The sequence below is a fragment of the Lepisma saccharinum genome, chromosome 21 (assembly GCF_977018435.1).
Source record: "Lepisma saccharinum chromosome 21, izLepSacc3.1, whole genome shotgun sequence".
In the NCBI taxonomy this organism is placed as follows: Eukaryota; Metazoa; Arthropoda; class Insecta; order Zygentoma; family Lepismatidae; genus Lepisma; species Lepisma saccharinum.
In genome coordinates this window covers 41153978-41273234 of record NC_139249.1, presented here as the reverse complement: position 1 = coordinate 41273234, position 119257 = coordinate 41153978, and the positions used below count along the sequence as shown (strand labels likewise).

The 119257-nt window shown below is 37.9% G+C and overlaps 2 protein-coding genes across 2 annotated transcripts; both read right to left on the bottom strand.

Annotated features, from left to right (window-relative positions):
• Positions 1 to 8656: 8656 nt before the first annotated feature.
• On the bottom strand, positions 8657 to 91320 carry LOC146004145 (mast/stem cell growth factor receptor kita-like). Its single transcript, XM_083142809.1, has 20 exons — positions 91129 to 91320; positions 85873 to 85951; positions 64362 to 64489; positions 60278 to 60422; positions 58147 to 58298; positions 54154 to 54301; positions 50922 to 51221; positions 50330 to 50493; positions 44832 to 44964; positions 41349 to 41449; positions 39167 to 39317; positions 37161 to 37385; positions 29521 to 29713; positions 28094 to 28143; positions 19599 to 19741; positions 17363 to 17485; positions 15345 to 15474; positions 13526 to 13607; positions 12808 to 12913; positions 8657 to 9910 (listed from the first exon to the last, which is right to left on the bottom strand). The coding sequence occupies exons 1-20, from the start codon at positions 91318 to 91320 to the stop codon at positions 9503 to 9505; spliced, it is 3153 nt and encodes a 1050-aa protein (XP_082998935.1). The 3' UTR covers positions 8657 to 9502.
• Positions 91321 to 114152: 22832 nt separating this feature from the next.
• LOC146004144 (uncharacterized) lies at positions 114153 to 114767 on the bottom strand. The gene has a single exon (XM_083142808.1). The coding sequence runs from the start codon at positions 114765 to 114767 to the stop codon at positions 114153 to 114155; it is 615 nt and encodes a 204-aa protein (XP_082998934.1).
• Between the last annotated feature and the right edge of the window lie 4490 nt (positions 114768 to 119257).

Here is a 119257-nt window from a genome sequence, read left to right as displayed (position 1 = left end):
CTTGCCACCTCAGGTTGTACCAATAAGTGAAATTTTGAATCCAGGCCCATGGACTAATGCAACGAATTACAGAACTCGGATGCAATCTTAAAATTGGTAACATGTGAAAATTACAATGCAGAAAAAATAAAAACCAATTTCCTGTTCAGAAGCTAATTAAACAATAACTAGGTATGTTTCTCCTATGCCCTCACTCTGGTTACAGGCCTCACTGCCCTTGCACACAAAGCACAAAAGCTTGACGTTTTACCGCTGCGTACGCTTTCGAAACTCACCTAAATTTTCTTATAGCTTTGCCGACACAATCGCAGCAATTACTATTTCTTGATCCTTTTCTTCGGATGGTGTCTGAAGAACTCATTAGATTTGCAAACCACTGCATAATTTAGGTTTTAATTTTACTGCATTTTAACTAGATGTAAAATAAGAAAATGTATATTATGAACACGATTAACTCCTGCAAGAAATTGCTTTGTTCCACGCGTAATTAAAAGATAATTCTTTTTCCTCCACGTCCCGTACGTAGCTTGCTCTGAGCTTTTAATTGCTCGCACTCACCGACAGTTGGAGCCACCGTATCAATGAGCGGAGGACATTGAGGCGTGAGTATTTTATTACCTGCGCAATTCCTCATTCTTCCAAGTGTACTGCGTTAACAAGAGAAGCGTTTAAAGATATTTGTAACTGGAATTGCACGTCGTGAAGCATGGCGAATTTGAAGAAGAAGCTACAACACAATTATCCACGTCGTTTAATGCAATAACTTACACAATGTAGTCCGAGAAATGTACAGTGGAATCCATGAGTATTGCCGTACAAATTGTCCATGACTATTTCTATTAATTTCTCTCTTACATCCTATGTAATTTTAAGCGATGGATTTGTATGTATGCGTATGCAGAAGTTGTCAACAGCTTGTTTTGAATATCCTTTGAATTCTTGAAGCTCTTATTGGGTCAAATAAAGTGCACGAACATGGTGATTGACAATTTGCACGGTAATACTCATGGACCCCACTGTTCGGGAAGAAAGGTGGTGGGTAAAATTGTAACCGAAGGTTATGAAACCGCTTTCAGAAGAGAAGATTTGGACATGAACATATTCAGAATCGCGTAATTCGAGTAGGAGAATTGAAATCCAAAAATATCTCCCTCGTCCATCCAAGAAATGTACAAACGTATGCTCTTTGTTTTAGTGAAAATTTGCTCGAGCCTTTGGGGACAGTTGGGGTGGGGGTGGTATACTCCTATGCTATAATACCCATATGTAGTCTAAATAATGTACTTTTCGTATTCATACGATATCCAAAATACGTACAAAAAAGTCTAAATCAAAGCCATATAATGTCCAGAAAACGTCCCACCTGATATCCAAAACATGTACAAAAGTGATCCGGAAACGTCCAAAATATATCCATTTCTGGATATCCTCTGGATATCACGTATGCGGACAAATGGATATCCAAGGGACAACTAATGGATGTCTTTTGGATATTCCTGGATATCTATTGGATATCCAGAACTCTCGACCTGAATATCCAATAAGATATCCAATGGATGTCTGTTGGACATTTGTGTGCTGTATGGGGCTTTGGGTGAATTCTTCTAGCTAGGAAATAGCGCCCCTCCGTGTTACCTCCCCCTCTACCGCCACTTTGAACACTGATTTCAGCCCTAAATTTACCCAAACGCTTTTGCCAACCTGAGTTTAAATTCTCGAAGAACGCAATGTCATATTGTGGAAGCAAATTGACGTGCTTCTGTAGGATATGGTTAAACCGTAATAAACAAATCTTTTGTCACCTTACGTGTGCAAGCTATATATCTGGATACATTTTGTCAAGCATTGCAAATATATCTGGATATGCTCTTATCTACGACGAGACAATTTACTTCTACACAAGTTCTATGAGAATCTTGACTGGACTTACGTTGTTATACTCAGTCAAAATTATGTTTAAAATGTCTATTACACGATTCTAACATCCAGTTTTGTTAACTTAGAATTTGAATTTTATTTTATGTCCACTTTTATGCACAGAAATGCTAATCGAAACTGACCTAGAGTTTAAAGTGGAATCCGAATCTGAACCACTATGTGCTTCCACCGTGTATCGAATCCCAGACCCCTTGAATACAAGTCGACGAAGTTCGTCTTGTTTGTAAATGTATATAAAAGATTACGTTTATATTAACTTTGTTATTTAATAATCCCTTATCAAATTAACTGTTTGTTCTGTTTTGTTTGTACTAATGTGTACAATATAGCTAATGAGTCATTCCATGCGAAATCAACACAGCCCCCAATCTGACCATCTCCGATTTAAATGAAATTTGGGGAGTTGAAAGTATGCATGAAACTTAGTAACTATGAAAATTTTTAGTTTCGATTGTGTTGTAATTGTTAAATTATTCAAAGTCAAAATTAGCAGAAATTGCCCTTTTTGAGCCCGCTTAGCTATTACTAAATGTGCTGTAACTCCGCCCCTATTTCGCCAAGGAAGCTCAAATAAAGTTTATTGTACAGGGAATTGAACAAGCTTTCCAGTGATATATAACAAGCCTACCTTTGGATAAAAATGTAATTTTGTCACGTGACCTTGACCGTTGATCTTGAATATCTCAAAACATGTCATCACCAAAAATCGCGAAAAAAATATATTTGGTCCCCCATGCCATACTATAAAACATATAAAAAAAATCATTCTGGGACTGCAATGGGATCAGAAGATTCAAAATAATATATGTAACTATGTGACTGATAAAAGCCTCATTCGAACTAGGTAAATGTGAAACGGGGTTAGGTGGGAGAACAGCCACAGGCTGAACCTCGCTCTTTAATAAAGAAAATTTGAATTTGAATTGAATTTGAATGTGTGGACCCCTAACTCCACATCCTCTAATGTGGTGCTATAATGCACAGGGAACTTTACCTTTGCCTTTACGATGTAGAAACTTGACGTAAGGAAAATAATTGACTTATTCGAACCATATATCTTGTAATGAATTTGGGATGCAAGTGAGTAGCCTTTTATGTTTGTCTGAACGTCGGGTCCTTCTGTAAATAATGTCATCTAGGAGGCACAATTGAAGGGATCAAGCAAGAAAAACTGTTTGGACAAAAGGTAGCGTCGGTCAAGATCAAACTTTACACGACACCACAAACGGTAACTCTCGATCGACCCGGTACAAAGCAAGATAATGTGAACGCCTTAGATTTACATTCAGAAATACAAGCGGATATCCCTCATATTCTAGAGGGGCTTTATTTGGAGGAATTCACAACTAGTGAACCTTATACATCAGAAGTTGACAATGCTGCAAGAAACATTGAAACACTGGCAGCATAAAACAGCTACTTCTAACGAAGTCGATCATCATCATCATCCTTCATAGCTCCTCGCCGCGACGAACTGATACTTAAATAACTAGTGTCATCACTGTACCTGATCTGGTCCGTCGGCCTGGTCGCGTCGGCGCCGTGTGGTCCGTTAACGGTGTGTACTTTGGGCACTGCCCAACCTTTGCACGGACACTCCACGAGTCGCACCACTTAGGCTACTAGCTTCCGGCTCTCTCGGCCGCTAACTTCTGACTCTCCCGGCGACCTCTCGTCACCGGGGACTTGGCTGGTGTTTGCTGATTTAGCATTTAATGCCGGATCGTGCCATATGTATAGTCTTGTTGGAAAGGAACATCATTTTCTCCTGTAGCCCCCAACAGTCTACGAATATAGACTCGCGAAATCCACAGCCATTATTCGGGAAACTAAATGCAGAATGAACTCTCTGACTTAATGGCTGATACGCCAAGAACAATGTCATTACTCTTTAGATTTTTAAATTTGCTCGAAGACAATTGAGAAGTAGAGAAAACCTTTTCCGTGGTTTTAGATATAAAGGAGTGCTGGAATCAGGTGTACGGCAACAGTGCGAATATGAAATGTGTGTGTAATGAGGTCAAGCTAGGCATCTCATATATTATATGCAGTTTATACCGGAATCGAATCCGATACTCCTTTGTTAAAGGTGATCGCGTTAAGCACTATTCTATAGGGCGGGCCCGAGTCTTCTATGGCATCTGATTGTTCACTTGGAGGATGATGACGATAAGAAATTTTATGCACACGTCTAATTTCTTAAAATTAATCTTATTTGTGTGTGGAAAACAGAATTATATGATGGCACTGGATAAAACGATGTTCCCACACGCTCAAATGATTACGCTCTCGTCTATGGTTCGACAGGTTTAAGGTTCGATCCCTGGTGGGTAGGCTCGTAGCCAGAATTTTATTTTGAGGGGGCTTATCCCTTATCAGCAGCCGCTATCTAAAGGCGAAAAGGTTGGGGGTGGGGGGTGAGGGGTAAATGCGCTGAACATGAATTTCTCGGTATATAAAACTTGCCATACGAGATGTTTAATTCTGTTAATGAAGTCAATTTAATTATCACTACACACTATTTAAATCAGATATTTGTAGGATTACGGGATAGGGCTGCAGCCCTCCGAGACCCTTCCCTGGCTACGAGCCTGTTGGTGTTAGCTCCAAAATTTCTGTGCTGTCCCAACATCGTGAGGACAATTTGGGGAATACTTGAAAGCAATATGGAAGCAAATTCCGCTCTCGAAACTACAGTAGAGGAGACTCGATGCGATGACCACGCGTCACCGAATGAAAGAACACTTCGCAGGACTTGTCCCTCAATATTAACCCGGTGGAAGCACGTAGTGGTTCGGATCCTACTTTAAACTGTAGATCCAGTCCCGATTAGCCTTACTGTGCATAAAGTGGACTTAAAGCACCAACTCGATAATTGTAAGTTTTTAGAAAACCTAAACATGACTTATTATGCATCGTACAATGTTGCTTCATTTTACCCTACTTTTACAGTTTTTCTTCCTAAGAATTCCACTGATCATAACACGCTACGAAACCAGAGATCCAAGGTTCGGACCTTGGACAGGTATGATAGTATCATGTCTGTCCCATCGCCATTTCTTCCGCTCATCATTCATCCTCATCGTCGCATTTAACCCAAAGGGGTAGAAAAGCGGCGTAAAATAAAAATATATAAATGATTGATTTGGTTTATTTTACTTCGCTTTTCTGACACTTTTTGGCTAATCGTGAAGATGAAGATGACAATGAGTGATGTGAAGTTGATGAGAAGACCATCATAAAGAACACACATGCCCAGTCCGGTATTCGAACCCAGAACCCCTGGCACTGCCAACCAGTGCACCACGGAGGTCTTCCCAAATAAAAACAGAAAATGCTTCATAAGTAATTTGCTTCTCCATAACTCATGATTATATTATATAACTAATATTCGGTGTATAACTTGTGATTAATTATATTTGTATGTCTAATCAACCTTGGCACCTAAGCAGCATCAGCTTCCGCATTTGCAGGTGGAGGCTAAATCAAGAAAACTCACAGAAAGTCATAAAGAAATCCAAATTTTGAAAAATAATACTTCTAGAGCATGTAGACTGATTTAAAAAACACAACCACATACCTAGTTTCCTTCCTTCAATGATACGTGGTTTATTTTTCATTATACACGGGATGAACCAGCCTGGGAGTAGAACCCGGGATATTGTGTGGTAGTCAGACTCCCATTTGGAACGTCAATGTGTTGGACATTTCGTCAATCACTCGAACCTGATCCATTGTTTCCAGAGGAAGACAATCAGGCAGCTTCACGTTCGACATTTCACTCGCGATGTACGAAAACGAGATCACAAACGCTCCGTGATTCTATCTTCTCGCGGTTACAGAAGCTAACTACCGCTCGGACCACAAACCCTACTTCAAACAAGCTGACAAGCATCAATTGTCCACCAAATCAACAGATTAAAGTCAAACGACCGCTTCGCTGGTTCTCCGAATTTTCAAAAAGCGGCCTTTCCCTGCTTTGCAGGTCATCAGCACGAGGGTTGAGTGCATGTGAGAAGAACCGCCATGTCATTCACCCCCGCGCCGGGAAAACGACAAACAATACAGGGTAAGTCAAAATGATGGACCCGATTTCAGACATTTATTCTGTGAAATATAATAAACAAATGTTATTGTGAGACATGTGCTAAGAAAGGTAAACTGTCAAAGTTTTTTTCAAACAAATCACAAGTGTTCTATGTGATCAGCTCGCGTAACACGGCACACATCACGCTGATAGTCTATCTCCTGCCAAACCTTGTGTAGCATTTTGCGGTCAATGTCAGCAATGGCTGCTGTGATGCGGGCACGCAGGTCATCCAATGTTGTTGGAAGTGGTGGTACGTAAACATGATTGTTGACAATACCCCACATGAAGAAATCACATGGGGTAAGTCGGGGGTACGAGGTGGCCAATGAAGGAGAGGTCGATCCTTCGGAGATGCACGGCCTATCCAACGTTGTTCCAATGCCCCATTGAGATGGTCCCGAATGCTGCCATGGTAATGCGCAGGGGCACCATCCAATTGGAGAATGAAATCTGCGCTATCCTCTGCGAGCTGTGGAAGGAGCCATAGTTGCAGAATATCAAGGAAAACAAGTCCTGTCACAGTATGTTCATGGAAGAAAAAGGGCCAATAAATCTTTTCATGGGAAATGGCACAAAAGGCATTCACTTTGGGAGAATTGCGTTCGTGTTCCACAAATTCATGGGGCTTAGCAGTTCCCCAAATCCTTACATTGTGCTATTAATTTTCCCTGAAAGGTGAAAAGTTGCTTCATCACTGTAAATTAACCTCTCAGAGAACCCATCTGTTTCCATTAATTCGAGGAAATCAGCACAGAAGGATGTGTGAAAAGCATAATCAGTGTCTTTTAAGGCTTGAACTACTTTGCAAGTGTTAGGGTTTCATTTGTAAACGTTTCTGCAGAACCAGCCAGACAGTTTTCTGTGGAAGTTGAAGTTCTCTCACTGCCCGGTAGGTGGACTTCTGTGGACTCCACACGAAACATGTGCGCACTCGTTCCACTGTCTCTTCCCCAGTCAACAGACAGCCAGTCAATTTTCGTTTACAGATGCAGCCCGAATGTCTGAAATGTTCATAACACTTACGATTGGCCTTCCCCCATAGGTGGTTCTCTCCGATATTTGGTACGGAAATGCAATTACATACTAATCACAGACTTGTCCACATGATTATCAAGCACACAGAAAGATCTCTGTTCTCCAGTCCACGCCATTTTCCTGCTCGCTGCTGACTCCTAGCGGTAGAAAGTGGAAACACTACATGGAAACTTAACTTTGAAAGTTAATCTTTCGAAGCGCATGTCTCACAATAACATATGTTTATTAGATTTCACAGAATAAATTTCTGTAATCGGGTCCATCATATTGACTTACCCTGTATAATTAGCCCAGGCAAACTAAAGCAATTTTCCCTCAAACCTGGGCAAAATTGCTTCTGAAGGTTTTTAAACCATTTCTAGCTCAGGAATCATTAGTAAATAACATATCCAAAATCAGACAAAATCGGACCACGGGGGAAAAAAAACTAAAATGGATTTAAAAATGGCGGACTGGCTACCGTGAATTTTTTAACATTTTATGTTTATTTGTAAATAATTTTTAATATCTTGTGTATTATTACTTATAATTTGTCTTTCCTTGTTGTGTCAAATTATATTTTGCCTTTTAAGAATGGAAATCTCTGAATTGTGTGCGACTTGTGAGAAAAAATTGGACAAGATGTCTCGCAAAACAACCACCTCACACTGCAGCCCGGGTCCATAACCATGGTTAAGCTTCACGTTTTGTGTGCAATGATGTGTTAGCGGTAAAGTGAATTTATCGCTTGAATGTCAAGCCATGTTAAGGACAGAACAATAGTGTTGCAATATGAAGAAATTAGACACTGGAACAAGAACAATCTCTACATAGGAATGTTTAGCATAGTCTGTGGAAAAGAAGATGCTGTAGCCACTAGCGCCCTCAAATGGCGGGACAGCAACTTTAAGTTACAAGATTATGGAAAACAGATTATATGTATATGGACCGTGGCTCAAGAAATTAATAGTGTGATTTACTAAACTTGGGACCTCTCCAATGGCACAGGAGTAGCGTTGTTGCCTTGTAGTCAAGGGGTTCCAAGTTCGATACCTGGTGAAGGCACACAGTGGTTCGGATCCCACTTTAAACTGAAGGTCCAGTCCCGATTAGCCTTACTGTGCATAAAGTGGACTTGAAACACCAAATCAACAACAACACTACAAAACACAGTGAGAGAGTGAAAAATGAATCAAAACATGTTCTTCAGATTGGCTCTGTCACTTAAGCCTAAGCATTTCCTGGTTGAGGCCTGCACATCATAGGTTCTTCTTGACAGTTGCAATACAATGATTGTCGCAGTCAACTGAATATTAATCCATATAACATAATTATTTTCATTGATTGTGCTATCCTGGTCGCACAGAGCACACCTACACTTAGACATCAATGGAGGGAGATGGTCATGGGTGTCCAATTCATAACCCCATCACCAAAGTTCTGATCCTGAGTTCCAGCCTATGCAAGAGTTACAAATTCCATTGTGTTTGTTTCTTCATCAGTTTCATCACTCATCCTCACTACTGTGATTCACTCAATGAACAAATACAAGAATATGAAGGACATGTATATTTGTTTCAAATTTTTAGCAAGCAAAATTTACTGGAGCTGTTTCTGTATTTGAAAGAGCAGTATAACAATACAGCATATTATAAAATGGACAAAATTGAAAAAATATTTGGCAAAATATAGATTACTGCAGTAATGATGAAAATTATCTTCTTTCTGTGTGTGTATCTCATATTTAATGAAGTCACCATCTGATAATTATTTGATGCAACCAAAATATTGAAAAATAATATTTATGTACAAGAAAGTTATTTGTGCTAATTATAATCACATTAGATCAAGGTGTAACATGCATTACCAACATCAGAAACTTTAATATATAACTCTAATAATTTGTATATGTCAATTTTCAGTCTTCCTTCTACTAGTAAAGTGACACATTAAGACTTAACTACATTAAACAGGTACAGAGCATCTTCAGTTAAATTATAGTGTACAACGTTGTAAGTATTGTGCAGGTATAAGGCTCCTATTACACTGGACCACTGTGTGATACATTTGTAACTCATTTTGCAGTATACATAACTTACACGTCAAAAGGTTAATATGAATACTAGCACCATCAAATGGATGGTTTGATCAGGTCAGTTAAAAATCAGGCTTAGAAAATGAATGTATAATTTTAATTTTAATATTATTTGGCTTTATATAGCACAAGTACTCAGTTTAGTGATGAATTAAGTTTCTATTTATTGTATTACGTCAACCAATGAACATTCACTTTATACTGGCTTGCTCTCCATGAATCTCCTCACATTGGTTGATGGGTCCGCACAATGGACAACTGTGAAGACTTGGATTTGAGTCAATGCTAAAAGGTGCTTTCACAGCTTACTGGCCCCTTGTGAAGGGAACTGAAGCTTAACATATATAGACCGATACTGATGGTTCCTATGTTTGGTTGGTATTTCTATATCCTTCAATACCAAGCAGAGGCTTGAGTTCTGTACTGGAAACCACGCTTAATTGTGGCTTATTAACAGAATCAGATTTTAAGGGTTCAAAGAACTTTGAAGTCACTGCATCATTTTTCCCATCAGCACTTTCCAAGCATGGGCAACTTGAATCTTCAGTTCTCTGCTGTGCTGGAATATTTTCTTCGCTATCAGTTTCTCCAAGGTTACTCATGTGCACATAAACTGAGCATTCCTGAGCGATATCTCCACAGCTTCCTTCAGGAGTTAATCGTCTGGTTGCATTCACGAAGCTGGGATCACGTACCATCTTCACATAGTCTTGGCTGCTTCCAAATTTCAGCCTATTAATTTCTACATATGGGTCGTTCAGCTCGATATAATGCTGCAAATAATATAAAAAAATAGAGATAGAGAGTGTAAATATCATGGAAATTATGCAAAAATAGTTTTCTATTAATTAAACACAACAAATGGGTGATGAAAGTGGATTTGACGATTAAATATGGTATCAAGATAATGTTAATGTGATTCTTGTATTATTTGGCTCTATACCATCAGGAAAAACCATGTATTCTAATATTCTCATTCTCGTATGTGCAAATAAAAACAATCCTGATAGATTTGCATGATATAGTTGCAATATTGCACATACTGGCAGCAAAACCTGTGTTGTAAAGAAAGTCCTGCATTGTAACAATTGCTCCTGTGTGAATTGTTGTAAAAAAAAGCACAAAGAAACTTTTGCTCAGAAAATTTAAGTGCTGTGAATGGTGGAAAGTGAGCAAAAAGCATTTATTTTTCATTGGTTTTTGAGAGCAAGATGAGAGGTTGCGAATAGTGTAGGGCTTCCAGTTGCGGCGATTGGGGGGAGCGAGGGGTGCAGTTGCCCCCTCACTTTTCACCAATTTTGCCCCCCACTATGCTAAATCTTATCTACAAAGGGAAATATACTGTCTTTGCCTCCCCCCCTCAGTTTTGGAACCCAATCGTCGCCACTGAATGTGCAGTTTGTAAAAGTGATTGTGCATTTAAATGACATTCAAGATGGCATATTGAAACAGGTGAAATTAAGAATTTTTCACAGTTCTTGGTGTAGTTTGGAGTACGCCTGTGTAATAAACCTGAGATAAGTGTGGTGGCTTTCAAATTTTGTTTCCACTAAGATGACCTAGGAGTCTGGTGGGATGTCATGGTTAGATCTTGTGGTTCCTGTATTAGAGAGAGAGAGAGAGAGAGGGAGAGACCTGCATATGAATGAAATGCACTCATCTTTTGGCTGGAGAATGGTACCTCACAGTCTCAATATTCATTATTGGAGACATTTCATCCAAAGATGCAAAGCCAGCTGTGTGAGTGGGGAATACACTGATAAAGCTGCTAGGAAAATATGCAGTGAATCTAAGAGTTACTTGCAAAATGTCAACAGTTTGGTCTTAAACCCATTGATAAGGTTGTAGAAAATGGTGTCTGGAAGTTCAACAGAACGTTTATAGTTTAACCCTGTATATTTGTCACAGAAAAGTCAATTCACTTCGTTGTTTGGTGCATTTGGCAGTCTTATGCCACTGATTTGAAATATTTTTTTTGTAAAGTTGCTGGCCAGAACTAATTGCATTTGAATAGGTTTTCGAGGATCCTCATTATAATGACAAAATTGATTAAATGCATTAAAAATTGAAATAATTAAGATGTACACTGGCATGATTATGTGGCATTAAACTTATGTTGTCTCAAATGGTATGTTAATGGAGAAAGATAAATTATTAAAACGTGGAAATTACACAATATGCTGACTATATTATTGCCCCTTACATTGTAGTTTATCTGTACACAGGCATGCAGCCAGGGGGTGGTAGTCTCTGCAGTCTGAAGCCCCACCCCAAATTCCTAAAAATATCTAATTTAAATAGTGTATAGTGGTAATTAATTTTACTTTCTTAGCAGGCCTAAACATCTTGTATAATAAGTTGTAATATTCTGAGAAATTCATCTTCATGATTTCAAACCCCTCCCCCACTTTTCGCCTTTAGATGGCAGCTGCTGACAAGGGATAAGTCCCTCCCCACACCAAAATAAAATTCTGGCTAAGGCCCTGTTTGTGTAGCTAGTGCATGAAGAAAATTGGACTGCATGTGTAGTCTCGTATTATTGAATTTGTTGTGTATATGTGAGTTGGTATTATTAACATGTGATCACCAGTGCTATTTCCATGTTGTAAGTAATTATACAGGGTGAACAGACACTAACGTTTCGTCTGCCTGATGCACAGAATTAAAAACTGTTAAACACACTGAAGGAAAGCTTGTAAAAGGACATTGATGCTTCCCTGTCAGTCCCTCCAATCCAAATGAAGGTGGACAAGATGGTGAGCGGAAGATTTTAGTGAAAGTGGATGAAACAAGAAAAGGCCCCTACATGCATAGTCTGCCAGACGAGACATTAGCTTTCTAGGTTTAAAGGGTTTTTTCTTAAGATCAGTTAGAATGATTAATAGCATCATAGGCATATATTACAGGTATTACTGTCTGTCAAAGTGTAATTGGATTGCAATGTCTCAATTAAGGTCAATGGTACGTCTGGGGTTGATATACACACCCATCATATAACACCAGAAATTCCTAAAAGAAAGATCAAACACATAAATTATGATAAAATATAGAACTTATAAACTAGAAAAGAAGCCTTTACTAATTCTCTAGGCACTCCACTGTGAAAGTAACAATGAGTAGTGATTCATATGTTGTGGTATGAAGGTGTACCAGGAGTCAAAATCTACCGAAGATTTGCATCACAATATGAGGAAAGTATGATGCTACTGCCACACTTGTTCCAATGGCTTGAGAAGCTCAAAAACAATTGGACAGGAGGAATAGAATGTCTATTCACATCCACTACTGACAAGAACGTTGAAAGAGTTTCCATGATTCTGCAAACTGACTAGTGGTCTGCATATCAGTCCTCACATTGTGATGCAAGTCTTAGGTAGGTTTTGGCCCCAGGTACACTTTCAGGCCACAAAAGACAAACCACTAGATGTGGTTCTAAACGATGAGTGGCACGACTGTTACTCTGCAACAACAAGAAAATAAATGACAAAGGTCAAATATGCACTAAAGCAACAAAAAATGCACACTCCATTGACATGCATGCACACAAAAAGCAGTACAACGAACCTATTAAAAGTTACAGCAAAAGTGAAGATTATTATTGATTGGCCTTTGTACACTTTGACCTGAAATATATTTTTAAAAAAAGAAGAGATAATTAGACGTAGCGTACCTGTTTTGTATTTTCATTCAGCATATTTCCTAACCTCTCTGACAATGTCTCGAATGAAGGTCTTTCTACTGGTTCAACATTCCAGCATTCTGTCATAACTTCATACCTGAAAGTAAAGTAACAACTTACTTAAGCATGTGTACAAGGAGAAGCAAGTACATTGCTTTTCATTGCTGCTACAAATGAAAACATCTCTTTGTATGATATTTCTAGACCCCTTATTGAGCTAATAGCTTCGAGTAAGTCTGATAGTAGAGCTAAGGCTAAGTTAGTTTACTAATTCAATCAATTGTTTGTATTGGGTCAGTTAGAGAAAAAGAACAAAGTTTCTTTTTTAGATGCTGATATTTCGTTTTGTTCAAGAGAAAACTGCCTGTCCCATTGCTGAAACCAGATCTATTTTTGTTATTTAGCATCACATTTCTGCTACTTCTAGCTAATCATCATCATGAAGACAAGTGATGATTGGATGAAATTGATGAAGGGATGTTCATCCATGCCCAACTTATTATTAAAAAATGGAAACTTTGATGGCAAGATCAATAGTTAACCAGTCAATGTGCTCGGCTATTGAGCTGGGAAAAGGTGAATCACATTTTATCATATCTATGAGGTATAACTCAAAGTTCTACACATAAATTGCAAATTTTACACAAAACAAGGGGGCTATTATGTTAAGTGCAACTCATTAAGCTCAAACCAAAAGAATTGTACTTACACTTCATGTGTGGCATAAGTAGGTTTATCCATTCTGTAACCACTCAACAATCTTTCATCAAATTTTTCATCTACTACAATCCCTGTTGGAAAAATAAATATTTATGATCAGTGTTCTTTTTTTCTGATTCGGGTACTCTATAAGTTGGTATGTTATTGTTATTGTAAAAGGTGGCGCATATTGTATCTACCAATATGAGTTGGCAACCCTGTCGGAATGCCATGCGCATGTGCAGAAGTTTCCCATGCTTAGGCAGCTGCAAGTCTCACAATTAGTCTGCCATGAAACGTTGGCTGGTTCAGACACGAATTGTGGCAGTAGAGGCGTTCATCTGAACGGCTCCCATTCAGAAGATGCAGGAAACACTGCGACAAAGGCCCAATAAGAGTTGCCATCAACCAGTGCCAGAGCGTCACGACATGATACGATGGGTTACACAATAAAGAGCCAATGGCAGCATGCAGAAACAGACGTCTTCAGGTCGAAGGAGGCAGCTTCTCTGGCACCCTGATGCTTCCCAGTGCATCTCCTGAATGGGACCCATTCGGATGAATGCCTCTACTGCTATGATTCGTGTCTGACCGTCCAACGTTCCATGGCAGACTAATTGTGAGACTTGCAACTGCCTAAGCATGGGAAACTTCTGCGCATGCACACCTGCATTCCGACAGGATTGCCAACTTAAATTGGTAGATACAATATGCTCCACCCTGTAGTACAGATATCCAATCATAGATACCCATGGAAAATCCAATCCTTGATATCAATAGGATATCCAGTATATCTTCACATGTTATCCAAATATTGACATTAATGTATTGATATCCTTGGAAAGAAATATTTGTAGTCATTCAGCTATACATTAGGATTCAAACTCTGTGGTAGAGTCTTAAATACTAACTCACAAAATATCACTGTAATATATAAAAATTTCAGCAAAAACTGCAGGATAAACCAGAATTTGAACCATGGTCTCTTGCATACTGTGCCATTGCTATACAAACTGAGCCACCAAGCCAGCTCAGGTTTCACCTGATTTTTTTTTCTTTCTGTTTTACCTGCATCGATTTGTCTCTTGTGTGCCAAACAGTAATGTAATCACCAGAATGCATCATGAACAGGCCCATTGTCTGATCGAGCAAGTCACACATGAATGAAAGCCCATGTGAAAGTTCCTTTGCTTCGAGTCTTTGTGTATTTATCTCACTTGTCATGCTAGTTTACACTGAGCACATTATAGTGGTTGCACATGGTAGTAAAGAACATAAAGAATAAGCTCAAAATCAGTCATTCTTTCCATGCAGCCTATTTGTGCATAGTGTGAACTTAAGTCAAGAACTCAAAGAACAAAGAACCCTTTTTTTCATGGATAGGAATGTGAAAATAAAACTTTTTTTTTTTTTGCAAATATATGTGTGTGTACGCATGTGTGACAGAAGGGGAGAGATAGGAAAGAGTTAAAGAGCGAGCGAGAGAAAGAGAGAGAGAGAGAGAGAGAGAGAGAGAGAGAGAGAGAGAGAGAACAGTACATGTTGTAATCATATGTGTGTATGTGATGCTAGATGTGATTAAATCTAGTCCAGGAAAGTTTCTGTTATGTGCAAAAAAAATTTCTGGTAATGTCCAAATGATGTGTTATAAATGTTCAGAATATATCCTTTTGTTATTCATAATCAAATAAAAATGTTCAAATCACAGTCAATTCACATGAACTACATAGTACTGATGTTCAAAACGTATCCAGAAATGATCCACAGAATATCCACAAAATATCCATTGGATGGATTTAAAACTTTAAAAATTTGAGCATAATAGTTACCTGGATATGGACTTTGCCCAAGTGAAAACATTTCCCATAACACTATTCCAAAGGACCAAACATCTGACTGGGTGGAAAAGATTCTATCTTGCAGTGATTCAATTGCCATCCATTTAATGGGTAAAGGTCCCTTTATAAAACGAAATATTATTATGAAAATATTAACACACAACCACACAAAATCAAATATAATTGGAATGTCATATGAGTGAAACTATAATTACGCTTGTGTATCAAGGAAAAATATTCACCTCTGAAGGTTCTGGGTTGAGTCTTGGCTTTGACCATGACTTAGTAATTCCACCTAGTCACCATTCATTCTCATTGCAGCAAATTAACCTAAAGATTTACAAAAGCAATGCTAAAATACACAGAAGATACACAAAAACAGACCATAATGATAAATACAGACCAAATGCATGCTAAAACAACTACAATAGTGAAGAAGTAGATACGATATTGAATATTGTAATGCTCATTGAATGTAATGAAGCTAAAACTTCTAAAATATATATTATAAAATTGGGCTGAGCCGATAACGATGCCGAGGTGTCGATATTGGCCGATACCAGTGGAAAGTATTGGCTGGTATCAGTAAATAAATTCCAACCAATATTTTCCAATACCAGTGGTATCAGTAAATAAATTCCAACTGACACCAGCCCATACTTTCCGGCATTATTGTATTCATGGGGTCACTATATTACATTTTCACAGAGTCTAATTATCCTAAAAAATATGTAAAATTCAAACTTTATTTTTATTTTGCACAAGTTGTGCTTGAAAATCGATGTCGGTAGCAGTTCAAAGTGGTATCGGCTTAGCCATAATATAAAGTCAGAGGTGTTACTGCAGGTAACAGCAAAATGTGAAGATTTTAAAAGCTGTTTCAATGAAATAGCAACATTGTTAAATACGTTAACCAATAGCATTGCCATCGAGTAGATATTGCAGAGGACATTTTTTCTGCAGCCGACAGAAGCGAAGAGGAAAGCCAGTTCCGCTACCCTGAAGAGGTAACAAGAAGAAGGGGCGCCAATTCAAGGGAAGAGCGGGGGGGGGGGGATGACTTTGGGACAGTGTGCTATGGGGTTATTCAAATGCCTGTTCAGGGGCCCAGTTATGGATCTCAGACCCGCCAGCACAGGCAAGTGTTGTCACATAGGATTGGCAGAAAAGAGCTAAATCCTGTCTAAAATGGGGATTCTATATTTCCCTGAAGCAACTAGAGCTAGACTGCAAAGCCAAGGCTAGATTGAACTACAACTGAGCCCGGTTAGATAATAGACAACAAGATAGTTCCTTGGTGTGATTCATGATTTGGACAAATCTTGCTCCAAAATACTAAGTTGGCAACAGTAGTACGTACAGCCGGAATTCCCTTCCACAATTTGGCTGTCGCTGGAGGTGCAGAATTCTGTAGACTGCTTACTGCACAAACGTCAAACTCACCCGACAAATGTGTGGATCTTCTTCTTCCCCTATCCACCTCATGTACAAAGAAATAAATGAAGAATTGACAAGGCTCGACCACTATTCATTGGATTTTCTTCGTAACTGTCTCAAGAGTGGCAGTTCTTGCTAGGAGTGTTTGTGACTAAATCACTGAGTGGATTGCAAGAAAAGAACGAAATGAACCAAAAATCTAGATCGAAGGCATGTTTTTTTTTGGGGGGGGGGGGATGGGGTGTAGATGATGTTTGCAGAATGATTGTTGTACTGACGGCCGGTAACACTTTTGAAAAAGTCACGCCACTCCGCTGTATCAAATGGAATCAGGATTTTATGTTCCTGAATTTTACAGTTTTCCACTTTACATATTTTACCATTCTGGTTCAAGCAACAATAAACATCACACAAATTTCTCGGATTATATACTTGCATAAAGTTCATAGCTATGCTTTCAACTTTTATTGAGAAAAATCATGGAAATACCTTTGAAACAGACAACGAAACAACTTGAGGGTTTTTTTTTTTTAAATTTTAAACATAGAGGAAGGAACAATAGGAAAACTCACATTTCCTCTTTTCTTATAGTCATATGTCCTATACATATTTTTGGCTAAACCAAAATCACCGATCTTGACAATATTTCCTTCTGCTAACAAAATATTTCTAGATGCAAGATCACCATGAAGAACCTGAAAAGTAAAAATAATATATATTATTTGAATTAATTAAGTCTCTGATGGATGCAATGTTCACAAATCCTGCTCATCTCCTTAATATAAAAGAAGATAAAAAGTAAAAAAGGTAAAGTGCTCCCATGTGCTAAGCACCATGCCATGAAGGCATATGGGTGGTGTGGGGGTAATGTCCGGTTAAAATATGATTAATATACCCAAGTGAGAAGAAATATTATGAGATAAATAGTTCTCCAGTTCAATATAAAGAACGATCCAATTGTTCACTGTATCTCTGTTAAAAATACATCAGCATTGAAGTTTACACTAACTCCAGCTATATTCTGAACTGGTAACATGCTCATCATATTCATAAACATGACCGTAAGGTGAGTTAATGGGAGGGGGTAATGCTTTTTGCTTCATTGATCATCAGTGCACAAACTTTCACTATATCATGAATAAAATTATTATTATTATTATTATTATTATTATTATTATTATTATTATAGTGACTTATTGTACCGTAACCAAAAACAAAGATGGAAAAGTCAATGATATTAATAATTACAGACCAATAACCATAGTAAATGCTAGTACTAAGTAATATAAGTACTAAGAAAGTTCATTACAGAGTTTCTAACTATTACATTTATCAAAATAAAATCCAAGTGTGCAATAGCCATAAAGACTTAGGAATAGTAATAGACTCCTCTCTCATATTTGATGAGCACATTTCAGAAATTTGCAAAAGAGCAAAGAAGATGCTTGGTTATATATCTTTCTCATGGAAAATTTATCAAAAAGAAAGTACCTTAATATACCTGTATAGAACATTTGTTTGCCCTATTCATGAGTATACTAATGAATTACGGTTTCTGACAGCCAAGAGTTATTACCTTCAGAAAGTTGAATCAGTTCAAAAACCTTTTATCAGGTTACTATTCATGAAGTTTAAAAATAATTACTATGAACAGCTTATTCTGAATGGTTAACATAGTTCAACATGTCTACCTTAGAAGAAGGAAGATAAATGAAAATAATCAATTTTGTACAGAAGATTTTATCTTTCCAAAAAGAATAGTGAATACTTTTTGAATAATACATCAATTAATTCCCCGATATTCCTAGAGGAATATTTCAATTCTAACATCTTTTAAAAAGGCCGAGGTTTAATACTAGGGACGTTCAATATATAAGTTTCCCTGTGCTATAAAATATTGTATAAAGCAATGCCATTAAAAAGAAGCACATGGTTGACAAGCGCCATCCTTCGTCTACAAGGAACAACAATCGATTCATTATCAGACGTGAAGGCGCATGCGCTCAAGGGTGAAAAGTAAATGCTTGTTCGGAAAACGCGGGCTAAAGGCGTTCTGTTTATGGACTTTTTGGAACGAGGAAGAACAATTAATGCTGACCGTTATTGACAAACATTGGATAAACTGAAAAACGCAATTTGACATAAGGGACCAGGTCTCCTGTCAGCTGGTGTCATTCTTCTTGATGATGACGCTCGCCCCCACTCAGCAGTGCAAACACAACACAAAATTGAAGAATTGGGGTGGGAACGGCTGCCCCACTCTCCATATAGCCCCGATTTAGCACTGAGTGATTTCCATCTTTTTCCGGTGTTAAAGTCTGAATAGCAAGGTTACCGTTTCAAAACAGATGAAGAAGTGAAGCGTAATGTGAGAATAGTGCTCAATACCCAGAGCCCTGATTTTCTTACAAAGGGTATGGACAAATTGGTGCAACAGTGGGACAAATGCCTGAATTTCTAAGGGGATTATGTGGAGAAGTGAGGAAGGATCCTCCTACACATGTATGTATAGTTTTCTAATGTATCTTAAAAATATATTTTTTTTACAGCATACGGAAACTTATATATTGAACTTGTGGAAAGCTACAATGAACTTATGATGATGTATAATATTGTAGGATCCATTGTATTATTTTATAATTATGTATTCAATTTTGTAAATTTGTATCACCTATTTTGACATAGTGATCACTTAAAAAAATATTATTATTATCATTATTGTGTAAATCTGAGACAATGGAGAGATGTAGGTAGCTCACCACTGTTCTGAACAATGATCCAGATTATTAGTATTATAAATAAACTCACCTTTCTTGATGCTAGATAGGCCATTCCTCTAGCAATTTGGAACCCCCAGGATAATAGATCCTCTGTACATAATGGCCTTAAGCCAGCAACATGACATGTACCTTTCTTTTCATAACCATTGGTTGAGTTTGCAATTGTGTCATCTATAATAAAGAAAAATGTCACAGAAATAGGATATGCATGAGATATTCAATGTCACAATATTCATATTCATATCGATCTGATTACATTTCAAATGTTGTATAAAACTTTAATTTACTTATCTTTAAAATATTCCTCTATGTCACTGCACACTTTACTCTTGCTTCTTTGCAGTGTTGAGTTGAACTATAAACTTTCAGAATAGGTTAATTCAATAATGCACATGTTACAATTATGTTACATGACTTGCATGGCCGTAGGCAGGAAAAATTTTCGGGGGGGGGGTTCATTTATAATTGTTCCCAGGGTGTCGCCAGAAATTTGAATAATAGAAATAATAATAATAATTGTACAATAATAATTAAAATTTCATTATAATAAAACAATTTTATTCCATAATAATAATACTTATAATAATTATTATTATATTATTGTTACATCATTGAGGGGGCTTACTCAATCCAGCAGATGAGTGAATATCCAGCATACGTTTATTTTTGTTTTTTTTACGTTTCATACAGTGTGTACTGAAATGCACAATTATTTTACTTTGTCATTAAACTTTAGATACCTTCAAGAAAAAACTTTAAAAAGTTAGATGGAAATTTTAGTCATAAAGTTTTTGTTGTTTGACTTTAAAATTATTTTTTTGGAATTTTGAAAAGTGTGGAACCAGTTATTCTCTTTAAAAGATTAGCCTGGTGCATGGATTGTAACCTCAATAGCGAACGTAATGCGCTACGAATCTCGAGGTACTAGGTTTGAACTCCTATCAAGGGGGATTTATTTTCGACTTTATCGGACGGGGAATTTAAAAGCTGGAAAGATAATTTTGGGACAATCATAAGAGAATCTTCAGTGTATATTCCTTGTGACGGGGGAGCAACACTGGAAAGATGACAGCAGAAGTGATAATGGAGGGGTCGCCGGTGGGCTGCAATTCCGAGAATAAATCCTGTTTCACTCAACTTTCAGAATTCCAAATGTATGAAAATTCTAGCTCGATCGTTTCAACATTGTCTCCTTGTATTTTTGTGATGCTTTGAAAAAAAATTGAAAATTTGTTACAGATTTTGGTTTCTGAACATCTATTAATCCAGCATGTCAGAAGTTTCGGGGGGGGGGGTTGAATCCTAGAAACCCCCCCTCTAAATACGGCCATGATGACTTGTGATTAGGGTTTTTCTGAGAGATGCTATCTCCTTAGCTGCCACAAATGGAAAAGTCCTCTCATCCATTTTATACCTCTGTTCACATGGCTCTGTTATCTTTCCATCTCAGGTATCACAATGCAGCTCATTTTTTATTTATACTCCTCAGGTGACTGCATTCAGGTCAATAATACTCCAGCCGGCCCCCGTGGCAGAGTGGTTAGCACATCTTGCTATGATGCAAGGGGTACCGGGTTTGAATCTTGGCCTGGGCATGGATGTTTGTCAATGTCCATTCATCAATTTCACCATATCATCACTCATCCCCATCTTTGTAAATTAGCCAAAAGTGGCACAAAAAGCAAAGTAAAATAAAAAGAAATCAATCAGTAATATTCCAAACTGCTATCTTGATAGAAGTGTCTCCTATAATAGATCATCTTCATCATGTTTTGTAGCCAAGTGCATTAAGTAGTTGACTTTCGATCTCACCTCCAAAGCTCCCAGGTTCGAGTCCTGGCCTGGGCATGGGTGTTTGTTGTGACTGGCTCCATATCAATTTCATCTAATCTTTATTGTTGTGATTAAGTGGCAGAAAAGTGATGTAAGATAATGAAATTCAAATACAAAATGCATTAGAATGCACTAACAAATTAGGGCATTTGTCTTCAATGGCTAGTATTAGGTAAAGTACAGTTTCCCATCTGACTCTAACTGTCTGTGAACAAAGTAAATTTAGGAGACACATGAACTATTTTTAAACCTATTACATTCTTTTTAAAACATAGCATGCTTAGATGTGTACTTTACAAAACTAGGATATGTGAATTATATTTTTATATCCATAAACATAATTTAGAAAGGCAGAACTTTGCACTAAATTACAGGCAATACACCGACATACCTACATTGGCCGATATCAATAGGGTACTGATTAATCTGAACTGAACTATGATATAGCTTGGCCCCTTATTCTTCTATAGAGAAAGCAAATAGGCAAGTTTAGTACATCTGTACATTGTACAGTGGTTCGGATCCCACTGTAAACTGTAGGTCTAGTCCAGATTCCAGATAGCAAGGTAGATGTACCTCAAATTCACATTGAATTTGCAAGTCACATGAACTTGCAGGATATTTTCAGAGCATGTCTGCAAATTTGCAGCAAATTAAAAGCAAAGGTACTAATTACCAACTTTTGAAATTGCAGCAAGTTGTAACTGTAACCTGCAGCTAACTTGCACGACAAGTCTCAAAGCTTACTGGAGAATTAACACAACTGGCAGAAGGACCGCAGCGGCTGGTGGGTCTGAATTAGGTAAAGAGCTAGTAGGAGAAAATGATTTAAAAGAGTTATATAAAGTGGACTTAAAACAACAACTCAAACAAACAAACACATCTGTGTTGAAGTTAGAAAGAACTTTCAATAAAAATGTATGCCTTGAAAATACGAGAATGGGATAAAACAAACAAGGCATTAAAAGTTAGGACAATAAATTCATAAAACTGTGAGTAAAGAGAAAACCTTAGACTGTAGAATTCTGATTTTATTTTCCATTTTCCCCAATTTTGCATTCAAGCTTTGTGGTTTCAATAGAGCTCAATATGATGGATTTTTACATTTTCCCACATTTAAGTTTTTCACCTTGATCCCCTGAAAAATGTAGGATCAAGGTTTCACTGCATTTTGAGTGATGAATGTTTAAGCTTGAGACACACAGCTTTAGTTTGAGCTCGTCTTTTAAGTCCACTTTATGCACACATAGGCTAATCGGGACTGGACCTATGGTATAAAGTGGGATCCTAATCACTATGTGCCTCCACTGAGTACTGATTGCAGGAACCCTTCATCACAAGGTGACGACGTTACCACTGCATCATTGGGGAGGCCCTTCACACATACAATACATTTCCAGGTTGCAAACAGGTTTATCCAGGATTTTCCAGCTGAGGAAATGTAAGTTCAAATATCAAGGAGGGGGGTGTAAGGGTACTTTTTGAGCCAGAATGACCATAAATTAGACCAATGTGAAGATTTTTGGAAGAATATCAAGGAAATTTGGGGGTAGATATTCAAGATTGGAGATCCCTTTGATGTTTGTGCTGTACAGGATATTTAAAGTGACACTAGAAGACTTAAATACTCAAATTAAGGGAGGAGAGAGTATTGTTGTTTGGTTAAATCATTGATGGTGTGAATTAGCCATTGAACTATATATAACTGGAGTGCTCGCTGCAACGCTGATCGGTGACTAAAAGTTAAGCCACATTTTCGATTAGTTCCTCCAGGGAAGTTTTGAAGAAAATGTGGTAATTCCATAAGCTAACGTGTATTTACGTTCCTTTTTGCTTTCGTATAGGGCAAAAAAAAACATAATTTAATCATATTTATGCATTCAGTGCTATAAATGAATATCTTATTAAGTGTTTCTTCACTATTAATAGTTTGCATGTGTTGTTTCGAACAATTTATCCAGTCTTAAATGGGTTGAACATGGTACTATCATGTTTGGCATTTGCATGTACAAATCATGTAGATAATTTCATGGGTGTCTACTTTTTTCGATAAGTATCATCCTCAAAATATGTGTATCTCTACTACGCCTAGATGTATTTATTGAAAGTTGATGACGGTAATTAAATGTTTTAGCAAAAGTTTTCGAATGTGTTTACAGCCATGTGTTTCATACACTGTCACAAGTGATTAAACTTTGTAATAACCAATTGGAATTTTTCTTAACTTATAAACATATGTTAGAACCTAATAACATTACTTTAATCAATGATGGCATTATTATTGCATGCTCTCAAAAATTATAATTCAAATTTATGAAGCAATTTTACATGTGGTAAAAGGAAGAATTAACGTGTCCAAAATATATGCACTTAGAACAAAACCAAAATTTAATCTCACTCAGTACAAAGTAAAATCGAAGTTTCTTTATAGATACATGTACTTTTCAATCTATTCCGTACTTTTTTAATTATTATTTTCTTTTCATGCATTTGCACAGTTCTCGTTAGTTTGATGCTGTCAGCTGGAAGACAGGATGAGCGTACATTTGCATGTAGTGTCGCATTTATAAATAAATTAATATGAATCCGTGCATTAGAACTACATTCCTTTTCTTCCCAATATTTCTTCGATGGTTTGTAACCAATCGTGTTCACAGTGTTGCTCTGATATCAACAATAATATTGTACAAGTTATATCACAATGCGGACAACAGCTGCAGAATTCTCAATATTTATTAACTTTTACCAAGAAGTTCTTAAAAATACATTGATGTGGTTATTTTAATCTTAAATCCCATGGTGTTTGACTATAATGACGTACTCATTGTAATGTTTTCTCATAATTTATGGCATTTATTTCATAATCAGTCGTAAAAATCCATTTACCGCCATAGAAACATCAGTCTGCTCCAGCGTTTCTTCCACACTTCCCTGGCATAACTAAGCGAGAGAATGGCTTCACTTTTGCGATGAAAAGCAGTCCTTCCAGTTATATATAGTTCGATGGAATTAACAGAAGAGATACCAGCAACCGACTTCCCCTCCAATAGACACAAGTATTCTTGGCAGCAGAGGTAAATTACTAGGTAAATGATGAAAATATTTGGTTACAATTATTTTACATAATTATTCTTATATAATAATCCATAGTTTTACCAATCCTAGGACACATGCCATATTATCCCCTTGCTATACTTTACCATTGCCATTATCATGAATTTGTTTGCATTCTCTGATGGAAGCAAGCTGAACTTGGTGAAAAATAAATTCATTAATCAAAGTAAATAACTTCAGTTTCTATGTTGGTGCATAAGTGATGCCTTAAGAAAATAATAAACAGAATACAGACACTGTTGTGAGAGGGAACTATACATTAGAATATAAAAATAGACACAACAAATATATTCAAGATCAATGTCAAATGATTCACAAATAAATATTTCCAACATTCCAGTTAAAGTAGATATCAATAAAATAAACATAGAGTGGACTCTTTTTAATTCGAACTTGTATAATTCAAATTATTCAGTAATTTGAACAGAACTTTATTCTCTTATTAAAAATTCATATGTAATTCAAATTTTTGAACCTTTTATTTGGATAATTTAAAGGCAGCTATCCAGAGACATGCCATAGGATAGAGAGAGTGTCTCTTCACTCCTCAATAATGTGGAATTGCCCACCCCTTTTGTGTACAAGTGTTCGTTCTTGAACCCTCCCCCACTGGGCAATGATTTGCGAAAGTCTTCTTATCTGCCCTCAAGTGCATGTTGTGATGAGTCAGGGTAAATTGTTCACAATGTCGAAGCATGGCACATATGCTAGCTTAACATTAGATCAAAAAGTAGAAGTCTAAGAGAAAAGGAAAGAGGTGTGAGGAAGAAAAGTTGCATCGCTAAAGAATATGGGATACTGCTGAACACATTACCAACCTATATTAAAAATGAAAATACAATTATGGAGAACTGGATTCTACAAGGTGGAGGGAACAGGAAACGTACAAGAGACAGTGAATCTCCAGGCACTGATGAATGTATTTATAAGTAGTTCAAACAATCACATGAGTTTAATAGGTGATGAAAGCGAAAGAGCTTGTACGAACCTTGCCTGAAGTAGGAATGGCCAGATCCGTAATTTTCGGTTCCAAATCTGGATCCGTAATTTTCGGTTCCAAATCTGGATCTGTAATTTTTGGTCTGCATCCATGGATCAGGAATTTTCTGATCTGCGGATCTGGATTTCAGCAGAAAGTCTAAGGAAATGTCTGAGATGTGCCAATGTAGGATTCGTGTCCTGGCAACCAAAGGTTTATGACTTGTCACTCACTAATTGCACCTCGATCAGCCCCCCTAGCAGAGTGGTTAGCACATTGCGCTATGATGCCAGGGGACCCAGGTTCGAATCCTGGCCTGGGCATGGATGTTTGTGAATGTCTATTCATCAATTTTCATCATATCATCACTCATCCCCATCTTCACAAATCAGCCAAAAGTGGCACAAGAAGCGAAGTAAAATAAAGCAAATAATATAAATAATATATAATATAAATTCTCCGTGAAACGGGAACGAGTTCTCGAGGAAGAGCTGTGCCCGCCGAACTAAAACATATGTGCTTGTTACCACGGTGCAGGATAGGCAAATTGGAAAAAGGTGCCTCCATGATATGGACTTTGAAATTTAATTCCAGATTTCACATTTCTATTAAATATGCCAGTGTTACTCGTGAGACGAGATTTTGATCTGTCTCATCCTGGAAAATATTGTTTTCTTGTCTAGTCTCACATGGGCACTGTACGAGACTTTGGCACATCTCCTTGTCTGTCTCACAAACAACACTAATGGTCACGTGTGTTCAGTTTCATCATATCATTACGTACTTACTTACACCACTATGGTCAGGGCTTCCCTTACTGCGTAGTGGTAAGACTGTTGCCTTGTAATCAAGGGATCTCTGGTTCAATACCCGGTGGAGGCACCTAAAGTTTCAGATCCCACTTTAAACTGTAGGCCCAGTCCCGATTAGCCTTCTTTTCATAAAGTGGAATTAAAACAACAAATCAAACAACCAAACAAACGATGCTATTTTCAATGCTGTAGTTTGAGTTTCTTGACATCATTGACATCTAGAATCCTCTTCGAACTTTATTTTACTGTACAAAAATTGCACAAAATTCCTCCTGTAAACAGAGCATTATTCTTCCATTTGGTTCTTAAATGGTTAAATAAAGTTTAAATGCAAAGAGTTTTAACAGTACCAGTTTCAACGAAATCATTTAACTGAAAGAAATAACCATTACACAATTTTTACACGCAATGAAAAATATAGCAACAACGCCATAGTTCTATTCTATTTTGATCTACTTCTGGAAGCTCAAAAATAATACTACTCGAAGTTCCAAGTTCAGTTCAGAATATCCCATCTGAGAATATGTGAATTGTGCATACTTGTACATGCGCCAATATTGTAATTTGTAAGTACTGACAAAACCCGTTTACATGCGTCAAACGTTTAAGCACATTTTATGTTCAAAGGGTTAATCATGGGGGTATTACACGTTAAGGTGGATTCCCAAAAATTGTTCTATGAGACTACCCGGCTTAGAAGCCCATGCACCTTGAAAACAAGGCGACAGCATTGGTAGTACTTTATTGGCTAGACCTGATTTATATACAGCCAACAGCAAAGATAATAGCAGGCAAATGTTTACCTGCTAATATACATATCTCGTATGTATATTATATAACACTGTATATATTATAATGTTTTATTTTAATTTTTAAAAACGTAACTGTAGAACAATTGTATAATTTTTGTATAACATTTCTATCTTGTTAAATGTGTTAAACGTTTCATCCTGGAATGGAATGTCTCACATATATGTGTGTTTCCATTTCCAATACATTCAAATGAATACATATTTGTTTCAATTGCATTTAAAAAATCACCTCTAGCATTTTATGTTAAACAGGTAAGATTATTTTTGTGCACGAGTGTGTTAGCCGATGCGTAGCAAAGTATTTTAGGAACAACACTTGAAAAAAATCTTGTAGAACTACTGAAAAATTTCTTTGTAATCGAAGATCATAATACGTTTTAAGGTGTGGTAATATTGTAATGGGATTGAGATAAGAAACTCTCAGATCCGGATCCGGATCCAGATCCAATCAGATCTGGATCCAGAACCGGAAGTTTCGGATCCAGATCTGAATCCAAATGGATCCGGATTTTTCGGATACGGATCCGTTTGGCCATCCCTAGTTTGAAGCTTTCAAAGTGGTTGAAAATTTAAGAAGATTTATTTTTAATCTCAAGCTAACATTAGTGATGACTTGTTTAACACAATAAATTAAGATTTTCTTAAATGCGTAAAAATAAACAAACAAAAGTCACAGATTTCTTTAAGTTAGAACAAGTAGTTAATGTTACATGTGTATGTGATTTTGTGTGTTACTACAGTCTACTTAAATGTATTTGTCATTTACTGGTAGCATTAACTATTGTCAGAGGAATTGTTTCGTGCTTGCACTATAGAATAAACTCAAACTATGGTAATTGTCCACTGCATGTAGTTTTTGTATTGATTTTCTGTTTTTGTTAATTCAAATGTCGAATAATTAAAATTTTCAGTGTGTTCTTGGACTTTGAATTAAAAAAAGTCCACTGTATATTTCAAACTTGAGCTTATTTACCTGTTAATGGAGTACTGTTCATACTACTGTCCCCTACGCTGTCTAACAATCTAAAAATAGAAAATGTATCAAATGAATTAGTGCACATGATTATTATATAATTTAAACCACCCCTTACACATTGCAACATGTCATGTTGGGATGTGGATAGGACATGGAGGAAACATTCACAATTTTGAAAATTTGTGGAGATGTAATCAGCACAATCATCTCTACCCCTCAGATAACCATTTATTAGAGGCTGGATGACCCCAGAGCTGGTTCATGTAGGGTTATTGCTGAAAAAATTCCCACCGTAAATCACCAACCTCAGCAACTGAACATGGATCTCCTGTTTGTCATTGCTCTCTCAAACTCTGTGTTTGTGTGTGTGAGTGCATGTGCACATGTGCATGCATGGGTGCACACACACACACACCTTAATATTTGTTATGAGTTATTAGGGTTGCCAGATTTCTAAAATAAAAAAATGGGACATACAGATTATATAGGCATGAATATAGTTAATTATTTATATTTTATAACATTTTTAAACATTACAAAATCAATTGTTATTTAAAGCATTGTTAATCCCTAATTTTTAATATTTTGACAAAATATATTAATATTTGAGTGAACTCTTGGCGTCCTTTAAGAGGACATTGTTTTCCAATGCATTACTATAAAATTCAGAACATGAGTTATTCTCATTCACTTATTATTTCTTTAGCTAAATATGGGACAAATGGGCATCCCGAGAACATTTTCCGGGATACTGGGACATTTCTTTAAAAAAGGGGAAATAGTCTTAACATTGTTAATATTCACATTTCACATAAACTACCTTTGAAATTTGATCAAGTGGGAAGAGTGAAGCAGTACATGCTGCTGGGAAGACTGGTAACTGCAGTCCCCCTCCATACAATCCTGTTCCTCTGATGTGTTCATTGGTGGAGCCATCTCACATCACTAGTTGTGCAGAGACTTGTTTTCGTTCGACTGCCCGAGAAATAACTGAGACAGAGTGTAGGTAATTTCAACATACAGTAAAACCTCATTAATCCAGACTAACGGGGCGGGGGGATAAGTTGACCGGTGTAACGAAAGTCCGGATTAACTGAAAGAACAGTAGAAAGTGCATAAAAACTCTGTTCATAGCAACAAAACACGTTTATTATGGTGTATTTAATGGGCATAGGCTTAAATATACTATACAGTAAAGTACAAAGTCTGCGGGAAACAGAATTTCATCAGTGGTTGACTGCCTTTTCTTTGGGAAGTTCTCTTGTTCACTTCTAGCCACATTTAAAACCTTGCATTTTGCTGCCTGTCCGAATTAAGTGAAGTCCGGCTTATCGGGGTCCGGATTAATGAGGTTTTACTGTATTTACAAAAAATAGTGAAAACTGTAATCTATATTTACATTGTTTGTCGTTAGATATTCTTACCTCACTTTTTGCATTGCACTTTCTATATCTTCTGCATGCTTTCTCTCAAAGTCATTTAATTTGTCCTTACCAATGATGGTATCAAATTTTTCTGTTAAGGGATCAACTTGACTCACAAAATCATTTCTATGTCGAAGCAAGTAGTTTTGTAAGTTTCCAAATTTACAATGTTCCAATATCAACAATAATTCTCCTGTAGAAAGAAAAAACAAATGTATAAATGCTCTATCTCTCTCCCCCACCCCTCACACACATATACACAGACAAAAATGCACATCTATATTTTTACAGAAGAGAAGGGGAAAATATAATTATCAAATTATGTGAAGAGTGAGTTGTCTGGCTAATCAACCACCACACACCAGCAGCTCGGGTCCATAACCATGGTTAAGCTTCACGTTTTGTGTGCAATGATTTGTTAGCTGTAAAGAGAATTTATAACTTGAATGTCAAGCCATGTTAAGTACAGAACAATAGTGTTGCAATATGCAGAAATTAAACACCAGAACAGAACAATCTCTACGTAGGAATGTTTACCATAGTCTGTGGAAAAGAAGATGCTGTAGCCACTAGCGCCCTCAAATGGCTGGACAGCAACTTTAAGTTACGAGGTTATGGACCACAGATTAAATGTATATCAACTGTGGCTCAAGAAATTCATAGTGTGATTTACTAAACTTGATCAAATTACATTGTATTATTTATATTGCATTTTGTGTTTACATTGTAACAAATTGAAACAAAATAAAATCTTATTGTTCATTTTAAACACTGGGCAATAGTTTTTATTTCAAGTTATGTATAATAAGTAGCTACCTGTCAATTTATCTGAAGCCAGAAACTATACGTAGGTTTATTGCTTTTATAGGCAACTTACATCAGGAAACACACATGAGTAGGACCCAGGACTTTATGTCATATAAAACTGTAAAATATGCATGTTATTATGTCATAAAAATTGGAAAATATGTCATAAAGATTTAAAAAATATGTCATAAAAATTCAAGTATGTCAGAATTTTTTTTTAAAATATGTCAGAAAAATGCAGAAATATTCCTACTAAAGTAAAAAAAATTCACAGCAGTACTTTCGAATTTCTCATTATACGGGAAGTCAGTATCTTCCAGGGAAGATCGACTAGGGTGAGGACTGAGGTATTCAATGAAGTCACAATCCATTCAACCGAATAATGTAGTGGGAAAATACTGCAAATATTGGGGGGACTCACATTAATTATCCTAAGTTTCTTTTGCTATTATGTCATATTTAAATTTTGTGGAAACTCTGTGGTGGATCTGTCATGCATCACTACCTATGCAGAGACTGGTTTTTGTTTGCCTGCTCGAGAGATAGCTGGGACAGAGTATACACATTGATACGTTCATGGTTCAAATGACAAGTCATCTTGAAACTCCTGTACTCAATTGCCAATAGAGCAAGGACTGTAATGTACTGAATGTTATTTTAATTTTTGACTCATTGTTGAGAGAAGCTAAAAAAAGGGAAAAATAAAAATAATTGAAACATTCTCATGCCCGCACAACAATGATGGAGAACATTTTTCCTCACATGGCTATCAATTGTCGGTGGGATAAGAAAAGAGAGTATTATTGTTTTGTACTAGTTGGTAAGAATAGACGGCATCTGCTTTTAATTTCTTTGTCTACAATTTCTTTACCTGGCCATCGATAATATAAACTATCTGTTGCGCTATAAGTACGAAGAATAAATTATAAAATAAATGATAATTGCAGGACAATTACGAAATTATGGATAAATATTTCATATTACAAAAACAATAAAGAAATATGTTGTAAAAACCTGAAATTGGTAAAATATGTCAAAATATGCCTTACCAAGTTCGGCTATTTCAGCTTGTTTTCATCAGATATGTAAAGATCTCACCCCAGTATTTAATCCGATGCCAAATAAAAAATATGTTATAACATAAGTCCCAGGCCCTACACATGACTGTGCTCTAATTCACATATTCAGTTTCTGACATTGTTCACTATCTGCAAATTGCAACATTTGTGCATATAATTGCATTTCATTTCAATGGTTAATTTCACCTCTTACCGTTGTTTCATCATCAGGAGACAAACAAGGTAAACAAGCTATTGCTCTGCCCCCCTCCCGGCACATGGGTCATTGCATTTTGGAAATATTATCGACTGTTTGTTCAAGGCAGGTACATACAGGTGAATCGTTTGGAGGCAGCAGGTAGATATTGGTTAGGAAGAGAAAAAAAGGCTGCATTGGAGACAAAATATTTCGAAAAATATAACCACAACTACTCACTTGGTAAACACAAAATTCAGTGTAAAGGTGCTCAGACATAAATATGAGCTCATTGTGGCAGTAGTTATTCTCGCCGACTAATTACACTGGTCGACATGGGTTCTGATGTTTGGAAACTAATTGTGGTTTCTGAAACTACATTTGATGCTGATTTCAGAAGTGACCTTGTTTTTGTTGTATCACCCTCAGTTATTTAGAAATCTTCAGTGTTGTATAAATCGTAATTCCTGCCCAGAAATTAGAAGTTAATAATATTCCCGATAGATGGCAGTGCACCTCTTATTACATTATATGATTAACAAAATTGCTGAAGACGCCTAGTAACAATGAATGATTCAATAAATTTGTTTCTAAGTTTTGTTATTCGATACCAACTAATGCAAATAGTACAGTTTTTAATGTATTTACCATGTATAAGGTTACATGATCCGAAAACCTTAGTTAAGTGTATTGTAGATATTATATATGTAAATAGCAGTAGGGAATGCAAAATATTTGATAAAGTTTTCGTCATTGTCGATAGTTCGTGCTGTGTTGTGTTGAGAGACAATGTCGTCGTCGTCCAGGAAGTGTTTGAACTCGCCCCATGTATTCTGTTACATTTGTGGAAGCTATGTAGTGAAGAGGCAAAGACAACGTATCACCACATTTGTGAGGTCTGCTTACCACGAATATTTTGGTGTTAAAGTAGGTGATCAGGACAAAAACTGGGCCCCGCATGAAGTTTGCAAAACATGTGTGGAAGCTTTGCGATTGTGGAAGTGTGGCAAGAGGAAAGCATTGCCATTTGGAATACCAATGGTATGGCGGGAACCAAAAAATCACATTGATGACTGCTATTTCTGTGCTATAGATGTTAGCGGTTTCAGTGCTAAGAACAAGAGCAATGTGAGATATCCCAACAACATACAATCGGCCATTAGGCCCGTGCCTCATGGGCCAGATGTACCTGTACCTGTACCACGTATGAGTAGTGACACTGAAGTTGAACGTGCACACTATGATGACAGTGACGATTTCTGTCCTGGTACAAGTACAGGCACTCTGCAACCTTTCACACAACATGAACTGAATGATCTCGTAAGAGACCTAAATTTACCAAAGGAGAGTGCCCAACTTCTTGGTTCCCGACTGAGTAAGAAAAACCTGTTGTCTCCAGGAACACATTTCTCATGGTACAGGCATCGAGAGACAGAGCTACTCCCATACTTTACTGAAGACGAAAACCTTGTTTATTGTAACAACATAAGGAAAGTCATAGAATTGTATGGTATTTCTTACAATGTACAGGTAATGGACAAAATAATATGAACACCTTGGTTTGCAAAGACCTATATACGCCGTCGTGGAAAAGGAACAACACTCAGCAGAGATTTCAACCATCTAGTGGCGATGAAAGCAAACATATCAGTCTATCAGAAGCTGGTGTGAGAGTTGCATGCGAGCAGTCAGCCATCCGTCAAATGCAGGTATGTCCGACCTTTCAGACTTCAAAAGAGACATGATCATAGGAGCCCGCCTGGCTGGAGCATCTGTGACAAAAACAGCTACACTTGTTGGTGTAGCACAGAGCACAGTGTCAACTGTTCTGACAGCCTACAGACAACATGGAAAGACAATGTCTGCAAAGGAGAATAGTGGGTGAAAAACAGTTATCCAACAGGGATCGACGTGTGTTGAAGCGAATAGTGACTCGAAAGCACAAGACAACACTGTCCCAGATAACCGCAGAGATGAACAATCACCTCCAGGACCCTGTATCAACAAAAACCATTCAAACGGAGCCGCATTCTGTGAACATTCATGGCAGAGTTGCCATCCCCAAACCGTTGGTGACTCCACGTAATGCAGTGACACGAAGAAGGTGGTGCCAAGAGCACAAGAATTGGACACAGCAGCAATGGGAACATGTGATATGGTCAGACGAATCGTCTTTCACATTATTTCAGACCACAGGACGTGTTTACATGTGGAGAACTCCTGCTGAAGCATTTGATATTGACTGCTTAGTGCCTACTGTGAAACATGGTGGGGGGTCTGTGATGGTTTGGGGGGCTATATCTTGGAATGGTGTTGGCCCACTTGTCGTCCTGCGTGGGAGAATCAACGCAGAGAAGTACTGCACCATCCTGGGTGACCACCTCCATCCCATGGTTCAGACTTTGTTTCCCGATGCATGCCCTATCTTCCAAGATGATAACGCCCCTATTCACACTGCTAGGTGCGTTGATGCATGGTTTGATGAGCACAGTGATGAGGTAGAACATCTCATCTGGTGTCCACAGTCCCCCGATCTTAACATCATTGAGCCTTTGTGGGGCATTTTGGAGGCCAAAGTCCGTAATCAGTTTCCACCTCCAATGACACTTTCGGAACTTGAGACTGTTTTGTGCGAGGAGTGGCTACGTATTCCAGTTCACACTGTACAGGACCTTTGTCTATCCCATGTAGGATACAAGCTGTCATTCAGGCAAGGGGGGGACCAACCCCCTACTAATACAAGTTTTCTGCAATTGCATTGGTGTTCATATTATTTTGTCCATTACCTGTAAGTGAATGAAGACTTTTCATTGATGCATCACAGACTAGTCTGAAGGGTGTTCTGTTAAATAACTGTAATGTGTTCCCATCGATTCCAGTTGCATATTCTGTGTCGCTTAAGGAAACTTATGAAACTTTGAGGTTCATGCTACTGAAAGTGAAATATGAAGAACATGGTTTGTCTGTCTGTGGAGATTTCAAAGTGATAGCTTTGTTGTTGGGTCTCCAGGCTGGGAACACAAAATTCACCTGCTTCTTGTGCGAATGGGACAGTCGGGACAGGGAGAATCATTGGAAAGTGAAAACGTGGCCAAGTAGAGAATCTCTCTCTCCAGGGAAGAAGAATGTGACACAACGGCAATTAATTCAGTTGTCTAAAATACTGCTTCCTCTGTTGCATATTAAGTTAGGGATAATGAAACAGTTTGTGAAAGTGTTAGACAAAGACGGCGAATGCTTTAAATACATTGACAGGAAATTTCCATCCGTCACTGAGGGTAAGCTCAAAGAGGGTATTTTTGTTGGCCCTCAGATACGGAAACTGATGTTGGATGCAGATTTTGAAGAAATAATAACTGCTACGAAAAGGGATGCCTGGGTAAGTTTCAAAATGGTGGTTGCCCATTTTCTGGGCAATGAAAAATACGTTAACTATGAACATTTTGTGAAAAATCTGCTAACGAATTTATGTAAACTTGGTTGTAAAATGAGCCTCAAATTGCATTTCCTTAACTCACATCTAGATTTCTTTCCGAGTAATCTCGGACACTTCAGCGAGGAGCATGGGGAAAGATTTCACAAGGACATAGCAGAGATGGAACGTAGATACCAGGGACGATGGAATGTTTCCATGATGGCAGATTTTTGTTGGATGTTAAAAAGAGATGTTCCTACTTCGGGTGTCAGGGAAGGCAGAAAGTCAAAAAGAATGAAGTTTGATCCTGAGTCTCAGTAATTCGAAATGCACTATGTTATATCTCTTTCTAGACATGTGTAAATTAAAATGTACATGAATATAGTATACAGGGTGACTGGTAATTAGATGTATTCCCTGAAAGGGGTTAAAGTAGAGACAATTTGCAATAAATTTGACCATATGATACCCTGTCCGAAAATTAGTAGTTTTCGAGATAATCGAGTTTCAATTGTTTTTTTTTTAAAAATGACAATTTTCCACATAAAAAGATGATTTGAGAAAAAACTGCTCATTGCATGGAACTTATTTCAGCGCTTTCTGATAGCTAACAAATAAGTGGTTCGTTAAAAAAAAAGTTTTTCCCAAATAACAATCACATGCAAGTAACGGGTGGGTCTAAACTTACAAGTGATGATAAAAAAAATGCACTCTTAGTTTACTTGGCAACGTATTAATAACAAAAATGGTATGACACGAAGCGTACAAATTACTTAAATTACTTCCTTGTGACATCTGCTACCCAACAAGGTACAAATATTGCTAACATTCACATTTGTGTACAAGAAATAATACTTCATTCATCTTCATGTGAATGGAATCAATGAACAATACAATTAAAGAACATTACACGTCTTGCTCAAAGTGGGCACCTCCGTTACGAATGCAGGCACGCAGGTTTTTACGGACATTTGGTCTCTTAACTCGTGATGTGATGGTGTCCTTGATGTGTTGACCAGCTGTTAAGATCCTCTCCCTGAGCTCTTCTTGCGAGTTTACCGATGTCTTGTCATGTCACTCAAAATGTAAAAGTCGCAAGGCATCAAATCGGGGGATCGAGCCTGCCAGGGAATCAGACTGCCTCGGCCAATCCATTTCTTTGGGTAATTCTCATCCAGCCACTGTCGCATGCCCAGGCAGAAGTATGGATGGGCGTAATCAACAATCATTTGATCGAGCCATTTTTCCTGCCCCAAATCTTAAATGGCATCACTTATGAACAATTTTTGAGGAACGGGATGGCAATGTTGTTGGAGGATGTGCCTCTAGCTACAAGACGTGACATGATTTATCAGCATGCTGACTGCCCAGCTCGATCCCCCGTTCGATTTGACGCCTTGCGACTTTTACATTTGGAGCCACTTGTTGTATTCAGGTCAGAACCCCCAGTTTTTTATCTCAATAGTACTAAAAATTAAAATAATAAATAAACATATGCAAAAAGTTTAAGGATTCTTGTTGGGAAACCTGATGGTAAGGGCTAAGATGAAGATAGCAAAGGCTAAGATGAAGATGCTATTGGGGCTCAATTGGTTAATCACCAGAATGAGGATGGATGTTGATTAGATACGACTGATGAAGAGATGCTCGAAAATGTATACACATGTCCAAGCTGAGACTGGAATTTGGTAGCAAGATTGTGAAATCACTCAATGTGCTTGGCCACTGAGATGAAAGCTGCAGCAATGAATTAAAGTTGACATTTACCAATTGTCAGTCAGATATGGTTGCCCTAAAAGTGCAAAAAGTGGAAGTACTATAAAACATATATATTAACCTCATTGATCTTGATAATATGTAGTATGGCAGGTGGAGAGCCAGAAGAAATAAGGAAACTGAGAAAAAGGAGATTATGCTAGAAAGTAATGTTTTGCATTTTGCAAAATAGCATAAACAGTAACAATGAATTGTGAATTGCAGTCAGCCCTTGAAGTGGAAATTGTTTAATAGAGTGATTATCCTTTGGTTTAACATAGTGACAATGAGACAGGCAGGGAGATGCTTTGACCGAATCTTCCTAGCTAGGAGGGGAGGGATATCATCCCCTTCCAACTTCAATAACTGATTGTAGTAGCAATTTCAGTTAATTTTTAAATTAACTCACCCCTTCTCAGATTTGTAGTGGAAGCTCCCAGCAAGTTTACAACATTGACATGTCTCCCAAGATAAATCAAGATCTTGAGCTCTGACATGAGGGCCTTCATATGTGAGCGATCGGCATGTGGCTTTATCATCTTCACTGCTACAGTAATCTCAGCTTCCCCTTCAATGATGCCTTCAGCCATGGCTTTCACGACTCTACCAAAAGCTCCACATCCAAGCTGATATCCTGAAATAAATAAACATATCCTGGAAGTTTTGCATGAAATGCATCAATAAATTTGTAGGAGATTGTTACAGTTCACACTATTGCAAGCACATCAGTTGCATCTGGAAATGTAACATGATTGAGCATGATGTATCTGTGGTACTAACATATTCATAATTAATTTTCACTTTTATTATACATATATTTATTCATATTTATTCTTAAATATATTTTTATTTAGCACTGCATGTGATATTCGTTGTCACTTTCCAAACTGTACTCACCATCAAATCCCACTTCAATCTCTTAATCTCTTTCTCTACTCTACATGATCACAGTCACTGACAGTTTCTTCATCACTTACATCATCATCTTCATCACTGCTGAAGTGCATGAAACAAATGAGTTCAGAATATTTTCTGGATACAAGTATATTGTGCTACCATTAACCTGAACGAAATTAGTCGATCTGTATCTCATATATACAGACAGCAAGCTCAGACACAAAGTGGCACCAGGTGGAGACTGTCGGCATCTGTATTCAGACAAAAAGGGAAGAAGCTATTGAGAAGCTTAGAACCACATACCTAATCACTTCCAAGATAATTTTACCCTCATGTATCTCACACTGATGTAGGGTTAGTACCTATTCTGTTATCAGTAGTTGAAAAATTACTTGATTTTAACAATCACCAATGATGCCTGATCATTTTTTCATGCTCTGAATAACATTAAAATTATGCAAAATACAGAATATTAATTAATTGTGATTAAACTGGATGTCTTAATTAAGAGGTATTTTCATACTATGATTATTTCAAGTGAGGAACATTTAAAAAATGTGGGAGCTGAAGGCAAACACCAAAACAGAATACCAGAAGACATGAAATGTATATATAGTATTACAAGGTATAAATAATCTGAACAACTTTAAATTGTTTCAGAATTCAAATATCAGTTTTCATATCAATAGCCATCAGTAACGTTATCAGCTCAGCTGTAGATCACATCTATGGTGCTTCATGATTAGGTTCAAAATCTTCAGTGTGACCAGTTTAATGTAACATGAATTCAAGGAATTTTTTGGGGTATTAAAATGGCATCCAGTCTTATATGCCATTGTCACTTAAATGCTCTTCTGAGATGATACAAACAATTTGAAGAGATTGGGTGAGCACTTCCTTAATTCTGCTCACTGACTCATCGGGTACATGCAGCCATCCATTGCTCTTCCTTTTACAAATAGACCCAGTCTCTTTGATTTTTTTGTACCAATGCAATGGTAGATGTTCTTTAGAGATGGTGAATTACTATTGAAATGTGTGCAGAAATATCTTTGTACCTTTGCAATCGAATCAGTTTTTGCTAACTTCAACATGCAATGCCCCTTCCGATGGGCATTTGCCATTTTGGCACACTAGCGATCCTGGCAGAGCAACATAAGCATGCCAGTGGGAATAAAACTTCCAGAGTTTTTCTTTATATTGATATCTTGTTCAATTTTCTATCATAAATAGTTACATCATAATAAAGTTGTTTCAGTCATTCTGACTTGTCCTGTATTCATGAAACAATTAAGTAAAAAATCATGATATTTCTTTTTTGATTAAGTGATAAAAAATGAATACATTTGATAATAGACAAATTCTATAGAGAATTTGATTGAGAAACAGAAAAATATGAACTTTGATATTAATTAAATAGTTAAACCTAGTCGCTCGCTGTTAATGTATTTGCAAAATTACATCAAATGTGGAATGCTCAGAAAGTACAGCTATCAATCAAAATATCTATCATCTTACCTAAAGTCAGTTTGTCCCTTGGAAATTCATAGCTCTTGTCGTAAGGCAGAAGATCAAGTTGATCATGTAGTACATGGCTTGGGTTAATACTCTCAACAGCACCTTTCTCAAATCTCTCAATCTCATCCAAGGTTAAGAGGTACAGTGGCATCTTTTGTAAAACAAAGCAGTCAAATTACACACACACACACACACGTATATAGCTAGCAAAACGAAATGAAGAAGTGTGCATTTGTAGTGAATTCTTTGTTTGAATAAAATACAGAAGTAGCTAGTTCATAGTGAATGGAATGCTACATTTTCATGCAGATGTAACCTCCAGAGCTTCAAGTGGAAATTCCTATTTGGGAGATGGGGGTTGCTTGGACAAGTTTCTGGATTTGTGAAAGGATACTTGTATGATTCAGGAGAAAATGAAGCACGTGGAGTAATGCTTATGCAAATTATCCTAGCTGGAGGGGATGCTTTATGCAATCATTCACATAAATACCGTACAAGGAATGGTAGCAACCATAAAATACCATCACACAACACTATTTGAGAAAGGACCAAACATCATAGCTATTTGTCCTTTCAGTAACATCTGAGTACAAAATAGAACACTGCAGACAGTTCCTTCACATAAAAAAGTTAGTGAAAAAATATTTACGAGAGCATTCTTAATAAATTTCTGACATACTTCCTAAGATATAGGTAACTCCTGCCAAAATGACATAAGATAAGATAAGATTTATTTCAATCACGAATCACTTATTTGCACATACATATATGATCTCATCCTGACTGTAGGGATTAACTAAACATGTGTGTATATGTTGTGGTGTAAATGTATTCTGTAACTAATATTAGCAAAACTATAGAAAGCATGTAGAATCTCCAATCAGTCATACATTTTTTAATTCCATACATTTTAATGTCACGAATTGTTTTCATACGTACATATTTGTAGAATATTTGGATAGATCTACCAATTGTAATACATTGAACAGATCAACCACTGTATAATGGTCAACAGAATGAAATAAATCAAATCAAATATTATGTGTAGATTTTTCTATTTGTTTCATAACTAGCAAACAAATTAAAAAGAGACCTATATTACAAGAAAATAACCATATTAATAAATGTTATAGTATATTTCACCCAGCAAAAGGTAGGACCAGTGGCGTAGCACAGTGCCCTGGGGCACCCCTGCAACTAAAATATTGGGGGCCCTTAGTAAAAAAAATATCGCGATGGCATCAGAGGGTAATAGATGTAAAACAGTTAGCTACCCCCCTTTGAAGTGTTTAACAATTAAAAGAAAGTTGAACTACCTTGTCACACTAAAGCTAAAAATCGAAAATAATTTGTAACACTTAACAGGTGTGGACTACGTGGGAAATTTGTCTCAGTTCTTATTTGAATATGAAAAGTCTTGGGCCCCCCTTTGAAAATATTTCGAGGGAAGTTACATTTTAAATACCACACATAAAACTAATATTAGTGGTAAAAGTTCATGAATTACCAAGTTTTCTTGCTTGTGTGGCAATAAAGAACAGACTGTCCGAGCAAATGAATTTTCTTACTAGATTCATAATTGCAGACAATTTATACTCTAAAATATTGCGACAAACAGTATATCTATAAAGGTGTGAGATGAGGGACTTTTTCCCCCTATTTTAGGGGATCTACAAGTAAATAAATTAATACGGCATTTCTCTGGCCCCACAGGTTAGGTTGCCAGGGCCCCTTAGATTGAGCCAGTACGTCCCTGCTTATTATAGCAGACATTGTCTTATAATATGTTACTGGGAACCCACTAGACCACCTTCCACATGAAAATAAATAAATAGAAAGAAAGTAGTCGTGTTATTTGTGGTGTCCACTGACTCGTAAATTACAGTAACTCTGTTTATACGTATTCTAAGTTCACTGATCGAAAGTTTCTATTTAGTGAATTTCAAGTTCAAATTTTGTCATTGTTGACCTACATTTTGTCTATTTCGTATTTTTTTAAAAAAATAACCGACACTATGTGTTGAATATCTGAAATTATATAAAATTTCAGGAGTGTAGAGAAAACATTGTGGGGGCCCTACAACTCGCCCCCCTCCTGTATTGTGGGGGTTGCAGGGGCAGCCACTACACCACTGGGTAGGACTTAAAATTCTTAAATTTAAGGATATTGTTTCTTAAATACCTGTGGTCTCATTACGATGAATACACAAGCCAGTAGACAGATAATTATGATAACTGCAACTATGACTGTTGCTATAATTGATGGTTTAATAGTTGTTGGAACTAGGTAAACAAAAAAGAGAGAATGCTCTTATACATTATTTGATATCTCAATATATAAGTATTGAACATGCTGCAAAACAAAATAAAATAGGAAATTCACATAATTAAATACACCAGTACTTCATTCATGCACTTTAAATGTTCAGTGATAAGCACACTCAAGCCTGTACTGAGAATTTTTTTGAAGGGGATTAGACGTGACTACCAATGCTATGGTAGTATTGCAGCGAGACATACAATTATAATGTTACAATATTAGGGGTCCACAGTAACAGAAAAAATTCAACTCACCAATAGACCCCCCACCAACCCGACAATCAGGAACACAGTCGCTTACAGACAAAAGCTGTCACATGGCATACAGCTTTGTGCCCATTGTTTACATTCAATTCACAGAAGTATTCCACAAATTAACAATGTTTTCAAATTTCCTTTAATTTTCTCATACCAGCACTATTGAACAGCTATGATAATTCTATGTATAGAATATCACATATTTATAAATTAAATGGTACATGTTAGCAATGATGAAGAACTGTCCCAACTTGCATAAATGATTATAAAACAAAAATTGCCAAATATTGAAGACTGCAGACTTCTGGGATCGACGTCTCTCCACAAACAACCCATTCATTTATGTAAGAACGAAATCAAAATTTTTGCAAAATCTGAAAAATTGTCAATGTTATTTTTCGTAGGTTTTTATAGGTTCACATTAAAATATTTCTTTGTTCGAGGGAGAAGGGGGCAAAATCTCCCTTGCCTCTCCCCTTAGGTATGGGTCTAAGCACTCCATAACTTGATTTGAAGGGTAACATAACAACAATGTGTTGAATAATAGAAAAAGAGAAGGAATGAAATGTTGAAAACTAGATACTTTGTAACATGACAGATCCCAGAGACTTCATGGAATCAACATAAACAGGAACCATTAAACAGAGAAATGTATTGCTACAATTGCTGTCCTAAATGCCAATGAGATTGATGGGCAGATTTCATTACACTGTCCAACAAAATTGAAGTTTTTGTCTGTTAAAAGAGAAGTTGGGGGTGATTCTAATTGAATTTGATGTGCTGATTTCAAATCTAATTACAGAATTTTTCCATCACCCATGAAATTTGAGTAACAGGGTACATACAAAATATCAGGTACATACAAATCTTATATAGCCTTATAGTGACACGATACAATATTATTTACAATGGCATATCTAGAATGTCTTCGAACTTGATTTTCGGCTGTACTTTGCCTGAGGAACATCTCTTTTTAGTGTCCAGCAATAATCTGCCAACATATTTGGAGTCCATTTTCCCTGGTAGCGCCTTTCCATTTCACCAACTTCCTGGTGGAAACGTTCTCAATGTTCGTCGCTCATTGTCGCAAGGTTTTGAGAGAAGAAATCGAGATGGGAGTCTAAAAAGTGTATCTTCAGAGACATATTACACCCCAGAGCATGATAGTTCTGAATCAAATTACTGAAAAGTTCTCTGTAATTTTCTGACTTGTAGTTTCCGAGGAAATTTATGCAAACATCTTTGAAAGATTGCCAAGCAGCCAATTCCAGCTCATTTAAACTCTTTTCAAAATCATTATCTTTCATTAGTTTCCTAATTTGAGGTCCAACAAATATTCTCTCTTTTAGTTTCGCCTCAGTAATTTTCGGAAACTTCTCTTTGAGGAACTTAAATCCAGTACCCTCACGGTCCATTCCTTTTACGAAATTCTTCATCAGACCAAGCTTTATGTGGAGAGGAGGCAGTAAGATTTTGTCCGAACTTACAAGTGGTGGATGAACAACTTTCTCCTGTCCTGCGATTAGTGACTCTCTCTTCGGCCAGTTCTTTTTAACATAATGATTTTTTTCTATCTCTGCTGTCCCATTTACACAGGAAACAGCAAAATTTGGTGTAACCTAGTTGCAATCCTAAGAGGATAGCAATAATTTTTAAATCTCCACCTATCTGCCAAGAGTATTTACAGTACTGGATATTTGTTAATAACAGTATCATGTTTTCATAACTTTCCTTCATGCCCCTGGAATATGCTACGCGAATGCTTGATATTTATTTCCATTGTGCAAGTTCTTTCAAACTTGTTTTCGAACAGACTAAAAACAAACGCCATTCTTTACTTTTATGGACAACACCTAGGGACTCTAATAGAGCATCGATGTTACAACAGAAAACAAGGTCCTTATCTTCAGCATACATACCTACAAAGTATTTTTGGCGTTGCCCGAAAAAAGTAACTCTAGTGTCACTCTCCAACAAATGCCATCCTTTTAATCGCGATGCAAGCAGTTCTGCTTTACCCTTACTTAACTCTAGATCCCGAACTAAATCGTTAAGTTCCTCTTGAGTTAGTAAGTGAGGTTCAGCTGTTGAAACACTCCCCACAAAATCAGGATCATTATGCAATTCACTACATTTGTTAGGAACACTTTCACTTTCTTCCGTTACACTTACATCATCTGGTGGAGCAGGTATTGGAACTCCAGGTCCATGAGGCTCCGTTAGAGTTGCTGATTCTAGTGATGGATATTTCACTGTATGCCTTGATTTCGAATTTATCCAAGATATATTTGTCAAGCAAAAATAGCAGTCTGTTATATGATCCTCAAAAGCGTTACACAGTTCGCACAACAGATATCAGGGGACCATTTCTTGTTTTCGTCTATCTTATTGTCAAAGTAACACTCATAAGCTCTTCTTACACGAGGAGTAAATGTTCTCCTATTTGCTTTTAAGGTCAACTCACAACAAATGTAACAGAAATTGTTCCTGTCTATGCAACTTCTTGACATGATTCTGTCTTTGCTTCAAAACACTCACTGGAACTAAAGAACACTCAGGAAAAGCTTCTTTCCTGCAGACAACATGATACTGAAATGAGTAGACATAACAGTTGAATCACATCATTGTGTTGAAAAGTTAATTGTTGTCAAATTTTTCAGTTGGATTGTTTAACAAGTTTAATTGTTGTCATTCATGCAGACATCAATGGCCTAAAGTTACTAGTGTATTGTTGTAGCAAAGACATAAAAATATTTTAAATATTGCCTACCAATCAGCTTATTATGGACTGTAAGCTGCAATAATAATGCAAAATTATATTTTTATTGTTACAAAAAATTGATGGGTGATTGACAATTTCTGACTTCATTTTCGGAATCAGCAGGTGGCAAAACATAAAGAACCGTTGAAATTTTACTTTTAACAAAACCATTGTTGGACAGTGTTATTTTATTCTTGCTAAGGAGGTTCAGAAGATGGACAAATAAAGTGCAGTATTATTATGTAAATAATCCAATTTTAACTTTAATAAATACATAATATTTTGCATTACTGAATACAAAAATGCTTTGATAAATTGAATTCTTACCATGTATGGCGACATATGTGTCAGCACATCCTTTCACATTGCATGCTTTGCAAATGATTCTTCCGGCATTGTTGGCTTCCAAAGTAATAGAACATTGCTTCTTGTACATTTCTACATTGATACATCTGGTTAACTGGAAAATAACACATGTTGTAAGCAATGCCAGATTAACAACCTTTGAGGCCCTGAAGCAAGATAAGCAAAAGGGGGCCCCTCTCACCCTTTACTTTGCCTTCCCATTTCTAATCTCAGATTGGTGTGTGTGCACGCAAGTGTAAAAATGGGTATGTGTGATATGTATTTATATTTGTGCGAATGCTTCGGGGCCCTAAAGTGGCAGCTTTCTTTGCTTTATGGTTAATCCGACACTCATTGTAAGTTAATCTATCGGGCCTACTGAGGAAAGGAATAACCTGTACCACATTCACTCAAATAATTCAATTATGAGATAGATTAAAAAAAAAAGTATAATAATATTTAAAGTATTACAATGGGTGACAATAGTTCTTTACATTCGTCACTACAGAATGGGGACTGCAAAATTTATTACCTAACACTAATTTTTAACACGTTCACTGCCGGTGATGCATATATGAATCATGTGGGGTTGCAGCTGTGTGCCTTTGCCACACATATGTGTCATACATATTACCTTCTTTGAATGCTTGTCCATCAGTGGCACTGCACAGCAGACTTTTAATTCTTTCATGGCACATTGGTGAAGGATTGTTTGAAATTAAAATTAGCTTGGTTTCTCATTTGCACATCTCTCTCTTAACATGGTTGCTTCGAATGGCATTATGGCATTATAGTTCCTCTTGTCATGCATCAAGGCTTTGTTTGACAGCTAAGAAATGTTTTCTATTTTTATTCTTGGTAACATAGATAGTCTGAAACATTACAATTTTTTTTCCTGTACCAATAGAGGAAAACACTGCATTATGTTCTTTAGAATGTCCAGGAGAGCCAGAACCTTGCAATGAACATTGTTTTGCTCTTTACCATAAGTGAAGTATATGTATGGGAACTTTCGAAATTTAACATTGCACCTTCACAAGGAAACCTATAAATGTAATATTGTTTTTATAAGTGATTCTGTTATGTCACATCAATACCTAACAAAGTATTGCTGGCCTGCATGGCAGAATGATTACTACAACACCAGCGGCGGCACCAGGACTATTCATCAAGGGGTGCTGAGGGGGTGCGATGCTGAAAATAAGGAAAGACCATGAAACATGCATGCAATGTTTCAAAACTGGGGAGCAAGGTGCTAAAACAGGGGGGAGGGGGGGAAGGACAGTTCACTTTTCCTTAGTAGATAAGGTTTAGCATAGTGCAGGGGCAACTGCACTCCTAATCACTGATTAACAAAAAGTACTGACAAATAAAATTGTATGTGTGAAATATAATAACTTTAGATTGACATTCATTTTCCAGGCAGGCTGTGCTCCCCTTGCCTTCCCCCTGGACTTACATGATGATATGTATTAAGTCTTATACTCCAAGAAAGTGGTCGTACAGTGTAAACATTCAGATACACGTTGCAGTCTTATTGAACTATGTATTGAAATACAAAATGAAAATATTCTTATCTTTAAAAGCACAATATTTTATCTTTTCAATGTAACCAATGGAGGTACCAAATACATAGTACATTGTACATTCCGTCTGCCACTTCAGGACAAAATGCAAAGTGCACAGCAACTTTGTCTTCGTTAAAATCCCTTCTGCCGCACTATCCCCAACAAGGAACTGTAAAATTTATTCGTGAACGTTTACTAGACATGTTACGTGGAACAAATACACAGAACATATAAAGAACTTCATGTTACAACTCGCGTCATGTTAAATAATTTCCCGAGCACGACTTGGCCTATTCCGTGGACTTGGCCAGTGACGTGGTGATACCTTGCAAGAAGCTGACATTTTTGCTCCAGTATGAGGGAGAACAAATAGGCAGAAAATAAACCGTTTATCAACAATGCAAAATAAAAAGAAAGAAAAACATAACTCACATTAATCTGTAAGCAATTATTGAAAACCACTAGAAGAAACAAAGGAAAAAAGAAATTCATAAAAACAATGCTGATGAAAGGCAAGAGAATGGCCACTGATCTTTATAGAGGCTGCCGCCAGTACAGGAAAGTATGTATATCGGCATCTTTTTCAGTGCTTGCCTGATGCATACAATAATAACGGTCTTACTTCAGTACCTAACATTCGACGCTCGATATGACGACATGACATAATATGACACTCTAAGGGTTAGTGTTTTCAGTTGAACGTAGGGGGTGCTGAAGAAAATTAAGGGGTGTGCAAGCACCCCCTGGCACCCCCTGGCGCTGCCCCTGTACAGCACGCTACGCTGCTAGGGGTCCTGTCTTCAAATCCCAACCTGTGGATGGGTGTTTGTGAGCATCCCTTCATTAATCTCATCACATCATCACTCATCTTCATCTTTGTGATTAGCCAAAAGTGGCAGAAAAGCAAAGTAAAATAAACAAAATGAAAATGTAACAAAGTATTAAACCAACTATGCATCAATATAGCCATTAATTTCAATATATCATACTGCATTATTCAATAAATATGTATGTATGCATGCAACACATGTGTACGTGTGTATAATAATAATAATAACAACACTATTACATTGTATTATAATAATTTGTCTTATTAGGAGCAACATGCAAAATAAAGATAAAGAGAATATTGTGAAATTGATTGCTTGCTGTGCAAAAATAAAAGTTATCTATGTCAATATAACATGACACACTTGAGAATAATGCGACACAGAATAACAAAAAATCATATGCCGGTGACACACTTGTGCGTCACTGTAAAATTTACATGAAAATTGCAAATTTACAATGTCATCATCATCATCCTTTGCCGTTTCATGCCTCTGGCTGGGTCGGCATAGAAGTCAAGTCTCTCCATTTTTTCCTGGTCTTCCACCACTCCTCTCTTTCCACGGTGTTCCAATCTTGTCCTCTTCTTTTAACACTCTCCACTATCTGCTCTTTCCACTGACATCTTGGTTTCCCCCTTGGTCTTATTCACACTCCTTGTGCATTGTAAGCTCTTACTGGTAGTCTTTCTCCATCCATCTTCTTCATGTGTCTGAACAATCTCATCTGTGCTTGATCTATCTGAAGCTTCACCACACCCACTGTCACTATCTGAAGCTTCACCACACCCACATCACTTGGCACTTCTCTCTCTTGCCACACTGTTTTCAACACTCTGTATAGCCACTGCACACCAATCACTCCAGCTCCTAGTATCATTTCTACTGGCACTTCATCTACTCCAGTTGCTCTACCTATCATCATTCTCTTCAGTGCTTCCTCCTCTTCTTTCCATGTGAGATTAATTTTTCCTTCACTTCTTCATGTTCATTTCCTTTTTTTATGTTCAGCAATTTCTTGAAATGATTTCTCCACATTCTCCTAATTTCTTCATCTTCTTCTACAATGTTTCCCCTTTCATCCTTTAGCTTACGGCTGTCTCCTCTTTATCTTCTCCTCTCTCTCACTAATCCATACAATACTTTCTTGTTCCCATCTACATCTTCTTCTAGCACTTTGGCCCATTCTTCTATTCATTTTCTTCTTTCCTCCTTTACTACTGTTCTTGCCACTTTCTTCTTTTCCACATACCCTTTTCATGCATTTTGTGATTTACATTTAAACCATTTTCTAAATGTATCATTTTTGTTTTTCACTGCCTCTCTAGTTCTTTCATTCCACCATGGTGTTTCTTTCTTCTTTCTTTTCTTGCTTGTCCTTCCACATACCTTTTCGACTGCCTCTACTAATTCTGTTTTAAATCTCATCCATTCTGTTTCTACTCCTTTGGTTCATCTCTTGGCACTTTTGTTTGCAATATTTCTTGATATTTCTCTTTTATCATCTTATCTTTCAATTTCCACACTCTTATCCTTCTCTCTTGTTCCTCCCTTCTACCTTTAATTTCCATCTCCTCTCATCTCCTACTAGTAGCCTGTTGTCACTGTTTAAGTTCTCACTAGGTATTACCTTAATGTTGTTAATTTTCTTCTTTACTTCCTTTTTAACAATATATAATTTATTACAGACTTTTGTTCATTATTTCAACTGTATCTTGTGATTTCATGGCTGTCATATTTCTTCGTAAACCAGCTATTACCTACTAACAGCCCATTTCTCTTACAAAAGCCCAGTAGCCTCCTTCCCTCATCATTCCTCTGTCCCCCCCCCCCCCATCCATTTGCTCCAAGTATTTCCATATACCCTTTCCTGTCTCTCCCACTTGTGCATTAAAATCACCCATCACAATTTGCCATTCCGTTCCTACATGTTCTTCCAAGTCTTCTTCAAATTCTTCTTTCTCCTCCCTTGTACATCCTGTTTATGGGGCATACATTTGAATTATTTCTATTACTTTCCCACTTCCATTCATTTTTAGTTTTATTATTCTGTCATTTACCCTCTCCACGTATTCCACTTCTGACCACAAATCCAATCCCACTTCTCCTGCCCTCTTAAGTACCTGTCCAGTACAATTTATAGTCTTTCATCAATTTCATTTCTCCTCCTTCTTTCCATTTCATTTTGCTCATTCCAAAGATGTCGATTCCTCTTCTCTCCATTAGATCTACAATTTCTTCATTCTTTCCTGTCAGTGTTCCAATATTCAATGTCCCTATTCGTAGCCAATGTCATCTCCAATTTTCAGCCTGGCTTGCTTCCTTCGTTTCTCGATTTTTTAATGTTTTCTGCTGTCAGCTCATCGGGCCTGTCAAAGCCTACACCTGGGTGGTTGGGCTGCCACCTGTGGGTTCCCAGATACACCCTTGCCACTGGACACCCTCCACACCCTGATAGTCATGCTGCCTCCGTTCGGTACTAATATTTGGGTTTCCCCTTATTCACAGCTTCCCCTCATATCTGAGGGAGGTTTCACTATCCGCCACCTGTGACCCATCCTGTTGCTGAGGCTCGCACCAGACAATGTATTTTATGTAAATCAATCCATTTTATGCTACAAATAAGCAAAATTACATAAGATACTTAATCAGTCCCTGACATGAGTATGCCATTTTTTAGGTGGCAGCGAACGTGTTAAGTGGCAATAGATTAGTAAAAGTATTAGAAATTTCACTTTGAGAACAATTTGTATTAACTGTGATCTACAAAAGTATCACAGAAACAATGATAGTTATGATACATTCTTCACGTCTACGCATATATCAATTACATATCTCATAGTAGATATATATTACAGTCAATAATAGAGTGTGTTAAAACATTTAATGAATTTTGAAAAGTGGCAGAAAAGTGATGCTAAATAATGAAAATAATACAAATACGAATTAATTCCAATTAATATTCCAATTATGATATTATTTCCTTGTTATAGACTTATCTCTATTAAAATATTTTATGGGTGTAATTGTGAAAACTTATATTAGAATGGAAATACTTGTTATCACATATTTTAAAGAATGTTACCTCCAATTGTTCCAGTTTTTGTTTTTCGCAGGCTGCATTTTTACAAGTTTCAAAGTGCCATGTGATATTTGAATCTGGATATCCAACAATATCACATGTAGGTTCATACTGACCTTCATGTTCATACTGATCATTTAGAGGTCTGATTGATACTTGAGGTTTGGCTGAAATTGAATTAAAAAAAGAAAACATATATCTTTGCTGTGTGCAGGATGTTAGTTTAAAATATGAATGCAATATTCCACTACATATGGTGGGGCCATTAAAATAGTCAATAAAGAAGAGAATAATGACTATTTTAAATAGATATGAAGCCACGAATGTGGCCCAGTTGTTATAGCAGTTCACTATGAAGCCAAGAGCTCTAGGTTCGAATTCTGGATAAAGTATGGACTTTTCTTTATGTACGTTCCATCACCTAATTTATAACCATGTTAATCATTTATCCTCATCATTGTGATTAATTTTGTGAGGTAGAAATACTTTAAATAACTGAAAATGTCAATAAAAATGAATGAAAATAAGAATAGTAACATGCATTAATTAATTTATATGAACTAAAAAGTAAAAAATATCAGTAGTGTAAACTTACCTTCCACAAAGAGTGTGAAGTTCCTCACATCACTGCAATATTTATCCTTTACTACAAGGTTATATGTGCCACTGTCATTTAGCTGAACTTTATATATTTCCAATATTGTGATTCTTTCTGTATAAGCTGCCCTATACTTTCCATAGATTGTTTCTATTTGTACTCCTTTAGGGCTAAGCCATTTTATATTTGGAAGTGAATAGGCATCTTCAATGCCTACAACCCATTTAACATTTCCATTAATTCTATTGACAGTTATGTTCAATCCTTCAGTCAACTCTAGATGACATACATGATTCCCTAGAATATATATACACACATGCATGTAATATTAACTTTTTACTGATGTGCTGAGAAAGTAGCAATACAAAATTTACTAATACTAATAACTGATATTCCGCTAATCCAATATAAACATGAAATGGTTCCATTCAACAAGACTGCCCTTGAAAAAGAAATTCCATAATTAGAGATTACATTTACAAAACGAGGGTATACAAATTACAGTATACCATTATATTAATCAAAATAGCAAAAAAATGACAGAAGTGTGCAAGCAGTTGCGCACTACAATAAAGTGTTGATTTTAATTTTTTAGGCATTCCTTTTTGTTTTTCAATTTAGTGGGAAAGTTGTCATTATTGTAAAATGAGCTAGACTGAATTCGCATGTTCTGTGATTTAGTCTAATTCATTTTAATTTTAACGACACTGACACGACTTGAAGTAATATGTCTTTTAATTTTATTGTTAAGCAGTGGCATATCCTCCATGTTACCATGTTTACCACAAGTAAGCTAACATTTCACATATATTTTTAAACATTTAGCATTAATGTATGGAAAATTGCTATTAGCAAACTATTAAAACAAGCCTTTCAACCAGAATTTAAGTAAACTATTTAATGAACTTAAAGACTGGTTTATGTATGCTGTAGTGTTCCAGCCTTTGGAACGTGGGAATCAAACCAAGGGGTGTGCTCATCCCCACTAATGATATAACACTCGATGGTAGAGATGGCCCTAAATGGGCCAGGTACTAATACCTAGTTTAGCAATTAGGTAGTTAATGTATACTCATGTTTAGATTTACACACTTGTGACTGAGCAATGAGAATGGCAGTTAGGGTGAAGAGTAACTTACCCTGCCCGGTTAAAGAATAAGACCAGGTGTTGCTCCTACAGACGATTCCAAAGTAAAAACCCCGCTCTTTTCTGGTTCTCTGAATTTGTTCCATTTTCTTGATCTTCGCTTACCTTGCTACAGGTAAATGTCCTTACCATTTCCTGTGAAAACTCATTATCCCACATATTCTAGGGGCAAGTCCTGACAAGTTTTGTCAGGGTCTTTATTTGTTAACCGCTCAGGAGGATGTTACGATGCCACCAATCTGTTCTCCAACACACCCTGCTCAGTGGTATGCAAGGTATTCAATGGGAACCCACAAAATAGTAAGAAATTATAAAGTATGGAATCTTGTTTGTGTTTTATTTGCAAACCTGCATTTTTGTTACATTTCTATAGTATCTAAATAATCTAGAGCCCAGTGGCATATGCCGGGGTTAAAACCTGGGCTATCTCTTTTTATCATAATGTTCAAATGGGAGGCTCTTTTTCGTTCATTTTCTTGGATTTTAAGGTGATGTGACATTGCGATTAAAATACATCGATTACAATTTACTAATAATTATAAAAATAACACTGTTTCATTAATATAAAAACAATAATGAAAACTTTTCAAATATTTCATAGTTATTTATAAAATATAGAGGTCCATATTGTGAAATATTTATGTAGGCCTACGTGTGAGAATAAAATATACATGTATAATAAACTTCTTGCCTTGAATATTTATTTGGACAGGAATTCCATTCTTCTCTTGGCAACCTCTATGGTAAAATGGTTATTAGCACAGTTCACTAGGATGCCAGGGGACCTGGGTTCAAATCCATTCATAGACATGGGTATTCTTTGTGAATGACCCTTTATGAATTTCATTGTATCGTCACTCATTCTCATTGTCGCGATTAGCTAAAGTGGCAGAAGAGCAACGCAAAATAACAAATCAAATCCATTCTTCTCTTCTTTGTGATGCCAGAGGCCTGCATATCTTCACGATTTGAAGTCTATCCTCATGCAAAAGCAGAGTAAATTGTTTCGGCAATAGTTCGTTAATTATGTAATTCATTTTCGTTCACTACACGACGCAGCACAGATCATTCAAAACATATATACATAATTCACTCACTCAATACACTTAAGAAAATCCACACAGTAAGAAACCTAATTTTCTTAAACTTCCTTCAATGCAATTTCCACTCGCAAAATGCCCTTTTGTCATCTCCGGCCAGTCAGTCTACCCCAGCCAGTCATAAACAAAGCAGCAGAGGGGTTGAAAACATCATAAAGCGTGGTTTGTTTGTTGAAGGTCAGCGGCCTGTGAGTTCTGCATGTGTTCGATGGGACAGTGTTGTTTTGGCCTAGAGGACAAATTCCCTATCACATGCCAGCCACTCTTTTCCCGTTCCTGTAATAGTAGTTTAGTTTCAAAATTTCCCTTACCTGGGAAAAATCCCATGCTGGTTAGGGCATTGGCATCGCTGTAAGGTTTTACAGCCAATGTAAAACGAAGAGTTCCCTGTCCAAAGAAGCCACTACAAATACGTCACCGACCGGCTCCAGGTGCTGGTTAGGGAAGAATTTAACCGCTGAAACCTGGAGGTTGTTTTAAAGGAAAGGAGTCCATCCCCATGTATAGAACGAGCACAAGGAAAACAAACCTTGGACAAAAAATCCCTGTGCAGCCTTTTCTTCCATTCACCTCGGGCCATAAGGAAGCATGGTCCACTCTCCCCCTTATCTCCTTGCGGTAGTAAGGTGCAGTCGCAGTTTTTATACTATCATTTTTTCCCGCAGTCGTTGTTTGAGAGTGAAGCATCAGTCACATTTGATAGTCGATTATTTTCTGTATTTAATCTGGGCTTCGGCAATAGCCTAGGTAGCCTAGAATATATGCGCCTGCTAGAGACACTGGTTTTAAGAATTTAGTGCTCACTGTCAAACAAGAGAGCAATATTGAAGAAATCTAGCAGATAATGTTGTAACATAGGCATTAATTGAAACATAATTTTATGGCTCTTTTTGCAATTACATTAAAAATATCTAACAAATGTTAATTTTTGTAAAAATTTATACCATCTTCATATTGCTTATTTCCTTTATATGATGCATACCGTGAACTAGTACATTTATCTTCATATTTCCTTTTATTGTCCCTAGGTTAGCATTACATGTATACAGTCCTTCATCTTCCTTTGTTACATTCTTTACATGCAACAGTGATGAATTTGGATGTGGATAGGTTATGGTCACTCTATGATTCTGGAAAGAAATAAGAATCATATGAGCAGTTTGGTAGTAAAACGTGATAATCCACAAAAGTATGAAACCGAGAAAAATGCAACTGAAATTTCATCCATTGCATTGTGGCTTATGTAATACTAGGGTGACCATAATATTTTGACCCAAAAATTGGACATCCCAAGGAAGTAAACCTAATTATAAAATTGTTGTTATTATTAATTTAACATATTATTGTTTATCCAAGTATGGATCACATAAATGTTACATCATAAACAATAAACAAAATATGGTCTCCCGTTGTCAAAAGGTATTAATTATTATAATCTCGGTAAGACTTACATAGTGTTTCTCGTCCCTTCTGATCAACCCTTCACGTTAATCCTATGCTGATATTGAGGAATGCCAGAACAGCTTTATTCTTCACCAACAGTTAAAAAAAACTCCCCGAAAAACTTACCCTAAATCTAGTGCTCAAATACAGGAATTTAATTCTTGTTGCAGTTCCATATTGAAACTACATGTACACTTCTCGGCCATGCTTATTCACTGCTTTGCTTTACAAATAATGGAACACACCCAAAACAACACAATCATGGACATGAACTAACTTAAGAGTAAACTGCTATCTGCTCGAATCTTCTCGGCAATAATGGAACATTTTTAATATAATTAAGCCTTGTTTCAATATTAAAAACACTAAAGTTGCTGACCAAGGCAGTTTATTAAGATTTAACAATACTTTACATGTAACATTTCTACCCTCTATCAGGGTCTTCCTCAGACGAAGAACTAAAATAGTTTCTTGGAACATTTTGATTATGAAGTACTTGATACCAGTAGCAGCTTCTGCCTATTCGCACGTGCACACCCAAATAAATCCATAATGCAAAACATTATTATTATACTTATTTATTGAACTCCATCTCCTTTGAAACATCAAGTGTTCCCACGCCGCTTCACCAAGAGATATGGTGGAGAAGCGTGCGATCAGTGCTATCAACTCGCAACGACCTAGCCACGCTTGGGGCTTCAACGCAATGTTAGTTTCGCTCCCTATGACGCTGTTGAAGCAGTCGCATAGTTGGATGCTGATTGGGTCTTTTGGCTTGAGCGCCGTGTGAGGGAAGGTTGCATCATTTACGAAAGCAGTGAACGCAGCGATCGGTGTGCTAGCAAATGTAGTGTTGCAAACCCATTCCATTAGAGATCATGTGACAGAGTCGAGCCAACCCATACATCATTGCAAATTGAGTGATTTTTTTTTTTAGAAAAAGGAAATTTCGATGGTATATTGTCCCTCCGATTGTGTCCCGTGCATGATAGGGGAAGAAAAGGGGGAAGGTGAGGAGGGCAACTGAAAGCGAGATGGGTGTTTTAAACATGCCTGATATTGCCTTTGCTTAGTGCAACTTGGCCAAAATAAACGGTCTCTGTGGCGCAGTAGCCAAATTATCAACCCACGCTGAGGGAGCATACATCAATCAGCCAGCTATTTTGCATTGTGTGTGGCTGTTACTGGGTTGCAAAATTGTTTAGCGCTGTCAAAAGCTCGTACCTGTTTCAGTGCAAACTGTTTGATTTCATGATGAATAGGGAAACTGTACATAGCGAAAGCAGAGACTTAATATTTAACGTTGTTGAATTTTTGGAGGGAAGTTAGCTACAAAGCCTGTAGCAACTGCAGCAATATATAGATATGGCGGAAGGGAAGGAGAAATTCTGAAGTACAAAGCAGGGCAGTGTGTGAACTGAGTGAGTACTGTAATTTTCTTTAAGATTTATTATTCTTGATTTCGCTTGATTTGCTTGGTTCGATCAGTCTGTCATTAGAAATAAACAACAGCTATATAGATTACAGTAGATTTCCTCCATGTGGTAGTTGGATCGGCTTCTTTGGTGTACGCCAATATTATTATTCTCCTTGTTCAATAATATCAGCGGAGCTGAGGAGGAAGTTTTTATGAAATATATTTTGCAAATCGACAATAGTATTGATATTGTAGATCGGTATTTCTATGTATTGAGTGATTTTTTCAGATTATCGAACATCGCTCTTCTCGTGATTGGCTGGATAATTACCGAAATATTTGAAATTTGTAAAAAATCCGTTTTAAAAAAATTGTGAAATATAACTCTACCATAGCCTCATTTTCAGTGAAACTTGATCAAAACTTGGGTTGCCAATATATTAAGCATCAATATGTGCTAAAAAATGGGTGCGAGTATTTGACAGGGGTGTTAGGTATAACACTTCTGGACATGAGACTAAAGTGCACACCCATAGAGCCAGACAACGAGCCGCCACTGCTTGATATGCTGTACATTGACTGATTGATTTGTTTTATTTTAGTTCATTTTTTGTGCCACTTTTGGCTTATTTGCGAAGATGGGTATGAGTGATGATATGATGAATTGATGAATGGACACTCACAAACCTGCATTGCAGGCCGGGATTCAAACCCAGGAGCCTAGCATAGTAGCACGATGTGCTAATCACTCCGCCATGGGTGCCAGCGAAACGCTGTACAATTTTCATCAACATTTTTTTGCATGTCTCGCAAATTTAGACTTGATATTCAAGCTAACTCCCAAATTTATAAAATGGGACAAATAGTGTCATGTAAATAATATCGATGGGATGACCGGGACATTCCTGTGAAATTGGACTGTCCCGGTCAAAATGAAATGTATGGTCACCCTATGTATTACCTAGATGTTCCTGTGTTTTGCCAATTGCCAGCTACTGAATAGACCTACCTTGTTCTATGTATGAGCAACAAGAGACTATGCAGCAACTAGACCTAATGTTATCTCGAATTTTAGAGAAGTGTGGGATATCAAGCTTTACTTCAGAGCCGCTCATATAGTATGCAATAAAATTAATATGAAGTAATTGCATTCATGTCAGTTGCAGCTATGTCTTGTGAGGGAAAGGTCACACCTGGACAAGGTATAATTTTGGAAATAACAATATTCATGTAGGAAGCATTTGTGCATCCCTGAAGGGGCTTTGTATTTGTGGAGATGAAATCTTTGAATGAAGATGTTAAATCAGCCAATACTGCAATAGTTTTTAAGCCATTTTTTTAAAAACAATGAACACATCTATATAAGAACCAGTATATGCTGAAATTGAAATCCTTGTGCCGAAATTACTGTAATTCATTATTTTTTACATAGTTAAATAATCGAACAATGCAAAAAAGAAAACTAGAAACTGATAACATTTACAAGTTGAACATTTCTTCATGTTTACTACATTACAATGTGTCATTTTATTAACTATAAATTAGGGATGGGACAGATTAATTGGTACTCTATTGATATTGCCCGATACAGGCATATTGGTGTATCAGTAAAAATACCAATAATTTTACCGATCTGATATATCTATAAATATCTTATAATTTAGTGCAATATTCTACCATTTTGTTATAATTTTTATGGACACAAACATTCCATGCCCTACTTTTGTTAAAAGTAAATGGCTAAATATGCAGTGTATTTTGCATTGCAGTCCTCTTGTTACTCACATTTATTAAGGGGGTAAATGAAACATTCAGGTTTTCTTAAGAACCACTTGCATATTGGATCAGTAGAATATCGTTTATTGGTATTGGTAAATTTTAAATTGGTACTTTATTGGTATCAGGCAATATTTCATATCAACCCATCCCTACTATAAATATTTACTACTTGAATGTAAAGTTATACATTTATTCGCACTTTAATTTCACATATTTTTAAAACCTACAATGGCAATCCACAAAGGTTAGTATTTACAGATAGCATTTTTTAAAGCCATGATTTAACTATCTCGATCAGCTACTTGGGAAATTCAAATTTTGACAGAAATCTCTTACCAAATTAACTTCAGAATTCGGAAGAATCCATTCAAAGTTCACGATGTCAACATTTAGGTTTCCATTCACACTGCATAAGAGCTTCAAGTTCTTCCCAATATCTAACATCTTTTCCTCTGCATATTCAAGGTGGACTTCAAGTTCAGTACGATCTATGAATAATATAGATTTAGACAAGATAAAACTTATTTTCTATTGAATAATTATTCACTAAACTTGAAGGAAGATGATAACTAAACTATTACAGTAACATGAATTGTTATTCCTGAATTGTGTGCTATTTCACTAAATTTAATCTTGTAGTATTTATCAGTGTCTGAATTAAACTTCTGGAGGAGGGGTGCAATGCATTGCTGGATTCATGAGTAAACAGCAAATTATCATTATTATTATTAACTAGAAGAAAACCTCAAAATATAAATCATACACTGCAGGCTGCTTCTGGATTGTCATTCTTTGTTGTTGCATTTTGCAAGGATTAAAATTACAGTAACTACACTTTCTTGTGCAAGCATTTAATATGAAAAATGATTAAAAGAAAATACTTCTAAAGATAATGGTTATCCCATCGTTCTTAACTTTGTGCATGAAATGAATTAACATATTAATCAACATTATCAAATGTACAATATTTTAACAAGGGTGGATAAACAGTAGTAGGAACACTGCTGCCATGTTACGGTCATATGAGGATTTGTGAATGTGGTAAAGGAATATGAAATTAGAAAGTGCAAAGAGTGGTAATGGTTGTATGTGATTCAGTTGCATTGTGCACTGCCTTGAAGTGATGGAGGATTGTACAAGCACCATAACAACATGTTTATGAAACTGGAAAAATGGTGCTGGATAAGAATTACAGTTCCATGATGTCATGCTGCACAAGACTGTTTTCAATGACTGCATTGCTGTATTGTGTAGTGTCAGGATGGGTCAAACTGTTCCATGAAGGCAGGAGCACTGTTCATGACAGCTTCCATTCAGGATGCTGCCTGTTGGTATTCCTACAATTCAGCTCCTTGCTTCCCTGCTAGAGATGGAATGCTTAATTGATTGATTATCTGCCATTTTTGGCTAATCACTAAGATGTGAATGATTGGTGATAAGATGAAAGTAATGAAGGAATAAATGTAAAAGACATGGAGGTAGACGTATGTCACAAAACATGCCATGTATGCTCCATATACTGCATGACATTCTTGGATATCACAAAATTGGAGCATGTTGGATACCCGACGAAATTACAGAGGTGCAATTTCACAAGACTTCCTGAGCATTTGTTGCCAACGATTACCATCAAGCATCATAACAAGAGGAGTCGTGCTGATTACACTGTGATGGATCTCCTTCGCCACTGTCAATGGGAGGTATTGGAACATCTGCCATACTAACCTGATATGAATCTGTGTGATATCTATGCCATAATGACAGAACCACTTTGAGGATAGCATTACAACACAAAGAAATGTGATTATGCACGCCATAGGGCAGTCACTTTGGGACATCAACAGAGTTGAATGCACTGATGGAGTATGGAAACTTCCACAACCGACCACAAGCATGGCAGAATGTTGTAGACATTGGGGGTGATTACATGGAATGTGTAAGTGGTTTTGCCTCCAGCAATAAAGCCACTTCAGAATTATAGAAGTGTTCCTATTACTTTTTATCCAACTCTTGTAGTATTTCTTCTTAATAAGCTGGATGCATAGTGATAATTTCACATTTGCCATATGTGCTTCCAAGAATTATAGTAATGACATTTGAAAATGCGAAAATAACTATTTACTCTATGAGCAAGTTAGAATTTAAAAGTCTAATGCCAAGATCTGTATTTGAAATGTGACTATTATCTGGCTCTGCTCTTGTAAATTCAGATTTTGACTTTTATTTCTATTCATGCATAAACAAATACATTGGAAAAAGATTGATTGATTGATTGAGTTGGTGTTTTAAGTCCACTTTATGCACAGTAGGGCTAATTGGGACTGGACCTACAGTATAAAGTTGGATCCAAATCACTTTGTGCCTCCACCGGGTATCGAACACGGGACCGCATTAGAAAAAGAACAACCATTATTATACAATTATCATCTAATTACAATTTGAAATAATAATACAAAGTTGCATATACCTGACACAGTCAAAAAATAATCAGCAGTTTCACTTAAATTTCCTAGTCTTGCTATGCAATCGTAATGACCTCCATGTATATGAGCTGCTTTTGGTATTACATAACCAATTTTATTATCTCGTTTAAAGCTTGATATGTTGAAATCCTGAAAAGTTAAAATATACTACATTTTCATATTTGTTTTACAGTAGTAGGGTAACAAGTAAAACAAGGCATAAACAAGTTGAACACACATCAAACAGGGGTGGAGCCAGGATTTCTTTTGGGGGGGGGGGGGGGCCAGCCTTATGTAAAAATAGTGTTGGATTTTTTCAAGGGAGGCAGGGTAGTATTTAAACCCTTGACAGTATTGTTGTATATGGGAGAATGTAAAGTCTGGGAATAAAACATCGGTATTCCACTGTAATATAATCAGGCAGATTAAATTAAAAAAAAAAAACATCATGTGGATAGTTGGAAGAGGTGAGCAATGGTGCAACCACAGGAGGGGGGCATTTCCCACCAACCTTGGACCGAAATGAGTTCTAGGGGGGCAAGGGGGGGCAAACATTGACGGCCAAGTCTACCTGCAGGGGCAATTGTCACCCAGAACCTCAAATACTTTTCGTAAAATTTTCTTGCTCACTTCGCTCGCAATTCCTACCTCTTATCAAGTTCAGAACCATAGCTAGGTAGCAGCAGGAGTCGGCCCTGGGCACCGAATGATCTAAATGAAAATAAGTTGTAAGATTGATTGATTTGTGGTTTTAAGTCCACTTTACGCACAGAAAGTCTAATCGGGACTGGACCTACAGTTGAAATTGGGATCCGAACCACTGTGCCTCCACCGGGTATCGAAACCGTGACCCCTTGATCACATGGCGACAATGTTACCACTACACCATCGAAGAGGCACAAAAGTTGTAAAAGAGAGAATGCATTGGCGTCCCGTGAAATTATTTGCACCCTATTAAATCAATATTGATTTCAGCCTGCAAAAAACATTGTACCAAAAATTTTCTTGTTCGCTTCGCTCACAATTTATCATTGTTCTCTGTGATGCATTTTAAATTACCAGACAGAGAGAAATGAGACTTGTCTTCATTGATTTTGTTTTAAATGCATGAACAATTGTTTCGAGGTAAGGGAGCATGCACATTTGGGACAATTTATGTATTGATTGATTGATTTGCTTTATTATACTTGGCATCTTGTGCCACATTTGGCTAATTTGCGAAGATGGGGATGAGTGATGAAATTGATTAATGGACACTCACACACATCCCTGCTCAGGCCAGTATCCGAACCCGGGACCCCTGGCGTCGTAGCGCGATGTGCTAAACCACTCAGTCACGGGAGCCAGCTGACAATTTATGTAATTTTTTCTGTTGGATGTTGTGAGATGGATGAGTAGGATGTGTAATGTATTTAAATAATATACGTATGTTGTATATAATATGTATTAAAGAAACTTAGAATACGTACACAATTTAGTGTCCACGTCGTTCCATGTTGCATATATGTGAAACATATCATGCATGAAAGTTATACATGTTAATGCAAAAAAGAATTATATTTGGAATGCATTTATCAAGCACTTTCTGTCTTTTGAAAATAGTTTGTGTGCTTGTTTTCCATTATTAATGTGAAATTGAAACGTGTTGAAAAAATAATTCAAATCACTTGTTCAAACACAAATGCTTTAGCATCAACTTCTACCCTTTTTTGCATAATGTACGAGGGTAATAAAGTCTTTGATAATACTACTTCTACTACTACTACTACTACTACTAATAATAATAATAATAATGATGTTAGTCCCGGGTTCGAATCCCAGCTTGGGCATGGATATTTGCGAGTGTTCATTCATCAATTTCACCATATCATCACTCGTCCCTATCTTCGTAAATTAGCCAAAAGTGGCACAAGGGAAGTAAAATAAAGCAAATCAATAATAATAATAATAATAATAATAATAATGTTAGAATAATACTATTATTATTAGCTTTATGATTATTAAAATAATAATTATTATGAGCATTATTATTATTATTATTATTATTATTATTATTATTGGTACATTTATCCTGGTACTTGCCCCCCCCCCCCCCGCCCCAGAGAAAAATTTGTGGTTGCGCCTCTTGAGGTGAGTGCTCACATTGCTCTCCTAGTGGGACTGCACCCAAGGAATTATTTAGAGTGGTTTTGTTGAGACTGGCAGTTATGTTTACATGTATTGCTGATGGATTGTTTTTTCACATTTCTCTTTTTCAGAAGGCGAGAACATCTTAACACATACTAGAACATCATTTACTGTGTAAAACCTATAAAAATATTTGTTAATGAAAATGAAATTGATAACACTGGGGAACAGTGAAATTGCGGCACAGTGTTTGAGAGCTAATTTAGGGCAATTTCATGCTGCTGAATAATGATATAATAATATATTTCCTGAATTGGCTCTAATTTATGAAATAAATGCAACTAAACCAAAATGGCGGAAACATAAGACATACATATAAATGAACTTCCAACAACAATTTAATATTTCTTTTTGTGATTACAATCATTATTATAAAAATAAATTTATATAGGCCTATGATCAAAATAATTAAGAAAATATGTACACAATGAAGTAACAAACTATGTGAAACGTTTTCTATACGATTTCCTGCTGTATTGCTTTTGAGGACAATCCCTCTGTAAGCTCCAACAGTAATCGGCCATCATGTGGCGATCCCACCGTCCCTGGCACCTTTCTTCCATTATCCTTATATCCTGATGGAACCTTTCTCCCTGTTCTTCACTAAAATCACCAAGGTTTTCAGGGAATCTGTCAATGTGGCTGTGTAGAAAATGTATCTTCACACTCATATTAGCTCCCAATTTCTAAAAAAATTTCAACATATTTCCAAATATATCGGAGTACTTTTCTGCTCTGTGATTCCCCAAAAAGTTTTTGACGACGGACACAAAGCTCAGTCAGGCCTCAGATTCGATGTAAGGCATGTAAGTTGTAAAATTGGCATCATATATGAGTACAAATTTGTGGTGGTCCGTCAAAGATTCCTGCCTTCAATTTTTCAATACTTAGTCCTTGAAAAGTGTGGCATATATATTTGAAACAATCACCACTTGTATCTAAGGCCTTGATAAACTGTTTTATCAACCCAAGTTTAATATGCAGTGGCGGAAGGATGATTTTGTCCCTATCTATCAGCGGTTCATGAATGATATTAGCTTTTCCCACTAATATTTTCCCTTGGGGGCCAAACTTTTATCGTCCAATGCTTTTCTCTAGCACGACTATCCCACAAACATAGGAAACAGGGATACTTTGTGTACCCACTTTGCTGTCCTAGTAAAAAAATCACCATCTTGAAATCCACACACACGAGCCACTTATGTTCAGCATATTCAATTATTTTCTAAAACCATTTTTATATTTTGGTATTCTTCCTTAAGGTTTGTTGAGTGTCCGATATATTGCCTAGCGATGCTTCATAAGTTGCCTAGCAACAATTCACAAATAAATAAATAAGTTTATTATGGGAATTTCAGATCATTATTAAATTTTCATATTACCGAGAAAAGCGTAGAGTAATTTTACCTCCTATATTTTCCATGGTGTGTTTATTTTTTAAACTGGAGTCAATTCAACTGAACCAATCATACAATTGGCAATCACAGCTGTTTTGTGTGCTGAAACTGTTATTAAACTTTATGCCGCAAAATAAAATCTTTTTTTTGTTCCCCAGTGTAATTGAAAGTGATGAAATAAAATTGAAATAACAAGTTCATGTTTACTGCCTATTTTAATGACTATTAAAGTGTCTGGTTTCATGATTTTTGCCTATTTGTCTGCCTATTTTAGAGGTTTTAATGCCTATAAATACTCCCCCTAGTCATAACCTCCACTTCTCTCACCACTGGCCTATAAATCCTAAACAAATAAAGAGAAGCACATACGGAAAGTTTAGGATGGCATAATAAAAAACAAAAAGATTACATAGTATACACCATTTTCAGTCATATGAAATTTCTGGTCACACCACTGGCTATGTTTACATGTATTTATATAAAATATATATTTGCATATACTTACCGAACTCTCATGAACCAGTTCGACCTGAATACCTGGAGCTGCAGGCTTACAAGGAATTATTACTTCCTCTCCATTAATTGCTACAAGAAATCCATCACTGTCGCCATCTCTTGCCAGCAACTGAGAACCTGCAAGCAACATGTGAAAGTGACTCTGCATCTTGACATGATGCATACAAATATTGAAAAATAGAAGCTAGACATGACAATGTATAATTATGAACATAAAAATTACATTGATGGAAGTGCATCAATGACTATTTTATAAACTTAGTTATTGAAGTGAAGCATTGTCACATATATCAAGAAATAATGGAAGTTGCTCAAGAAGAGTAAAATTGTAATATGGTAATAATAATAACTATTGATTACTTTTGTATTGTTATTTGTAAATGGGTTACTAATATTATTATTATCATTAAAACAGTTTAGAATTCATCAACAAAATATTTCCTTATGCGTACTCAATTATTATTCAATATTTTTATTTTATGATTAAAATTAAAATTTTAAATATGAAAATTATCTATCAAAATATGCTTGCATGTTCAAATTTGTAGAACTACATGCAGCTATTTTTTGCCAATTACAGTTAATTATTTTTCTACACAACAAATTGTGAAACATGCTGAAGTTATGAAGAAAATTATATTTTTTTATCTGAAGAAGCAACCTCTATGTTTGATATTTTATTTTGATTTGCATTATTTTACTTCGCTTTTTGTGCAACTTTTGGCTAATTTGCGAAGATGGGGATGAGTGATGACATGATGAAATTGATAAATGGACTCACAAATATACATGCCCAGGTCAGGATTCGAACCCGGGGCCCCTGGCATCATAGCACGATTTGCTCCACCACGAGGGCTGGCCCAACCTCTATGTGTGTTGACCACATCACGCATAAATGATTTCTTCAAATTAAGTAATATAGTGAACTGATCAATTGTTGACGAGATTAGAGCGAAATATTTACTAAATTAATTTGAATGGTTTTGACCCAGTGGCATAGCAGCCGTTAAGCAGGGGGGGGGCCTAGGTGTAGGGCCCCTGTTATGTTCTCTCTTCATACACCTGAAATGTTATATCATCCCAGAAATTCAACAGATAATGTCACTTATTTAAATAAATGGATTTACGAATCAGAATCTGTTTCCCAGAAATATATCATATGATGACGTCTGTGATAATAAGCAGTGGTGTATTACCTCAGTCAGAGGGCTCAGGCAACTTGGCATATGGGTCAACTCCAAAGTGCAGAATTAACTTAATTAGCTCACAGATGCAATCAACATGAAAATTCCCTCATCTCATACCTTTATAGCTATGCTGTTTGTCGTAAACATAGTGTGGCTTTATGAAGCCAGTAGAAAGAATCAGTTGCTCAACCAGTTGATGTCTTATTGTTACACAATACCTGAACAAACAAACTTGATAATTCATTACCATTTTTTACTAGTAATATTAGTTTTGCACGTGATATTTAAAATGTAATTTCCCACCAAATATTTTCAAGGGAACCCCATGCCTCAATATGAAATTGAAATAAGATCTGAGATAAATTTCCCACATTGTCCACATCTGTTACATTTTACTTCAAAGGGGGCCAAAAACTCAGGAGGTGGAGCCCAGGGGCAAATAGTCCTTTACCCTTAGGTCCAGTAGCCCCTATTCGGCCATGCAGGGTACAGAGCATATACAATGCTCGAAGTGAAAATTTCTAGCTGCGAATTTCCTTCTTCAAGTTAGGGGATAGAAGGAAGGATCCTTATGTGGATCAACGTGAAAACAAAGCAACAGGTGGAGGAGGATTCTTATGAAAATTATCCTAGCTGGGGGATGTTTCTGGACTTTTTTCTTAGCTGAGGGGACAGCATCCCCTTGCATCCCTTACACTCCCCCCCCCCCCCTTACACACACTCTTCGAGCACTGGTCATCTATTAACAAAATAGTTCTTGTGTCATGAAAAAGTCTTCAACAAATATCAGTGGTCTATCGAAAAGAAATATCGTCATTAAATTATGAATAATAATATTGAGGTCCACTAACACCAAAATTAAACACTGTGCCCATTCTGCAACAACTATTTTTTTTTTGGGGGGGGGAACCAGCCCTTTCAAATCGGCATTTATTATCTATCTCTCAATCTGGAGTCCACTAGAACAGCGTAGCAATTGCAGATTGCAATTAACCTTATGACCTTAGGTCAGCATCGACAATCTAGAGGCCCGGTTCAACCCCGATAACTGAAATTATAAGTTTACTTGAGTATACAAAACTCACTATTAGTATTAGAAGCATAATGTGAGCTACTCTTATGTTGAATCTTGGCCTGGCGCAGCCAGGGGATGACTTTTGGGACTGAAGGTGCATCCACCTCGATGAATGTTAAGACAATATAAGATACGTTGTGACGTTATAAATAACCTCTAAATAAAAAGTGACAAAACATAAAATTGAAGACAATCTGGAATTGCGCGAGTATTTGGCTAAAAGATTTAAAGGCTGGAAATCTGTGAATCGTGGATACTATGAACAACACAAGCGTCAGGACTGACCGATTACACAGGGCCGCATGGGTTCTGTTGTTTTTATAATTTTGGGTGTTTTACATGGATTTGAACTTGCTGATGCTGAAACTGGCATTAGTTTTCTCACATCACGCAAGAATTTTTTACAATTCATGATTTATATATTTGGGTTGTGGTATGCACGTTTCAGTGCAATTGAAGTGATTGTCGCTAGATGTCACTGGTACGTTTCAAAATTATTCAACAAGTAATAAAGACGGACGGATAAGCTTTAAATACAGAGAAGTTTTGTTTTATTTAAATTAATTAATATGTTTTTTGCCTAAATGCTGAAAATAATACTATGTAAAACGTTGATATATCATTTGAAATTAATTTTATATGTAACTGTCAAAAGTCCTAATTTGCTTCCATGATACGTTGTTCAGTGTGGTACATTACTTTGGTGTGGCCATGGCATCTCGTGGTTGTCTGAATAGCCCAGATGTGTTTTGCTACATCTGCGGTGAATTTGTTCCCTGGGTACAGAGACAGGAAATTACAGATTTTGTAAGAAGAGCGTATTACGCATACTTCAATATGTAACTAGGAGATCAAGATAAATCGTGGGCCCCACACAAGGTATGTAGATCATGTGTGGAATCTTTACGAAACTGGAGCACGGGAAAGCGGCCATCTACGCCATTTGCAATACGCATGGTGTGGAGGGAGCCTCAGAATCACAGCAATGATTGTTACTTCTGTTCCTGTGAAATTGTAGGTCGAAATATTAGAAACAAGAAGAGGATAGTGTATCTCAATATTCCCTCTGCAATGAGACCTGTGTTGCACGGTCCAGACTTGCCTGTACCGATACCTCCATCAAGTCTTGAGTGTGTAAGTGATCCTGGTTCACTAAGTGATTCAGTGGAAGGAAGTGAAATGGAAGATGACATTTATGACCCCCCCCCCCCCCTCACGGATCTCGTGACCATATACCCTTCACTCAAAGCGAACTCAATGATTTAGTTAGAGACCTAAATTTATCTAAAGAATCAGCTGAGCTTCTTGGTTCCAGACTTAACGAAAACAACTTACTGGCTTGTGGAAAAACATTTTCCTGGTACAGACACCGAGAAAAAGAGTTTGTGCCTTATTTCTCGAAACAAGATTCTATCGTGTTTTGTTGTGATGTGTCCGGTTTGCTGACTAAGTTAAATTTTCCTTGTCTTTCAACTGATTGGAGGCTATTCATTGACTCGAATAAAACAAGTTTAAAATTTGTTCTGTTACATAATGGAAATAAGTTCCCCTCAGTTCCTATTGCTTATTCTGTGTCACTAAAAGAAACCTACAGCAATATGCAACTTGTTCTTAATAAAATTAAATATGAGGACCATGGTTGGTTGGTGTGTGGTGATCTTAAAGTTTTGAGCATTTTACTTGGACTACAATGTGGATATACGAAAATGCCATGTTACATCTGTGAATGGGATAGTAGGGCACGAAATTACCTGGGAAAGAAAAGAATGGCCAATACGGAAAACGTTGAACCCGGGTTCAAAGAACATCGTACAACAACATTTAGTCAGTCCTGAGAAAGTTGTACTTCCTCCTCTTCATATCAAATTAGGGCTGATTAAACAATTTGTGAAGGCACTTAACAAGGAAGGACAATGTTTCCAGTTCATATGCAACAAATTTCCATCCCTGTCGTACGGCAAAGTGAAAGAAGGTGTTTTTGTTGGACCAGACATTAGGAAATTAATGAATGATAAAGACTTCGGGGAAACAATGACTGTAGCTGAAAGAGATGCTTGGATAGTATTTAAAAGTGTAGTGTTGAACTTCTTGGGGAACCCCAAAAGTCCTGATTACAGAGAAGTTGTTGAGAATATGTTACTTAAATTTCAAGAGCTGGGTTGTAACATGAATGTCAAATTACATTTTTTGCATTCACACCTTGATAACTTTCCACAAAATCTCGGTGAATTAAGTGAGGAACAAGGCGAACGGTTCCATCAGGACATGAGGGATATGGAGAAAAGGTATCAAGGACATTGGAGTGCTAGCATGATGGCTGACTACTGTTGGGCATTGTACAGAGAAACGCCAGAAGAAAATCACAAGAACGTTCTAGAATATAATGAGGATATAAATACGCGGCTTCAATTTCCCCAATTGATCTGTACAACAGAATCGGTTAATGAGATGAGACTTCTGTTCATACAGTCGATTAGTGATCAGTCAGTGTCCATGAGCTACCCTTGACTTTGACTGATTTTTAGTTAAAATAATATAATATCCAAACCTGCATAAAGAACGCATCTTACTTCAGTCTCAAATACGAAATGACAAAACATTCTCGTTTTAAAAAATGTATCCGAAATAAAGAGAGCTGTGCCCAGGATTTTCGAAAGGGAGAGGGGTTACGCATTCTATTTTTGGTGGTCAGTACTCATTTTGCCATCTTTACCTGTCTTTGACGTTCTTTTTTAAGGAATACTGGGTAAAATGGGGTTGGGACCCTACCAACCCTCCTTGGGCACATAACTGGATATAAATGAGTAAGCATGTGATCATATCGGGAGACAAAACATTAGATCTGTTGGGAACGGAAGGGTTTTCACTGTGCATTAGTTTCGCGATCCAGCTGTATTCTAGAAGACTTTCTTTGTTTCGTGCCGATATATGACAAGACTGCGGAAGCTATGACAGACAATTTTGAACACTTGCGAGTGCTTAGGCCTCAATATGAACAATTTGGTGGGTTTCGGCTTTTATAAGAACTGCAAACATGGGAGGACAAGACACATTAGTGGTGTACAGGCTCGAATCAGAGACAAATATTCGAGAACTGTCTGCGTCCAGTTCACAGCCAACAATTTGAATGTCGCGTTGTCGAGTGAATTATCCATCCCGTGCATGTGTAACAGCTACATGAACTTCTGGTATATAGATGTTTTGATGCCTGATGAGAAAAAATTGACACACACACACACCTACTGAGATGGTTCTGACACACAATGTTAGTGCATGGAAACAGATGGGTCAATTGGTTAAAAAAATGCTCCGATTTCACGTCCCGATTAAAATGACAGCCTTAAACAGTGGCGACGATTTAGGGGATAATTGATCCCCATTTTTTTTGCCTCCAAACTATCACTATGGTCTCTTAATGCTAAGCCTTGTCTGCCAAGATAAAGTAAACTTTCCTTGCACCCCCCCCCCCCGTTTTTCAACCCAATTGATGCTACTGCCTTAAACATACAATTGTGAGGTTTTATCTATACCCCTTAAAAAAGATGGAGTTCAGCCCCCCCCCCTCCCCCCCTCGAAAGGAATTCCTGGATACATGCCTGAGATCAGACCACTTTGTATTGCACAGGTAACAGTGGAACCTAAAATAGGTTCTAACAAGGAAAATAGGTTTTTTAGGCATTATAAAACTTCATCAGCCGTTGCGTTTTTTTTTTTTAACGAAACGCTGACATAACTTATTATTTCTTGCATACCTGTGAAGGAAAAATAGGTTAAAAACCTAAAGTCCGAGGTCTACTCATAACTTTGTAGCTACTCAGTTTGTGGTGAGCGTATGCATAAAATGTCTACAGTTATGAATCCAGTACAGAAAGATTCAGTTACTCAACCAGTCGTTGCTTTGTTATTGCACAATATAAAGAATTAAATTTGATAAATCATGAACTTTTATCACTAATTTTAATTTTACGTGTGGTATTTGAATGTAACTTCACATCAAATATTTTCAAGATGGCTCTAAGCCTTTTTATATTCAAATAAGAGCTGAAAAAAATTCTCAAATTGTTTACACCTGTTCCATGTTACTTCAAAGTGGTCCCAAAACTCAGTAGGATGTGGAGTCGAATTATCTCTTTGCCCTAAGGGTTCACAGCGTATGGGTTAAATGTTACTATTATTTGGGGTCATTTTGTGAAGTTCATTTTTCTTCCATATTGATATTCTGTGGACATTTCCTTCTTTCCAGTGTGTTTTTATTTTATGATCTACAGTGCTCGAAGTGGAAACTCCTATAGTTGGTATGCTTGGTCGAGGAGGGTCTTTGTGTAGATCAGCATGGAGACAATGAAGAAGTGGGGCATGCTTATGCAAATTATCCTAGCAGGAGGGGATGGTTAATGGAAATTTACATAACTGGGGGAAAAATACCTCTCTGCAATCCTTCTCCACACCCACAACTCCAGCACTGATGATCTATTAATATAATAAGGTTTTGTTTCATGAAATATATCGAAAAGAAATGCTATTGTTGAAATTATTATTAATAATGTCCACTATTATTAAAATTGAAATCCTTTTTCGGAATTCAGTCTTTCCGATCGACTTTCATTGAGTGACGAATTTTCAGTGAATGAAGTCCCATCACCGCCCTATTACCCATCTTTCAAAGCTGGAGTCCGCCATATTTCCTTCTACTAGATTCCAATTGATCTTGTGATGCTGGGTTAACACTGGAAATCTAGAGGTCCAGTTCAACCCCCAAAACAGAAACGAGCACTTTGTTGAATACATTAGTTACTATTAGTATTAGAAGGCTAATGTGAGGTGATTACTTTATATCATACATTTTAGTCCGATGAGGAGGTCCGGAAATGCAGATACATACCTCAAAAATTTTTAGATCCAATTTGTGCAATTGAAAACAATATTGATTTAATAGTGCGCAATTAATTTCCTGGACGCCATGGCATTCTCTCTTCTACAACTTTATTTAGATCATTCGGCCCCAATGCCTGACTCCCGCCGCCCCTCTGAACTTGATGAAAACAAGAATAGCAGATAATGCGAGTGAAACAAGCAAGATAATTTTACAAAATTTATTTTTATTTGCATAAAATTTAAAATCGAAGGGATTATTGCTCGCAATGATCCCCTGTCCCCCCTGTAGTTGAGTCATTGTATAATGCAGACATATTTAAGCAATATATGTTTACTTTGGATACTTTAGACTCACTGCCATTGTTAGTCAACCTTAATCTGCACAGTTGCTCGACTAACCTTGTGTTAATGTGAATACCACAGACCCTTCCCCCTTCCATCCAAACCGATTCTAAAGGCATAAGAGATAATGTTTTATTTCAACCCTATCGCCGCGATGACCCACAGGTAGGTAGAAAACCTATACATAATAACCAAAACTAAAAATCAATAACAAGTCAATCAAACGATAGTTTAAAGTGGGATCCGAACCACTATGTGCCTCCACCAGGTATCGAACCCGCGACTCCTTGATTACAAGGTGAAAACGTATTCACTGCGCAATCAAGATGCCAATTATAAATATCTGATACATAAAAAAATATCAAATACATTCCCTTATATGTATTTAATACTAATGTATTTTTACATATTTAGTAATTTACTTTTATATTTAATAACATTATAAATATTAATCATATAGGCTCTTTCTTCAGTTGCTTGGTAGAAAATTTGAAAAATTTCATGCACATACATAATATATATGTATAGTTTGTGTATTCTTGTGTAGACCACAATCTTCTTGCCCCCCCCAAAAAACATCAATCTTCAATGATTTCGCGCCCTGGTGGGGTATGTAGCTGCCTGGCAAAGTCCTCATTCCGTAAATTCACGAACTGCATGAAATCAGAAAACGAAATATATTCCCCCCTCGTTTTCAGAAAACCTGTTTCACAACCCACCCCTGTCCTTTCTGTGGTGAAGGAAACTCCAGTGGGACAATGAATCTCCCCCCCTATTTACTGCGAGTAGCAAAAGAAGACTGCCGCGCCATCTATTGGCCACCGACGGAACTGCAATTTCCAAGAGCAGCGAGGTTTAAATGTAGGGTAATCTTCTATACCCTAACTATTCTATGCCTGAACCTCAAGATAGTCTTGGGTGTACAGTCAACGGCAAAGATAGTTGTCAAATTGTCTATCGATATTTTCGTTCTTTTTTTGTACATCCTGTGTTTTCAGTGAAATTATGTTTATGTAAAGCAAATGTCCTCTGCTAATTGATACATTTATTTCAATTCATGATAATCACATTGTGGAAAGCAGACTGAATGATAATGTTAACGTATAATTCGTCATTAATTTTGTCGTTAGGTGTACAGTCCAATAATTGAACACCTATATCCTGAATTACTGGCTTTCTTGCAATGCGCTATATGTATTGGCTAACTCTAAGGCGATGAGTCAACTTCAGTAGCAACTAGGGAGCTATTCTTCCGCCGGATAGTTAGGGAGCACACCTAACGCATTACAGGGAAACCTGTATTTCAGTATGTAAGTGTCACATTTTCATAACCGGTGAGTGTATATGAGTTATTTTGGAGACACGTTTAATTGATTGATTGATTGATTTGTTGTTTTCAGTCCACTTTATGCACAGCAAAGCTAACGGGGACTTGACCTACAGTTTACAGTAGGATCCGAAACACTATGAGCCTCCACCGGTATCGAACCACTGCACCATCGGGGAGGCCAACAAGTTTAATTAAACAACGAACCTATTCTTAACCACTATGTAGCAGAGCTAAACCCTTTTTGATACAAGAAACTTCTATTGCTCTCTCGACGAAAACAGCTCAGTCAAGGTCGAAGCTTCCCCTTACCTCCCCCAGAGCCCTGGCCCTCAGGGTTGCCACACTTCTTCTAAGCTGCTCAGTCGACACCTCGCGCGTTGTACGTACGCGTTCGATTTCGTCGGTTTAAATTGTTGCTTATTGGCAACACTGCAATTGGCTGCCCTGACCTTGACTGGGCTATTTTCATGGCTTTAGCTTTATCATTCTATCTGATGGCACATAAATGGAAAGCAAGAAAGTCGATAAATGCCAAGCGGAAGAAAACATATCCTCAAGGAGAGGGTGATAATATAAATTAAAACTTAAAAACAAAACACACAGATAACATATAGCCTATGTATTGCACAGAGAGAGGAACATTAAAGACCAAAGAAGATCCTCAAGAAACATTTTCCACGAAGCAAGTAAAGATAAAGCAAGACTAATTTAGACTGGAGAGTGACAGACAATGGTTTGTGATCAAGAGTCTGTTTGCTTCGCTTCGTCCACTGAAACAAAGATCGCGTGTGTATGAGTGAAAAGACAAACATCTCAATTTGTTCAACGAAAACGTAGGTCTGTTTCTAGCTTCTTCAGGTCAGCTTCATAGTGAAATTGTACAGCCCACATTTTGCGATTTGTATCATGGCAAACAAAGGGGCAAGGTACTCGAATTATGTTTCTTATTCATTGCTCTCAGAAACAACTGCCTTCCAAATATAATCACAGAGATAAAGGCGGCAGAAAGCCATATAGAAGTTGTATTTATTAACTGTACTTCATCATCTTTTCTACTATGACTATCATAGGTGTGCGCATTTGCTTTCGTGGACAATGTGAGCCTACTTGTTGCAATTCTGTTCCCTTTTCGCAGAAACTGGCAACATTATAGTCTCTGAGTATTGGTTATGATTTTAGTACAAATGTTCCTATCATTGTGACGATATTTATACTATATAAATGATGAAAGTAAACAATTGAAAATGCATAATGGTATAAAATAACCAAGCAATATATATGTATATTTAACTAATGTTCACTTCACTTCTTCGACATGGCATTGTCCATCTTATGTAAACATCTAGAGAGGGGAATTTGAGGCGACGTTTGTTTAAAATAAAGTGTTTTGTCAAGCTCACACGGCATTCAAATAACTGCAAATGTTATTAATATAATTGACGTAGTATATTTAACCCTACCAACTTTAAAAGTAATGTTTATGTCTTTCTCACTTAGGTATTTTTCCTTTCATTGAGGTACAACTGAGAGACTGTTTTCTTTTTAATGTTCTCATTGGTGACACAAATAAATCGAAGTTGTAATGCGCTTCACTTTCGTATAAATAACAAGTGAGTGGCGAATGTTGTGCTCTCGTGGTATACAAATGCACAACTAATTTGCGCCCCCTATTACATCACTTCATCAATTATCATCATTATGGCGATTAAGCCAAGGGGTAAAAGATCAACATAAGATAACTGAAATTGCCTGAAGAATAAAAACCCACCCACACACTTTTAACTATTTACATCGAATCGGCTAACAGAGATACTTTTGAATTTCTAAGTTTTACTCATTACTGGTAGAATGAACATTCTAATACTGATCTTTTACTGTAATTTATTTCACATTAACTATATTGATACACGCTTCTCGTTTCAATTAACACATGCAAAATAGTCTTCGAATTCTCCTCATAATGCTTGGTTTGCTGTCTACAACTGGTTCATCGTCATCTCCAATTGCTATGTCCTTGGAAGATTCTCCGTTTATGCAAGGCTGCTCATCCTTTTCAGCTTTTTTATTCTTCGTTTCATGAGTCTCATATGATTCTTGGGTCTTCATTTTGCAAGATTTTTCATCCGTTTCACCATCTTCATTATTCGTTCCATGCTTCCTCTCCAATGATGCTGTCTTCACTTCCGAAGACCTATCATCCATCTGAGCAGATCCATTCATTGTTTCATGAGTCTCATATGATTCTTGGGTCTTCATTTTGCAAGATTTTTCATCCGTTTCACCATCTTCATTATTCGTTCCATGCTTCCTCTCCAATGATGCTGTCTTCACTTCCGAAGACCTATCATCCATCTGAGCAGATCCATTCTTTGTTTCATTATTCTCATATGATACTTGGGCTTCTCGTTTCAATTAACACATGCAAAATAGTCTTCGAATTCTCCTCATAATGCTTGGTTTGCTGTCTACAACTAGTTCATCGTCATCTCCAATTGCTATGTCCTTGGAAGATTCTCCGTTTATGCAAGGCTGCTCATCCTTTTCAGCTTCTTTATTCTTCGTTTCATGAGTCTCATATGATTCTTGGGTCTTCATTTTGCAAGATTTTTCATCCGTTTCACCATCTTCATTATTCGTTCCATGCTTCCTCTCCAATGATGCTGTCTTCACTTCCGAAGACCTATCATCCATCTGAGCAGATCCATTCATTGTTTCATGAGTCTCATATGATTCTTGGGTCTTCATTTTGCAAGATTTTTCATCCGTTTCACCATCTTCATTATTCGTTCCATGCTTCCTCTCCAATGATGCTGTCTTCACTTCCGATGACCTATCATCCATCTGAGCAGATCCATTCTTTGTTTCATTATTCTCATATGATACTTGGGCTTCTCGTTTCAATGAACACATGCAAAATAGTCTTCGAATTCTCCTCATAATGCTTGGTTTGCTGTCTACAACTGGTTCATAGTCATCTCCAATTGCTATGTCCTTGGAAGATTCTCCGTTTATGCAAGGCTGCTCATCCTTTTCAGCTTCTTTATTCTTCGTTTCATGAGTGTCATATGATTCTTGGGTCTTCATTTTGCAAGAATTTGCATCCGTTTCACCATCTTCATTATTCGCTCCATATATCAGCATTAGTTTGTATCTAATGTGGATTTGCCTGCGTAATAACTCATAATCCACTTCAGCCTTCTCAAGAAGCTTCGTAACGGTTCTACATAGATTTTCCTTTTCTTTCACTTTGTCCGACACGGACTTCTTGAATTTCGACACCACGTTCTTCATAACGTTGTTGTACTGATCTCTCGCGTCGAACATTATTCGGAGTTTCTCGTCGAGCTTTGTCTCCGGATCTTCCTCAACTTTCTCAACGGTGTCCCCCAAACTTCTGAGGGTCTGCATGGTCCAGACGTAGAAGTCCCGAAGATCATCTTCGCAAATATGTTCAGCCTGTTCTGCCTTCTCTCGCTTTTCTCCTTCCGGGGTGTATTCGTTAAGATGCCGCAAGTCTCTGCGTACCTCTACAAAGCTTCGCGCGCGTTGAGAAATATCGCTCTGATGTTCGAGTCTAGAGAAGTTCCACTTGAAACCTTTGTCTTCTGGAAGATCTGACCACCTCACATCATAGGTCATTGACCCAATAATGCTATACCGACTTTCGACTGTGCTTAAAAAATGTTTTACTGTGTCTTTGATGCTGTCAGACTCCTGGATCAGTGCCGCTGCCGTTTTCCTTATCTTCTTCAGTCTCGGCTCGTCACTTCGGTACTCAGTGTGCAACTTCTGCACCAGATCCCACATTTCCTTCCATAATTTCTCCGTACCATTTAAGTTAAGCTCCTCTTTCACGCTTTGAAAGTAAGTCCTCAGGTAATCATATTCCAAGAAAAATTTCTCTCGTCTTGTGAAGTCCGTTTGGGTAGACTCGTACATGTATTTTGAAATGGGGATGTCTTCTTCTCTTCTGCATTCAGCGTGTCTTTCTTTCGTCATTCCATCCCATATTTCTGTACGTTCTAGTCCATCGGCTACCTGACTTTTGTCCTCGGGTTCTCTATCAAGATCTTTTGCCATGCATTTTCCCACTATTTCAAAGTCTTTCATTTCACAATATTTATTGTCACTGTTTACCTGCCGTTCTCTAGAATTGTAACTCAACTCAATCTGCTGTCGCTGTCTGAAGGCAAACTTCAAGGCATATGTACATTGTCCAACGTGATTTCTGATTCTGCTCCACAACGATATTGAATACGATCCTACATTGTAGTTCATATTTCTGAGTTTATCTGTTGAAACTCTTAAGTCTCTCTGCGGATGTTTGCAGATCTTCCTTTCGCCATCTTTCTGTGAATGCGAACCAACTATGTCCTTTGGAGCTGGCTGCCTAGCAAGAAAATGAAGAATCGTTCCATTCTGCCCGAACTCAGAACACTCAGAAAATACCATTACCAGCACTCCGGCATATCTAACTTCATATGTACAGCATCCTAACACGATTTCTGTCATGTACCAATGTGTCAACTTGTATAAACTCAAACTGTGAAATCTGTTATCCAACTCCGCGAGATTTAGACGTTTCACCACTTCTTCATTTCGTCCAAACGTTTTCTGACTAACTACGAACTTCATTTTGACATCAATAATTTGAATAGTTTGCTTAAACTCATCAGTTGAAATTTGAAGAAGTCTGTGGCATACTTCTTCCTCTGTCCACATAGTAAGTTCCTGGATCTCGGTGTTAATTACACCACCATGCGAGAGATAATACTCAGCCGCAACTTCTACAATATCCAAATCGGGAATCCTGTACAGCTGAAGGCTATACGAGGATTCATACGCCTCGAGGAATACCATCCTACGTACTGCTCTTCGTACGAGGGATCGAGGGGTTGTTCTCAACGCTTCCTGCATCGCAGGGCTTAGCAGTCGGCCTCTGATCATAGCTCGCAAGAGACCTGGGGTCTGCCTGCGTTCTGCCACCTGGCGCTGCATAACTGACTCCTTATATTCCACTTTGAGAATGGCGAAAACCTTAAATCGAACCGTTCTTGATCACAATCTAAAGCTTTCTGCGTTTTCGCGCAACATTTCAACAAAGGATATATTGTAACTTCCATGCTGCATTGTTAGTAATATTGCCTGGTGCATCAGCAAGAATGCTTTATATAAAATAAGTGTCGGTTAAGGATGATCCCGTTCTTCGTCTTGTCAAGATGTAGAGTTTCGTGTCATTCTCGTATCCATTGGAGTCTCTGGTAATTTCATTTCTACCCTTTTATTTTGTGATTAGATTAAACAAACATCATACATCTATATGGATCTTTCCCCATTAGTGTGTCTGAATAAAGCCTCATAACAGGATTCAATCTCATACATCGAAAAAAAAGTTTAAGAGACAATAAAATCAGTGTACGAAAGGCACTGTGTAACGTTGTCATCAGAAAACTTGAAATGATTCTAAAATCACATTCGATTGCTTTCAAACAAATTTTTTTCAGCAATTTCAATGCCATTTTTTAAAAAAGTAAATGAAAGTCCAAGATGATACACAAGAAGAGAAAATCCGTACAGGTTATACATTATTTTAACAGACTTGGAGTTTTTTTATTTCTTTCAAAATACTGACATGTTGACGTATAAACATAAAAAATCCTCCCAAATTTTATTTGTGTATAGTTGTAATCATTGATTGTGGTAACGCCCTAATTGCAGTACTCATATATCAAATTTGAATTCATGTGCTGCTTACATAACTACGTTATTCTCAAACGCTATTGTAAGAAAAAGTAACTGAAAAAGCACCGCTATCAAAATTTAAGATCGTGAGAATCATGATAATAAATAACAGACTCTATTTGCCATTACTGTCTGGCTACGTTAGCTGAGACCATGGACGGAAGTGCGCATGCGCCAACTGGACGTGTTCAGTGGCAAATGGGGGTGATAACAATGAATCAAAACTTCACCGTTTTGGCTTCTCGGTCACAAAAAACAATTACGTCCAGTTCCACTTCGAAACGGTTTGTTACCAGGTGTAAGAGTCATCACAAATCACAAACACAACACAACACAGCAAGCGAAAATAAATTAAGAAGCGAACGCATTCAAACGAAATGCCGCAGCATTGTTTACACGTGCTTCTACCTGCTTCCCCTCTCGCGTTTGGAATAGTCCATCCCAGAGGGTTTCGTCTCCATTGGCGGACTGTAAGTACAACTATCATACTAGGGCCTTGTTTTGAATATCGATATGATTGTTTTAAGTGTTTTATGTAGAAGTAGCGCAAAGGTAGCGAGTAGCAAATAGGAGTAGCGTAGCGAGCTACTTTTAAGTAAATGCAGTTGTCGCTGTAGAGCAGCTACTTTTAAAATAGAGCGTTCGGATCACTGGCTCTGAATAAATACACATGTGTGGTTTATGTGAGAGAGTGTGTGCGTGAAAACGCCAGCTTGAGTGTGAAATATTAACATGGTGTAATTGTGAATATATTAATTTGTTGACGTTATTTAGGGACTTAATTTTTAATATCTGATAGCAAGTATATCCAGGGCCGGACGACCCTGGCGACTGCTCGGGGCACCAAACCGGTAAAGTCCACCTTATGCACAGAAAGGCTAATCGGGACTGGACCTACAGTTTAAAATGCGATCCAAACCACTACGTGCCTCCACCGGGTGCGTGGCTATTTGTTTTAAAATGATTGGATATAATTTAGACAAGAATTAATTGAAGTTGCTGCTTAATAACATAATAACCATGAAGCAATTACTGTTATTTTTATTTGATTATGAAGGTATTAAATAAACACATATCTACAATGAACGTGATCTTTAACAGTAACACTAAAAGTATTTTGAAAATAAGGATATATTATTTTTGCTCATTAAAGCCGTAAATATGTGTATGTATGTATGTATGTATCGTATATATATATATCATAGCTCTTGTCTGGTCTAGATGCTGGCAAGGGAAGTGGGGAGCGCGGAATATGCTGGAGACCAACCAGAAAACAGCGGAGTTACGACATCGCGGGAGGAGGTGATGCGAGCACCTCGTTCTAAAGGCTGCTGTGTTTCCCATTGCGCTGGATTGGTCGCTTCCCCTCCCCAATTCACTTGCCAGCATGTAGGTCGCCCGCCGTAAGACTGGACAGGAGCTAGTAGTGTAATATAGTGTAGTGTGCTGTTCATGTTCAAGTTGTAATGGCAATGGTAGCGTTGTGAACAATAAATAACAATATTGTAAATGAAATATTACGGTATTGTTTTCTTAAAGTATCGGTATTATGCACATGTGTGCGCCTTAAATTGGAAGCATTTTTTCCTAAAAAACTGAAGCAATATTTAAGGGGCGCCTTACGTTCGATTGATATGAACCTCACGGCTCATATCCACGTGCCGTTAATTATTCTGGATTATTTTATATTAGTTGGTTCTTATTATTTGATTATTAATATTTCTTATTTGTAATACTTTATATTTCATAATTTTTGATAAATAGAAAGGTTATTACTTGGCTTATAATCCACTAATATTTCCTTTATTGTAACAATAAGTGTAAACGCGGCCTAATGTAATAATCCATATGTTAATTTTCTGACCGAATCTTTAATATTGGATATGTAAATCTGTGTTCTTTCACGACAGAAAAATGTTTATGATTTAGATTGACATAGATTTCGTTTAGCAACAATGGGAAGATCGAATCTGTTCTTTTAAGTTTAATGTATTCAATAAGGTTCAAGTTGCAACGGGCAATGATTCAAGTTTAGTCTTTATTAACAAATATGAATCGTTCCCCTTATACAATTTTATTTGGTTTTGCTGCAACGTGGAAATTAGTTCAACTTTGATATTGAGATTGTGAATATAGACATTGATTAGTATTTAGTTTTTGGAAATGTCGCGAGTCACGCTATGCAAATTACGTAATGCTTAACAAGTGAGCATCGATTGAAAAAGGTATATAAGTAAATGCGGAGCTTAGTTTGCACGCATTCCATCAGCGTCGGCTCTACGATATAAACATCTAATGACACTTGGGAATAAAGATACCTGTATTTCGCCAAGCACATTTATACTTCGAAATTTATAATGTTATAGGACGACAGGTTAGGATTGGCCGAAATCCTTCGAGGTTAATGACACCTACCTATTGGACATGTATTTGTCACTGTTGACCCATATGTTCTCATTCTTACGGATAAATGATAGAATTTCAGATCTTCGAACTTTATTTTGGCCTTCTTCAAAATTTATTCAACGCAGACTTATTTGGGCAAGTAAGCAAGACTAGACATGTAATGCAATGTATCTAGTTTTTCAATGGAAAATGTTATCATTGGCGTGTATCTTGATGCAAGCTCTGCCTTCTAACGTTTCTCGATCCCAAGTACTCGGTGGAGCCCGTAGATTCTATTCTGCTTAAATCCTGCCCGTATTGACATCGATACTCGTGACACATTTTGGTCGCAATACTGTAGGAAGGGGCACGTACGAAAGTTTTTGTCTGCTACTGAATGGTAGGCCGTAAGCTTCGTCTACGGTTGCAAAAACGACAGGGTTCTCTTCCCAGGTACGGCTTCCTCCTAGCGACACCCATACACACGTAACTAACTATTCCCTGCAAACATATACATATTTGGATTTTTCACATGGAGACGTGCAGCAAATTAGAATTCTGGATTCATCGAATCGAATATGAACGAACAGAGGATTCTGTATTTTTTTTTTAAAATTAAGGATATTCATGGATTGTAAATTGTATCTGAGTGTAATGTAAGCTTTCGTATGTATTGGAAATAAACAATCTCCTGGATAAAAATGAATGAAAAGAAAGACCAAAGTAACCTCCCAGAAGATGCAATTACCAATCTTAAAATTTGAGAGAAGTCGTTCATTTATTTCATGATTCACCAACACTTCCCTTAAGTTCTCATAATGCTTTGTTCACCAAGCCTGTACCTGACAGGGGTCAGAGTATCCCATTTAGCCGTCTGATTTTTAGCCGAGGTAAAATTAGAACCTAAGGTATTGGAAGACGGAGGCAGGCTAGGATTACCATAATTTGCAGCTCTGTGTGTGTGTTACTGAAAGGCTATCTATAGTGGAGAGTGAAATAATACACAGTTATAGTTATAAGAACATACATATATATATTACGCAGATGAATTGCGTCTTACATAAAGCTAAGGTCAACCCTTATGCGTGAATAAGCGCGCGTAACGGCCATAGTAAGTCTCGCAGGTAAGTAAGACGAGCAGAGCCGTGCTCGCTGTGAAAGAGGTTGAGTTGACAGTAGCGTCGAGACGTTCGTCGCGTCCAGTTAAGCAGCTGCCGTGCGACCGATCAGGGGTTGTGCGTTTTTCTTCGCCTGTGCCTCATTGTCTACACGTTGGTGGATCCCACTTTAAACTGTAGGTCCAGTCTCAATTAGCCTTACTGTGCATAAAGTGGACTTAAAAAACAACAAATCTAATCTACACGTTGGTAATGTGATAGCCCATAGTATGTTTGGGGATACAAACTGACGTCCGACCGGAAGTTACGTCGCCTTGGCATATTGGCACTGCCATTGCGAGCGTCCGTGACATGTTGCCACTTCGAAAATCTTAGATAGTATAAAATACTATCCATCATTTTTTTTTCAGTCAATTCTACGTCCCTCATTTCTACTTTGAAAATATTTTTATCTTAATAAGCATCTAATTGTCTGCACCCACCTTCCCGCTAAACCGTTACTTTCCGGATTCCAAGGCGGTGAATGTATCAATCTTATTTCATGCTTTTCACAAAATTTCTCAAATTGATTACTCCTGAAAGGTGGTCCATTATCTGACACAATAACAGAAGGATAACCAAATATCTGTAAATTTATGTTTAAACATTCTATAGTTTCTTCTCCATTTGTCGATCGCACCTGCCATATTTCTGTTCATCTAGAGCAAATATCAATGAATAGTAAAAATTTCCTTCTTCCGTATTCAAAAAAATCAACAAGTATTCTCTGAAAAGGAATCTCTGTTTGCTTGCATCTGATATATTTGTTTCTGGATGTACTTCTTTGAAAACTATTGCATTCTATACATTGATTTCCCAATCTGTCAAGATCCTCGTCTATTAAAGGCCACCAGTAGAATTCTCTAGCTCTCATCTTCACTTTAGGTGTACCTACATGTTCTGCATGTAACAGCTTCAACACTGTTTCCCTGCATTCTTTCGGAATTATTATACGTCTTCCCCACATAAGGCATCCTTTGTTCATGGTTATTTCATTCTTCCTTCTATAATAATGTAAGATCACAGTATTTTGAAACTCTTTTGGAAGTGAATTAGGCCACCCAACATCAACCCATTGTACAACTTTTACAGTTAGACAATTAGCCCCCAAAACCCTGTTACCAAAGCCTTGTCACAATTCAAAGTTACTTTCCAAAACATATTTCAACCCCTTGTTTATGTGTTGATGTCAATTATTAATAGACCATGGTTTGTGATGAATTGAAGAAGGGAACACACAAAAACGTGCACAAGACAGAACATATTATTGGATATTATTTAAAATTGACACTTTGATAGGTTAAATATAGTTTGATATTGGATATAGCTTACCCAGTTTTGTAATTACATACAATGAACGTCGCTCCAGTGGCACATTCGAAAAGAATTGATGCACTAATTTAGAAACTTTTATAAGTCTCCCATAATTCTCGATTTTTAACCTTCAATATGTTATCCTTATTGTTCTTAGATAATAATACGAAATTAATTGTTTATTATTGTAATAATGTGGATGTTGTGATTATATGCGACACCTGTACTTCAGATTAAGCAACAAAAATCTCTGATTTTTTCAGACCTCTGAAAAACTTTTTTTATAGCCCCCCGCGTATATTGTATGCCTCAGGCCCCGCATCCACTTAGGACCTGTACTGGTCTCCACCTTGCGATCAAAAGATCCCTGGTTCGATACTCACTGGAGGAACATTGCACAGTAGTTCTGATCCCACTTCAAACTGTAGGTCTAGTCGCGATTAGCTTATCTGGGCATAAAGTGAACTTACATTTCTATCCAAAGCAAACTCTCTACCCAAGAAATTCATTAAAGGGTTGTTTGATATCTTTGACCAGAACGTTGGACAAACGATATAATATATAAAAATTCCACCATCGGTAGATTTTTTAAAAATGTCATAATGAATTATTGTCTTGGACTTAACAATATTTACGAAAAAGATAGAAAATATTTTGGACTCTGACATTGAACTTGAAATATACGTATTTATAATTCTAAATTTCATATTGTTTGTTACTGACTACTCCATTGAACTGTAGAGTAATGGGGAACTATTCTATCATTCATAGCCCGACCCTGTGGCCGAGTGGTTAGCACATCGCGCTGCGACGCCAAGGGTCCCGGGTTCGAATCCCGGTCGGGCTTGGTTGTTTGTGAATGTCCATTCATCAATTTCATCATTTCATCACTCATCCCCATCTTCGCAAATTAGCCAAGAGGCACAAAACGCGAAGTAAAATAAACTAAATCAATAAATCTATCAATCATAGGCGGATCTAGAATCTTCTTTCTGGTTTTCTGTTGACCAAACTCATACCACAATTCAATATTCCTCCACCGGGAACGAACCCAAACCCTTTGATTTCAATGAGACAACGTTATTAGAGGCACATATTTCTGGTAAATAGAAAAGCAAAATTTCGGTACAAAAACGGAGTCAATTTCGGGTTCAAAAGCGGTAAATAAAATAAAATATCGGTGTTATAGCGGTGAAAAAATGGATGAAAAGTTGTATATAAAAAGACATATTGCTTTTAAAATTGTGAATATAATCCTAAATTTGATTTAAAAACTACACTTATTCCACAGAATTAACATTTCACTTCTAATAGCACATTTACGTAGTTATCAGAGTATTAAGTTTATTTCTGTGTAAAGGAGTCCATTTTTGCTTCTCCAATATTAACAGCAGACTTAATCATTTTTCCGGGAATTGCATAACTCTCAGGATAATTCAGACCTCAGAAGGTGTCGCGTCGGTGAATAAACCCTGAATTTCGTGTTTAAGAGTTAATTTCGCTTTTTGCAGTTCATTTCGCATTATTTCGTGACAAAATATGGTCACAAAATGCATCTCACACCTTTCAAAAACATGAAAAATTAACACTACAATGTGTTTTATGAAATTTCGTTTTTTCGTTAAAAACGAAATATGCATGCCCCTAAACGTTATCATTACGCCAACCGGTAAGGGGGGGATTGCTTAACATGTTCAGTGCCCAAATCAATATTTCGCTACCGAGAGATGCGAGTTTAGGTCACGACTGAGTGTATAGTTTATAATTTCATATAATCATCATTCATCGCCATTGTCCCAACTTAAAGAGCTATGCGAGAGAATTTAAATAAGCAAATACTTACTTCTATTTTCGTTATTTTACGCTGCTTCTTGTGCCTCATTAAATAAATCCTTAATGAAAATGATTTACGAATTGAAGATATAGATAATAGGCAATGGCGCGTCCAAAGGGGTTGTTGGTGGAGGCATAATCGCCCCCCTGACCCGACGAAAAAGCCGCCAAATATAGGAAAATATGTCAAAATATGGGACTGACTAAAACAAACACTCCTCCCTTTACGATCATACATGGAAACTGTTGTACATACTTACGAGAGAAAAAGGTTCCCAACAATATCCACCACAGAACAAGGAAGACGAGCCCCATTTCACCGACTTGATCTTCTGAAGACTACGATTCAAATGCAATGGGCAACATGCAACACCTGTTTCAAATACGACGTTGCCAAATCTATTTGCGAAAGAGTATTCCCCCGGCCTTGCTGCAAGGCAAAGTTCTTTTCTTGAGCTTCACTTAATGGACAGGTAAACTAATCGGGATTCATGGTGCGAAACCTTAGTGGGCGGGATTTCCCCCACCAATAATCTTGTCCCGCACCAAAAATTTCCGGGTGGGGGGAGGGGGAGTCTGTTCAACAAAAGATAAGCAATTACTTTTTGACTTCAAACATACTCGACTCAGGATGACATCGGAATCAAACACATAGTACGTAGTGTTAGCCATGGGTGCCCGCAAGGGTCCAGGGGGCAGGGGGGAACTTGCCCTCCTGAGATTTCTGGAGAGAGTTAATGTAATTCGAATGGTGAAATTGTAGCGATATTTTATAACAAAAAGTATTGTTTTCTGTGACTTACAGGCTATAAGTTACAGCAACTATTATTATTGTTATTATTATTTCAAATAGGATAACATTTAAGCTTACAGTCTATTTTACAGATTATCTAACTATAAAAAACAGATTTTTGTTCTACATTTATTAATGTTAAGTATACAGTTATGCAAATTGTATATATGAGTAGATATACAGAGTTTGGAAATTACAAATGTATGTAATTTAAAAAAAACATAAGTAGTACTAGTGGTAGTAATAGTATTGTAATAATAATACTAATAATAATAACAACAAAAACAACAACAACAATAGATAGAGATTTCTGCAAATAGCAATAATAATAATAATAATAATAATATTAATAATAATAATATTAATAATAATAATATTAATAATAAAAGTTTCTGTGACTACCCTTCAGAGAAAAAATCTTGGTGCGCCCTTGGTGTTAGATCAGTAAACGGAAGGATTTTTATCGGAAGTAATTAGAGGAAAGCTGAATTTTGGTGTATTGTTAGACCATCACAAGAGATTTATTTTGCCTTCCCCTGGAGCTTCCCCACCCTACGCCCCCATGAATATTCAATATGCAGTGTTTCAGTAAATCATTCATATCTCGTAAACTAGTGGGCATATCGGGACGTTCTTTTTTTATTGTAATTTCAGTGCCAACATTACTCTACAAATTTGCTCCTCTTCATGTTTTAAATACTCGCAATGGTTTTTGAGTAATTTTGTGACAAATTTAAAAAATGTAAATTTTTATACTTCATTTTTTTCTTATTAGGGGAAAATGTGTGAAGAGGCTCCAACTTAAGATATATTTTTCGGGCAAGGTAAATTTTTTGGGGGGTAAGATCAGCGTAAACAATACTTTATTTATGTAAATATACATAAAATGTGTCCTACGTGAATTTTGTGGGGGCAGAAAGTGTCGGCGCCTATGTGTGTGTGTGTGTGTGTGTGTGTGTGTGCCTCTCCACCCCTAGTTTTCAATTATTTCGCATCCTGTCGGGATTGGAGCTGCTTAAGTCGAACTACAGTATATCCGGCTAGTTGACTGAGCGAGTTAAGTAAGTGGTCCACTGTGTCCCTTCCTCATCGTCGCGATTAAGCTAAAGTGGCAGAAAAGCGACGTAAAATAACCCAGAAAAAACTAAATACACTGCAATGCACCTAGACCAGAGGGCAATTCCAGGCAGGCCCGTACCCAGAACTTTTTGAGTGTGTGTGTGGGGGTGGGGGGGGAGGGGACAGATCCGAAAACATAAAACAATGAGAAGGTCCGAAATGCAGTTGGATGGATTGAATTCGGTTATTTTACCTCACTCTTGTGCCACATTTAGTTAATCGTGACGATGAGTATTAAAATACTAAATTGCTCCCCTGTGCTTTGCACCACGCCATGAAGGCGTATAGGGGGTGTGGAACTAGGCACCCCCACTTTCTTGATCACGGCAGAAGGTGGGGGTGATATGATCAGCACCACGTCCCTGGCCGCCTTTACCACCCAGTTTATACGACGCTGGGTGAGCGCCGGAGATGAGGATGAGTGATGATTCATTGATTGATTTGGTGTTTTAAGTCCACTTTATGCACAGTAAGGCTAATTGGGACTGGGCCTACAGTTTAAAGTGGGATTCGAACCAGTATGTGCCTCCACCGGGTATGGAAACCGGGACCCCTTGATTACAAGACGACGTAGAGGAGTGATGATATGATGAAATTGATGAAGGGACACTTCCAACGAACACCCATTTCCAGGACAGGATTCGAACTCGGGACACCTGGAATCGTAGCGCGCTGTGCTAACCACTCCGCCACGGTAATCGGCGTAATGTGTTGAAGCATTAGATGTGACCACCAATGCTATGATAGTATGGCATTTGAAGCTAAACGTACACGTGTACAGTTGCAATATTATGGTCCAAAGTAACGGGAAAAAAATTATACTGACCGACAGACAAATCACCCTCCCCCGGACCTGACAATCTGAAACACAGTCACAAACAGGCCCGTACCCAGATTTTTCTTGAGGGAGGGACCAAGTGGCAGTTATTTGGGGGGCCTGTGGAGCAGTTGCCAATTTCTTTACCTTTTTTACCCCGTACTATGGCCTCTTAATGATTGTCTACCAAGATAAAATAACTGTCCTTGCCCCTTCCTCAGTTTTGGCACCCAATCGCCGATACTGGTCAGAAGTATTCGAATAGTTCTGAGTTTAACACATTAAAAATGTTTTCAAATTTCCTTTATTTTCTTGTACCAGAACCATTGAACAGCCACGATAATTATATGTTTAGAAAATAATATATTATTTATAAATTAAATAATACGCATTTAATTACTTTTTATTCTACATCCTGTGTTGTTTTAAGGAATGAAACTATGTTGATTCGAAGCAGGCATTGTTCTCTGCTTATTGACGTCATTATTTCAATTCATTGTCATCACAATGTGTGATACAGACCGAATTAAAATGGTGGTGGACAATTCGCCTTCTCTTTCTTACGCCGTTGGGTGTACATAAGGTTTAGCATAATGCGAGGGCAAAAGTGGCAAAAAGGTGGGTGGGCAGCTGCCCCACCACCCTACCCATAATCGCTGCCACTTGGTTAAAGTTATTGTCAGTTAACAAGAAATAGGTTTCAAAATTTTCCTCGTCTCACTCGCGATCCAACCTTCTATGGAAGAGTCGAATCAAATTTAAAATTATTGTTTATAATCAGCAGAGTAACTTAAGGCGCAACTTTGTAAGGGAGAAGAACATGAATCTCAGGTTTCTGGGTTTAAAAAATACCCCTAACACATGAATTTTCATAAACTTGGGAACTTAAGGGGGGCGAGTGCCTCCACTAAGTTACGACTGTGCTTGTAATCATATACTGCATACGATTTGTTCGTGAATATGTGGATAAGTTGGTGTCGTTATTTCCGCCGAGGCGTCCTATCGGTTCATTCCCTCAGTGACATATGTCAGAGTTTCCTTCACTTGTTTTCCTGCAAGTCAGTGTGTCAATTCCGCCGCGTTCGCGTGTGTTTAGGAACTTGGATCTGCGTTCATCTCCTGCCTGAAACTCAAATGTTAAACTCAATCCAGAGTGTCAAACTCGCCGCGTCCAGAAATAACAAAATTATATTTGCTTAACAAACTACTTTTATAAAACTTATTTGAAATGATTTTACGCGGGTTTACTTGTATCAATTTTATTTCCTAAGCAACGCAAAGTTCAATACATTATTTTATTAATTTACATTCGTTTATTAATCATTTATATAGCTACTACAGGAAATCGTTGAATTAAAAATTCAGCGTTATTAAAGTCTTTCAAACATTCTTTATGTACGAAATGTATATACAATATTTTAAAACCCTTACAACAACATACGTAGATCCGCCAGTCCATTACATTATTAATCCAATCACACAAAATAGACAAGCATTATTTATTGTGATAAAGACTTTCGTAAACAAGGGTCGGCTTCCCACTTATCTCTTCGTCTCTCAATAACACTGAACTTGTCATTTTTCAGGATCAGAACACTTGACGACAAAATGTAAACTATTTCATTATGAATACTTATGTTTGAAAACTAATTAATTAACATTCATTGACATTTTCGTGATGAAAATATTTTTTTCACTATATCCTTATTTTGAAATGACATTTTGTAACGTATAAAATTCACGTTATCAATCAACATAGTTTTCAAAGTTTGTACTGAAAGAGCGTTCTTGACACTTGTTTACAAACTATTGATACGAAAACACTAGGTACTAGCATTAGGTACAGGTAAACAGGAAAGAAATTCAAATATTTTAAACAAATTGGAATGTGGCACATTGTTGACATTAAAATGTGTAATAATTTCTACCTAACAATCACTTAGTAGTTTTTTCAGCTTATAGTTTTCCAGTATTTCTGGCGTTACGTAGTAATTCTATGCCGGTAAGTCATTGAACATGGGCGTTCCTTTATGAATGTCCCTTCATCAATTTCATCATATCATCACTCATCCTCATTGTCGCGATTAGCCAAAAATGGCAGAAAAGCGACTTAAAATAAGCAAATCAACCAATCAATCAAAGCTACTGCACTGGAACCAAGAACATCGGAAGTTGTACGACCACACGCTCCACAAAAGAGTTAAAAGTGGCATCACTGCACATGTACGCAAAGCCGTAAGGCATCATTATTAATAATCAAACAGCGTACGTATATAATTGAGGGCTGGTGGCGCTGATATCCGGCATGAAGAAAGTTGTGGTGACGCGTGCAAGCTACTTGGCTTTGTCGTGAACTTTTCATTCAAGTTACTGCGAGCAAAGCTTTTACGTCCTATGTTTGTTTTACAGGACTGAATCATGTTAGTAGTGCTCATGCTGACGATTCGTATTGCTTTGTGTACAACGTCACATTCCGTACAATAAAGTGATTGAACACGAAGATGGACAATTTTGGATGTGAATACTTTTGTACAGTCACGGACACAATTAAAAGGCAATGCACGTGATGAAGCATGCACTCCCCCCTCCCGCACACGCATATAATATATAGGGTGGACCATATTGATGGGACACATTTCAAATGCATATGTGGAGCATGTAGGAAGCAACATTTATTACCAAATATATGGAAAACACTGCCAAAGGAGTTTTGCACTGTGTTCAGTGGTTGAAGATTACATCCCTGAGATGAACACCACCTTGACGAGAACATTCTTTGGCTCTAACAGTCATGTTCAGTATAGTTTTGCGCAGGGTTTCAGCTGGGATGGCCGCTATCTCCCTTCGGATGTTGTCCTTCAGTTCATTGATGGCAGTGGGCCTTGTGGTGTACACCTTGTTCTTTAGGTAACCCCACAGGAAGTAGTCCGGTGGAGTTAGATCGGGTGATCTGGATGGCTGAATCACGAGATGAGCCATCCCGGGAAGTGTCGTCGAAGGGATGTCATTGACACTACTGCTGTATAAATAGTGGCACCATCCGGCTGCAGCTACATGTCCCTTAAGCCAAGAATGTTCTTAGCATCGTGTTGTACCGCTCAGCGGTGACTGTGACGGTGTCATTCTGTTCGTCCTCAAAAAAATAGGGGCCTATCACACAGACATAACTCACTGCACACCACACAGTAACCTTGGCACTGTGCAATGGCTTTTCATGTAACAGTTGCGGATTTTATCTTGCCCAGAATCGACAGTTTTGTTTATTAACATACACACTCAGGTGGAAATGTGCTTCATCTGACGTGATCAAGTGTTGCACAAAGTCATCACCTTGGCTGATTAACAAATTACAGAATGTGATTCTGTGAACCTTATCTTGGTCGAACAATTTATGCACCACCTGTAGCTTGTACGGATACAGTTCTAAGTCCTTTTTGAGGATTCGCCGCACACTAGTCCGTGGAATATGAAGTTGCTGACACAATCGCTGAGTTGACTTCTTTGGACTTAGGTCCATTTGGACACACGTTCAATGTTTATTGCACTACGAGACGATCGAGGTCTCCCAGGGGACCGTATCTTGTTGGCATTTGCGGTCTCACGAAAGTTGTGAACTGCACGCAGTATGACCTTTCGGGATGGTGCTACCCGTTTCTGGAAATTATGTCGAAACGTCTTTGTGCTGTAATGATGGAGCTTCTGCTACTGAAAAACGCCTCCACGACGTACGAAATTTCAACTGCTGTCCACATCAGGGGGTGCTCGTTCGGCGGCGCAGATCGTATGCGCAGTTGTCCGTGGATGCATGACGTCACCATCGAAACACTCGGCACGGAAAAGGCTGGTTCCTTATGCAAATATTGAGAAATTTGACAACGAATATCTTCTAAAATATAGTAGCAAGGGAAAAGTTACAACTTTTACTCTTAAGATTCATCCTTTCTAATCAATTTATCAAAAAGTTGATTCAAATGTGTAAAGTGGTTTTCAAGGAATCGTGTTACGAAGGAACCCCTGTTTTGTTCTCTCCAGGCTTCCAATGTAAGGGAGTTTTAACTTAAGCGCGTTGGATTTCTTTTTGCTCTATGTTTTGAAATAAGATTATTTTGTTCTTGTCAACTGAAATCATGCCTAAATGCTATGGAAAGCTGTGGAAACTATTATCAGAAAACTAACGGAAGAAAACTAAAATATCACAGCTTGATTGATATAAAAAATGCGAGATTGCCCATTTTTGTGAAAAAGGCATTGTGCGAGATCTAAAAGCAGAACTTTATAATATTGTATGTAAATGTAAGGGTGTAATAAACGTGACTGCTTCCCAGGCACGTATCCAAGGGGGGCTCAAGCCCCCCGAAAGTTTTCGGTTTACACTAGATAAAATGAGATTTTTTGTTTCTTGTGGTGTCAAATAAAATAATGTGACGTTAATTTAAGGAGAAAAATAATTATCGAGGCAAGACGGAGAATATTCTATAACTCTGTTATTGGTAACAGCTCGTATCCAAGGTGGGAATCAGTGGGCTCAAGACCCCCTTCAGAAAATTTTCAGTTTACGCTAGGTAAAATTAAGTTTTTGGCTTCTTGAATAATATGGTGATAATTTGCGAGAGATAATTATCTAGGCAAGACGGAGAATGTTCTATAAGCCTGTTATTGTTAATAGCGCGTATCCAAGGTAGGGATCAGGTGGTTCGACGCCCCCTCCCCCCGCTCCCCAAGGAAATTTTACAGTTTACACTGATAAAATTAGGGGATTTGACTTCTTGAATAATGTGACGATAATTTAAGGAGAGGAATAATTATCGAGACAAGACGGAGAATGTTCTATAACCCTGTTATTGTTAATAGTGCGTATCCAAGGTGGGCATCAGGTGTCTCGAGCCCCCTCCCCCAGGAAATTTTTCAGTTTACACGAGATAAAATTAGGTTTAGGTCTTCTTGAATAATGTGACGATAATTTAAGGAGATAAATAATTATCGAGGCAAGACGGAGAATGTTCTACGGACCCTGTTATTGTTTATAGCGCGTATCCAAGGTGGGGATCGTAACTCGTGGACTCCCTAACCAGGAAAGTTTTCATTTTACACTAGATAAAATTAGGTTTTTGTCTTCTTGAATAATGTGACGATAATTTTAGGAGAGATATACTTATCAAGGCAAGACGGAGAATGTTCTATAACCCTGTTGTTGATAATATTGCACGTAAACTTTTCTTACGCTTTCGGTGTTGTCGTAGCAAACTTGAACACTATGTAGAAGAGACTTGTCAGCATTTGGAAGCTGCACAACAAAGGTAGCGCCGCAGCGATTCGGATTCATTGTAATTTTTTAATCTCTGGAAAGCGCGAGAGGGAACGTTCTTGAAAAAGAGAAGGAGTCGAACTACTGGCAATATTTACGAATCGTGATATCTGCGAAACGTTCTAGAATATGTGACGCTTGCCTGGTTAAGGCAACTAACTAACCCGGTACGTTAATGTATAAGTTAATGGAAGCGCGTGGTAAATATACCCTTGTTAGCGTCTACTCCATGCAAGGGTCACAAACACCTTCCGACGCTACGTTTCTGTTGGTCAAATATGTTCCAAACATGTAAACCACTAACAGAAAGGCAACGGCATGTTCCGCTAAACGCAGGAATCCGAGGAACGGTCGAAAATCACGAAGATTCCGTTCCAATTACTACTTTGCTTATTTATGCTGTCAACAGAAATTTTCCTGTAACAAATGACGACACAAAAAAAAAACTTACTCACAATTAACCCTCTTAATACTAATTGATTAAACAGGCATGCATAATTCAGTATTCACTCTAATCTTCAAAAGAAGAAAAAGGGGGGGGGAGAACAGTCAAAAAGGTGTACAAGGTTTTAACTATTCAAGGACAGTATCCTTGTTCTTATTCAAAAACATATATATATATATGTATATATTGCATTCTTTCATTGTGCTCGATTTAACTAACGGGACAGAAGCAAACAAGAAAAGATAAAAGAGTAAAACTTCAATTTTAACCTCCTTTTATTTCAACAGTTTTAGATTATCTTGATTTTCCTAATAACAACGTGAAAGTTAAATATTATTACATGACACTCAACCTCTCTTTTTTTTTTTTTTTTTTTTTTTTAAGAGGGAAACTATTCTTTACAAAAACGAGTACAAGGAACAAGTCCAATTGAAAATCTACGTTCCCGTAACCGTACTACTTAACGAAAGGCAACACAATGCCGAGAACAATCTACGGAGGTGTTCTTCAATAACAATGAATCCTTAACAACTACGTACAATCATGCATATGTACATTACATATATATATATATATTGTGCATGGCTTTGAGGCTACTGCTTAAGGTGTTCCGGGGATATGACTTAATAAAGAGGGAAAAGGGGAAGAATTACAAAAACGAGCAGTGTCATTTGACGAACGCGATTTGAACCGTTGCTTCCTATCTTTCAACAAGGTCTATACAGCAATTCCTTGCGTAAGGAAAACAAATTTATTTTCTTTTGTCACAATCGATTATTCAGACTACAAAAGGCATGAGAATAGTCAGCTAATCGCTCTTTCTTTGGTATTGGACTTTTACACGAAATATTGGAGTAAAAATGCCTAACGCTTCGTGTTGGGCGTACTTTGACTTGGTATTGTTATCAGTTCCAAAAAATGCGTGCGTAAATTATTAGAGTTCACTATCCGAAGCACTGTACCAATATACTCGGCACGTTAATTTATATCCAAGAGCCAAAAAAAGGGGGGGGGGTAATGTGTCGGAGAAGAAACTCCAAAAACAAACAGCTCGCTCAACAAGCATAAGAAAAAGGGGGGTAATTGTACAGTTCAAAAAGGGCAAGTCGGTAACAGGATCGAAATCTATAAACGTCCACTATACCTTAATGCAATCCTTCTGATGGTCCTTATCACAATCGCAAGCACATGGTCTGGATCACGTAACTGCATTCGTGCGCCTTTTCACGAGTCTAGAAATCGTGGCTTCTAAAGTTGTATTCCCATCTCACCATTGCAATACGTGGGCGAAGGAATTGCGTGTAGGCAAGGCGATCCTGCTCCGCTGCTAGTCGACTGTATGTGGCTGTTTCGAAGACCGGATGCGAACTGTGCTATTGACGATCGGGAATCGTGCAAGAAAAGGGGAAGGGGGGGGGAGGAGAGTATAGTTTAGCTTATCTACGACAGATGGCAACACCATCCAAACGCCGTAGCGCTATCGTATTATGCAGTGGAGAGTTTATTTTCTCCGAAAAAACTCTATAGACGTACCAAAAGGTACGAGTAATATTCCCAAATTGAATATATTATATTTGGAATGTTACAAATATAATGAGGATATTAATACGCGGCTTCAATTTCCCGGTTGATCTGTACAACAGAATAGGTGGAGACTTCAGAGGTAAGTGTGACAATTCATACAGTCGATTAGTGATCAGTCAGTGTCCATTGGTTGCTTTATAAGTTCTAGTGATTCGAAAATGAAATGGACTAAATACCGTAAAGTAACGAAGTCTACTACTAGTTCCAGTTCGCTCCCAAAGCAAAATACATTGACGACAGCGGAACGTCGAGTAGTGCTACGAGTAGTTCGGGTCGAAAGACGAAGAGATCGAAGGTCTCTCTCTCTAAAGTGAATATTTCGGCAGTATCGGGCTGGGCATTGGAGCGATTTATTAAAAAAGAAATAAGCTGCACAGACAAACTGAAAATCAAAGTTTTGAGTGATGATTTGGTTGTGCCAGGACCAAATTTTGTGTATGCAGTCCGAGAATTTCATGGCATAAGAAAATACTTTTGTTTAAGGCTACTGGGTTCGACACACACTCAACAGACAATTTTGGACACTTGCAAGTGCTTAGGCATGAATATGAACAATTTGGTGGGTTTCGGCTTTTATAAGAGCTGCAAACATGGGAGGACAAGATACATTAGTGGTGTTCAGGCTCAAATGAGAGAGAAATATTCGTGAACTGTCTGATTCCAGTTCCCTGCACACAGTTTGAATCTTGCGTTGTCGAGTGGATTGTGCATTCCGTGCATGTGTAACACCTTCGTAAAAACACTTCTGGTACATAGATGTTTTGATGCCTGATGAGAAGAAATGGACAAACACACATACTGAGATGGTTCCGGCACACAATATTAATGCATGGAAACAGAGGAGTTGAGTGGTAGAAAATGTCCCGATTTCACGTTTTGATTAAAATGACAGCCTTAAACAGTGGCGACGATTTAGGATATAGTTGCTCCCCATACTTTTGCCTCCACACTATCACACTATGGCCTCTTAATGCTTGTCTCCTTGTTCACCCCCCACCCCCCCATTTTGGAACCCAATTGCCACCACTGGCCTTAAACATACAATTGTGATACCCCTTTAAAAAATGGTGTTCAGCCGCCGCCCCGAAAGGAATTCCTGGATACGTGCCTGCTGCTTCCCGTAAAATATCACTGCACTCTCCACGTTTCTCTTCTGTCTTTTCTTTGGCGCCGTGAATAGCTTCAACACGTTGTTTTCTTTATATATATTTGTCACATATTTGCTTTAATCAGTATTCTGCTCGTTCCGCCACCTGAACGCAGCAGCTAGGGCTCAAAGGGCAGTGCAGTCACACCGGAAGAAGGCTCGGAAATGGCAGGCTTCAGAAGTTAACTCATTCAAATTCAATTAAACAGGTATGTGCTCTCTCTAAATTTAAATCATAGTTCACAAATAATTTGATTAAAAGCTTTAAAAGTTTCTGTTTCATTTAATAGCGTAGTAATTGGTGCATTCTTCTCCATCATAGCTATAGGCAATGACCACACTACAGGGGGGGGGGCAGGAACGCCCCCCTATTCTCGTTCGACAATTTCTCTCTCTTTCTTATCTGCCCCCAGTAAAACGACAAAATAAATAAATGAATGAATGCTGTTTTAGCCAAAATATGCATTTTTGTGTCGTATGTAACGCAATAATAAAAATGATTGCTCCTGGAAAATATGATTTACCCCTCCATCTTTACTATTGCGCTGTCACTAGCTACAACGTATTTTGATTTCTATTGTTCCCACATATTTATTTTAATTTTAGTATTGTGAATCATATTCCACTGTGTTACCTCACGTAGCCCCCCCCCCCCCACACACACGTAAGACTTCAGTTGTAAGTTTTAGACTAGGCTTGTCAAATATCCACTTATATCTTTGTATTCTTGAGCCATTTAAAAAAAATCATTTCGACCCTTCTTCTGGACTCTTTCATAGGAATGTTTTCCCACTGGAAGCCCCTTTGCAGATCGAGATCCGGGGCTATAGCCTTCCCAAGCCAGCGACCCTCCAAATACTCTCTTGGCCTCATGAAAGACAAATATATGTATTTCTACGAAATATTAATTTGACTTGGCAGTTTCACTTTTCGAACAGGAATAAGTTTTAAATTTTAATAGCTTATAAATTTACACTAGCAATTTTGAGTAAAGGTTTTGCGTAACCCTAAAAGTACTTTTAGAGACTGCAAGGTCAACTCTCGATATTTCAGATATATTAATAATTTTCATCATAACGTCTTGTAATAATTATTTGTTACTTCAATAACCTCCTCGCAAATGTTTCTCGCATATTAAAACATAGATGCCATATGATTGTCATTTTCTGTTTATTTCCTTGTAATGCTGACCTCCGTGGGGAAGTGGTTAGCACAACGCTTTAAGATGCCAAGGGCCCCCAGGTTCGAATCCCCGCCCGGGCATGGGTCTACTTTCCTTTCTTCAATTCCATCATATCATCACGCATATCATCACGATTAGCCATATGTGACAGATAAGCGAAGTAAAATAAACTAAGTCTATTAATCAATTATTTTTTTAAACTCTTTAATTCTTCTTTAGCATGCCACGTTTTTGTTAAAATTATATTACGATTTGTAAAATGACGAAATTCTAAAGGAGAACACGCAACTTTCTTTGTAGCGCATCGGTCAGAAAGTTTCAGGAACATGGATTTTCAAAATACATTTTTTCACATGTACTTTGCCCCCTTTTAAAAGTAGCGCGTTTTCAATTATGTTACTAATCATTAAAATGATGCCTCGATACCATCTTGGAGGATGACAATTATTATTTTCCCCCTCCTAAAAATAATAATATACTTTCGCTCTCTCAATCTCCCATATAAATGCTAGGGGCCGTCTGTTCCAGCCGAGCTCACTGCTTCTCCGGTGACGTCACGCGTTCGTGCAAGATCGGCAATCTTCGGATGGTTTTACCTAATCTCTATATTCCTTGGTCCACATCACGATGATTCCCTGCAACAATGAAAGAAACATGTAACAGTAACTCCCATCCTTACACTTCCTATTAAGCTATATCTAAAACATGCACAACAGTTATTGCTCGCAGTAACATAAATATAAATATTCATATGGGTAATGTATACGGGTGTAAAGACATACAGACATAATCAGAAATGGAAAGTACGGATCTTGAAATAGACCTACATCATTTTTAACGAGTTTTTTTTTCTTTTTTGTTTGTTTCCTCATTTCAAAATTTGTGGAATATAAATATCACAAAGAAGAAAATATCGAAAAACCCACATAAAATATCGTTGCTTGGTAGTGCGGGTGAAGGAGGAAGGGGTAGGCACCAAACCATAATTCTCCCTAGGGCGCTAAAATATCTAGCTGCGTGGCTGATACACTTAGGAAATGTTTTGCTACTTTTGCTGATGCGTTTTCTAGTGCACGACGGCATGCATGTTTGTCAAAACGTGGCGGCAAATGAAACGGACCGCTGCGCATAAACTGACCCTTTCATCTACAAAACGCGACCACTTTGGCCGTATCTACAGCTGGCATGAGAAAACACTTGCCTAAAAGCGGTATGAAGGGCTATTAAATCAACACGTCTTACAATTGCATTGTTGTTATCACAATGAACTACTATCCGTGATAAAAATAGTGAGCTCTCGGTTTGCGTGCTTAAAAAATTGTACTCCGTGGGAGGAAAAAAGTCAAATATACCTCATTGGAAAGCTACAAGTGTCTGCTTTTAGACAAAAGCAACAAAAGGTGATTTTATCTCTGTCTGTTTTCTATTCAGACAAAAATGTTCGTAAAAGTGTAGTTTCTTCGGGTGTTTTTTACATAAGTCGAATTCAACTGTGTGTAGCTTCGTATAAAAATATGATTTTTTTGTGATTGAACCTTGTTTATGTGGAAATATCTCAGCCAAATATAATGGTACTATCATCTGTTGAACAGTCACAATTAATGATTAATTATGATGTTGCAATCTCGGCAATTGTCAGCCCAATGGTCATGAAATGCATATCAAAATGATGGCAGTGGAATAAAAATCAAACTTTCATATCTCATTCTTGCACACTGTGCGAATTGAAAACATCAGAGAAAATTGTTTTTCTTGGCAACCGGTTCCCGCGCAATTCACATCGTTGCTAAGTACGCATGTAGAGCGTTGCCAAGCGCCTCCGCTTGCCCTTTAAATTCCGCGTCCAAGCAGCTTTGACACGGGAAATGAGCCGAAACAATGTGGTGCCAAAGGAAAGCATTGTAGAGATGCCGAAATTTTCTTTTGCCACAAGGAAACAAGAAAAATTTGCATCGACCCAATATTTTATCTGGCGAGTTTTTCCAAGGTGTGATGAGAAGAAAGATACACGACATTTATTTTAATTATCCAGTTCAACAGAATTCATTATGAGCAGCATTTTATACTTTTACCTTTCACTCATATTTATTGAAAATTTATTAATGTTTTTAGTTCTTTTGTCTCTCTTAATGAACCCACAACTCCTTGCTTATTACAAGAGTTGCAGCTGTTCATATAAAAATAAAAGCTAGAAGAAATAGGACAAATAAGCCTGCAGTACAGCAGTACTCCATTTGGAATATGATAAATATTTCATTCATTATTTTATGCTGTGACAATACTTTGGATCGGCTAGACGGAATGCACTTGCCCGATTTTCGCAGCGAAGCGGCAACGCTGTGGAAGTTGCCTGCTGCCCGCGGAGTCTGAGATTGGCCGCACTATGCCATACGTCATGTACCCGTTTACCATATTAGGAGTGCGAAAGAATAATTAATATCTTGAACGATATGTGATGTACACATGCCAAACTTCTGGAATTTGATCGAATGCGTTATGTCAACAGTTTCTTGCAATTTCATTGAATTTGTAATTATGCATTTCAAGTTTGCACGTTTCCCTAAAATGTCAATTTTTGAAGTATCTAGTAAAAATATGCATTTTATTTTTTCTACAGAGTTGCAAAAATAATCAAACTTCAAGTAAACAAAATCTCAAAATTATATGTACAGTCGATTATGAACTGTGGTATTAAGTTTCCAGTTCGTGAAAATTGGAAGGGAAAACTACACTTTCCAGTGAATTTTTCATTATAGCAAGAAAACAAAGTTAAGAAAAAATTTCAGATAACGTTTATTAAAAAGTAGATACTTTAAGCTTTCCAGTGAGGTATATTTGACCTTTTTCCTTCCACGGAGTACAAATTTACAAGCGCATAAACCGAGGGCTCAATATTTTTGTCACGCACGGATAGTAGTTGGTCCTGCTTTGAATATCTGATTTCCATTATTCTTAGATGCCAACAATACTTGTCTGCTAACCGTTACCATAGAAATGATCATACTAAAACGGTTTTAAAATCTAAGTCTATCTTGAAATGCGGTTCAAAGAACAAAAGGTAATTAGAGTTTATATAATAATATAATGAGTGTATATTTGTTTTTTGCTCTCTCCAGTGCTCCAAGTAGAAATTGGTTATGTTTGTTAGTGGAAGGGGAAGATTATTGTATGAGCAACAGGAAGACAATGCAGTAGGTGGGGATGCCTATGCAGATGCCTATGGGGAAAGCTTTATGGAAATATTCTTAACTGAGGATGAGGAGATAGTATACCCCCTGGCCCCCACCCCGCTTCGAGCATTGTCTAGATCACAAAATGATAAGAATTCGAAATTTTAATATCATTAGAAAGGTTATTTTGTTATCATAAGGAGCTGTGTGGTAAATTCGTCAGAACACACAGAAACAATTACTGAAATAAGTTAGCGTGCATTAACTGAAATTACACTGATCCATCTTTTCCAGTTCTAAAATTTTATTTTGTTGTGAAAATCATGATTCTTGTAGTAACAGAAGTTCCTTGTACACAGATTGACAAAAATCATTGTAGTATCTGCAATTTGTTATATAATTTTTAAGTGATAATCTGTTAATATAAATATACTTACGTATGAAACTATATTCTCTAATAACAATTCTTGACATGTTTTCTTATAAACCCTTTTATTGACCTCTTTGTTTTTTTAAACTTTTTTTTATAATTCTCAGTCAAGCATATTTAAAATGACATTTATCGTTTACATATCTGTTTTTGTGTAAATATTTCAAATACAACAATAAGGTATAACATAGTAGTAAAGCAAGCCACTTTGTAATCAAGGAATCCCCCAATCGGTTCCTGGTAAAGGCACGGTGAAAGCGTTCGATTCCTACTTTACAGTTTCAATTAACCTTTTAAAGCATAAATAATAAATTGTTATTAAGCTTTAAACTCGAAATATTACAAATTAACACTGCGGGGACCAGAGATCCATGACAAAGGTGGATGATTAGTTAAGGTCAGAAACAAATACAAAAAACGAGATCTCAACCTAAGACCTCCAGCTTTATTTCACCATACACTAACCACTATAACACGGCATTTTTATTTAATTTAATTTAATAAATGGGAAGGGGTCTGGGTGGCAGATCTAAAGGGAAACTTAAACTTATTTATATCTGGAGGGGGCAAAAAACTAGTATCGATGCCAGTGATTCTTTAGCTGCTGTGTGTTAACTTTATTTGTTAACATCGCCCACCTGAAAACAAAATGACCCGGATTCGATTGTAAAATCTCGCATATTTAGAACTTTTCACTCTCTAAAATGGCAAGATAAATTTCAAATCTTATATTCATCTGGAAATTAATTGAATATCATCGCCAGATATCGGCGCACCTGGTACTGGACTCTGACACGACCAATGTTGCCAGTACATTTCGTATTTTTTTAATGAATAGAGCATAATTAACCCCACAAATCGTCTAATGCACAGAATTACTCTCACATCCCCTAATATGCTTTCATTGCACGGTACTACATGCACCGGTCTTTTATCAATTCGATAAATACTCATTGAGACCATCGACACACACAAAGCATTATTGCAAGCGACTCTATATCGGGTCATTCCATGTCAAATCATCCAGAATTTTGTGAAAATGTCACCCACCATCCCCGATTTTGATTAAATTCGGTATGCTTATAGAACGTTTGATGGTGATTACAAAAATGACAACTTTATTAAAATTGGTAAAGGGGATCAGAAGTTACGCGCTTTTTAAGATCTCTGTTTACGCCGCATGCGGCTCCACTTTGAATGACACGCATTAGGTTATAAACGATCGTATCTTCCCTCGGGTTTGCCGTAGAAACTTCGAATTAGTTTCATTTTCTTCAGAATAATATAATCTTTCATTTAAATAACGTTTCAGATTAATGCATCAATCAATTTCATGCAATGCCCCCCCTTCAATTTCCCCCCAATTTTATATGTAGGTAGCTCAGAGTGTGTACTAATGGCTGATGGAAAAATTGGGATGGGCGGTTCAGACACAGGGTGATAAAAAAATCATTTGCATAAAATGACATTAAAAGTAAATCTTATTAAAAATGCTTGTGTATTTAGCACAAAGCCTGAAGTACAATATGTTTCAAGCTACAATATTAAAAATTTATGTTCACTATGTGTGAATGTAAGCATAGACGTAACCTGGCGGGGGCAAAGGTAAGCTCTTGCCCTCTCCCAAATTTATATATTAAATTAAAATTTGCAAGTAATAATTACAGTGGAACCCCGATTTAAGTTCCTCGATTTTACATTTTCCTTCATTTTTCATTTAATCTTGGTGGTCCCAACATAGCAAATTGTTTAGAAATTTTCCAAGATTGTACATTTCCCGCGTATTAATTTTTTTCAGCTTGATCTCCTGGATAACGTAAAATCGAGGTTCCACTGTATCTAAGTTAGTTTCAACTGTCTTCAGTTTTTTTTTAAATTTTATATCTTATATAATTATATATAATCATTATTAACGTTCCTAAGTTTAGCAAATTTATCTTCGAGAACATTCTTTTTGTGCATTTTATCTCAATATGGAAGTTCTTTATTGGCTACTCTTCATGGGGATACGTAATATGAAGTAAGAATAAATACTACACATTTGTGCTGATTGAAGTTTTTTCAAATGGAGCTTTTTCGCCACGTACCACAGAAAATATCCTTGTGACGGGATGGTTTGAACAGTAAAAGTACTTGTATATACTTCTATAGTCAAGTGCGGCAATTATGTACCAATTCCATAGAAGTAGTATTCAAGGCATAAATTTCTTAGTAATCATCTAGGGTAACAACAACTCACAGTAGAATGTGTCAGCGATTGCAAAGTACTACAACAGTACCAGAAAGTATGCACAATTTTGAACTTACAGGTTCCGTAAGTTACTTTTTACAAGTAACTGAGTTACAGTCACTCATTAAAAAAGTTACTCAGTTATTGTTACTGGTACTTTGAAAGTAACTGAGTTTCTTTTACAGTTACTGTAACAGTAACGTACTGTTAATGATCATTGATTTGTGTAAACGTTACACACAATCAATGATCATGAAGACTTCCATGTTTTACTTATGTTTCTAGTACATAATATGTATTCATATATTTACATTATTACTGCTAATAAATGATGAAAAACACAGTCAGCTTTGCTTGAACGATTATAATTAAAAAATCATTTGTATGCTGACCACCGTATTTTGAATATGGTGTCATTAATTCCACTTGCACCTATTTCTTTCTCCTCCATTCCAAGTTCAACAAGATCCAAAGATCCACTCCCTCAACAATGACTTTTTCCTAGCTGGACAACCACATTCCAAACGAACGCAGCAGTCTACCAAAAACAATGGAGTTTTCACATACAATTAGAAATGAATTACAGTAAAGCGTGGATGTTCTAAATTTAGCATGCAACAAAGCATAGCTTCCTTGCCAGCAATTTCCCTACTGCAAAAAGTAACTCTGTTACCGTTGTTAACGTTACAGGTACTTACTTTTAAAAGTAGATACTTACAGTTAGAATTCCTAAATAAAAAGTAACTGTTACTTGTAACTTTGTAACTAGTTACTTCCAAACACTAGTTGTTTAACAGTCAGAGCAAAAATTGTAAGTGCTGATGTAATATGTTTTGTAACTGTATGGTTTGACTTTTGTGAAGGAGTGGCTTTCCAAATTCCAACTGTAATCAGTTATGTAGTAGCATGTGTGTGCGTGACTCAAACTTGTTTGTAGGATTGCTTCAAAAGTCCACGTGAAAATGGAGATGCAGCTATTAAATTCTTGCATCCACTTGGTCCATCAACTTCCTACTACTGGCCAAAAAGTATGCTGTGTCCAGTGGAACATTAACAACACAAATGGAAGGACATATGTACTTAGTGATAAGTCAAATACTTTAGTGTGTTTGAAATGGTCAAAATATCCATGTAAAATGTGAACCGCACAATTTATAGTACATGATTTGGCAATGCATAGCGTACAATTTTTAGGTACTATCTTAATGGGTTTCACTTGGAAACTATTTTTGGGTTGAGATAATCACAAAGTTTTCCATCGCATAAAAATAGTGGCCAGGATTATTTGATAAATACATTTTAAAAAGCACAATTATTACTCTTTATGCGTTTGTTTATCAAGTGCCAGGAGGATCACAAGATATATTTAACTTGTAAATTTTAATTAATCTATAAATTTGGGAGAGGGCAAGAGCTTACCTTTGCCCCCGCCAGGTTACGTCTATGCTTACATTCACACATAGTGAACATAAATTTTGAATATTGTAGCTTGAAACATATTGTACTTCAGGCTTTGTGCTAAATACACAAGCATTTTTAATAAGATTTACTTTTAATGTCATTTTATGCATATGATTTTTTTATCACCCTGTGTCTGAACCGCCCATCCCAATTTTTCCATCAGCCATTAGTACACACTCTGAGCTACCTACATATAAAATTGGGGGGAAATTGAAGGGGGGACATTGCATGAAATTGACTCTTGAAGTTAGTCATTTATTTTTCTAAAAAAATACATAACACTATATATAAAATACATGTTTATTGATGCATTAATCTGAAACGTTATTTAAATGAAAGCTTATACTATTCTAAAGAAAATGAAACTAATTCTAAGTTTCTACGGCAATCCCGAGGGAAGATACGATCGTTTATAACCTAATGCGTGTCATTCAAGGTGGAGCAGCATGCGGCGTAAACGGAGATCTTAATAAGCGCGTAACTTCTGATCCCGTTGACCAATTTTAAAAAAGTTGTCATTTTTGTAATCACCATCAAAAGTTCTATAAGCATACCGAATTTCATCAAAATCGGTGATGGTGGGTGACATGGCCTGGATGAATTGACGTGGAATGACCCTATCTGTCTTTTATTCATGTTTTTCTATCCTTCGTACAATATTTTGTTACACCTTACAAGCATTTATTCCATACTGAACGTTCATGCAGATAATTATTTTCGTGTTTAATATTTATAGAATATCCACATAGATAAAGTTAATAACTAATACAAGGTTCATGTCTCTATCGTTTTTTGTACAAAAGTTAAGGACATCCAATATCTCTGTTCTGTGACTTTTGGTACACCCTGTATATCTCGGAAATGTGACCTGGTACACAAATTTTGAGACATTCTCTGAATTTCTCGCACCGAAATTAGCAAAGAACACGTTATTTTACCCAGGATACAGAAAATAGTTGATATTTGTTTCCTAGTGTTACCTGAATACAATTCTTAGAAGAGAAAAATACTTGTGTGCTAAACGTTTCCATAGATATTATCTAATTTAAACACTAATTGAATCTGAGTTGTTAAATGAGATTGAAAGAACAAAAGGTAAATAGAGCTTGATATAAATAGTATATGTTTGTTTTTGCTCTCTCCGGTGCTCGAAGTGAAAATTACTAGCTGAGGTTATTCTTGTTAGGGGAAGGGAAAGATGCTTGTATGAGGAACATGGAGACAATGCAGTAGGTGAGGATGCCTATGCAGATTATCCCAACTGGGGGATGTTTTAAGAAAATTTTCATAACTGAGAGGATAGCGCTCTGTGCTAACCACTCCGCCACGGAGGTCATCTTCAATTCTTACTTTCGAAAATTTTTAAATTACATTTAGATCTCTCCTGCAGGTGTCAGGAAACTAAAATTACAAATTTTATACATTTTAGACGGCTATTATTATTGCAAAGAAATAAAATGATTTAATTTCTACACAAACTTACATTTTATTTCTCAGGCTATGACACCTTCAACAAGCCGTGTTTGCTGGATGATGGAGCCAAGTTCAACTTCCTAGCCAGGCTGTGACGTCATAGAAGCCAACAACATGGGGAAAGGCATCGAAAATATAGCACCTGCCAAGAGTAGTGCCTGTTAGTAGAAGGTAAGCTTTCAAGATTTACACATGCTTTAATTGATTGATTGGGTTTATTTTACTTCGCTTTTCTGCCACTTTTGGCTAATCGCAAAGATGAGTTATGATGTGATGAAATTGATGAAGCGACACTCACCAAGAAGAATGCTCGCTTGCATAACCAAGGATGCAAAAATTCCTCGACAGCAAAAATGGTGCTCTAGCAATGAGACTAAGCCCTAGAAAGATAGATGAAAGCAGCACACAGGGATTTGTTGAGTCTTTTGAAATTGAACACAGCTTATTTTCTACTTCGTTGAATACATTCTTTTTACCAGCCTGACACTGGAATGACCGTGCACCACACCTTGCGTCAAAAACTGTTGCGAACCAGATGGGCCATTGATAACTTCTGGTTGCATTTAGGTTCAACTGAGAATACATAACATTACAGCACTTGATTCATCTGCGTCTTACTTTGTCCTTTTCAGAGGCAACAGAGTGACACAGGGACGACAGCGACAGTTAGACACCAAGTGCTGCCTCCTGGGAGCAGAAAACTCACACAGGGCTGGTGAGTACCACTTATTCCATGTTCTCTCTGTCGCTATTTATTAACAGCATGCTATTAAACAACAGGCAGGACCATAGGCGTAGTTAGGTAGGGGCTAGGGGGGCTAAGCCCCCAAACGCATGTGACATAGGCTTAAAAGAATTAAGGAAAGAGAAACTGCACACAAAAATTAGAAAATTCTCATGAAACTTTCTTGTGTTACTCTTGTGTTGTGGCAGTCACACATAAGGAAAGAATTTCAAAATATGTCCAGATGTATAATACAATGAAAGTTGAAGTACATATGCCTTTTTACGGGGACCTTATGTTCCGGACAAGTTTTCAAAGAAAATATTGTTTACATAAATGTAGCCTTTCAACAATGAGCTCCCACAATTGTGTTTTTTTAGAACATGAAAAAGAGAAGCAGTCATTATAGCTGTTTTGTTAAGGAAAAGGCGTTAGTTCAAAGAAGTGAATTTACGTAGTTTCTGTGGATTTGTATTGCGTGGGGAAATTTAAAGATTTAAGTCTAAATGTTGCGTGAATGTGTCGCGATCCTGTAGAAGCGATTCAATCGTGCGTAATTGTTTTATTAAATGGCGATCACTACAGTTCATTGGCGAAATCAGTCTTTTTTAAGTCTTTTGTGTGCATAAATAAAGTTAGCCCCAGCTAGCCCCCCCCCCCCCCAAGCGGACGGACAAAATTACGCCTATGGGCAGGACTCAGTTTCCCTTCAAAATCACTCATGCATTAATTTCATGAGTTATTAGTGGTCAGCACTGTTTTCAGCTGATCAGTGTTGCAGTCTCACCATACAATTAAAAATAAAATTTATTATTCATTTTGTAGCTTGCTCAGTACGAATGTGTTCAATGTCTTTGTAAAATATACCATTTCTAAAGCCATGTTAAGAACATCAACAGAAATATTTATTTTTTCAATGACATAATTTTCTTCGATATTTTATGAACGTTTTTGTCCGAAACGTAACATTATAATACCGCTATAATACAAAATACCTAACTTAATATTTTAGACCATTTTTTTAAAGCAGGGCTTGACTTAATGCATTAGCATTTGCTAAGTATTTTTCGAAAATTCTTCTCCTTTCAAAAATCGCTATGATGTATGTACTAAATTCTTAAAAATTACATCTACTTAGAATTCCGTCAAGAGCATTCAAGTGCATCTTAGTGTGGTTTGCTGTTGTCCATGTGCCATAATATCGTAACACCGTGAACTGAAGACTGAAATTGGTAAACGCTGTAAGTGCCAAAATAATACAAACACCGTTTTCCACGTTAAACTGTGAAATGTGCCATGCTTTATAATGTGGTAAACGTGAAATGTGGCTGGTAGCCCTCTAAGTAGTTCAAAGGCCGTGTAAAGAGGTCACTAGTGTTCACGTTCTTACGGGCTGATGTGCGGAACGATACGATTTCCCAACACATTCGCTTTTGGCACTTACAACGTTTACCACTTTTAGCCCTCAACTATTTTCTATCACTCACAGATAACTAGATAGCAGAGCTTAAACCAAAGAAATATCCGTTTAAATGCTTCAAAAGGAATTCTGAACCCATTTTTCTTTCAGAGTATGGAATATCATAACACGGGAAAATGGTCCAGGACGGCCTTAACTAAAATATTAACCGTCAACCATTTCACACTTTGTTAAATCAGACTATTGTTCGATTAGTTTATATTTTTGTTTTTAAGTCCACTTTATGCACAGATAGGCTAATCGAGACTGGATCTACAGTTTAAAGTAGAATCCGAACCACTAGGTGCCTCCAGCCGATATCAAACCCGTGCCCCTTAATTACAACGCGACGACGTTAGTGTTACCCACTGGGAGGCCACATTAGATTATTATTTTCAGAGGAGTGACCAGAGGGGGAGGGGGTGATGGGGGTTGTAATTTCCCTTTGACCCAACGTTCATACAACTATTAATGAAATGCTGTAAAATATAGTGGTGACTACTAAATGAAGCGTATCGTACCCAAGGTATTGGGTAAGAAGTATAAAGTCTTAGCATAGCAGGTATCAGAGAAAGGAATGCTGAATAAGTAATCAGGCAAAGGTCGGGTGATTGACTTGGAAGGCGTATGTGGCATGAGTGTTGGAATTGTCAGGAGGTGTGATCAGTGGGCGAGAATACGAGAGAGAGTAAGGTCTGCGGATTGTGAGAGAGAAGCAAAGTGGAGAACGATTATTGGACGATGGTGTGTGATTGGATCGATGTCTGACATTGAGGTCAGATAAGTGACATTTGAGAGGACAAGTGTAGGAACAATCTTCATCTATTTGTAAGGCAAGTAATATCCTTTTCTAAACCAATCCATATCGGTTCAGTCATGGAGAGTATAAAACCCATATCTAATCTAAGTTAATTTCTATCGCCATTCCTTTAAAAGTAACCTCTTGCATTTATCACATTTAGGCCAAGCGAGTGATAACCATCTGAGAGATGAATGAGAAATAACTACATCACCCAATTAATATTTTAATAACTATTATCTTTATCCTCACCATAAATTTATAACTCCCAGAAACGTTTGTTCTATTAATAAAAAGGCATAAAAGGTACGAACTTTTTGATTTGGGCTTTTAAAGCGCAAATAAGAAACTAGAGAAAAAGGTTGAAATAGAGCACAAAAAATCAAATTTATGAAACTTTATCGTACTTGTGGCACCTCAAGACATGCTCCGATTACCATCAAATTTTATTTTGGTCGTTTTTACATCAAAAGGCAACTTTTCCTCACTATTAGATTTCTTTAAAAAAAAAAATTTCTATCCACCCTATTGCAAAGGCCTGTCTCATATAAAACCTGTACTGAACGTTTCATTCGATGCGTATCGGTTTCATGTGGAACATGCTGTATATGAGTCGGTGCAATGTACATATGTTGGGAAACACTTGCGTAGCCATTGTCTTTTCGAGGTTCGCTGGAATTGTAAAGATGGAGGGGGCATAAACAATGAAATATATCGAATATTTATTTAGAACTTTTCACTCTCAAAAATGACAATCAGGGGTCATTTCAAGGGAGGTTGCATTTAATATTCTGGGTTTTCCCAAATTTTTGTTTCCTCAAAATTTCGGAGAGGCTGTAGCCCATTCAGCCCCCATCTGCATACGCCAGTGTTGAAAAAGATTCAAATTATATTTGCGCTCGCCATCTAGTCTCCAGGATCTTCTTTCTGCATGAAAACTACTTCTCGTTCCAGTCAGCACGAGAAATGTTCCAAACATAGTTTGTGTATGAGTGAGGATTTTCACAAAAATGACCTTGAACAATTGAGTTGTGAAAGTTAAGGTTTTAAACTAAGGATGCAATAAGCAAGAACGCATATTGAATATATTGGTGCAAGTACTTTTTTCCAGTGGCGAATTATCAGAGGATACAAGGTAAGACATGTTTATCATAAATACTACTTGTTAACTGTTTACACCTGAAGTCCAGTAGCATGCGTACGTGTCAGTCGGCCCATCTCTACTTCGGGGACGGGGTAACGGCCGATCAGCGGACAGGTCACGCGCCTGTGTGTAAGACACCTCGACGGAGGCGGGTGGAGCCTGGTGCGAACTACAGACTGCGGGCTCCACAAGTAAACTGACGGAAGAGAGTTCGCTTACAGGTTGCGGCAAGGGCGGAACCATGACTGGGGGCCTTACGTCATCGTACTGACGTAAGATTTGGGGCGGACTTATAATTTCCAAGACTGAGGGATTTTGCCCATGCGGGGACGTGTGTTCGTGGAGTGTCGCCGTTGAAGCGGTAAAACCTGCATTTTCATATACGTGTAAACTATGAAAGCTATAAACATTCGCCTCCGAGATCGGTCATGCTGATGTCATCCACGTTCTGCGATTGAACTTGAACGGGTCGTCGGCCAGAGCAACGGTGACACAGGCAACTAAGCACTAAAAACAAACAAATGGCCAAGAGAGCAATGATAACAAACGTACCAAACAAATAGGGGTATGTAAAGGCTTGACGAATGAATTCTTTAAAAGTTAAGGCTTGCACTTGCGGGAAAAACATACTTAAGAATAATACGAAGAAAAATAACGCCATTCTGATAAGTCGGGCGCTTAAGCCCCAGTTCCTCTTACTTGAACGGAACAAAAATATCTCCGTCGCTTACTTAGTGAAGGCAGACCTTGCCGGAGTCACTATTATTTATTTATTAATAGATTCGTAGTCTCTGTCGTGGCGCAATCTCTTTACAAAAAATTAAAACGTAGTCATTGATATATCATATAATTCAATGTATCTTGAATCGAAGCTCAGCAAGAATACAACTTGAGGGGCGTGAAATCAAGTATGTCCGCGCAAGCAATGAAAATTACCATGTACCCAAGATTTTTGTTTCCCGTGCCGGTTAAGGAAAGGGGAAAGGAACAAAAGGGGTGGGAATGAATTTCTTCCACCTGTAATAAAAAAAATAATATGCGTAAAAATGTGAACGTATTTTGAAAACCAGTTTTAGTCCATCCACACACAAAATACGGAGAATTGAATTTTCGCTATTCATTGAACGTGTGCTAAGCACACGACATAGTAATAAATCAATACAAAAGCCATTGGTGGCTTAATTCGTTCATCCTTCCTGTTTTAAACAGAAAGTGTCCCTTCAGGTTCGAGCTCGTCAGCTGGGCATAGGGGACGCGTAGGGGAAAAAAAATAAGCGCCTTTTATCTGAATTGTTAACTTATATCGTTGAGACTACTACACTGTGCGCTACATATAAACACTCTTAGTGTTATTTTTAACAAACTTTGCTTCTTCTGAGCCTTCTGGAATTTGGTGTGGGTGACTCACAGTGTCGCTAAGCGCCACTGTGGTGGTTGGCTCTAACTAATACTTTGCACAACATTTTCGCATAATAGGTAAATAGTTATTGATTAGCCATATATATTTTAAGTTAAAATGAACCCCCCCAAAAAATTGCCTGTCTGGACGGCGCTGCTCATTGACCGCTGATCGTAACCAAAGAAAAAGAGATGACCGGTTCGTAAGCTACGTAGGCCGGGGGGGGGGGGGGAACAACGTCCTTTTCGTCCTGGTGGTTTCTAATCCTGAATTTCGGACTCAGGCGTGGGGGAATGATACAGTTTCAGACGCTGTACGCCAATCTCCTTTATGACAGTAACGTCCCGCTTATTTGGATATTGGACACGATACGAATTGGGGTTAACGCGTTCTAGTACAGTACCAGACCCAGTGAAACGTCCAGAAAATTTTCTAGACGTTCCGATGCGCTGGGTGGCATCAAAAATAAGGACTTCATCGCCATTATTAAACGAGATTTGAGAATGTCGTCGGTCATAAGCTGGCTTAACGGCTTGATAGCGCGCTTGGAGGTGTTCCGCGGCCGCGGCACGCGCTTTGTCTAGGATTTTAAGTCTCGTTTCATTCTCCACGCTTGCACAGACGCTCCTGTGCAACATTGCAGACCAAGGAGTGCGAGGTTCGAAACCATGCAATAGATAAAATGCAGAAAAGCGCAAGTTCTGCTGGCGGGCCGTGCTATAGGAAAATAGGGCGGGGCCAAGATACATATCCCAATTCGTGTGAGCATTATTTACAAAGTTTTTAAGAATCTGCTGCAAGGAAAAATGTCCTTTTTCCTGGAGGCCCAGCGGATTATGGCACGCCGTGGGTGCGAACTTGAGGTTCACTCCGAGCTTTTCATTCAACTCCTGAAAAAGCTTAGAGCTAAATGCGCTTCCTTTATCGGTATGGATGGTCTCTGGGATCCCAAACCGGAGTATAATCTCTTCATACAGAAAGTCGGCCGCCGTTTGAGCCGACACGTCGGGAGTCGAACGTGCGACCATATACCGGGTTGAAAAGTCAGTCGCCGCGAGTATATATTTATGTCTGAGCGGTCCTGAAGCGGGATAAGGGCCACTGAAGTCCATCGCGATGGATTGGAATGGTTTTTGCGGCGGATAAGTTAATAACTCGCCGGCCGGATAACCGGGCGGCTTCTTATTCGCTTGGCACACTGCGCATTCCCTGATTTTCCGCTGTATGAAGTTCTTCATAAAGGGAAAATAAATTTCTTTGAGGGCTCGATTGTAAGTTTTGGAAAAACCCATGTGGCCGCCTCCGGTCGGCCAAAGAATGGAGAGATTCAATCACCGTGTCACGGAGGGCGGTCGGTATGCACAGAAGCTTCTGTGCACCCGAGGCCATTCGATGGAGTCGATAGAGCAACCCATTTTCGATGGAATGGTAACATTCCTACCGTTGGAGGGGGGCGGGGGCTTGGCTGCCCTCCCCCTGTGGATCCTCCAAAATGCGAATGATACTGCCGAGGGTTTCATCCGCGCGCTGATGAGAGGCAATATCAATGGTTTTATCCTGCATGAATAAAACCTTGGTCTCTTCCAGTTCTGGCGCGTCGTCGGTCGGTTCTATACCAGTATCCCGGGACAAGGGGTCCGCCGGATTTTGAGTACCGCGGCAATGGGAAACCGTAAAAAAATATTCATCTATCGATAAGGACCAAAGTAAGAGTTTAGGGGAGAGAGATTTAGCGGTGCGCAGATACGTTATACTTTTGTTATCGGTGAACAAAAAGAAGTGGCGTCCTAAAAGATAGAACCTGAAGCTCTTTAACGTATAAAGAATGGCCAACAGTTCAAGTTCAATGATCCAGAGCCTAGTCTCGTGATCTTTCAATTTTCGTGAGCAATACGGAGTTTTGTTGCATCAATATCCCGGAAATCGCGGTAGTCGATGCATCAGTATAAACCCGAACTTCTTTGTCAGGCTTATACGGCAAGAGAACGGGGGCCGTAATAAGAGCCTTTTTTAATGCTTCAAAGGCGTCTTGTTGTTCCTTTTCCCATTGAAAACGCTTATTCTTTCCTACCAAAGCCTGAAGCGGTGCGGCAATGTCCGAGTAGTTTTTAATATACCGCCGGACGTAGGAAGTAAGACCCAAAAAGCGGCGCACCTGACGCACAGTTTTGGGCTGGATATAATGCGTAATAGAGTCGATAATCTTATCCGAGATAGAATAACCGAAACGGCCAACTCGGTTCCCGAGGGCGATGATCTGGCTATAACCGAAGGAACATTTAGAAGGGGTAAGTTTCAAACCGGCCGCCTCTAAACACTTGAACAGTTGTTCGAGGGTGTTCAATAAGCCCGAGAACTCGTCGGCAAAACAGTACAGATCATCCATGTAGGAGGCGAACGTGGAAGGATCCATTTGAGCACAAGCCAGGTGAATCGACCTTGTTAATCCGGCAGGACTGGTGCTGGCGCCCATTGCAGCAAAATTAAGTTCAAAATGGCCTTTTCCTGGCACTGTGAATGCCGTATACGGCTTGCTGTCTTCCGACAGGGGTAACTGAAAATACGACTGGTGCAAATCAAGATTACAATAGAATCATTTGCCGCCCATTTGATATAGAGTCTCATTGAGATCGTTCATACCAATCGCATCAAAGATGGTGTTAGAGTTCAGTGCACGAAGATCCTGCACCATGCAGTATTTCCCGTTATTTTTGCGCACGAGAAACACAGGCGAGTTGTAAGGGGACGTAGATTCCCGGATGACCCCTTGCCGTAACAGAGAGTCGATTTTCTCATTCATTTCTTTTCTCAAATGAATGGGCACCGGGTACGGCCTTGACCGGAAAACAACATCGTCTTTTAGGCGAATGCGGTGTACGTAATTTGTAGCTCGACCAACGTCAGTTTCGGACCAAGAAAAAACGTGGGAATAGTTATTCAAGAGCTGCAATAATTGTTGCTTTTGTATGGGCGTAAGGTCCGGATTTATGTCGAACTGCTTGTCAACCGGAGATGCGTAAGTTGCATCTTCAGTTTCAGTTGTGACATGCACCTGAGCCGGGGTGGGAAATATTCCGGCGGTGTCATGCGCACTGTCCCCGGTCGGGTTGGCCGGAGCGACCGGGTTTTCCCACGCGTCAGCCGAACCAAGACGCTGACCTTTGGGAATGGTAATCTTGTGTGCCAATGGATTGCTAATCCAGAGAAGGTTGGTCTGTGCATTTAAAATAGCCCGGGGTATTAATAAACCAGATTTCTGTTGAAACGGCACGTCAGGTTCCAATAACGTGTCGGAATCGGCAATACCATTCACCAAACGCACGGGAATACAAAGGTGAGAGCGAGGTTTTACTATTATCTTCCTCGCCGCGACAAATTCGGGAATAAGATTAGCCTGGATCATGTGCGCCAGTTTGAGAGACACGTCAAAAGCTCTGTGGGTAGTAGCCCGAAGATAAGATTTTACTGGAGATCCAAAACGATACACGGTGAGACGATTTCTATGGAAGTCCAAATTAGCCCTCTGATACGTTAAAAAGTCGTTCCCCAGAATTACACCCTGTTGAAAATGAGGAAGAACGCGAAAGGGATGTCGGAATTGATATCCACCTAAGGAAAACGTCAAGAGCGCGATCTCCTTTACCGCAAGGGGTGTGTTGGACACACCCTGTATGAGAGTAGGAATTTGGAAACGTTTCGCACTGGCTGGAACGTCCTGTGCACCAATTACAGAAATCATAGATCCGGTATCAAGAATGAACTTCTGTGATTGCCCGTCCAGTTCTGCACTGACGTAAATTAACTCCGAGTGGGGAAAAGTCTTGACGGAGAGACATTTAATCTTGGGGGCTACCTGGACGTCTCGTCTCCAAGTAGCTACTGGCCGTTTAAATCACTATCGGTGGCCTGTCATACATCCGAAGTGTGATAGGGGTACGAACACCGGTTACAGCGGACTCCTTCGCGGCGTTCCCCTTGCTCCACCCGTCCGCGTCGCGACGCAGATGATTGAAAACTGGGAGATGCGGACCGCGAGTTACCACGCCGCCACTGTTGGCGTTGGTCATTTCGGTCAAACCTATTGAAGTTATTAGACCGGGGACGGTATTGGCCTTGGCCGCGACCAGAAAATGATCTATTATTATTATTATAGAATCTTCTGTTTGTCTGACCGCGATAATTATTGCGGGGGTGGTAGAAGTCATTCCGTCTTCCGTCGCCCGGCGACTGCTGGCCGTGAGACGGACTGGATAGCTCATCCAACCGAAGAGTCAGACTCTTCAGCTGCTCTTCAAGGCCCGTTTCCTTAGTGACAGGTTGCGGGTTCGATGTGGCCATCTGTTTGTGCTGGAGCGCGTCGAGTTGCGCTTGGAGGGCCTTCACCCGGAGGTCACGTTCCGGGGATTCTCGTGAGCGTGCAACCTCGGGAGAGAGCACCGGCGCTTCCGGTCTCACGTGCGCGCTGTAAGGCGGCGCTCGCAGCTGGGCGAGGAGGGAGTCGGTGTTCGCTTCCGACAATAAATCTTGGATTTTGCGCTTCCGAATAAGAAATTGCAATTTCTCGAAAGCCTTTAGATCCTGTACAAAATCCGGGACGGAAGCATATTTCTTTTTATATGTCTCCCGGATAAACTCTGGCTGAAGGCCTAAGGTGAGGTGTTTAATTTGGGTGGCGGGAGACATCTCGGGATCGAGTCGGTACAACATTAGGTGTTTGTCACGGATGTAGTCCGTGACGGCTTTTCCGTCCTTGTGGAGGCGAGCTTTAATTTGATCCTCCAATTGCAACTTGTCTACGGAGCCTGTAAATTCCGTAATCAGCTGTGTTTTCAGCTGATCGTAGGTAAACACCCTACCGGCCTGCGCTGTTTTCCAGGCTTCGAATAAACGAAGCGCCGGACCCGCAAACAGCGCCGGAACCATTTTGAGTTTCGTCGGCGTATTCCAATCGTTAAGGGTGGCGAGACTCTCGACACGGTCAAAGAAGCGGCGAACGTCCTCGCCGGTCGTGCCATTAAACTGCACGCCGTCAAGCATAAACGGGTTCAGAAACCCGGAAAAAGCCATCCTCGGGCGGCGCTGTGGGACTCGAGCCAAGGTACTCGCGGGACGCTCCCACGTGTGACGATTAAGCAAGATGGGGCTTCGAATTGGATATAGTCGATATACAGAGGAAAAGCATATTTTGGCAATGATGCAGGCTTCTCAGCTGTTCGAGCGCCTCGACTTCTTAATTATGGAATTGTCTTTAAATAAACTATCATACCATATTCTTACCCCGACTTGGCTTCGCATTTTTATTTAAGGGCACCCCCAATTTAAAACCACACTGTACACCACTGATGTTGGGTTGTTTTACGCCCTGACCAATGTCTACTTGATCACATATGAAGTCGATACGAATTCCTTTCATCTCCTACTAGAGACCCCCTTGCTCCCCTTGGACGCGATTTCTCCGGTGTACCGTGCAATTAATTTGGGATCCTATCAGCAGGGTCACTGGTCCCGTGTTCGAATCCCGGAATTGACATACAGGGTGATGCAGAATGGCGCGCCCCGTTTTGTGGAAATTATCGCCAGTGCATGTAAATTTACTAACTTCCTTTACGGGTGCCACCATACGGAACTATCTATAGACCCCCACGTCACGTGTTTGCAAAATTTAGTGGATATCAATTCCACCGAAGGATGTGCCATGGAGATCAAGTCTCACTCTGGCCCCGAAGTCTGTAAAACCCGGTCACGCCACGGCATACTTGTTGCCGGTATTGGTAAATGCATTTCCTCCCAGCTTCTTAACGGTAAAATCCATACACGTCGCACTATTAAAGTACTTCCCGGTCGCACTGTTTTCTTGAATTACAGTCAATTTGACCAACTCATTTTTGACGATGAAATTATGCACACTCGCCCTATGGCCGACGCGTACATATAACCCCGACCTGTTAAAATGTTTACGGACGAGTCTGTTAACTTTACGGGCCTCGTTTTTCCGGACTGGACTGACATGACGCTGGCGCTACAGCAGTTGAATAATTCCCTCAATCGCGATATTCCACTCCATGACGTTTTAGTTTCCAACTTCCCAGTTACAGTTTTTATTTTAATTTTTTGGAATGCAGCGTTAACAGGATATTTCCTGTATTACTGTTATCGAACCCGGAACCAACCGGTTTCTTCCGACTAAATTCCGTGGTAACCATCTACGTGCAAGTCGCGATACATGTTTTGAGTTTCCCTTACAGGTTTTAGGTTTTAAACCCCGTTGTATATTTATAAAGTTTATAGACCCCCCCCCCATTACTGAACAGTTATCACCTCTTTTGTTTTTACTAACTTCTCTCTCCTACACGCTAACCTATGTTCGTGCCACCTCGCAACCCACTGAGGCCCGGCTTTATTCATGGACTTTCACGGGCGGATCCGGCGGCCCATGAAGGATGGGATTCCAGACTTCCAGAGTGCTCCAGGACGCTGTGACCTCCCCTTACGTCACGGCCAGAAGACTATCCAGGACTACTACAAAAGAGATAACCAGATATCACCAGCGGCCCCACCCCTACTCTTCAGGTTCCCGAGCCAAGGAGGACCCAGCGCCATCGGAACCCCCCCCCCCTGAGTCCATAATTTCGTGACCAGCAACACCCAGTGTCCCCGCATCAGTTCACCAATGTGCTAACGTCACACTTCAGGATTCACGTTGCCGCCGCTGTCCGTCTGTCCACTCCAGGACCCCCCCCCTCCCCGTCGAGTGTTCACCATTTGGACCCAGTGCCCATCTCCCCACCACATCTCTCCTCCAAGTGCGTCGTCCAGTGCTCCACTTCGACCCCAGCGGACAGCACCTACTTTTGCAGTCAACAGTGTTACCCCCCCCACACTTTTCCAGATTGCCAAGATTCTTCATACATGTTCTTGGGTTCGACACCTGATCCAGGCTTGCCCAACATACAATGGACGCTC

What these genes read in the sequence shown, in the direction of transcription:
- LOC146004145 (XM_083142809.1), bottom strand. Translation starts at nt 91,320, where the DNA reads ATGGCTCATCTCGTGATTCAGCCATCCAGATCACCCGATCTAACTCCA. An exon ending in TCATCGTAATGAGACCACAG is followed by an intron (nt 39,318 to 41,348) that starts GTATTTAAGAAA and finishes GTTTTACAAAAG; the next exon opens with ATGCCACTGTACCTCTTAAC. An exon ending in ACTATAAGAAAAGAGGAAAT is followed by an intron (nt 15,475 to 17,362) that starts GTGAGTTTTCCT and finishes CGTTTTATAAAG; the next exon opens with GGACCTTTACCCATTAAATG.
- LOC146004144 (XM_083142808.1), bottom strand. Translation starts at nt 114,767, where the DNA reads ATGGGCGCCAGCACCAGTCCTGCCGGATTAACAAGGTCGATTCACCTG.